The 144,179-nt window shown below is 35.3% G+C and overlaps 1 long non-coding RNA gene across 3 annotated transcripts; it reads left to right on the forward strand.

Annotated features, from left to right (window-relative positions):
- Positions 1 to 4,375: 4,375 nt before the first annotated feature.
- On the forward strand, positions 4,376 to 74,037 carry LOC110262071 (uncharacterized). 3 transcript variants are annotated; one of them, XR_014813727.1, is made up of 4 exons: positions 4,383 to 4,481; positions 32,632 to 32,767; positions 64,174 to 65,893; positions 72,844 to 74,037. It is a non-coding gene; the product is annotated as an uncharacterized LOC110262071 (long non-coding RNA). The 3 variants fall into 3 exon arrangements; XR_002346597.2 differs by lacking the exons at positions 64,174 to 65,893; positions 72,844 to 74,037 and adding exons at positions 22,584 to 22,708; positions 42,979 to 48,036; XR_002346596.2 differs by lacking the exons at positions 64,174 to 65,893; positions 72,844 to 74,037 and adding an exon at positions 42,979 to 48,036 and having other exon boundaries at positions 4,376 to 4,481.
- The last annotated feature ends 70,142 nt before the right edge of the window (positions 74,038 to 144,179 follow it).

Raw genomic sequence — 144,179 nt, forward strand, 5'->3', positions numbered from 1 at the left:
TTTTCTAATCTCTCCAATAATCCAAAGTCTGATCTCTTTGGAAAATATTTCTTATTGCTACACTGATTAAGCCTTCTCATATAAAGCTTTTCTATTTTATTTAGAAATATTTATATTTAGTTATAAAAATGCATCCATATGGTTATGGACCCAGTTGAATTAACTATATTCTTCATAATACTACATTTTTGTGATGGTTCATAAATCATAAATACAGGAAAACACTTGTGTGATTAAGCTTTCAGTCTTGGCTGATATTCTTAAATTTTACCACACAAAACTTGAATTAGTTAAAAGCATGAATATCCACTTGTCTGAGGTCTTTTTCTTTTTCTTTGCATATCGTCCTTCTCAAAACCTATTGGCCTCAAATTCCCAACCCTATTTTTTGAAATGATTAAATTAATTTTCTAAAACTCTTTGTGATCTATATAACACACAGTGTTACAAAATAATTGGGGATTTTTAAATAAGTTATATAATCTGATCATAATAATAATATTTTATGAAGAAATTGAGGTTTCAACACACACCTCACCTCAGAAGTGTTCAGTTATACTCTTAGAAAAGTGTTTGATTTTCAAGTGGGAAGTCAAGTAAAGCTTTTATATTCTTGAATTCAGAGGGAGAGGATAGGAAAAAGAATGTGATGCAAGACCACACAGATGCTAAAGATATATTAATATACATTAGCTAGAGAAATATGGAAAATATATTGAGTGTGTCAGGTAATAATTCATTCTCTCTAGTTTCTAATGATATTTGGAAAATGCACGAAGTATGGAATTCTGACTTGGTTTCACTGAGTTACATAATGATTATGAAACTATCTAATCTTACTGGGAGCCTACCATGAACAATGGAGTTTGATTAGGTCTGAGGAAGTGCACGTGAGATGCAAAAACAAACAAATTATGTTTCCTGTCATTAGGAATTGTCAAGGTGAAAGGAGAAAAAAACGGTACCTTTACTCAGAGGTTGGAAGCTTTGGTCAGCTGATGCACTTCAGAAAGAAAACCTGAACCCAGATAAGTCCCAGAGCTAATGGAGCAGAGCGGGACTGGAGAAGGAGCTGTGAAGGAAGAGAAGGCTGTGTGATTTGTGGTCGTGCCCAAGTTGCTCTTTTCTTTATGTGCAACTGCTGCAAAAGTTGTGGTTGGTACAGTTGGAAGATTATTTGTTTTTCATGTCTCTTGCTCAGAATCTTTTGTATGGTCTTATTCTTATTTTGGCAGCTGTCAGAACAGTTAACTTTAAGAACTATCTTTGTAAGGCTTGGGGGTTGTCTGTAAACTACCTAATGTCAGTAAGTTTCAGGGAAGTGGGATTAGAATGGAAAAAGAAAAAGAAATAGAAAGGGGAAAGTGATGAAACTAAGAAACTCGGGTCTGTTTTAATTCTTTCACAGAAGTTTTGGAATTAAAAAAATAAGAGTTAAATCCTAGGCACTCCACTTAATTTGTGAACCCAAGCAAAAATATTAAAATTCTTGATCATCAATGATATATAATCTAATAAAGTGAAAATAAAAGTTATTGTTACTATCTTATGTCATGATATATTTGATAGTTACATCATCCTTTGTGTAACTAGTGTTAAGGGTATATTACTGTCCCTGTCATTCAGATATTTTAATCAATAAGTTTAAAGGAAAAAAATAAATCTTTATAGAAATTGTGATAGAGAACTGAATGGTCAAAATAGCTGTTGAATTGTTCTATACTCATGAATTTCCCAAAAGACTTAACTCAGTTCTGATGGTCAACAGATAGGATGGATAGAGATAATAATCTATTGGAAAATTAATAGTGTTCTTAAAAGAAAATCAATGGCATAGCAAATGCTAACCTTAGTTTTGAAGTAGAATAATACAGAAGAGATCCAGATTGTTATCTATGACTAAGAAATTCCTGAGACAGGAAAAAAATACATTGATAGAGCAACAGAGGTTTATTAAAATTTCTTTGTAGTACTTCAGTATGTTTTTATGACATCAGTCTTATTTGAGCATCATTTTATGATTTGTATAAGTCTGACTTTTACCTTAGTTGAGATTTCTATCAATCTTGTATTGTAGATGGACCAAGGAACAAGGCCATTATTTTGGAGTGGAGAAAAATGACAACATGGGATCTTAAAAACCTCTTTCAAAGTTATTTGTCCAGTCTCTCCGAACAATGGAATTACTATTCATTCTAACATTTAGTCTAGCATTTTTTTTTTCACTCTTAGATTTGTGTGCTAGGTGGGTACAGCTAATGCAGCAGAAGTGATTTTCTTTTTATTTATGTAATAATTGAACCTATATCCTGTGAGATATAATATGAGACACTGGATGCAGAGGTGAATGAAGATCACATGATGATTATGATCATAAAGATTACATTTCGGTGTTAAGGAAAGCGACGATAAACAGATTAAAAATTAAACAATCCTCTGAAGTATAATGAAGGGAATGTTGTGATAGCTAAGGTCAGAATGAACTGATTGTGAGGGCACCGTGAGAGAAAAACTCTCTGAGTTGATAAATTTATCCTAATATTGAACAATACCAAAGAAACAATAATATAAAGAGTCAAGATACTTGAGAACAGAAAATACAGACTATGCAGTGGTATTAGCATGGAAAAAATACATAAATGTTGGTGGATTTTAAGAGATGTACAATGACCAACGTGGCTAGAGAAAATGAGTAACTAGAGGTGAAAAAGAAAAAAGTAGGGACAGAAAAATGGGTGAAATCAAGATATACGTTAAAGGAAAATTGAATAGGACATGGTACATGATTGAACTTTTTTGTGTTTAGGTACAGGACTGCATTTAGACATCCAGCATTGTTTTGGTGTGGATGTAATTTAATGATATTAAAAAACAAATAAATAGATCTTAATAATTTAAATCAAGAATTCAGAGAGGGATTCATTACATTTGAGATGTTTCTAAGATAAAACTCTTGTGGAGACAGACTGGTAGATGTGGAGTTCAGAATGCAGGATGGAGTTTTCAACAAAAGCTTGCAAAAATGAATGAATAGATATATTCTAACAGAAAGAGTGAAAACAAACAAACAAAAACACGAGTAGAGGGAGTTCCTGCTGTGGCACAGTGGGTTAAGAATCTGACTGTAGCGGCTCAGGTAGCTGAAAGGCACAGGTTCAATCCTCAGCCCAGCACAGCGGGTTAAATTTCCTGGCATTTCTGCAGCTGCAGTGTAGTTCACAACAGTGGTTCAGATTCAGTCCGTGGCCTGCGAACTTTCATATGGTGTGAGTGCAGCCATAAACAAACAAACAAACAAACAAACAAAAAAACCCACCATGAGTAGAACCCTACACATTTCTTTGTAGAAATGACAACATTTAAAATTCAAATAATAAAGATGACTAAGGAATGGCCTCTGAAATAAGAACAACTAAGGAAATTTGTCAAGAATGAGAGAATTGCTATCTGTGTCAATTGCTGTTGAATGACGGAGTTAGGTGTGTAAAACGTGTGTCCATCACATTTGGAAACATTGAGCATGTTAGTACTTTGGAAAATAGTTCTAAATAGGAAGCAACATTATATGTTGAAGAACTAAGTATTAGAAAAATACAAGCAAACAACTGCTTGAATAAGAAAAATAGGAAAATAGAGCAATAATTGGAGGGAAATGGATTATCTATGTTATGGTTGTTTTTTTCTATTCAATATGTCCATTTACAATCCATAAAGTAACAAAAATACCAGCATATTTTTTTGTCTACTCCTCTTTACTTAAATGTTATTTAGGGAATTAGCTTCCTTTGTTTCTGTATGACATCTTTTCCTGAACCCAAGGCTTTTCCATTTGCTCTTAAGAAATATACTCTTCTAAAGATACTTCTTAAAATAAGCACAGCAACTTTTCGTTCAGAAAATAAAATGTCTAGTTTTAAGTCATAAACAAAATTCCAAATTCCACACACCTACAGCTGGGCAGAGAGGAATGGAAGCAGGACAATTCTTATTTAAATAGGAAATTCCCTAAACTGTCTTTACTGTGTTGTAATCTAATAGTTGCTTGTATATAATCCTTCCTCTCCAGGAAGCTTCTGTAAGCTTCTGCCTTACCTTGGCTCTACCTAGCATGTCTACCTTCTCTTTACTACATTTGTCTTGACTTGGGGGAAGCATCTCTATTCCAAGTGATGGTTCATGTATCCTTCTTTAGCCCTGGTTTCCAGTGGCACATTTCTCATCTGTTACTGTTTATATTTCCTTGACTTTCTAGGTCCCAAGACAACTATACACATTGTCTTTTACAAAGAAATGGCTTGCATCTGGCCTATGGGAACACCCACACATGTTTAGTTTACTCAAAGTCTGAGAGAACACTCTGTTCCCAATACCCACCATTCTCTAGTTCCCAGTCACTAATGAAGCAGGCAGCATTTCCCACTCTCTGTATTTCAGTGGTGGAGATCAGACCTTTAGCTACAGTCTTCTTTTCACAGATGCAGGTAAGATTCCAGTTGCTTTCATCTAAAGAGAACTCTCTCAAAACTTGCTAGGGACTCTTCATGAAACTTCTTTCAGTAAGCCTGACACTAGACTGCAGCATAATTGTATTTCTTCTCCAAAGGGTAGATGGAGATTCACCCATTCAGCACAGCTCTCTCTCTTTCCTTTTTGATCTCATGGTATATCATCCATCTACGCTGTTAACACATTATGGAAGAAATTATTTACATTCTTATTTTAATTATTTTTATTTTATAAAGGAAATGTTTTATCCCATACTCACTTTGGAATCCTATTCTATAAGATGTTGGTGCTTCAGTTAATGGAGGTCATGAAAATCCTATTCCTGTTCCAACAGTGTCCATGTGTTTCCATTATGGGAGTTTATGCAACACAAGAGGAATTATTTATCCCAGATAAATTGCTATAGCTATGATCTTGCAGTTGGGAGATTAAAAGCACATAGAATAATTTATGTCTAAATATTGATGGAGAGATAAATATAAGCTAAAGTAAATATGGAAAGAAGAGTATTCCAGGTAGAGAGTGCAGAATATAGTTGTAGAAGATTATGAAAGGAAAACTTTTACATCAGCATCAGTGAGAGCTCAGTGCAGAAAATAAAAGCCACTCAAAGTATTTTAAGCAAGAAGAATCACAATACAGGAATTGGGTGCCTCTGAGGTCATAGAAAAGGCTGAAGAAACAAGTTATAGATTGAGAGCTTGGAATTATTTCCAAAATATTCTGAAATTGATGCCATTATAGGTGATGCTCCAATGGAAGCCAAATCTAGTATTAGGTCAGAAATAAGATGTTATGGCCCCTACAGTTATCACAAAATTGGAGAATGGAAGTTGTAGTTCTTAAGAGTATATAGATTAAATAATTTTTTTTTAAGAATCCAGAAATGTATAGAATAAATACTGGAAGACTAAACACCCCCAGAAGATTCATCATATAAATATTTCTTCTTTCATACAAGAAGAAAATGACCAAAGCTTGTGGGAAAAGGGCCACTTCCACATCTCTACCTTTGAGGTCTCTCAGATCTACATTCAATCTGTAGCATGTATCTAATATCTAGAAACCAATTACAAGGATTTCTGGGAAACAGTTTTCCAGATGGGACGAAAGAAATTGCAGGACAAATTTAGTGACTTATTTGAGAAGCAAACTTTTTTTTTGTCTTGTTTTGTTCTGTTTGTGTTAAGGGCTAAGTAGTGTTCCACTAAAATACATTTGTTGACGTCCCAACACCCAGTAATTCAGAATAGCATGTGGAGGTAAGGTATTTAAAGGAATGATCAAGTTAAAAAGAAGTCCTTAGAGTGGGACCTTATTTCAATATAACTGGTGTCCTTACAAGAAAAGGAGGAGATACCAGACATATGCATGTAAAGAGAGATGACCACATAAAGAGGCAGCAAGACGGCAGCCATTTTCATGGCAAGGAGAGAGACCTCAGAAGAAACCAACTCTGTTGGCATCTTGATCTTGGACTTAAGCTTCTAGAACTGTGGGGAAAAAATATATATATATATATCTATTTTTTTTATATTTAAACCACATAGTCTACAGCATTTCTGTTACAGCACACCTAGCAAATTAATACAGTAGGTGGAGTTGTTTTGGTTGGGTGTTTCACTCTATAAGACACTCATCAAAGTTTTAAATATACTTGAAAAAAAAAAGATTTGGTATTTGAAGCAAATGCTTCATCAAAAAGGAAATACCTATCTTGTATAGCAGGTATAAATATGCATCTTTCTAGAATATGGGCCTCTGAGCTTTCAGGTTGAAGTAAATGTACCAAAAACCAAAAACAAAAAAGCAAAAACAAACAAACAAACTTGGCAAATCTTTGCACAAGTAATTCTCCATGACTATGTCCAACATATATTCTGCAGTGAGTTCTGACATAAAATCTTCAATTTCAGTGGTTTAATCATAAATCAGATTTCACATTCATTTTAATGTTTTCTGAGATGTGCAAGAATGAAAAGTAGAGATACTAATGCATAATAGAGGTCTTTGCAATATATTTATCTATTTGTTCAACTATGTAATTCGACTTGACTTTCAGACTTATTATATACACTTTTGTATTAAAATGCAGTGGCCTCTGCCAGTAGGTATTGCTATATGGGGCAGAATCACTTACAATAATGGAATATTCCTTGTAAGTAATTTTCTTATCTGATTGTCATTTGCTTGGATGTGCTGAATTTCACTTTCTTTTATCAGAGTCATAGTCAGAGTAGTTAATTATTTATAATTTTCCCCTGAAAAATTGTGATTAAGTCACTTTATCTAACTCCATTCCTAAAGAGGCCAATATACAATTAATTGTGTTCAGTGATGGATAAATCCATTTTGTTTTCCTTTGAGCCCTATCAACTCAGTGGCTGAAATTAAAAAGAACCAGAACAGCACTTAGAGAATGTGAAACATAGATTTAAATATTCCCTTTATATGAAAATGTGAATTCAAATAATATTACTATGGTATAAATTAAACAATATGTTTTATAGTCATAAGACTTGATTGTGGGTGGTTTGCTTGTGTTTCCCCAACTCAAAAATGTTATTAAATTTTCTAAGAAATAAGCCCTGAGGCAGTTATTCAAATGATGAGAACATAGGTTTGAACCTAAATTTATATTAAAAAATGGAGTCAAAATAGATAGAAAAGAATGGCATTAGAGTCAGTAGAAGATGCTAGGCATTCACCACATACAAATGAGGACATAATTAGTTAAATGGTCCAAACCATGTATGAGATGAAGAATTTCATGCAAGAAGACAGAGTAAATGATTTATGAAGCAGCTATTAGTAGAATTCATTTTGACAGTAGAACTTTATTTGCAGGACACTAAAGCTCTCAAGTAAGTTATTCCTGCAACAAAAGAGATGAGTTATACAATAGAAACCCAGCGCTTTGAAGATAAGACACACATGCAGCAACTGGAGTACTAGGGTTCTGAAGTCAGAAAAGTATCAGGACAGGATCAGCTATAAGACCAGCTTAACAAGCATGCTGGAATTGTCTTGCTTAGTTTGAGAACTTGTTTCAACAATTAAGGCTATAAATATGAGTACACATTTAATGGAGTAAAAAGGTTACCATTAATTTTGGATTAGTTCTAGGGTAGAACAGTGGATTTACTTGACATAGATTATTTTAATTAACTCTAAATAAGAATTATGGTGAAAAAAGAATTAGTAGTTTTTTTTTTTCTTCCTCTACAAGATGGAAACACTATGTCCATTCTTTGAATAACTCATTTGATCCAAGAAGCTCCTCAATAGTTTTCCATCAGGATTTTGATTCTATTATTTACCCCAAGGTACAAGAGAAATTTTTCTTCACAAAACATTAAATGTAGATATAATTTGAATTCTTCTTCTTTATGTTCAGATCTTTCAATATATTGCTTTAAATTTTATTTATTTTACAAATAAGAATTTAGTCTATTCAATAATATGCATTATAGTTGTTCTACAGTATCTCTCTTTGCTTTAGAAAGTAATGGACTTTATACATTTTCCTGCACAGAAGGAAACATTAGAATGAACCATATATATTGGATGTATATTTCATAATTTACCTCCAATTTTAGTGGCTGATAGTTTCAAACAGGATATGTGTGATTAATCTGGGTAGAAAAATTCCCTGCACATGCTTCATGGTTTACTTTAGTGAGTGGCTTTTGCTTTTTGAACACCATGAATGTGAGTAGTGTGGATACCATTCCCATCCATTGAGATCTAAAATCTTTCCTAAGAATTTTCCTTTGACCCTTTCCATAATAGCTAAGGATATTTCTGAGTGTTTTCATTGTACTATATGCCTTTATTACAGTAACTCTCATACTACAAAAAAAGGGGGGTGGCCTAGCTCTTTTTCCTCACCTTCTTATGTTCAAATAACTCCATTGGTATAGGCTAAGTTCTGAGCATAGATTCTATATGTCATTTCATATAATTTCCAAAAGACTGCAATATACATACAATTATTACCATATTTTTAATAACGAGGATATAAATAGTTTAAACAAGTTATCGAATCACAGGAGTCTTTGTAGAAGACAATGTAGTAAATGTAGGAAGTCAGCTGTAGCTGTGAAATTCCTAGCCACTACACCTCTTTCCTTCGACGGTAGACAACAAATGTAAGTTGGATGTTCAATAAATATTTTATAAATATTAGCAGAATGAAAGAATGAATACCAATTATAGATAAAACTAGTGTCATTACTGAGAATAGGTGCACTACATTTCACTACGAATAATTAATAAATCTAAGTCCTTTGCATGTTTGTCTAAAATATTCAATCTAAACAGGTTGGGAAATATATTAGAGAGTTTTTTGAGTGAACTATATTCCCAGTGTCAAAAGATTTGCCTAACTTGATCTTTTTCATCAAGAAAAAGCATTAGTTCATATTGTCACTTCTTTGTAAAGTCTTTTTCCAACCACTCCACTTAAGGAGTCACTCAGTCACTCTTGCTGCTTTCTAATACTATCTTATCTATTTATTTTTTATTTATTTGTTCTATTACTATTTATTTATGATTACTTTGATCAGAATAAAATCACCATTATATTAAAGACCAGTTCTGCTGAATAACTCAAGACTTAAAACAATGCATCTAACGTGTAAATACTCAACACATTTTTTTTTTTTGTCTTTTTAGGGCTGCACATATGGAAGTTTCCAGGCTAGGGGTCGAATTGGAGCTGCAGCTGCAGCTGCTGGCCTATGCCACAGCACAGCAACATGGGATCAGAGCTGCCTCTGGGACCTACACTGCAGCTCACAGCAACGCTGGATCCTTAACCTATTGAGCAAGGCCAGGGATCAAACCTGCATCCTCATGGATACTAGCTGGGTTCATTACCACTGAGCCACAACAGGAACTCCTAGATATCTTAATAAAAATTCAAAGATGAATTAATTAATAAATGGAGGTATCTATAATTATATGTTGTTGCAAATATTTGAAACAGAACCCAGGTATTATTAGCATTGTATCATAATCTATATTTATTATTTTAAAATAATAAAATTATATTTTATTACATACTTATATTATTGACATTTAAGATAATAATGACAATAATATTAATAATCTTTTGAATGCCTACTTTATATAGCCTTTAACATAGACCTGATTAAAGATAGATATTATGTCTGTATAATAATTCTGTATTAGTTTTCACATATTAGATTAAGGAAACCAATTTTCAGAGAGTATAACTGACTTGTCAAAGGCACACAACCAATAAGAAGAATATTAATGATTTGTACTCTATCCATATTGCTCTTGTCCTACAATATTTTTGTTTGTCAAACTAACTCATCTAAAACCTTTTCATTTTCTTTATACAGTTTTAAGTCTGTTTAGGTAAGTCTTAGTTTCTTGGCCATGCACTTCTGTTGCCTAAATCCATTGCTAAATTCTGTTCTGGTTGAGGTTCTATGTTTGAGTATGGTTGAGGACTGTTTTACTTGCTCATCTGAGTCAAACATAAGCGCAACAGATAGGATTCAATGTTGGAGTTTCATAGACTTTTGTAACAATATCGGTATTGTTTTTCCAGCATGTGACCTAACCATGGGTGAGAATCAATGTAATGAATATTTGGATAAAGGCTATTGATTCCAGGGAAATAAAATACACAGTGGAAATCTTAGTCATAAGAGAATTAGGAGGCCAGATAGAAGTGATGTTTGGACAATAGAACAGAATTTGAAAAAAAAAACAGTTTGGTGCTGGATTGAGGGCCTAGTTAACCAAGCACAAAATTGGCCTCGAATTCTGTCTTTGAATCAGCTGAATAGGCACCATTCAGGGAACCCACACTGGGAGTGTCAGAGAGGTTTGGGAATAGGAGCCATTCAAGGGCTCACAAAAATCATTGCCATAGACAAACATAACAAATTTGGACACAACTTTTTAAAGTCTTTTATATTTTTTAAGGATGAAAAATTTTTGTTACTATTCATTAATAATCTTGCCTCCAAATAGAAATCTTTCTCATTTATCATAATTAGACATCTTCCCCCATTCAACTGAATGGGATGTATTAACTGTACAAGTGATAATTACCTGGCCGGTAGAAACATCATTATAGATTATACACGTATATGAAGTGGTTTTTTTATGGAACATCAACATTTTTAATGCACTGGAATTGAATGTTTTCTTTTTATCTTGCTTGAAAATAACAAATGATATTTATCAGCTTTTTCTGAAAATACAAAACTACCTGTCCCAGGATTCCATAAATATATTCACATTAGGAAAATAACATCTGTTGTTACATGACTCAATTTATTTTAGAAAGATAAACAGGACATTTTAAATTTGCTTTATATTACCATGGTATTTTGCATTGACTTTTGACTTATAACCATGTATAGGAAAATTACCTCCTAATTTTCAGTGAAGTAAATTTTAATGGGTATGGGAGAAACCAAAATATGATCTATAGCCTTTTAAATGGGAGCACTGCCACAGTTTCTTCCCCAAGTAAGCACACACCTCTTCTTGGTCTGTGTCTCTGCAGGACGATTATTTGTATTTATTGAGAACGACCATCTTGAGTTCAAATTACCTAATCTTATTTAATCTTCTTTCCAGAGTTACAAACAAGTTTGTGTATATCAAATGGAATTGGTTAACATGTTTGCAGAAAATTTTAAGAGACTTGAACGGTCTTACTACCTTTTCTATGAGTTTATAGCATGTTCCAAGTAGGATGGAAGAAATGATACAGAAAACCAAAATGTAGAGAAGAGGATAAATAGCTCATTTTATGATTACTCAAAGATAACATTCAAAACAATATAGAGACATGTATATCTCATACTTAAAGGTGTGTCCATATCGTTATTAGAACCTTAGAGAAAAATATCTTATTCCTTTTGATTGGCTGTGCAGTCAATCAACATATATAGAAATTTATGTAATTTCTCTGTGCCTTGCTGTCCTCATTAGTCAAATGGAGATAATAAGAATATTACTCATTGCCCTGCTATGTGGATTAAATGAGTTAATGTAGTTAAGCTCTTAGAAAAAAGCTTGGTCCATAGAAAGTACTATTCAAATTTTAACAATGATTATCTTTATTATGCTACACTGGGTATTTATCAGATTAAACATGCTATTGTACTAAGGATGAAAATAACAATTAGGAAAACTATATTTTATTACAGAATCATGTATAGTAATATGGTCAACAGTAACTCCGTAAAATCTATGAAACCACCTGTGTAAATGTCTTAAAATAGTGGGGGGGGGGGGTGTTTGTTTGTTTGGTCTTTTTAAGGCAACACTCAAGGCACATAGAAGTTCTCAGGCTAGGGGCTAAATTGGAACTGTTGGCTGTGGCCTATGCCACAGCTACAGCAATGCCAGATCCAAGCCACATCTGCGACCAGTTTTTGGCAATGTCAGATGATCCTTAACCCACTGAACGAGGCCAGGGATCAAACCCACATCCTCATGGATACTCAGGTTCTTAACCCACTGAGCCACAATAGGAACTCCAGAATAGTGTCTTTGTGATATAAATAGAATAGGAATATTATTCTGAGGGAAAATAGCTTGCAATTATTAAATAGCATAAAGAAAAAATACTGGTTTTCATGAATGTTAATGATCATTGAATATATAAAAGTAAATGTAATAACTTTGTTTCCTCTTCTATTGACAGAATTTAGAGTCGTGTTCAACAAAATTTTTACCACTCTTTGATGAACATCCTTGTCATGTGTTCTTGTGTAAAGTCTTCTCTATCTTAACGCTTACTCTATTTCTAGAAGATATTTTCTAGGGTGCATAGCAATGTCAAGTGTCAAACAAAAAGTGATCTCCTACACCAAAAATTAACAATATAATCAGGAGAAAAGACTAATTTAAAAGAGTTACTATGAAAGCTATTGGATATAAAGACTATAGGAACAGTGACAACAGGTGATTTAGAGTTCCTGAAGTTTTTTGGTTTTATTTTTTTTTTGTCTTTTTAAGGCTGCACCCATAGCATATGGAGGTTCCCAGGCTAGGGGTTGAACCAGAGCTATACCTGCCAGCATACACCACAGCCACAGCAACACCAGATCCAAGCCATGGCTGCAACCTACACCACAGCTCATGGCAATGCTGGATCCTTAAACTACTGATTGAGGCCAGCAATTGAACCCACATCCTCATGGATACTAGTCAGGTTCATTATTGCTGAGCTGAGATGGGAATTCCTGAGAATTCTTAAAGTTTTATACATTACTCCTACTATAGGATTTCATAGAGAAGCTAGAAATTACGCTCAGCTTAGAAGGGTATACACAAGGCATGTCCTTCAGATCTCAACTCTTACTATTGTTTTAGTTATATATTGATGGATAACAGACTCAGAACTTTGTGACTTAACACAACAATCATTCATTTGTTCATGGACCATCAATTGTGTCAGGGATTTTCAGATGATTTATCATTGTTCCATGTGGTGTTGGCTGGAGTAATACCTACAGCAAAATCCAGCTGGATTTTTAGCTAGGGTAGCAGGAAAGGTTGAGACCCCAGTAAGCCTCTCTCTCTCTCCAGGAAGTTAGCTAGGCTTCTTATGTGGTGGCTCATAACTTCAAAGCAGAGAAAGCAGAAGTTGCCAGACCTTTTCGGAGCTAGTCTCAAAAATGACACAGCATCACTTTGACAACATTTTCTTGGTCAAAGGAAGACATAAGCCAGTCAAAATCAAGGGAAGTTATGACATACTCCATCTTAATGGGAGCAACTAAGGAGTGCCATCTTTTCGATTGGAAAGCTACCATATTAGTCCAAGAGTGTTGCATTTTCCTTTATTTTCACAGACTCTGTTCAACCCTTTGTAATTTTTATTATACTCATCTAGAGTTACCCAATTTAAGTGCTTCCTGCTAAGATCCTGATTGATACAACAATCAGCACCTAGGAGTGCCGCAGGAAACAGATTTTCACAATGGAATTCTGGGATTGGATCACTCATATATTTTGGGATGCCCTTATAGCCTTCTTGCCAGGGAGAACCTGTGGCATGCAATTGCAATCTATTTTTGGAGGCCATGGACCAGTTAATTGTAAAAGCATCCCAATTTCTATTAGTCAGGCTTGGGGAAGCATGTACAGGAATGGATTCTAAGGTATTGAGTCAAGAAGGAAAATATAGTGTTGTATTGGGTTGAAATTATTGACATCTTGACATCGTTCACAAACCTAAAATACAAGATGTAATGTAGTAGCTTTGGTGTGGCATAAGTACAAAATGAAGCCTAGACTCTTTAATGGCTTACAGTCAATGAGAGAGAAATGCCAGGTCTTTCTGGGCATGATGTTAGAAAATAATTCAAAGTATAGGGAGAAGAAATTGTTAATAGATTCCCTTCCTATATCAATAGAAAGAATTAGAGGCTACTACCCAGACAACATTAAGAAATGCTTTGATGACAGAACTACAAGCATCCTTGAAACATTCACTGGTAGTCATCTTTTGTGTACCACGGATGATTGTGGGCATGCTGTATTAAAATTGATTTTCATGATCTTACTGCAAGTAAGGAGATACTAAAGTAGTAAAGGCAGATGGCAGCTCTTCACCATCAGTGATAAAGTAGGAAGAACAATCATATTAAGTTATAAGCAGGAATTGGTTGTCAGTGCTATGCGCCTACAAGTAACTATAGTGTTGGCTAATTCATCACAGGACTACCTGAAATGAAGTAGACCATCAGCTACAAATATGCTGCTTCATGTATAATAGCAAAAATATATTTACATCAAATGGGCAGCAACCTAACTCAACTCACTGTAGTGAAGATTTATGGCCACTTACTCAGTTCCTAGGTAAAAACTAACTCACAGATTTGAACTTTTTTTTTTTTTGAGAAAAGATATTGCAACATGGCTTCAGATATGCACTGTGCATTTCCTCCAAACCTTCCCAGGATTACCTGCTAATATTTGCTGGCTGATAATATAATTAAGAAAGCAACCCACAATCCTTAGTGGGTTTATAACATTTTGGTTCTTTATGCAAAGCGATTTTCAGAGACTCAGACCACATCATTTCTGGGTTTCTGTGGGCTCTTTATGTCCCTCTCTGAAACTTCCTTCCCTTTAGACCTCCTCTGCTAGCCCTACTGTACCGAAATATGCCTTGGTGGTTTTCTTAAATTCTGATGACATTTTTAAAAATCCCCGAATTAAACTCTCCTCAAACTATTCATTCTGATTGCGATATCTAGTACCTTAAGGAACCCTGACTAAATAAATTTATTATTATGATAAACTTTATTATCACCACCAAAGGCTAGGTAAGCAAATAAGTGAGAATACAAATGTTATAACTGTCATAATTAACTCTTATAATTGTTATAATTATTTTTCAAAATAAACATCTTTGGTATCTTTGGCAGTTGACTATAGCCTTTGACCTAGGTAGTCCCTCAAAAAATTACCTCCTATCCAGTATTTCCTTTGATAGCTAAGATTTTTATTTTCTTTATATTTTTCTTTCCAATTTTGCAATATATGTTATAGAAATTTATTTTCTTCAATGTGCAAAATTGGCTTCTTTCATGAAGTCTGTTTACTTGTAATTGTTTCTGGATGTTTTGCTGATTTAGTTTCTAAAAGAATACCACAGAAAAAATGACCCTTTCTACGGTTCTGCTTTCTCAATAGCAGTTTTCCCCAAGGCCAAGATGGAGGTCTGATTGAAAAAATGGTCTTTAATTTTGCATAAGAGCTGCCTCTGAAATCTTGATTTGTTCTGACTTATAACTATTTGGGGTAAAAATAGCAACACATCAAAATATATTGGGAAAAAAATGTGCCATTTACATTGATACAGTTGTCATCTATTTTCACAACCACTACCATGGAGAGTTATCGTCTAGTTCTTGTATATGTATTGTATAAGCCAAACATTTTAACAGGTTAAAAACCACTTCTGACGATCCAGAAAATATATTTCTAAAATTCAGAACGTGTTCTCAGAACTATTACAAAATTTAAATATAAAAATATTACATCAGTCTCTCAAGGCTGGGCTATTAAATGTTTAACTCCGTTTTTGTTGCTATGGTAGATTCTAGGAACATAAAGATACTTAGAGCATAGTCTCTATTCTTGAGTGCTAACAAGATAGGGTCACAAAGTTTTCTCTTTCACCAAGTTGTAGACTTTCATTTGGCCAATACATAAAAACAGATATATCCAAACAGAAAAAAATATAGACTATAAAATTAAACATAATCTTTGAATCCTGGTTAGAATTTTAACTTGTGTTTCCTTTGGCAAATTGTTACGTGTTCTGAGTTTCAATTGATCATCTGTATGATGAAGATTACGAACCTCATTCATTAATTTGCACTAAGATTTCAGGAAGCAAGACAATGAGAATAAAGCACTTAGAACCATGCCAGACATAATAGGAACAAAAATGTTTCCTTCTCAAAGTCAATTGAATGTAATTTAATTTTAATACAATATATGCTAACTTGATTGTCTCTTTAATAACCTTTAAGAGAAATTTAATATTTTAATTTATGTATCAGATATATAGGTTTTTTCCCTTATGTTCATATTCTTTTTCCATTTTCCTTTTTTTTTTTTTTTTTTTTCGGTCTTTTCACTGATTTACAGGAAGTCCTTAGGAGTTTTTGAACACTCGATTTGCTATTTTTAAAACCTTTATACATTTAAAAAAAATTTAGAGCAGTTTTGTTTTAGGTTCACAGTAAAATTAAGAGAAAAGCAAAGAGAAGTTCCTGCTGTGGTACAGTAAGCTAAGGATCTGGCATGGTCTCTGTGGCAGCGCGGGTTCCATCCCTAGCCTGGCACAGTAGGTTAAGGATCCGCTGTTACCACAGCTATGGTGTAAGTTCAGCCATAAAAAAATAAAGAGGAAAGTAAAGAGATTTCCTTTATATTTCTCCTCCCAACACATGCATAGTCTTCCCTATAATTAACATTCCCCACTAAAGTGGTACATTTTTTACAACTGATGAGCCTACACTGACCCATCATAATCACCACAAATCCACATTTTACTTTATGGCCATTTTGGGTGTTGTGTGTTCTATGGGGAGGACAAATATATATAGATATCTACTGATCATTACAGTAACAATGTGAATATGTTCACTGCTGTAACACCCCTCTTTGTTCCACCTCTTCATCCCCAGCAATGATGAATGACAGTTCTCCTTGTTCCCAAATTCTCACCAGCCTTTAATATACTCAGGGCTCTGGATTTGGGCCTCGTTGTTTTATTTGCTTTTTATACTATTTAAATACACTTGTATCTTCAGAGCTGATAAAAAATTTCGTAAGAGAGTTTTAAATTTTTAGGAATTCAGAGTATGTGTACTTTTTCTGTCACAAAATTGTTATTTGAAGTGGGCTTCATTTTCCTCACCTATAAAATGCAGAGTTTGGACCAGATGGTTTCCAGAATTCTAAATCATCTGAAAAGAAAATACTGTTTTCTGAAATATGAGATAAATTCTAACGTTTCTATAGCCTGTTTTAATTTCAACAGAAAATGCCACTTCCTTTACCAGAGTTAAGGCTAAGTACCTTGTTTTTACAACATCTATTGTGCTTCTCTCTTTTTCACATTTATAGAATGGGCCTGGGTATAAAGGAAGAAACTTAGGATGGGCCACACTTATGCTTTTTGTTTGCTTTTTTTTATTTTCCTAAATCCATGATTTGATATTATTTAGTCCATTTTATAGAGGAAAAAATTTTTGAAAAAATTTTTTAAAATAACTGTTCTGGAGGAACTAATGATTACTAAATTCACAATTATTGAAACTTGCAGTGGAAATATTTAAAAGCAATTAGCTCATTACTGATAATTTTTTTTTTTGAAGTTAAGGTTATTCAGAGAAAAATTCAAAGTAAATCATGGCTTTTAATTCTAGCACAATAATTAGTGGCTGAAAATGTCTACAACATGTGTTTTACTTTAATGTGGGAGTTTGATCCATTAATTTCAAGAAGATTCTGGGGCAAAGATTTGAGTGAGGGTGGTTTATGGGGGAGAGGTAAGGGGTCAGAACTAGAAAAGGTAAGAAGCAGGATTGTGCAGATCAAAGAGTTGAACTGTAACAGAGGTCCTGGTACCTCACAAGGGAACTCTGGTCCTGGGATGGTCCTTCTGAGATGTCCTGAATCAGAATAAGAGGAGCTAGATTTAGGTATCCTTGCACTGACCAGGTATTGAATGAGAGGGCTGCCTCTGGGAAATTCTTAACCTTCAGAAAGGCAGCTCCTCTCTGCTGACAGAAATTCCTGGAGGGGGACTCAGCTGTGAGACAAGAGCAGTCACTTTTCGAAATCACTGGAGAAATGAGAGCCTCAGTCCTGAAGGACAGTGTAGGCAGCATCTCTATGATCCTAAATGCATTTAGGTGAGTCCAAGCACAGATACACAGCATTTTCCAGATTTTGCTTGTAACATCATTCTTTCATATAAGATCTGTTCCAAAGCAAAACAAAACAAAACAAAACGGACTTCCCGTTGTGGCACAGCAGAAAGGAATCCAACTGGTATCCAAGAGGATGTGGGTTCAATCTCTGGCCTCCATCAGTGGGTTGGGGATCTGGTATTGCCATGACCTCTGCTGTAGGTCACAAATGCGGTTTGGATCCCACGTTGCTGTGACTGTGGCACAGGCTGGCAGCTGTAGCTCTGATTCAATCCCTAGCCTGGGAACTTCCATATGCCATGGGTGTGGCCCTAAAAAGCAAAAAACAAACAAACAAACAAACAAAACGACGTTCCCATCGTGGCACTGCGGAAACGAATCTGACTAGGAACCAAGAGGTTGCGGGGTTCGATCCCTGGCCTCATTCAGTGGGTTAAGGATCCAGTGTTGCCATTAACAGTGGTGTAGGTTGCATATGAAGCTCAGGTCTGTCCTTGCCGTGGCTGTGGTATAGGCTGGAGACTACAGCTCCGATTAGACCCTTAGCCTGGGAACCTCAATATGCCACTGGTGCGGCCCCCAAAAAAGACAAAAACAAAATCCTCTCTGTTATAAGGATTTAAGATGTAGTCAGACGAATCTAAATTTAATTATAGTTTTAAAAGTATAAACTTATCCAAATGATTTGATTTTTCTAAGCCTCATTTGTGAAAATTAATTTTTATAACCTCTACTTTAGAATATTTTTAAGAGGTTAAAATAAGATGATACAGGAAAAACCAGCCAGTGATGGTAAGGTAATGTGTGCTCAATAAACAGTATCCAGAAGAGAATATTATGTTTTAAATAAGAAAATTTATAGGAACAGTTATAACGTAGAGTTAAATGGTAATGAAAATTCTTACATTTTTACGGAGCACTTACTACATGCCTGGCACTAGTCTAATTGTTTTACGCATGATAATTTATTTATCCTTACAACCATAAAATGTGGATACTTCTGATACTTCCATTATTCAAGTGAGTAAACCTAGGCACAGAGGATGACAAGATCTCACAGCTAGTAAGTGGTGAAGACCGGTTAAAATGGATGCTGACTAGCTCCAGAGTTTATAAGCCAGTGTAAGAATAAGCAGATCGTTATACTATGAAGGAACCTTGTAAAATGGGAGGTGATCTTGTGAACATAAACACTTGAGAAAATATAAGTGCAGTGATGACTTTAGTCCGGTCAGCAAGAAAACAGAGAGAAGGCTGTAGATTATTTATGACATGACAGTATTACAAGTGCTATAAATCAAGGTTACATACGGATAGTATGTGGGATGTGGGGAGAAAAATCACATCAAAGATTAATTTATGCTTGGACCTCTCCTGGTTACCAGGATTACAGAACCTGTTAAAATGTGTATATGGAAAAGCCACATGCAAATGGAACTTCTGTTAAACAAGTTTTGTATTAGACTACTTGTTTGCACTCACCCCCACCTCCCCAGTTATATGAATACTCTCCAAAGGATAAACATAGACACGTGAATAGCTTTAATGGAATACATTTCAAGATCCTTCACGTCTTGAAATATTCTTTCTTAAATTTGATCTGTCCAAGTACGTTCATGCCATTGGCTGAATCTTCCTCACTTCCTCTTTCACCTTCTGCCATCATTCCCAACCTTAGTGTGGGCCATTGTTTCTCAGTGAAAAATCGCTCTGGGCTTCCATACTAAGGGAAGGTTCTAAATACTGGTATCGTCGTTCTTATGAAAGTGAATGAACTTAATGACTGAGTAACGAGTCCTTTAGTAACTCAGATGTCTGCAATTCTTTGCTTTTTCTAAAAACTAAAGGAGAATCTAATCAATATACCAGCTGACAGATCATAAAATAATTCCTAATGATAAACCACTACGTGAATTTTGTCTATAACTCTATAACTCAAAAGAAACTTGGAGTCTCAGCCATTTGGGAAGAACCAAAAACTTTTATTTCATTTTATTCCAGGATTCTTTTCTAACAAATTGGGATTAATCCCACACTTGAAATGTTGTTCTGGAGCCTAGCTTTGAATAGGCTTGAATTCTAGCTTTACCAATTACTAGATGTATAAAACTTTGTATAAAATATTTTACCCCTCCATGCCTTACTTTTCTTTTCTATGAAATGGAAATAAAAATAGTACTGGCCTTGAGGATTTGTTGTGAAAAATAAATAAGTTTACATGCCTAAAACATGTAAATTATTCTTTGGGACATCCTAAGATCTAAATAAGGGTTAGCTACTTTTATTACCCTTGTAATTACTTGTATAAATATTTGTATATGTCAGGCTATGAAGCTCTTTGCTTTGCAGAATTGCCTGAGAAGGGTCATGATGGTCTCTGCATTAATTTCATTCCCTTGGAAAATTAGGTCATCTATGTAATAACCTTCTTAGGGAATAGTCCTCTAAAAATTTCAGTTCGTGTGACTTAGAAACATAGGAATTTTTAAATAGGAAAAGAATTATACTTAATAATTTTTAAACCAAGGTTAAAAAGCCAACACGTATTCAAATAACTTTAATATAATTTACTTCACAGTACTACTCTTTATTTTCTTTGACTCTTATCTAGGTGAAAAAAAAAGTGCTTTGTCAATAAATCATTTTTTGGACTGAATTTAGTTATGCAGAGGATTATTCTTTTTTTTTTCTGTCTTTTTAGGCCCGCACCTGAGGCATATGGAGGTTCCCAGACTAGGGGTCTAATCGGAGCTGTAGCTGCCGGCCTACGCAAGAGCCACAGCAATGTGGGATACAAGCCGTGTCTGCAACCTATACCACAGCTCACAGCAATGCCAGATCCTTAACCCACTGAGCAAGGACAGAGTTCCTAGTCAGATTCATAAACCACTGAGTCACGACCGGAACTCCAAAAGGATTATTCTTTAGGAGAAAAACTGTTTTAACTGTTTAACCAATTAAATATACATTAAAGAGTATAGATGTATCCAAAGACTTGGAGATGGAATAATAAAAAGAGTACAATTAAGGAAGAATCTGAAAATAGTAAATAATTTAGCTCTTCACTAGGTTTGCCACGGATATTAGCAACTGGTGAGTTACATTATTAAAAAAAAAAAAAAAAAAGCTATTTTTTGTATTGATGGTCCACTCAGCCATTATAATCTAACAGGGTCCACATTTATATGATCATGAAGTCCCTGAAGGCATCAGAGGTGTCCTGAGATCACTAGGCAGTTTTAGAAGGTCCTTATGATGTTTCCCTCCTCTTGTTTTTCATATTGTGTGAATGAAGCCTCTAAGAAGTCACCTTTGAATAATTGTAATTACATTACACAACAGGTTTAAAACACTTAATTTCACATGGCAATGCTGGATACTTAACCCACGGAGTAAGGCAGGGATTGAACATGCATCCTCACAGATATTGGTCAGGTTTGTAACCCACTGAGTTGCAAAAGGAATTCCTGTAAACGCTGATAATTTCATAAAAACTTTTCAGTCAGTCTTGAAAAAAAATCATCAATTCTCTTTGAAAACAAACATCACAAAGTTCTCCTTGTGGCTCAGCAGGTTAAGAACCCAACATAGTGTCTATGAGGATGTGGGTTAGATCCCTGGCCTCCCTCAGTGAGTTAACAATCTGATGTCGCCGCAAGCTGTGGTTGCAGATACAGCTCTGATGTGGCATTACTGTGGCTGTGGTGTAGGCCCACAGCTGCACCTCTGATTTGGTTCCTAGTCAGGGAACTTCCCTACGCTGCAGGTATGGCAGTAAAAAGAAAACAAACAAACAAACATCCCTTTGTGATTCTTATTGTATCATTAAAGTGGGGCTTGTTGATAAATTCGGAAAGCTTGGCAATACAAACACAGGTTTCAAATGATGGGGGACAGGTGAGAAAGAGTGCGCCATAAAAATCTCAAAAACGGGGCAAAATCAACAAAGAAAAATTAGGAGGCTGATATTTATATAAACTGGGGGGTGCTTATGCCAACATAGATGCATAGATTTTTTTTTTTTTTTTTTTTTTTTTTTTTTTTTTTTTTAGGGCTGCACCTGCGGCATATGGAAGTTACCAGGCTAGGGATTAAATCGCAGCTACAGCTGCTGGCCTACACCACAGCCACAGCAACTCAGGATCCAAGCCACATCTGTAACCTGTACACTACAGCTCATGGTAACACCGTATCCAGACCCACTGACTGAGGCCAGGGATCAAACCCGCATCCTCCTGGATACTAGTCAGATTCATTTCTGCTGTGCCCTGACGGGAACTCCCTGCAGCCAGATTTTTAAAATGTCAAACATGTCAAATAGCCAGTCAAATATGTGATGAGACAATCTAGACTACAAATTTTAATATCTGTTATCCTCCAAGCTGAATATTTTTCCAGCTGAATTATTTTTCTCCCACCAATGGCCTGAAAGATATTAGCAATAAATTCATAACTAGAAAAAAAACTTTGTCTTTGAGAGATGATTGAATTGTCATCATAAGAAAGTAAAATATAAAAGGTATTGGGGGGAAAAGATGCTCTGCTCTCCAGGTTCATCCATCTGGAATGCACTTCCCATTGAAGTGGCTAAATAAAATTGGATTTCTTTGGCTGCAGGTACACAACCAAAACTTAAGAAAGACGCCCTGCTGCATCATATGACCTACTCAATACACAGGTCATTATGGCCTGAACGGAAAATTGAACATCCCATCTTCAATGCAATGGGCTTTAACAATAAGGTAAAAAACCACCAAGGTTACAACTTCATTACATTCACTAATTAGATGCATCTTACTAACCAGTGGGAAAAGAGGAGTTATGGAGGCAAATCAAGACATTCAGTATTTATTCATTCAAAAATATACCAGTAGTATGCGTTATTTGTTTTTTGTCCAGGTGATGGCATAATAATCTGTCCAAGTCTTTCAGATTATAAATGAAATGAGATATTTTACCTGAATAAAACTTTTTTTTGTTGTTGCTTTGTCTATTTTTAAGGGACACACCTGTGGCATATGAAGGTTCCCAGGCTAGGGGTCTAATCAGAGCTGTAGCTGCCAGCCTACACCACAGCCACAGCAACACAGGATCTGAACCATGTCTGTGACCTACACCACAGCTCACAGCAACGCCAGATCCTTAACCCACTGAGCAAGGCCAGGGATCGAACCTACAGCATTATGGTTCCTAGTTGGATTCGTTAACCACTGAGTCACAATGGGAACTCCTACCTGAATAAAACTTAAATTTCTGCTAGAAAATCAACAAGTACTGGAACAAACAGTTTCATTTATTTCACTCAGTTTCTAAGCTCTCTATAGTTCTTGCACTTACTTTTGTGGATTACTTCCATCTGCTCTATAACAGAGGTTGGTGCTTAAAAAATTAATATTATCAATTATCAAAATTGGAAAAATGAATTATCAGCATGGCTGTCACATTCTTTGTCTTTTTGCCAGTCTCTAGCCAGATAAATAATTCCAAACATGTATATAAAAAGTTGTTGAAACCCAATCACTTAATATGGCTATGTATATATATATGTGTATATATATATACATACAGTTTAAAACTTAGAAATATAGTCCAAATAGCAATAAACATTCTAATGCTCTAGTATCAGTTAGCATGTTATGCTCTAGATTTACTTATTCATCTTTCTGTGCTAACAAAATTATAAGAAACTCTGAAGACAATGACTATTTTTATTTATCCCATTCTGGACCATGATTTATTAGAACATAATGTATGTACTCCTTATATTTGGGTGGACGTGTTCATTTTCTTATTCTCTTTTAAAAGTGTATGTTTTGGAGTTCCCGTTGTGGTGCAGTGGTTAACAAATACAACTAGGAACCACGAGGTTGCGGGTTTGATCCCTGGCTTCGCTCAGTGGGTTGAGGATCTGGTGTTGCTGTGGCTGTGGTGTAGGCTGGTGGCTATAGCTCCGATTAGACCCCTAGCCTGGGAACCTCCATATGCCATTGGGTGCAGCCCTAAAAAAGACAAAAAGACAAAAAAAATAAAATAAAAATAAAGCATATGTTTTAATACTTCAACTCTGCTTCCCTTTTCAATTCCTAACTTTAAAAAAAATGCTATCAATTATGTAATATACCTGGACCAACATGAGCTAACAATATTATTTGTGTTTTAAAAAATTCACAATAAATCAATTCCCATTTAAAGAAACCCTCAACTTTCTAAATGTTGAATGAGGCATTATGCCTAATTAAAATTAGTAAGAAGAATCAGCAGCAAGAACATTCTAAACATTGTGCACCTACTTCCAAACTACGGTGCAAATCACAAAGTAGAAACATTTTAAACCATCCCTGTCCTCAAAATGAAAGTTTTACATTAGTCTACTTTATCTTTTTAGTTATAATTCTAGCAGAAACTGTGGCCTCTGCTGAGGATGGCCTTCAAATTCACCCAGGCTCAGCTGGATTCAAGCCTAATAACCCGGGAGAAACTAGCACTTCAAATAAATAAAAGAAACTAAATTTTCACTTAAACTTACCTGTATGCACAGAAGCCACTTTTCCCCTGTTAAGCAAAAATTTCAATAAGTTGACAGGTAGATCACTCAGAGCCTCAGATACTTCAAAGACTCCTCACAACTGAAGGGACATTTGAAAAATTTTTACGTGAACATCAGAATATCTGATTTCATCAATGCCTGCTCATATCATTCAATGTAAATAACCTGCAGTGTTGGTTCCACTGCTCAAAACAACAAAAGTGCAAATTCAATAATTAAAGCTGAAATATAGAGCTTATATAGGATTTGTCATTCATTTAAAAAATAAACATAAAGAAATTTGTATAAGAGAAAAACAAAAAGAAAATATAAATAGTAACATTTAAATGGTTGATTTCACATTATCTTATACAAAAATAACTTTATTTATAATTTATTAATGTAGGGATGGTAGGATATTGAAAAGCGAAGAGCCTATGCAGAGAATTCTCTCTACTAGCTTGCTGCTCATTAGAATCGTCTAAGAAACATCTAGAGGCAAACTATTGCCTGTAATAACATCCAAAGACATCCTGACACTTCTAATAGACATTCTATTCATGTCTGGTCTTCACCATCAGAGGTTTAGATTTGATTGGTCTAAGTGGACGGAGTATTCATAGATTTATTTATTTATTTATTTATTTATTATCTTTTTAGGGCCGCTCCTGTGGCATATGGAGGTTCCCAGGCTAGGGGTCAAATTGGAGCAGTAGCCACTGGCCCACACCACAGCCACAGCAATGCCAGACCCAAGCTGCGTCTGCAACCTACACCACAGCTCAGGGCAATGCCAGATCCTTAACCCACTGAGGGAGGCCAGGGATTGAACCTGTGTTCTCATGGATCCTAGTCAGATTTGTTTCCGCTGAGCCATGACAGGAACTCCGATTCTTGCATTTAAAATGCTTCCAGGTCAAACAGTAGAGTTTCACTTACGCAAGAAGAATAAGTTCTGGGGATGTAAAAAGCAGTATGATGACAATAATTAAGAATACTGTACTATATACATGAATCTGTTAAGAGGGTAGGTTTTAAGTGCTCTTTCACAACAACATAAGGAAGTAAAACAGTAATTGTGTGAGGTGATAGGTATGTTAATCAGCTTGATATTGGTGATCATTTCACAAGGTATGCATACATCAAAACATCAAGTTGTATACCTTTATATACAATTCCTGTTTGTCAGTACTTTGATAAAGCTGAAAAGGGATTAAAAATCTCCCAGGTGATTCTAATTTATACTCAGTAGACAATTGTGGGTTTTAGAATTAAGATCAACTAAATTAAAGCTAATTATTCTAATATTCATTCCTTTGCAAACTGTGTCACACTTCTACTTAAAATTATCATGCTTTATTTTTTGACTGGAAACTTCCAAAAAAATGTATACTGGTTTCTTCTTTTATTCTTAATATTATTACTATTAGGTTGATTATAAAATTATTTCAGTTTACAAAGAATTCCTCATATGTTTAGAGTGTATAAGGAGACAAGTATTTAATCCAATTTTTATATTTTTTGTTGAGTTTCTAAACTGTGTGTACTATAGTAACCTTTATCAAAAAATAAAAATAACAAAATTTGCAAATATAATTAAATGATAGTTAATCAAAACTGTATTTACCATTAAGCATAATTGTAATGAAAAATGCCAATTTTCCCCTTAAACTAAGTAATTTACTTGGTTATATAGCCTACATTTACTAGATAACAGCAAACTTCCTACTTCACTCTACAATGAAATGCTACCAAAAGGGAGTGTAGTTTTAGATAACAGTCCCTGAAGAAAGAGGCAAAATGTTCTTTTATAACTTGTGGGGGTTTTTTGCCAATTACATTTTCAGCTCATTTACATTTTCATTCTGAATACTTGCGGTATTCTGAATATGAAGACGTAATGCTCGTTACTTGAATGTATTTAGCTCAGTATCTTATTGTGCATTTTACATGAAATATCTCGATAATTAAAGTTTCAATGGGTGATTTCTTAAATTTATTAACTACATTATCATTTTATGTACATTTTAATTTACAACCTGAATTAGTAGCCTGTGCTATTGTCATTAAGAAAAATGGAAAAAAATAGTAGCAATTATAAACAGTATGAGTTGATGTAAGCATTTTTGTTAGCCCTGAAGCAGTTCTGATAGTTTTATTGTCTTAATCAACTTAGTCAACTCTGCTTATTGCTCTTTGGAGGTGGCAGTTTTGAACACATGCTGGGGTGTTAGTTCACTGCTGCCAAATTAAAAATGATAATTCTCATGCGTGAAATAACTGTATGGACTAATGACCAAATATCTTTATAATGTGAGCCACTGTTGCAGCAGGTGGCCAAACAATTATACACCATAACAGAATATATCCCTAAAGTAAAGAAAAAAAAATATATGCTGATGACTTAACCAAACCAAAGACATTAAGAGGGAAAATAAAAAAATATATATATATACATATTCCTATATATTAGTAATTATACACATTGAAGATTTAATACTTTATTGTAAATAGTAAAAGTAAGACCTCTGCCCTAAATGTTTTGTTCCACAAGTGTTTATGGGATATATACTTATTGATCACACATGAGAAAAATGAAAATACAATTAAAGAGCCAAAATTATCCTAGCTGTTGATCTTATGGAATTGATAGGCATTTTTCAGGATATATACCTTTGATTATTGCACCATTAGTTGGGAATATTCAAAAAGTTAAGGCTGATCATGGCAAATAAATTTCTGGAAATAGTGATTTGAGAGGTCAATAAAGCACAGACCATGAAATGTCTTATATTCAAAGCTTGGCCTTGAAATTGATCTTGAAGGCAAAGAATCATCACATAGTAAGCTTTACATTCTATAGGGAAATTATTCTTACAGCAAGATAGAGAATGTGTATAAAGAAGTCAAATGGATTGATTAGAGTTTTCTGTAATAATCCAGATAAAGTTTTACTATAGGCAATACTGAATTAATGGCTGTGAATGGAGATCAGAGAGCAGATTCAACTAATTTATAAAAAATTAAATTTACATAAGTTTGTGACAAACTAGAGAAGGTGTAAAAGAAAACTCTGGTATAATCTCCCAGATATCAGATTGGATATATAGACAAATGATGCTCTAAGTGATCAAGTATTACCAAAGGAGAAGCTGTTAGTGAGTATGAGACATTAGGTGTAATTTAGAATCTTGCTCCTTAGAGAGAGCTCTAAGGACCAAGAGCCTTGGCATCACCTGGATTTGTTAGAAATCCCAATTTCCAACTCTCTCAAGATCTACTGAATCAAAATCTATATTTAACACTATCCCTAGGTAATCCAGGATTAACAGGGATAGAGTTAAATATAGATTTAGGACATGTTAAATTTGAGCTGCTTATACCACATAGGGTCACAAGGCAGGTGTAGAAATCAGAAATAAAATATGAGTGCCTGTAGAAAGAATATAATGGAAATATAAATTTGAGAAACATAAGGAGAGATAGCCAGGGAAAAAATTAAAATTCCCTGAAGAAGACATACAGCAAAAAGAAATGGATTTGGGGAACATCAACATTCAAAAAGAAGGTAGAAGAAGGGTCAATGAAAGAAGCTAAGAGGCAAGATTCTTTATTTTTTATTTTTTTTGTCTTTTTTTTTTTTTTTTGCTATTTCTTTGGGCCGCTCCCGCGGCATATGGAGGTTCCCAGGCTAGGGGTCTAATCGGAGCTGTAGCCACTGGCCTACACCAGAGACACAGCAACGCAGGATCCGAGCCACGTCTGCAACCTACACCACAGCTCAAGGCAATGTCAGATCATTAACCCACTGAGCAAGGGCAGGGACCGAACCCGCAACCTCATGGTTCCTAGTCGGATTCGTTAACCACTGTGCCACGACGGGAACTCCGTCAAGATTCATTAAAAGGAAGCTGAGATTAGAATGATGTTATATAATTTGTTGCAATGGTTAGGAGAAAGACTCTGAATAAGATTAATCTTTTCACTAAGAGACGTCTAAAACAGTCCACTGGATTTGAATGATATACCCCAACAGATTAAGTGATTTTGGTGGGTGAGGAGGAGAATAAAGAAAATTCTTTGTATCTTAAAGGAGAGAAATAAGATGGTTATTAGGGTGTAGCAGGCAAACTGTGAAATGGCTCCCAGAGACCCCCACTCTTGTGTATAAGGCCCTCCTTATGTGTGTGAGGCTTGTGAGATGTCTTTACATATATATATATTTTAGGGCTGCACCCAGAGGATATGGAAGTTCCTAGGCTAGGCTAGGGGTCATATCGGAGCTACAGCTACCAGCTACAGCAATACAGATTCCAAGCCAGGTCTGTGGCCTACACCATAGCGCACCGCAACACCAGATCCTTGACCCACTGAGCAAGGCCAGGGATTGAACCTGTGTCCTCATGGATACTAGCTGGGTTCGTTTCTGCTGTGCCACAATGGGAACTTTGTGAGCTGACTTTATTGACTGGCTTTTTTTTTTTTTTTCTCATCTCTATAATGATTTTTATTTTTTCCATCATAGCTGGTTTACAGTGTTCTGTCAATTTCTTGACTGGCTTTTAATGAACAGAATTTAGCTGAAGGGTTGAGGTGTCAATTATGAGATCATATTAGAGAAAAGACTGCCTTCGTTGTAGAGACTCTAGCTTGTTCACTTCATGACCCTCTACCTGCCATTTTATAAGCAGCTGGTTCAGTGATTGGTCTTGGAAGGAGAACCTAGCCCAGAGTACTCTTGAGATACTTGTAGCCCCAGCCAATAGCTTAACTGCAGACTCTTGAGAGACCAGAGATGGAACCACCCAGCTAAGCTGCACCCACATTCCTGGCCAACAGAAACTATGAAATAACAAATATTTGCTTTAAAGAGTGAAATCAGGGTGATTTTTATGCAGCCCTAGGTAACTAATACAGATTTTAATGCCTAGAATCAGGATGCTCCTTTAACCTCTATGAAGAAGTGGCACTGGACCCACGCTGTGGACTTTGAGGGAGTGACTGTGAAAGGGCATTAAACACATTGTTCATGGAATTTCAGATATTGAGGAGCCTGTGAATGAGTAAGGAAAATATTTCTGAAAACTGAAGAAAAGGCAATCGCTGTTATTAGTGGGACAAATTTAATGAATACTGTCATCTGCATTACATAGAAAGCAGAACATATGCCTAATGACCTAGATGATCTACCTAAGGAGATTTCATGGGCCCAGCGTTGTAGGTGCTGCTTGGTTTATTCTTGTTACTTAGGGTAAAACAGGAAAGGAAAGAAATAAGTTGAGGGAAGAACTACTAAAAAAAGAAGCCAGGACTCAATGGTTTTGGAAAAAAAAAAAAAAAAGTGCTAAAATTAAAAAAAAAATAAAACTCCAGCCAAGATCAAATCCAGAACACTACCACGAAAATATAGCATCAAGCTGAAGCTAGAGGTGTGATTGTAAAATCTTTTATTAGGATCTCAAAAGATCAAAGGTGGTGCCTCAGAGTACTACACATAAAAGATCCTTTAAAGAGATTAAGGATGCTCTACAAAGATCCTCTCAATCAAACAATAGGGTCTCTATGAAGTCTAAGGGGGTTGCCCTTCGGCCTTCTCAACAGGAGTCAAAGGCAGAGAGAGAGTTCTATCTAAGAGATTTGTCTGATAGAGTGAACCCCAAGAAGATTTATAGAAGACCCACAAAACACAAATACTTATTTATATACAGACACAGCACCACATCATTGAACTGAAAAAGATGCATTTGGGCTCCCCAAAATTCTACAGTCAGAAAGTAGGCTGGGGAAAACTACTCAGCATCAAATGCATCTTTTTATAAGGAAAAACAGCTGAGAGCAGAACCAAGAACTCAGAAGGCAGAGTGATCTTGGAAGCTGGTCCTCAGAGTCTAGGTTTGAGATAACTAGAGATCACCTGTGATTGGACTACAACCTCATGAGAGACTCTGAGCAAGAGGCACCTTGTCAAGTCACACTGGATTTCTGACCCATAAAACCTGAAATGATAAAGGTGTTTTGCTTTAAGTGAAGTCATAGATAAATTACTGGTAGAGAGGAAACGGTGGACACTTAGCAGCATATTTGTGTAGATGTATGAGTTTATAGGAGAAGCAAAATTATTGTTGGCCAGATAGGTCTTGGTTAAAAAGACATGTGATATTTCTTTCTGGAGATGAATAAAGAATGTAGAGTATTATTAATTTTGAGGTAGAGTTTGAGAATACACTTTATTGTCTATATTTTCTTGAGAAAATAGGAGGTAAAAGCCTTCTACTTCAAACCACAAATTTGACACTGAGTAAAAGAAACATGAGAGAATGTGGTAATGACTAAACCAGAGACAAGAGAAAGAACTGTCAGAAAGTGTGGATGGCAAGACAGAAATTAGGGCTAAGATATTTGTATCACAGGATGAGTAGGATAGAAGCATCAAGATGACTGATTTAGGTACAGTTTCAAGAGAGAAAAGATAGTTTCCTTGATCTGTAATTTCAGTAGAAGACTCAAGAGAAAGAGGGCAAGAGGTATTTCTGGATATTGCTAACAAACACTGAAGTGGTGAATCATGAGACTTACCGCAGATAAGAAAATGCATAAAACCAAAAGGGATCAATAGACTACAAGAAAATGGTGGGACCTAATATCTGATCTATTTGGATTCAGACCATAAGAAAAAGAAAATATGACTGGAACATGTAATTTGAAAATTCAAGTGTTCAGAATTTGAAGTGCATGGTCTAGCCATTACAGTGCATGATTAACAAGAAAGGAAGCACATTTCAATAATGTTGCACAAAATAAGACATAGATTTTTGGAATTTCAGGCAGGGATGAGCAGCAATTAGAGAGATATGCCAAAATGCTATGGAGGGACGACCAATCCCAGAGTTTAAAAGACAAGTACATTATTAGATTAAGGACATTTTATCTGTTCTGTGAATTTATAGAGAAGAAGAACACTCCTAGGACAATAGTTCTAAGTATATATAAAAAATATACGGGGTGGTCAAGATGCTAAAATAGCCACATTTCATAATACTCCCTGGACCTTAAAAATAATAATAAAAAATTTTGTGTCATACATAACAATTGTTTTTTATTAAAAAAATGTATCCCTATGTTTTATTTTTCTAATTCTATTGACATTTTTATTTTGAAATATAGTTTAACATATTTTATCATTATAAAAGCAATAGAGACAGAGTTTTAAAATAAAAAATTACAAAATGAAGAATTTCAATACAATAATATCACCTAATATCTCCCCATTCACAGGTAAAATTATCTTGATATTATGAAATATTTTCCTTTAGCCTTTTATTCATTCACAAACTTAAACCCAGAAATACATACATATATATAAATTGTTATTTTAAGTGCAGTTTGCCTTAAATTATCAATTATAATACTGACATTTAAAATATTAAATATCATTAAATTATTTCACAGATATTTTCCTACCGTGTCGATACTTCTTTTAATAATTTCTAAATATTTTATCATATATTTTTTTTCTAATTTACTTAACTCTTTTCCTCTTTTATCAAAAATATAGCCATTTCTATATTTCTTTAAATTGAGGGTAATGTAATGAACGTACTAAATCATACATCTTCGGGTGCAGTACTATCCTTTTAGGTTAAATAGTGGAAATATGTTAGATTTTAGGATATAACTTTTTTTAAGACTGAAGATAAAATATATGCTGCCAAACTGGTGTTATAAAAGTTTTTTTTCCTAATAAAATCTGTACAATCTTCGGCTTTGTAATGGTGAAGCTTCTTTTCCCCCCAACTTGACATGGATGTTATGGAGTATTTGAATACATATATAAGTCCTGTTATCTGACACCATAATGGCCAGTGGTTTTTCATTTAAATAGAACCAAAGACGGTTAAAGTGGAAAATATTGATAAGTGAATTGTTTAATTCAAAATATACTGTTATATCACATTTTGAAACACAGTTATACCAGTTGTCTTCATGTCTAATGCTGGGGCTTGACTTCTTCATAGTTTGCTGTTGGAAAGGGAAGATAAGTGTGAACGATAGGCATCCTACAAGCATATGCCTACAAGGAAACTGCCTAAGGATTGGAGGCCATGTCAGTTCTTACTGACTTTAACCTTGGTGATGCAGGTGCTTCTCCTATAGGAGAAGCTGACATTCTTCATCTTGGAGCTAACCCCACACCGGACCCAGGAGTCAGAGTCTGAAGGAGGATAAAGAGCAGTTGAAATAGCTGTAGGATCAGCTGCAACCTCATGCAGACAAGGTAAGTCATCAAATGACTGACAATGTGAGTCAGCTACAAAGAGAGAGAGAGAGAGAGAGATACATATGATATATATATCCCTAAATTGTATTTATTTTTGGCCTCTTCCCAAAATGACAGCAATAATTTTTTTAATTTGACATCATCATGTTATATAAAATTACTTAATTTTGTTTTCACAAAAACAACAATGGTGTTTCTTTTTCATTCACATTTTATAAGCATGCCTATTATTAAATAAATGAAGCAATTATAAGAAAATGTGCCAACAGTCTAAACAGATTTGGGAATAATACAGTTGAATGCTGTTAAGCACACAACTCTTTTGGTCGGAAGAGAAGTTCATGACCATAGTTGAGAGTAACCTACTAATCAGTAATTTTCAGCCTGCCTTGGGCAACCACGGTCAATATATTTTATGGACGAAAAGGAGACATCCTAGTGTGTTGTGCCTGTTAAACAAAGATCTGTCAAGAAAACAACTTCAAATTTATACCAACTTCTGTAACATGTATACAGACCTTTTTTTAAAAAAAAATATATGCAGATGCATATTTAGACACACATTTTATAAATACACACAGATATTTGCCTGTAGATAGATGCATAGATAGAAACGTTGATAGAAAATTAGAAAGAAAGCCCTGAACTATATCTATAGCTATGTGCAGCCCTGAACTATATCTATAGCTATGTGCTGGAGCTGGCTTATACGGGTTTACAAAAGCCAAAGGCCAGTTATCAAACTTTTATCAGTATTTTATACACACACACACACCGATATAGATATAGATATAGATACATACACACATACACATGCACACACCAAACCATTTTAGAACTATTGCAATATATATGAAACAATTCACTATTTTAAAATACCCCCTGGTAAACTGTATTTACTTCTTTCTAAAATATAGATTGTTCATGGTTTACATCGCTGAAGTTTATATATGGCCTATAATTCATTATATTTTACAACTGTAATTGGCTCAGGTTTCTTTTCCCCTGGTGTTATATAAATAATGGTATATGCCTTATGATCAAGCGTGTCATATGTTTAATGTGTTTTAAGCAATGTGACACATGCGGTGTACAGTTAATCACTTTATTTTTGCTAAATTTTTAGTCTGTTTGCAGTTTTTCACAATTACCTGCGATGCTAAGATGATACATTATTAGTGCACACTTCTTTTATAGTCTCTAGCCAGGGACCTACTGAGGGTCCATATGGTGGCAGCAGCTGCCCTAGTCCACTTGAGCATAAGCAGCTTAGGGCCTTGAGACCTCACAACACAAGGCTCCTTCCAGAGCCAGGTGAGAAAGAAAGTTAGAGCTGAAGCAACTCTGAATGAGAGCCCAGAGTACTGAGGCATCAAAGAGGTGTTTAAGCACAAAGAAGGCTCCACTCATAGCTGTGGCTGGAGCGTACTGCACCTGCCCACTCAACAGAGGTCACTGTACAGAAGGACCACAAAGTCGCCTACTTCAAATGGATCGTTATCCCTCACACTTGTACATGGACCCAGTAATTACTTCTGTCATGAAGATCCACACATTCGAGAGGGTGAACATTCAACTAGGTGAGGCTGGGTGTAGACACCATTGCCAAATACCTGGACAATATCCTTTTGCATCTGCGGGAGTTCCAGAAGATCAAGCTACAGAACAAGGGGTTACAGGAGCACATTAAATGCCTGGAAGGGACCCACAGGCTTTTGAGGCCATGAAAATTCTTATGAAGAGCACCTGGAAGAGTTCTACCTGTTGGGCGAGGTGACCCTGGTCCAGCCCCAGAGGGTGGAGAGGTATAAGGAGTAGCTGCTGAGCGCAGTGCTGGTTCAGGGCACTGGACCCATAGAAAATGATCTTCCTGCACCCATCCCTGACCTCCCAATTTCTCCTGCCGGGTCTTCTCCAACCTACTGCAGAGAAGATCTTTTGCGGGGCTGTGCCTGGTGCAGACCAAGGTGGCGCAGAAGGAGGAGCTAGAGAGATGTGAAACATACCTACATGCTGCTGAAAGTCCGCTTCCCGGTGGCTACTTTCTCCAGGGCACCTTCTAAGCTGGCAGAGCTGAGTGGCCAAATACTATGCGAGTTTTTCCCGGAGGCCTTGTGGAAAGACTGGCTGCATTTGAGCTGCTGGCCTCAGGAGGGCAGAAGAGTGCCGGGTCTTCAAAGAGTACAGGCTGGTGCACCCAGGCCTCCTGATTTACTTGTGGGATGTGGCCTTGCTAGAGAACATCAAGGCCATGGTGGCCCAGCAGAGCTCCTCTATCCTCAAACCAAGCTCCTGTCGGCTCTGGAGAAACTCTTGTGAAATAAAAGCAGGGTTGGCTTCACCAAATAAATAAATAAAATTTAAATAATAATAACAATAATATATTCATTGTGAGACCACAATTGAAGGATAGATTTAAACAGTAGACATACTGAAAGTACAATTAGTAGTTCAAGAGCATTTCTATTTTAAATCTTGTCAGATAATGCCAGTTTTACAGTCCTAAATAAAGATTATCAGAGGCTACTGCACCAGTGGGTAATAACATCATGTTTAATTTCTATGCAAAGCTTAATTTATTGTTTTACTGAATATTTCTCTACTATAATAAGCACTGAAAAAAGACTGTTGAACAAGATAGGATGGAGTTTGCCTTATTTTAGGAAGTGATAGCAATGTATAAGCTGAATAAATAAGAATACATATCATACACATAAGCAAAAGAATTAATATAAGGTGTTACAATTTAGAGTGAGATAGCTGCCAATTTAAATCGGTAGACTGCTAAGAAGGAACCAAGGAAGCAAAGATCAGAAGAGGAATATTTTCTGTCCGAAGTAACTAACACTGGAGACAGCATCCATGTTAAAGATGTGATAAGAGGGCCACTGTGGCTGAAACGTGGTGGAAAAGTGAGAGCATAATATAGTGCAACATGAGATCCGATAGGCAAATATGAACAAGAGCAGGATAATGAGTTGGAATTTTATTCTAAGGATAAGAAATCCATTGGAAATGTGTTAAACAAAGCATAATTTAGACCTTTAAATTATCATCCTGGCTGCTAAAGAAAGAGTAGTAGGAAATCAAATGTGGAGAAAAGGGAAGCCAAACAGAACGTGTCTTCGTAAGCCTGGGCTGCCAGAACAAAATACTATAGACTGGGTGGCTTAAACAACAGAGATTTAGTCCTCAACGTTCTAGGGGCTAGGAAATGCACAATCAGGTGCCAGCATAGCCTGGCTCTGGTCCGAGCTCTCTCTCAGGCTTACAGACAACCCTTTTCTGGCTGCCCTCATCTAGCTGAGAGAGGAAGGAGGCAAGCTCTCTGATATCTCTTCATATAAGGACACTAATCCTACCATGAGAGCTCTACCCTCATGACCTCATCTAAACCAAGTTATTTCCCAAAGATCTCATCACTAAATATCATCACATTAAGGGTTAGAGCTTCAACATATGGCTGGGGCTGGGGCACAGAACCAAAGATAATTCAGTCCATAGCAATGAAAACAATTGCAAGAGTCTGGGTGCAAACAGATGGTGGTTCAAGACCAAGATCCTATGAAAGTCAGAGAGAAGTAAGTAGCTTCTCTCTGAAAGTAAATTTATTCAAATGATATAGCTTTAAGAAGAATCAAAAATAGTAGAGTTAAAAAGAGACTGATGCGAGGAAATCAGAGTATTCAAACATAGCTCCAAAACGATTGGCTTGAGTGACGGATAGTGGTGCCGATTAAGAATATGGAAGACCTAGTAGAAGCAAATTTAGAGGGAATTATCAATATGTCTGCTATGGCCAAGTTACCTTTAAGTTTCTGAACAGGGGTCAAAGTTGCAATATCCCAATAAGTAATTGAATTTATGAGTTTGTATTTTTCTGGAAAAACTAGGATTGGAGATATAGTCTGAGGAAACCACATACAAATGGCATTTAATATTAGGCAGTTGGATAGAATCATCTAGAGAAATGTATAAATAGAGATAAGTAGAAGGTTCAAGACTGAGCCAAGACTAAATAATAATATTCAAGAGCTGAGCAGATGAGAAAGTACCAAAAATAGATACTAAGGGAGGCTGATGAGAAAGAGAAATGGGAAAATAAGAAGTCAGAAAGCCAAGAGAAGGAAGTATTTAAATGATGGAGGAGTCCACTGTCTTGATGGTTTAAATGCAGTGCTATCAGTGGAGGACTTGCGGAGTGAATCATAAATCGAATATGGGGTTAGGAAATGAGGATGCTGAATATGGACAACCATTTAAATAATTTTAGCTAGGAAGTGCAGTGGAAAAAATAGGGTCATAGCTGAAGGGAAATGTAAGGCCAGAAGATATTTTTATCTTAATTGGAGATTCTAGTACATATTTGTATGCTGATGGAAATTATGGCATGGCAGGGGAGAAATCAAGAATGCATGAGAGAGAATAATCGGAGGGCATCAATTGAGAAGGCAAAAATAGATGTGATCCAGAGCTCAGGCAAAACAGATGTTGTTGACAGGAGCAGGATACACATCTGTAGTAACAGAGCTGAAATCAGAGAATATGTATATAGATGAAGGTAGGCCGGTAGATTGGGTGTGAGGATGATGAGAGATTTCCCAAAGAATATTCATACATTTCCATAACTGCAGAAAGTTTCATTGTACAGCACTAATCCAGATGATTTCTACCATATAAAAAATGTAGAAACGTATTCATCCATTTCTTCAAAAAATGCACATTTTGCAATTTTTTGTAAATCAACTATACTTTTTTTGTGAAAAAAATTTTGTGTGTGTGTGAAAAAAAATTTTTTGGTGTGAAAAAATTCCACTATTCATTCTATCTCTGAGTAGCTGTGCATAGCAAAAAGGCACGAAATGGAATTTTTTGAATGTAGACTTTGGTGTTCTTCATGGGCCTTAGCTCAGTGTCAGACTTCTGTAGGCTTCCAGTTATGACTAAACAGTTACTGATAAGATCATTGATACCATCTTGTCCTTGGCAGGCTGAGAAGGGATTTCTTTTTTCTCTTTTTTTCTTTGTCTTTTTAGGGCTGCACCCACAGCATATGGAAGTTCCCAGGCTAGGGGTTGAATTGAGCTGCAGCTGCCAGCTTACACCACAGCCACGGCAATGCGGGATCCAAGCTGCGTCTGTGACCTATAACACAGCTCATGGTAATGCTGGATCCTTAACCCACTGAGTGAGGCCAAGGATCAAACCACGTCCTCATGGATGCTAGTAGGGTTTGTTACTGCTGAGCCACAACAGGAACTCCCGAGAAGGAATTTCTTAAAAAGTTATTAAAGTCTGCCTTCAAAGTCACTTCAACGCTGTCCTTACATAGGGTAGGATAGTACAAGGTGGAGTTCCTCTATGGGGCTTGCAAAGAGAATTTTAGGAAATTCCCTTTAACAGCTATAAGGAAGAGTTGGATCTCTTGCTTTTTTTCCCCATTCTCTTCCAAACCAGTTCTTCCTAAAGATCTAAACACATTCCCTTCAATCCATTTTTTCTATTTTAAACCTGAAAAGTATGTTTATACTTGGTGTACATTAAATATCTAATTTGATTTTTTCCCAATAATTAGCCAATTATCCTTAAGATACGTATGTGTTAAAGCCCCATCCTTTCCCCATTACATTAAAATGTCAACCTTATTATATACAATGCCACTATTTTATTTGTGCATATTTTGCATTTATAGCATATATGAAATATATATTTACATATTAACATCTGCTGTTAAGTTTCAGATATTTTGTATTTGATTATTCATTTGTCCTTTTTCCATGATACGTTACTTTTTATTATTGTGGACTTAGGGTACAGTATACAAGTATCTTATCATTAGTTCCTTTATTCAAAAAGTTATTAGCTTTTCTGCTATATTTTTCTTTATGACATACATTTCAATAATTTGGCTGTGCTCCAGCGTATGTTCTGTATATTTTAGAAAACTCATGTTTGTTAGAATTTTTATTATAAATTAGTTGAAAATATTGCTATTTTAATGTTATGATATAACCCCTTAGGTTATTAGGAATTTTATATGATTTAAAAATTTTATAATTCTTTATAAAACCCATCATAGTTCATTCCTAGACTTATAATAATTGTTATTCCCATAATAAACATTTTTACATTATTTCATAAATTTTTTTTATTGCATGTTGGTTGTCTATGCAACTAACATACTGCATGTACCATCTTATTAATTTTCATACGATCGCCTTGGATTTTGTTAAGATGAATAATTGCATTATCTCCATAAAATAACACCTGAAAATGATAAAAACAAATCCTGATAATCATATATATTTTTCCTTTCCTTGGCTAATATTTTATCTTTTTGTTGAATTAGTGGACATATTTCTACTCTTTTTTTTTCCTCACTAGAATTTTTATTTGAGACTCCAGTAAATATTGTTTATCAGACTAGAGAATTTATTTTTGGGGGGATGGGTGGTGTTTAGGGCTGCATCTGCGGCATATTGACGTTCCCAGGCTAGGGCTCGAATCGGAGCTGCAGCTGCCGGCCTATACCACAGCCACAGACAGCAATATGGGATCTGAGCCACTTCTGTGACATACAGCACAGCTTGAGGCAACACTGGATCCTTAACCCACTGAGCGAGGCCAGGGTTCAAACCTGCATCCTCATGAGTACTAGTCAGGTTCGTAACCTGCTGAGCTACAACAGGAACTGCAAGAAATTTCTTTTGATAACTAAATTATTAATAGTGAATATTGGAAGTGAATTTTATATGTAATATAACATTTGAGGGCACCTGGAAAAATATATATTTATAATAATATGTTGCATGTATATAGTAATCAAATTTTGACATTATAAATTATACAAAAGTATTTCCTGAGGTGAAAACACCATTTTAAAAACATTCCACATAACACTGTAAATCAACTGTAACGAATTTTTTTTAAATATTCTGTATCTTTCTCTTTCTTGAATCAATTTTTCATTTTTATTATAGCACAGTTGTGAATAATTCTTTCAGAGTGCATGGTAAACTTTGGAGTCTTTGTCTGCACGAACATACATTTTGCCTTTTGACTTGAGTCCTTGGTTAGTTTGACACAGCAGTCTCTTTAAAAGAGTATCCTTAGGAATATGACCTTCATCACCTAATCACTAAAAAAAAGAGCTAGTGTTAACCTAATTATTCATACATTACAGACAACTTTCGCTTTCTGAAAATTTTTGGACTTTAAATTTTTTATTTTTAATTATTTTCATTTTTTTACTTGATGTCTGAAACTTTATCCCTCTAGCCCTCGGCATTTCTGAGAATTTGTTTTTATTATTACAACTTTCATTATTTTTTATCACAAAGGATTCCTCCCCCATCATTATTTTTCCTCTCCTCAATTTTCTTTTAGATGGCTATGAGAAAAAGCTAGTCCGCTCTCTTTTTCATAACCTTTCTCTCACCCTTCACATTTCCTTGGCCTTTTGCACTTGCTTCTTAGAGAATGCCATGGCATAGGCATGCCATCAGTATACTCATCAGCTTTGTCTTTTTAATTCAGCTAGAGGAACGTTGATATTTTTAATTTGCACCTACCCTGATTCTTCTTTTACTGCAGTTCACTGTTTGCTTGGATTTCAATTTTTTACATTGTAATCTTTCATACATATAACATAAAATATATGTAACATAGCAATAAGCTATGAACCGTGATAATAAAGTGAACAAAGAGAAAAACAAAAAAATAATCAAAATGCTCAAAGCTACCTATGTTCTCTCCAATTCTCATTCCTCTGTATCCATACTTTGAATTTTTTGTTATTTATTTTTTCATCTTTTTCAAACTGAATTATCATCTATGTATGTAATCCTAAATATATTAAGATTAAAAACAATGATAGTGTCATACATATATAGTCCTTGGAACCTTTTTTCACTGAGCTATGTGTTTCTGAGATTCACACATGTTGTTGAATTCACATTTTTCTCAAGACTGTATAAAAGTCCACTGTATAAACAGTCCACAATTTTTTACCCACTCTTTAATGAACAAGTAGCTCACGTTTCTAGTTTTTTGTTTTGTTTTTGCTTACTATTTCAATCAATGGTTTCTTCATGCATGTATGCAAGAGTTTTATAGATAATATACCTAAGAATGGAATTTCCAGGATATACATAACTTCAGTTTCAGAAGATAATAGTTGCTGTTTTCTAAAAGTATTATACTAGGGAATTCCTGTTGTGATACAGCAGAAACGAATCCATGAGGATGCAGGTTTGATCCCTGGCCTCCCTCAGTGGGTCAGGGATCCGGCATTGCTGTGAGCTGTGGTGTAGGTCACAGACGAGGCTCAGATCTGGCATCGTTGTAGCTGTGGCTGTAACTTTGATTTGACCCCTAGCCTGGGAACCTCCATATGCCACAGGTGCAGCCCTAAAAAACAAAATAAAAAATAAAAAAATAAAAGTGCCATACTAACTTGTATCTAATGCTTAAATTAATTATTATAACTCCATAATCCTATGTAGAAATCCAGTAAAAAACACTATTCCTCAAATTATTTTTCAAAAATATCATAGCAAGTTTTTTGCATCCCTTCTGTCAATTACATTTCAGTACTCTTTGTCAAGTATTGTAATTTGAGGGTAGAACACCATTAATCTTTACCATTATTCTTCCCATACATTATGTGCAATGCCTCATCATTTATCCAAATATTATTTTATGATTATCAGGAGTGTTTCATAGTTCTCAGTAGCACATGCCCTAGTCTACTTAAAAGGGCATTTCTTGTGCTGAATTACTCAAATTATATCACAGAATTCTGCATATAAATTGCTTTTTTGCTTGTTTGCTTGTTTGAATAATCTAATCTCTACACATCCCTTTAAAGTCTAAAGTTTGATCTCCGAGCATCCTCCATATAATCCTAACTTTGTAGTAAAAATCCCAAAGGCATACCCAGGACAAGACAGAACCATTGTATTCCCTTGAATCATGCCTTGTTTCTTTGGTGGTCCAAGTCTGACTCACAGTACAGAGTATAGAGTTAATCTGAAATGCAGTTCAGACAAGTTTGGGGCCAAGTTTTACATATCAACCCAGATTTAAGTTAGGGTATCACTATAAAAAATCTTGATGAAATCCATTTGAATATTGTTCTATAGCATAAACATTATCCTATTCTTTCTTTAACTCCACTTGAGACTTCTTGAATTAGGTGCTGGATAATGTCTATCTTCATAGTTACCTCCTGACTATGACTTGCTGCCTCTATTACCTTTTCATTCTCTGTTTATCATCATTTGTCTCCTTCTAATTTTTTTATTCTTTACCTGTACGTTTTTTTTAAAAATCCTGATAGTGATACAATCAGGAATATCATACCTTTTTTTTTTTTTTTTTTTTTTTTTTTTTTTTGGTCTGGTTGTCTTTTTAGGGCCTCACCTGCTGCATACTGAGGTTCCCAGGCTAGGCGCCGATCAGAGCTGTAGCCGCCAGCCTACACTACAGCCACAGCAACGTCAGATCTGAGCTGCATTTGCAAGCTACACCACAGCTCACAGCAATGCTGGATCCTTAACCCACTGAGTGAGGCCAGGGATTGAACCTGCCAGAACCTGCAAGCTCATGGTTCCTAGTTGGATGTGTTTCCACTGCACCATGACAGGAACTCCCATATCTTTCTCATACAGAGTCTCTAAAGGTTAAAAAAGGAAGGTATGTGAATGAAGGAGGACACAATGTTTTGCATCTCAGCCAAATTCAAATGGTTTACAATATAGGGAACCTTCTATTACTCTATAGCGGTGTTTGGATATAAGGTGTCTTCGTTCACATTTAACCCCAAACCTGCCCACTTCTCAGAAGTTATCATTCCCACCCCCAAATTCTATTTTTTGTATGCAGATATATTTCCTGGCTGTTTTTATTTTATTTTATTATTTTTTTTAGGGCACACCTACAGCATATGGAGAGTCCCAGGCTAGGGGTCGATTTGAAGCTGCAACGTCAGGCCCAAGCCACAGTCACAGCAAGAACAATGCAGGATCCTTGTCCCACTGAGCGAGGCCAAGGATCGAACCCACATCTTCATGGATACTATTCAGGGCTGTTACCACTGAGTCATAATGAGAAGTCCTCCTGGCAGTTTTTAATGTGTTTTTCTTATCTATTACATGGCAATTTTTGTCTCTCATATCTATGTTTTAATCCCTTGATATTTTTAACAGTTTTGGCCGAAGGTAAAAACTGAGTTTAACAAGGAAAGAGTGGCAAGTCTCTACCTTCAATTTGATGTATAAGAGATGGATTATACAATGAAGAACTGAATGAAAAGGTCATCAACAGGAAAGAACAGAATGTGAAGACAGGAAATATATTCTATGTTCTCAGAAAACAACCATGTGGAATGGCACACATGGTTATTTTATTGCTAGCCATGCTTCATTGATTTACAACAAAATATCACTGAAAGCAAAACCAGAAACACCTTCAAAACTGAAATGGGTATACATGGCATTTTTTAAATAAAAATTGCTAAGTTTGGGGAGGAAGAGTCCCTTTTATTAGATCATGTTTCCCCAAAAGCAACATAAGTAGAGGACTTAAACTGATGTGGTTAGTATCAGTGATGTCCCAAGGAGCAGAGGTGAGGAATCAGGAAGAGAAACACAAAGCAGTATAAAGGTACATTATGTAAGTGGCTCCACTATTGATTCCTTAAACTAAAAGGAGGAAATTAATAGAATATCCAATTAAAATATCATCTGGAAGAGGAAGAATGTGCCTTAAATATCTCTAAATCAAAGATTTTACTTATAACCTGAGAAACGCTACCGAGGGAAAAGGCTAACCAAAAATTTGTTTCTCTTGTCAAAAGAGATTAACTCATGCTCTTAGAAAGTGGTAACACATGGTTTGAACAAAATCTTCTGAATCTATAAGTATCTTAGAAGTAGAATGAAAATCCAATTTTAGAATTAATAATCCTTACTTCACTAATTTATATACATAGTAATGATTTATTCTTTCCAGTTCATTCTTTAGATGAAACTGCAAAGAAATCATTTTAGAATTTAATGTCGAGGGAAAAATCTTTAATGGCTATGGTGGGTTCTTGGTTATTCTCTTATAAAACAAAGTATGTTGTCCATTATGCAGTTCTACAAGAATCAAGTCATTAGCCACTACAGTTTCAGACACACACACACCCTGAAAGGAATCCAGGGAGAAGATAAGGATAAGGCACCTTGTGCTCTGGGAAAACACGTAGAACGCAGATAGATACTTTAGTTATAATCATTAACTGAGATAACTGTTCCTCATTACTAGCAGTAATCTCTACCAAGAAGCATCCCTTTGCCAAAACCATACATACTGACCTACTGCCTCACCTCTTTGGAGCAGTTTCTCAGAGTTATCTGAGAAGCTCTCTCCTGGGCTATAGTCCTCAAGAAGCCATTGATTAAACTCAACTCACAATTCTTACAGGGTGCATTTTTTCCAAGTCAACACTCCAATAAAATCATGTTCGAATGGGAGGGATACATTTGAAAATGTCTTCCAATGTCAAATGTACCCCTCCCATTCAAAAATGATCACTTATGAAACAATTAACAAATATAATATCCCTCAAATGATTTTCCTCTTACTTGTCTCCTGGTCTAAACTTCCTCTGTTGAATTATTTTAAAATAGATTTTCAAAATAATAATCATTATTCCAATGTGCCCTACTTTTTACCTATTTTCAGCTTCTATCTTCCACAAATACAGTGTGAAAGTGGTTTACATATTGTTTTACAATTTAAACATCTGGGCAAATGAATTCACTTTTTTTTTATTGCTTTATGCAAAAACCATGAAATCAAGTGCTTTAAGAAATTATTGCTCCTTTTACAAAAAGATCAGTGCTATTTAGTATAATTTTGCATACATTAAATGTGCAAAGTTATAAAGTACAGTTAATGATTTTATTCTCCAGCATGGGAGGTGACTTCCAATTCTTTAACCCCACCCTCAACTCACACACACATACACACACACACACAAAATGTTCAATGTGTCTATTCTGTTTAGCTTAATTACTTCAAGCACCATTATTCTTTCATAATCACATATTTTAATGCCATTTTAAATGTATATAGCAAAATAACAACTGTTTAATACCCTTATTTTAAGCTTTATGTGGATAGCTTCAAAACCTTAAACAATTCTGCACAAGATATTTTCAGTCATAGTAATATTGGGCATGTGTGACAGAGGTGTTCAGCTGCTTCCATTTTCACACAAATGTGGGAATGGAAGCCTGAGGCAATGTGAATAGCAGCTCTTCAAACTTCAAAGGATCTATGAAGGATTCTTGCTCTGCTCTTGCCATCCTGAATTGGCCTATGCTTGGGGAGCAATTAAAATTAAATAGCCTCCAAACAGCAAAAAGTGAAAAGCTCTAGTTCTGAGTCTGAACATACTCTATCACAGTAGAGGCAAAGAAGTGCTAAGAAAAAGCAAAATGACAGAACAGAGAAGAGGGACCTGACAGTCTGTATTCAGAGTATATATCTGCCAAGACAGTATTTAATTGAGAGCATATTTCTTCATGTTTCCTACTCTTTTAGAAGAAATATGTGCATGTTTTATATTTATATGTATATAGGCATACACACATGCACATCCATAATAATCATTATGTACTATTACAAGGTCAATACATTGTTGGAAATTAATAATTTAAGTGTATTAAGCAGTTGTTATACTTCCTAACTTCAGCACTGTAAAGAAATCCCCTAGCATTAGTCACAAAATTTTACAGTGCCTATGAAAAGTGCAGTAAACTTTCACTTTTCTGAGATTACATAATCCGTCATCATGGATGATTGACGTCTTTTCTATCCCATATATCACTTTTTTGAAAGTTTTATCTGGTTACACAGTTTTATTTGGCTTAAGCTGAATTATAGGGGAAAGTCAATTTGAAATTCAGAATTAGCTATTCACACTGAGAATCAAAAAATCACACACACACACATACACCGCTTATTAGTCACATGATTTGATTATTAGACTGATTTGTACAATGATTGTCCTAGTGCACTGTCTTCTTATATATGACATTACTAGTTTAAGGAATTCTTTACCAGAATGATAAAAGTTGAAAAGAACTTATTTTTTTTTTTTTCTTTTTAGGGCTGCACCTACGGCATATGGAGATTCCCAGGCTAGGGGTCAAATTGGAGCTACAAGCAGCTGGCTTACATCACAGCCATAGCAACATGGGATCCCAGCCACATCAGCAACATACACCACAGCTCATGACAACATGAGATCCTTAACCCACTGAGAGAGGCCAGGGATGGAATCCACAACCTCATGGATACTAGTTGGATTCATTACCACTGAACCACAATGGGAACTCTGAAAATAACTTAATTGTTAATTCAAGGAACTCCTGACAAGCCATTTAAGACTGCTCAGCTTTTCAAAAGAGAGAATAAATGGCTGTTTACACACCTAGATGCTCCAGAATCTCTGCCCCAAAACATGCTATTCCACCTATCCTAAACTATTATACATGATCCTTACCCAAAACAAATCAAGCCCTTAGATTGAACGACTCAATTTAGGCCAAACCACCAAATGACATAAATATGGAGACTTTGCACTTTCCATCCTAGGATCCACTAAGCTTATGTCCAACTAGTGCTCCTTTCCACTGCCCTATCAAGGGGTTAAGATGGAGCCAGCATGCAGCATCCCACTGGGTGATGTATATTTAGATAACTGAAAGGCAAAGGCAATTGAGAGGGTCCAGGGCAGGAGACATGCCCCCAGGTCCATAGTTATTCTCAACCACTTTAAGAGAAAAATTGTTGCTGCGATGTTCAACCCAACAAACATACATGGGATCTTATCTCAGAACTTACACACACTAATGGAGAATTTATGTGACATCATCTATAGTGATATAGCTTTGACTTTCTCCAATATGCTACTGATTTCACATTTTTTTTATATTGTATTCAAAAATTTCGCTGTATTTCTCATAACTCCAACTTATTCCATACACACATATCTAAAATAAGGAAGGAGGAGGAGGAGAAAACAAAGAAGAAATCTCTTTCTGACTGTCTACCTAGGAAAGTGGAAAGTGTGGAAATAAAGGACTACAGAAACCTAAGGTTTGGGTTGCAAATTGACCCACATTTACAGTGAGAGAATCTTTCTGGGAAACAAATGTTAACAATGCTAGAAATCATGGCTACCAGAAGAATCTTGAACTATTTGAGGAGAAAAATTATTTTAAATGAAGAATTAAACTGTTTCCATATATAGTGATGATAATTTTTATAAATGATTTTATTATTTTTCTCATTTCAATATCATCTTTATTGAAGATTCTTCTCTCTGTATCCACTCCTTGCCTCCACCCCATATGGCTCCCTTTATCTAGCCCTGAATCTCTCTAGGAAAGACTGTGTTGTTTCATAGATCTGGAACCAAACTGGAGAAATTTGATAAGTTGTGTAAAATGCTTAGTAAACTATCTGGCACATAGTAATCATTCAATAAATGGAGGCTGATACCACTGACAGCTTTGCATTTGTTTAGATACAGGCAGGAGTTTTCTTTCCTCCTAAGAACTCTTGTGTTCAATGTAAAATATGTGAAAACACAGAAATAAATATGAAAAAAGTAATAATTATCCCACTATCATATAAACATTTGCTAAACATTATTAACATTTGCTATATCTCCTTCCTTTAAATTTTCCAAATGTATATTTGTATATACTTACATGATTCTAAAATTTAAATATATTGAATTACCATTTTTTTATTTTGTCATTTCATATAATGTTATTACATGAGAATTTTTGTCTTAATATGGTGTAGAATTACGTTTAAAGTATGATGAGCCTACTAAATGACCTTAATTCCAAAACTCTTACATAGTACTCAATTTTTAGCAAATGTTAGTCTTATGAGTTCTTAATTCATGGTGCCAGGGCTTGAATCTATCAATTATTAGCTACTTCATTTTGAATTCTTAACATCCCTATTGCTCATGTTTTATCTGGAAAATAGGAAAATACACCTCACAAAAATGCTGTGGTGTTAAATGACACAATTCATTCAGAGTATTTACTGAATCAATTATTCAATAAAATTTATCAATTTACCTCATAAGCAAATAAATAAATTGATTAAAGAAAAATTATAATAAAGCTTTGAAATATATTTTGTGGTTAATAAACTCACCTATTTTAGAATAAAACATATTTTAAAGTCTATATTTATCTATTTGCGATCTTTCTGAAACTTTCCATATGTATCCTCTGCTCAACATCCCCCATGTGCTATAACTGTTCACTACATTTTTTTGGTAATTCAACCATGACACTTTATTTGAAAATCATCATTTTCTCTTTCTTCACCAATTCTCTAAGTGTAACATGATATCAGTGAACATTCTCAGTATTACTAAGAATATACTTAAAATTCAACTTGGGTTCCTATTTCACAAATCTAGTTGGTAGTCAGCATAAGTGGAAAGATTTATAAAAAGGTTTCATTCATTCTATTTCCAAAATAATTTCTGCAGTTAAACAGAGTATTAAAATACAAACAGGCATGCACACGCGCAGAAACACACACACGTACATGCCATCAGAGCTACTGAAATTCTCATAGGGTAGATAAATGCAGACAAACATGAATACTGCAAAGTCACCATCTCTGGAGCAAAATGAACATCAAAACACGTGAAGACAGTTATCCCTAAGGAAAAATAAAACTATAGGTAGCCTGAAATATTTAAATTAAATCACATTCTAATATGCAATATACTCCCTGAGAGAAATAATTGAAGAGGAATTAGCTTTCTTAGTCTTCTAGAATACCATTTATTATGCACTGGAATTAAACAAAAAAACATGTTTATGGGATTATATACCTCTACATATATAGGTATGCAGATAAGTGCAGACATCTTAGTTTGCTATTGCTTTTGTGACATGTTACCACAAATTCAATAATTTAAAAAAATTATTATCTCACAATTCATAGATCACAAGTACAGTAGTAATCTTAATTTTGTCTACAAAGTCTCTTTTGCCATGAATAACATAGGGCAGTGAAGGTCATAGGAGACAAAATCTTACCCACCATCAGAAGAATCTTCATCTTTTATACACATATTCAAAACATTTTTTTGAAGCTTAAATTGTATGATAGGAAACACGTTTAGGATTTAACCCTAAATTATTTGATTTAATTCTCACAATATATCAGCTAAGTAAATATTATTATAGACATTTCATAGATGAGAATGCATCTATTCAAAATTGTTAACTAGCTTGTCCAGCAAAACAAAATGAGTTTAAGACCAGCCTGTATTTGAACCTAGAGCTACCTGATTCCAAAATTCGGACTTCTAACTACTTTGCATTTTATCAGTGTGACAAAAAAATAAACACTCATGTGAAGATTTTTATAAGTTAGCTAAAGTCTAAATATGAAGTAATGAATCATCTGTTGAATTAATTTTTGCATATGTCAACAGATTTAATAAGAAGATAACTGAAGAGTACCATGGTGATAATTAAACACACACACACACACATGCTGTTGTTGCCTAAAGGTTTTTAGAAAAAAATTATTTTCAAATCATCTATATAGATTCACTAATACATTACTGCAATTAAATGTAAGTTTTAAAGCTTTTACAAAGCATTCAAGCATTCTTCCTGAACTTTATTTCTAGTGAAATGTAAATATAAAATTCAATCTACTTTTTAAATTTATTTTCTCATTCTCTCTACCTCTATTTCATACCTTTTTTTTTTTTTTTTTTTTTTGGTATCAGCACAGGAAAACAGTAGGTTTATTGTAGAAAAATAGTACTCTTATGGAACTTACAGAAACTGGTCCCCTAATTTATGGTTAGTGGAATTATATCTTCCTTATTCCTCCAGGAGCAAATTATTTTCTAATGGGCTAGTATTACCTATGCATTTTAGATAATACTCATTCATCACGGAGGCTTGTGCATGGACACAAGGAAAAGGGGAGTTAAATAACCGATTTACTAGTAAATTATCACGTTGTTGGTCTCCTTGATTTTACTCTCTTTTATCCTTGAAAGTAGCTAGGCAAATAAATATATTCTTAGGCTTGTCTACCTTTGTCCCACACTTCAAATGTATAGTGCTCTTATGCCATCAGTTACACCTTTGTGTCCTTTCAAAACACAAAGCGGACCCTACAGCCTCACATATCTATGAACACAGTTAACGCCTGTCATTCCTGTTACTCACAAGACAATGATTTTGCTCAAGGGAGGTGGTAACATTGCTGCTACTTGTTTGTTATCTGTCTGGAAGTAAGCCACTCACAGATAAGAGTTATGTTGGATTCCATTTGCTTGTCAACTTTGTGACATCTTTTTGCTGTGGCTCTGTGTGTGTGTGTGTGTGTGTGTGTGTGTGTGTATCTCTCTCTCTCTCTCTCTCTCTCTATATATATATATATATATTTTTTTTTTTTTTTTTGCTTTTTAGGGCCACACTAGTGGCATATAGAGGTTCCCAGGCTAGGGGGTCTAATCAGAGCTACAGCTGCTGGCCTATGCCACAGTGTGGCTATATACTTTGTGATTATGTTTTCATCATTTTCTGCTGATTATATTACTGAGAGGCTTTTTCTACAGTGACAGTTTCTATTCGATGTTGATTTTTAACCATGGATCTCAGTTTGGGGACAAGGAATAACAGTTTAAAGGAGGGTACTATTCTTTTCATGATACATAATTTTCTTATAAATCAGAAATCCATTAGATAGTGCAAAATGACCTCAAATTGAGGGTTACAAAATTATGCATGCAATTTTCAGTGAATTAGTGTTAGACAGATTTTATAAATGTAATTCTCCAATCAATCTTGGTATACACAACTTTTTGTCAGCCTGTTCTAGGTGTATGATAGAGTACAATAAACAGAGTCAGCTCTGAGAGGTCAGACTGCTCTACTTGGCATTCCCACCCTATATAGTAATAATATTATACAGTCCCAATACTCTAATTCTTAAAAGTTTTATCAAAATCTAAAGGGAGGATGTCACAACTTTCCAGTTAAGAGCCTCTCAAAGTCACATCATTTTTAGATGATGAGGGATTGGCTCTGGATAAAATGGAAATTATTTTAGAATGTGTATATCATGACATACAATTTTTAATATGGTGTTGAATCGTTGCACTGCTATTTTATAGCTATGTAATATAAAAAGATAACTTTATCATCTACTTAAATCCTAAAAATACTATGTTCAAAAATAATAACAAAAGAATGACAGAAGGAATTCCATTCTGTGTGTCAATAAGCACCTATACCTTTTCCCCAGGTACAGTACTCATGTCTGCCTTTTTAATTTACTTATTTACTAACTTATTTTTCTTCCGTTCTTCATGACCTGGTCTTTCTCAAATTGCAGGTATATTAAGCAATAGGGTTTCATAGAAAGATTACAGCTTAACATCTTTGTCTCAAAGCTGAATTTTATTTTTTAATGGATATATTTCAGTGGATCTTATAGCTTAAAACAATTTCAGCATTATTTACTGCTATTACGTACAAAGAAAACGTTATGGTTGAAAAACCTGAGACTTTAAAATTCTTCACTCTATTTTCTTTCAGTCTTTTCTAGTAAAGTGAATAATTTCCATCTGAGTTGATTTAGTCCATGTAATACCTTGTTATCAGCAGTAAAGAGCAAACAATGTACACTAACATGCAGGCTTTCCAATCACTGCCAGAGAGACACAGACTCAACAGGTGCAAGTTCTGCCTCTCAAGGTAATGGAGGCAGCAGATGTATATCATCCCAGGTGCAACTATCTTTCATTTCTGGTTGCCTGCTTCCCAACTACCTAAACAATGCCAATCACTTTAGGTTATTTTTTTCAGAGAACTTCCCTTCAAATTAGTAATTTCTATGTTAGTGTAGCCCTAGCTTCTGCAATGAAGAAGATATCAAGGGAAGCTTATTTCTTTCTGATGTTCCTGGTCAGTGGTTGCTTTTCCACCATAAGATGATTGGAGGGAAAACAGACACCTCCCATGCCACAGCTCCTCCACTACTGTTACCATAAGCCATCTGTCAGAAAAGAGAGCAAGGTGAAGGCATACATACGCCTTAAGTGTTTTAGCCTAGAAATGTTTTATTTCATATCATCTTGCATCTCATTCATAATGATTCTGCACCTAACCCACCAATATGCAGAGGCCGAGAAATATAGAATCTGACTGAACATTTATCTGCCAATAATTTTGCTACACTATGGATGGAGGGGCAAAATGTTAATAAATATGGCAATTTTGTACATGAGATACATGTGGGAAGGCAGATGTAGGTATGAAGGAAGTGTAGTATTTCGTGTTGGTCCAAGAAGAATTGAGAGCATATTACATATGCTGCTTGAAAAAAAGAAAAATCTTTGAAGGAAGATATTATTTTTCCATATAAACAAAAATAAATGAGGAATCAATAGTACTGACTTCATAGGGCTGTTGTGAAAATTAAATGGGTTTATGAAGCAATTCTACATATATGAGCTGATTCTTTGCTATTATTCTATTTTCTTATTACCACCAAAAAAAGTTGGTTTTATCGCATATATAGAAAGAGTGATCCTAACAATAGTCTGAATATAGTTATATACTAATATCAGGTCAACTACATGAAATTGCCATTTTTGTAGGTTAAAAAAAGGTTCAAATATCAGCAAGTGCTTGTCAGTCAGATCATACCTGATAGGCTCCATGACCTTCACCCCTTGGGATTACCACTATAAATATGTAAATTAGTTATTTACATGACAAAAGGACTTTGAAGATGGAATTAAAATTGCTAGTCCTGACTTTAAAGTGAAGAGATTATCCTGGATTATCTATGGTCCAATATAGGCATATGGGCTCTTAAAACCAGGGGAGGAAGGCACAGAGTCAGAGAAATGTAGCAAAAGAGCAAGAAGAACACAAAAGCATGAGAAGAATTCAACTCATCTTTTCTGGCTTTCAAGGACAAAGGGAGCTAAGCACAAAAAAGCAAGGCAGGTGGCCTCCACAAGCTAAGAACAATGCCTGCAGACAGACAGCAAGAAAATCAGGGATGTCAGTCCTACATCCATAGTGAACTAAATTTTGCCAGCAACCTGCTTGAGCATGAAAGTAGATTCTGGAGTTTTCAAAAAAGAACTCACTTCTCATATTAGTTTTGAGAATTAACCCAGTGAGACCCATGTCAAACTTCTGACCTGTAACTGTGAGATTACAGATTTAAATTGCTTTAAGTCATAAAGTTTATAATTTTTAGAGCATTAATAGAAAACTAACACATTAACTTTTACAATATATTCTTAGACTAACCTTCTTTTTTTTCTTTTTCTTTTTTGGCTGAGTCTAAGGCATACAAAATTTCCTGGGCCAGGGATCAAGCCCATGCCACAGGAGTGACCTGAGCCACAGCAGCAGCAATGCCAGATCCTTAACCACTTGGCCACCAGGGAACTCCTATCCTTCTTCTACATTAGTCATGTAATTGTTCTCCTTGCTTTCACTACCACCCAGTCAAAGCTATTTTCCATAAAGTAGGCTGAGTAATCTATTTAAAATATGAATCGAATGTTGTCATTGTCCTGACTCAGCTTCTCCAATGGCTTTCCATTACAGATTCACTTAAATTCAAAATTCTCTTTGTCATCTCTAAAGACTCATATTTTTGACCCAAGTAAGTACTTTTTATAAGATGGCACAAACATACTAGCCTTGTTTCTGCTTCTAAAGCATGCCAAGCACATTTCTACTTCAAGAAATTTTGCTCTTGGAGTCCCCATCGTGGCTCAGCAGATAACAAATCCAACTAGTAACCATGAGGTTGTGAGTTCGATCCCTGGCCTCACTCAGTGGGTTGGAGATCTGGCATTGCTGTGAGCAGATTTGGCTTGGATCCTGCGTTGCTAGGACTATGGCGTAGGCCGGCAGCTACAGCTCCGATTAGACCCCTAGCCTGGGAACCTCCATGTGCCACTGGCGCAGCCCAAAAAAGCAAAAAAAGAAAAAAATAAAAGAAACTTTTACCAGAACTGTTCTCTGTGCAATACTGGCATGTGTTCTCTCTAAATGTTTACTCAAGTCTGCTCAAATGTTACCTGTTGGAAGTTAACTTTCACATAATTGACATAAAATGGCACCTCTTTTCCATTATTCTGTACCTATTTATCCTGCTTTATTATCCTTCATAGCCCTTATCATTCCCCCAAATTATTTTACATGCTTATTTCTTTGTTTATTATTTATTTATGAAACTGTGAGACTAAAACTTTTGTTTGTTTCATGTAGCACTGTATCCACAGAGCCTAGAAAAGTTCCTGGAAACAGAGTAGCAGGTATTCAGGAAATATGTGACAAACCAATGTTGATTTATGAAACTATAATATGCATGAAGAATTCTGTATCACATTCATCTTAGAGTACAGAAGATTTGATGTGGGCAAGTGTAGAAGAGATAGCTGGAAAATAACAGATTTATTAGAAACATCTCTTGCCAGAACCACTAGTTAAATCTTTAACTTTTGCTATATGCCTCTAGATTTACATTTTGAGTCTTTGAGTCCCTTCTTTTACTCATACTCTCCCTTTGAATGATCTCATCTGCAACATTTTTGTAGCTGTTTCTTGAAGCCACCTATCTTCTTCCTGTTCCAGAATTTCAGAACTAACCTTTCATTATCATTGTGAGCATACCATAAGAAAAATATATTCCTTCTTATTTGATGATGGAAAATAATCAAAAAGAAAGGTGACACTCAATATACCCAACACTCCCTCTAAAAAAATGGCTATGAGGGTAAACTATCTCAGTGACTGCCCAAGAATCTATTTAGAATTCAAACTGAACACCATCCTTCACTTCTCCATTTTCATCATGTCCCACACCAGCTCCCCATCAATCACTAGCCTTTGTCCAGTCCAACTATGTATTATCTCTCAAATCTGTCCACTTATTTTCACTACTACTATTTTAGTTGAAATTTTCATCTTTTATAGCTTGTACCAAGTTGTACACCTGTCTTCATTCACAACCTAAGTATTTTTGTTATTTTAATTTCATTTATTTATTTTTCCTTGCTTTATTATTTAATTTTTTTCCACTGTACAGCATAGGGACCAAGTTCCTCTTACATGTATACATTTTTTCCCCCACCCTTTGTTCTGTTGCAATATAAGTATCAAGACATAGTTCTCCATGCTACTCAGCAGGATCTCCTTGTAAATCCATTCCAAGTTGTATCCAATAACCCCAAGTGTCCAATCCCTCCCACTTCCTCCCTTTCCCCTTGGGCAGCCACAAGTCTTTTCTCCAAGTCCATGATTTTCTTTTCAGTGGAAAGGTTCATTTGTGCTGTATATTAGATTCCAGTTATAAGTAATATCATGGTATTTGTCTTTATCTTTCTGACTCATTTCACTCAGTATGAGTCTCTAGTTCCATCCATGTTGCTGCAAATGGCATTATGTTGTTCGTTTTTATGGCTGAGTAGTATTCCATTGTGTATATATACCACTTCTTCCGAATCCAATCCTCTGTTGATGGACATTTGGGTTGTTTCCATATCTTGGCTATTATGAATAGTGCTGCAATGAACATGCGGGTGCATGTGTCTCTTTTAAGTAGAATTTTGTCCGGATATATGCCCAAGAGTGGGATTGCAGGGTCATATGGAAGTTCTATGTATAGGTTTCTAAGGTATCTCCAAACTGTTCTCCATAGTGGCTGTACCAGTTTACATTCCCACCAACAGTGTAGGAGGGTTCCCTTTTCTCCACAACCCCTCCAGCACTTGTTATTTGTGGATTTATTAATGATGGCCATTCTGACTAGGGTGAGGGGGAATCTCATGGGGTTTTGATTTGCATTTCTCTTATAATCAATGATGCTGAGCATTTTTTCATGTGCTTATTGGCCATCTGTATATCTTCTTTGGAGAAATGTCTATTCAGGTCTTTTGCCCGTTTTTCCATTGATTGATTGGCTTTTTTGCTGTTGGGTTGTATAAGTTGTTTATATATTCTAGAGATTAAGCCCTTGTCAGTTGCATCATTTGAAACTGTTTTCTCCCATTCTGCAAGTTGTCTTTTGTTTTTTTTTTTAGTTTCCTTTGCTATGCAAAAGCTTTTCAGTTTGATTAGGTCCCGTTGGTTTATTTTTGCTCTTATTTCTGTTGCTTTGGGAGACTGACCTGAGAAAACATTCACGAGGTTGATATCAGAGAGTGTTTTGCCTATGCTCTCTTGTAGGAGTTTGATGATGTCTTGTCTTACATTTAAGTCTTTCAGGAGTTCCCGTCGTGGCTCAGTGGTTACCGAATCCAACTAGGAACCATGAGGTTGAAGGTTCGATCCCTGGCCTTGTTCACTGGGTTAAGGATCCGGCATTGCCATGAGCTGTGGTGTAAGTCACAGATGCGGCTGGGATCCCCCATTGCTGTGGCTGTGGCATAGGCCGGCGGCTCCAGCTTCCTAGCCTGGGAACCTCCATATGCTGTGGGAACAGCGCAAGAAATGGCAAAAAGACAAAAAAAAAAAAAGAGTCTTTCAGCCATTTTGAGTTTATTTTTGTGCATAGTGTTAGGGTGTGTTCTAATTTCATTGCTTTGCATGCATCTCTCCAGGTTTCCCAGCAATGCTTGCTGAATAGACTGTCTTTTTCCCATTTTATATTCTTGCCTCCCTTGTCAAAGATTAATTGACCATAGGTGTCAGGGTTTATTTCTGGGTTCTCTTATTCTAATCCATTGGTCGGTCTGTCTGTTTTGATACCAGTACCACACTGTTTTGATGACTGTAGCTTTGTAATATTGCTTGAAGTCTGGGAGAGTTATGCCTCCTGCTTGGTTTTTGTTTCTCAGGATTGCTTTGGTGATTCTGGGTCTTTTGTGGTTCCATACAAATTTTTAGATTGTTTTTTCTAGTTCTGTGAAAAATGTCATGGGTAATTTGATAGAGATTGCATTGAATCTGTAGATTGCTTTGGGTAATATATGGCCATTTTTACAATATTGATTTTTCCAATCCATGAACATGAAATACCTTTCCATTTCTTTATACCTTCTTTAATTTCTTTGATTAAAGTTTTATAGTTCTTGGCATATAAGTCCTTTACCTCCTTGGTCAGGTGTATTCCAAGGTATTTGATTTTTTGAGGTGCAATTTTAAAAGGTATTGTATTTTTGTATTCCTTTTCTAATATTTCATTGTTGGTATACAGAAATGCAACTGACTTCTGAATGTTAATCTTATATCCTGCTGCTTTGCTGAATTTATTAATCAGTTCAAGTAGTTTTTGGGTTGAGTCCTTAGGTTTTCTATGTATAGTATCATGTCGTCTGCCTACAGTGACAGTTTTATCTCTTCTCTTCCTATTTGGATGCCTTTTATTTCTTTTGTTTGTCTGATTGCTATGACTAGGACTTCTAAAACTATGTTGAATAGCAGTGGTGAGAGTGGGCATCCCTGTCATGTTCCACATTTGAGTGAGAAGGCTTTCAGTTTTTCCCCATTGAGTATTATATTTGCTGTGGGTTTGTCATAAATGGCTTTGATTATGTTCAGGAATGTTCCCTCTATACCCACTTTGGCAAGAGTTTTGATCATGAATGGATGTTGGACTTTGTCAAATGCTTTTTCTGCATCTATTGAGATGATCATATGGTTTTTGACTTTTCTTTTGTTAATGTGGTGTATGATGTTGATTGATTTACGTATGTTGAACCATCCTTGTGAACCTGGGATGAACTCTACCTGGTCATGGTGTATGATCTTTTTGATATGTTGTTGGATTCGATTGGCTAAGATTTTGTTGAGAATTTTTGCATCTATATTCATGAAAGATATTGGGTGATAGTTTTCTTTTTTGGTGGTATCTTTGTCTGGTTTTGGAATGAGGGTGATGGTGGCATCATAGAATGTCTTTGGGAGTGTTCCTTCTTCTTCAACCTTTTGAAAAAATTTATGGAGGATGGGCACCAGATCCTCTTTATATGTTTGGTAGAATTTGCCTGTGAAGCCATCTGGTCCTGGACTTTTATTTGTAGGGAATGTTTTTATGACCTCTTCAATTTCATTCCTAGTGATTGGTCTGTTCAATTGGTCTGTTTCTTCTTAATTCAGTTTTGGCAGGCTGTAAGATTCTAGAAAATCATCCATTTCTTCCAGATTGTCAAAATTGTTGGCATATAGTTGTTCATAGTATACTCTTATGGTTTTTTGTATTTCTGCAGTATCCGTTGTGATTTCTCCTTTTTCATTTCTAATTTTGTTTATTTGGGTTCTTCCTCTCCTCTTCTTAGTGAGTCTAGCCAGGGGTTTGTCAATTTTGTTTACCTTTTCAAAGAACAAGCTCTTGGTTTTATTAATTTTCTCTATTGTTTTTTGAATCTCTATTTTATTGATTTCCTCTTTGATCTTTATAATTTTCTTCCTTCTGCTGACTTTAGGTCTTTTTTGTTCTTTTTCTAATTTGTTTAGGTGGAGGGTTAAGTTGTCAATTTGAGATCCTTCTTCTTTTTTGAGGAAGGCCTGTATTACTATGAATTTCCCTCTGAGCACTGCTTTTGTGGCCTCCCATAGATTTTGAGAGGTTGTGTCTTCATTATCGTTTGTCTCAAGGTATTTTTTAATTTCCTTCTTGATTTCCTCATTGACCCATTGATTTTTTAGTAGCATGTTGTTTAGTCTCCATGTTGTAGGTTTTTTTCTCATTTCTTTTCCTGTGGTTGATTCCTAGTTTCATACCATTGTGGTCAAAGAAGATACTTGAAAAAATTTCTATACTTTTAAATTTGTTGAGGTTAGCTTTGTGTCCCAATATGTGGTCGATTCTTGAGAATGTTCCATGGGTACTTGAGAAGAATGTGTATTCTGATTTTTTTGGATGTAGTGTCCTGAAGATGTCAATTAAGTCTAACTTTTCTATTGTTTCCTTTGGGATCTCTGTTGCTTTACTGGTTTTCTGTCTATAGGATCTGTCCATTGGTGTGACTGGGGTATTAAAGTCTCCTACTATGATTGTATTCCCATCAATTTCTCCTTTTATGTCTATTAATAATTGTTGTATGTATCTGGGTGCTTCTGTATTTGGGACATATATGCTGATGATAGTAATAGCCTCTTCTTGGATGGATCCCTTAATCATTAAATAGAGTCCTTCTTTGTCTTTCTTTATGTCTTTTGTTTTAAAGTCTATTTTGTCTGATATGAGTATTGCAACTCCTGCTTTCCTGTCATGTCTATTGGCATGAAATATTTTTTCCCACCCCTTCACTTTCAATCTATATGTGTCCTTTGCCCTAAGGTAAACTTCTTGTAGGCAGCAGATTGAAGGTTTTTGCTTTTTTATCCACTCAGCCATTCTGTGTCTTTTGATTGGAGCATTCAGTCCACTGACATTTAAGGTGATAATTGATAGATGATTATTTATTGCCATTTTAAACCTCGTGTTTCAGTTGATTCTATGGTTCTCCAGTCTTCCTTTCTTTTTTGGGTTGGATGGTCTCTGATTATTTTCTGCTTGTTTTTTTTTTTTTTTTCTTTTTCATTTTTTGCGAATGCAATGTTTGGTTTTGGTGTGTGGGTGCCCTGTTTTTTAAGTATGCTAACCCCTTCTACAATCCTGTGTTTTAGCCTGATGGTCCTGTAGGTTCATATTCTTCATTACTATACTAAAATTAAGAAGAGAAACAAAAACCAAAAAAAAAAAAAAACAAAAAAAACCCTTTTTTTAACAAAGAGTCTATTAATTTCCTTACTTTTCTTGCCCACATTTTATGATTTTGATGACTTTTTTTCTTTTTAATTTTATTTCGTTTGAAACATGTTCATGATTAAATCTGTATGCTGGCTTATTTGGGTGACTGCTCTCTGATTGTGGTTTCCTCAATCATCCTTTCTTTTTGGTTTAGATAAACCCTTTCAATATTTCTTTTAGCCTGGGTTTTGTATTGCTATATTCTTTTAGCTTTTGTTTGTTGGAAAAAAATTTTATTTCTCCTTCTATTTTAAATGATATTATTGCTGGATAGAGTATTCTAGGTTGCATATTTTTTTCCTTTTAGCACTTTAAATATCTCTTGTCATTCCCTCCTGGCCTGTACAGTTTCTGTAGAGAAATCAGCTGATAACCTTATGGGGGTTCCCTTATAGGTAACACTCTGCTTTTCTCTTGCTGCCTTTAGGATCCTCTCTTTATCATTAACTTTTGCCATTTTTATTGTAATGTGTCTTGGTGTGGGTCTATTTGGGTTCATTTCCTGTATCTTGAACTCAGTATCCTTTAGATTTGGGAAGTTTCCAGCAATAATTTCTTCAAATATATCTTCCATCCCCTTATCTTTTTCTACTCCTTCTGGAATTTCTATTATGCATAGATTGGCCCACTTTATATTATCCCATAGATCTCTTAGATTGCTTTCATTTGTTTTTCTGTCTGCTGTCCTGATTGGGTGATTTCCTTTATTCTATCTTCCACATCACTAATTCATTCTTCTGCATTGTTCATTCTGGTTTTTACTGCCCTTAGTTCAGTTTTATCTCTGCCAATGAATTTTCTAATTTTTCTTGGCTCCTCCTTATATTTTCTAGTTCCTTTCTGAGGGTGTCTGCATTACTGCATTACTGTCTGATCTCAATTTACATTAAAAAGCTAAATAAACATGCATAAATACATATTTTTAGGTCAATTCATAATCAAGTATACAAAAGAACTGAGCAAAATTCTTACTTTTCCACTCTGGAAATGAGAATGAGATGATTCTATAGGAGTAAGGAGTAAATTTTGTGCATTATAGTTCAGATTTTATTTGCATCTTATCTAATAACAGTATCAATAGTAGTAATAGCTAATATTTAGTAGTGGCTTACTAAATGACAAGCTTTTCCAGATTCCAAATATTAGCTCATTCAATTTTCATGAAAATCTTATCAGACATCTATTACTATTTCCCTTTACTATACAGAGAAACTGAGGCACAGTGCAGTGAAGTAACTCATCTGATGTTCAAAAGCTACTCTTTCAAAGGGTATAAACCCAAGAAGTATGGGCCTTAGTGTGCTTAATCACTACATTTCATGTAGTACCTGTGTAATTATTTCAATACTTGACTATATTACAGAAACATTATGAAAACAGCATTAATATTATCAATATATAATAGTCACTTTTAAAAATAATACTGGAGGAGTTCCCCTCCTGGCTCAGTGGTTAATGAACACAAGTAGCATCCGTGAGGACACGGGTTTGATCCCTGGTCTTGCTCAGTGGGTTAAGGCATGCCTGGCATTGCCATGAGCTCTGGTGTAGGTCAGACCCCACGTTGCTGTGGCTGTGGCATGTGCCGGTGTCTACAGCTTGGATTGTACCCTTAGCCTGGGAACTTCCATATGCCTCAGGTGCGGCCCTAAAAATTCAATAAAAATTAAAATTAAAATTAAAATAATACCATATAGTAGCATTGTATTCATGTGATTATGGTTTTTCCTATGTGGTTTAAACATAAATTTGTGCCCATATTTGACAATGATAGTGTTTAATTAGAACTATTTTTAATTCAACCTCTTTTGCTCCTGTTAGCCAACCTTCTACTTATGCAAATATTGTTTAAAATACAAGTACAAAAGTGTTGTTATCTGGCTTCATGGTACAATTCCATCAGAATCACAACATTTTAGAAATAAATTACTGAAAGAATCATTACTTTTCAAAACATCTACTTTAAGTAGTATATTTATCATATTCCAAATTTGATTCTTTAATAACACAAAATCCATACAGTTCTTTCCAAGACTTTGGAATTGTCTCCAAATTCCCTCACCTTCTCTTTTAGTTTTTGTTTCCCAGTGTAGACTCCCTGTTCCAGACAGATCCACTTGACTGATTTTTGCCTACCTATCACTTGCTCATTGCCACCTGAGACTAATTCAACAAGCAGATGGCATTTGTGAGACAGTGCTAGACACCATTGCGCATGTGATTTTGCCCACTTGATATTCTTGTGTCTCCTTCTTTAAGAGCCAGCTTCCTTTCACATTTCTCCAAGATTTTTTTTTTTTTTTTTAGTCAGATGTTCCTATCTATCACACTTTCTTTCTTGCTGCCTCTGGCCTTCATGAGAGTGGTTTTCACCTTGTATATTTGCACTTGTTTGCACTCTGCTTTGTGAATATGTGGAGAAGTCTGGGGAGCCCATGATCTCTGTGTACAACTAGTTCTTATGTTCATAAAAAGTACAGATTTTATCTTACATATTCCAAACATGATCTTTGCACATGGTTCCAGATACTGGACAATTTTGACAATCAATAAATGGTAACTGACTATCTCATGAAGTGAGACTGAAATGTGATAAGTTAAAAAAAGAAGAAAAAGTATAAAAAACAATACAGGAAATATACAGAAACTAAAGAAGGGAAAAAAGAACTCAAAACAGAAAGGGAGATTAAATAAAGCACACAATGACACAATCATGAATATAAACTGTCCATTCCCTTACTAAGCAGGATTAAACATGAATTGTGAAGATATGTTTATCTGGTATGATTATTAGTTACAAAATTTATAGATATACTGCCTCATATTATAGACAATAAGTCATTTAAACTTCATAAGTGGATACTGAATTCCTAGTTCTAAGAAAAGAAGAGGTGGAATCCTATACATAAATGTTTTACTATCCTCAAAGAAATATCATACCATTAAAATGCACTCGAACATGCTCCTGAGCTGAATAAACTTCTGCGGTGCCAAAGTCAAGCTAAAATATACTCAAAATTTAATTTAGAGGCTAATTTAATCACTCAGCATGTCATCTCTAGTCTTAGAGATTTACTTCATTATCAAAACCCCATAGGACACTTTATAATCAAGTAAACAAATTTTAGGAATTATTTAAAACATCTAAGAAGACTAGAAAACTCTGTCATATCCAGATCAGTTCATTTTTGCCGTAGTGTTTATATAAACTTTGGCATTGCATGTTTTATTAATAAAGCAACATTTATAAAGCAAGTTGAAGGCAGATTTATAATAAAAGGATTCAAATTTACATAGAAATACTGATAACTGCGTAACATATAAAAAATAGTTTGTTGAAAAACTAAGAACAGAAAACAGTTAGTTGGCTAAAAAATAAGCAGTACATATTTAAATGAATTTTATTTTTTATACCTTCCTAATACCAGATATTATATAGGAAGAAACAGCTTTTAACTCAAATTACCACCCGGATATGCCTTAATAACATCAAAATTAACATTTTGAAAACTGGTGATTGTCTCTTTAATCTTAACCTTAACCTCTGCATGGATTTTCTATTTTAATTAGTTAAATGATAATTCTTTTTGTCAGCCAAGCCATAAAACTGGAATCCATGAAAAAATTTACCATTATCATTTATTATAATTATTTGTCTTGCTTTTCTTTAGGTATTTTTAGATTTTTTTTTTAGATTTGTTCCATATTAAGAATTAAACCAGAAATTACAACTTGCATAACAGACTGTGCTAAGACTATCAAAACCATTCTGGAGTTCCCGTCGTGGCGCAGTGGTTAACGAATCCGACTAGGAACCTTGAGGTTGCGGGTTCGGTCCCTGCCCTTGCTCAGTGGGTTAATGATTCGGCGTTGCCGTGAGCTGTGGTGTAGGTTGCAGACGCGGCTCGGATCCCATGTTGCTGCGGCTCTGGTGTAGGCCGGCAGCTACAGCTCTGATTCGACCCCTAGCCTGGGAACCTCCATATGCCGCAGGAGCGGCCAAAGAAATAGAAAAAAAAAAAAAAAAAAAAAAACCATTCTCAAAAGACTCTCAAAACCATTCTCAAAAAACTCTCAAAACCATACCCAAATAAACCCTGATATTACAAACTATCTAGTTCAAATTCCTTTTAGACCAGTTCGTTCACAAATATATAAGTTTAGATCACAACCTGAATTAGTAGTCACTCAGTATGGACTTAACATATTTTAATGTAAGCACTGACTTCTCTAGCAAATTGCCTTGTTCTGACTAATCCTTATTAAGACTATAGCACCTAGATCTAAAGTCCCTATTGCATTTTCCCCTACTCTCCTCTTTGGAAAAGATTTACAGTTCTTTTTGATTATAGTAGCCATTGCTGAAGTAAATTGAAAGAATTTTTTCTTAATTACAAGTACATTCATTGTAGTCTTTGGTGAGTACAGTTTCAGTTATGGAATTTCTTTTTAATTCTTTTTACTATTCTAGTTCTCTGATAAAATTGTTTATCTGACCATACATTTCAAGCCTAATAATCACAGTTGTTCTAAACTTACACTCTGTACCTAATACTTTTTTTTTTTAGGGGTCAAATCGGAGCTGCTGCTGCCATGGAGGATCTGAGCCAGGTCTATGACCTACACCACAGCTTACGGCAACACCAGATCCTTAACCCACTGAGTGAGGCCAGGGATGGAACCCGTGTCCTCATGGATACTAGTCAGTTTCGTTACCACTGAGCCACAGCAGGAACTTCTATATCTAATACTTCCAAAATCTGATTTATCTGTGGATTTTCTATATTTTATATTTAGGTCTTGGTTCTTGGGATCTCTGGTAATTTTTTATTAGATTTAACAGACTTTGCAGAAAAAGTTTAGAGGTTTTGATTCTCTTCAGAAAGAGTTCAACTATAAGGTACAGTGGGAAGATAATTTTAATCCTAATTAGCTACCAGGATTTTTGTTTGCAGATTTTGAAAGACTCTACTTCTGTTTTATTCTGACTCTTAAAGTGTATCTTTCCAGGCTTTCAACAGGAAACCTGGGGTGTTTAACAATACATCTCCTCTCTAGCAGGTCCATACCTCCATTTTTTTGAAACTATCCAGAATTTTGTCCTGTGTTTCAAAGACATTCTTAACATCTTTCTCCAAAGAGCTTCAGAAATTAGCAAATACCTGAGAAAGTCACTGGAACTAACTTTGAAGATCTATACATCCCTTTTCTGACTGGTAGACTGTGGCGACATACTGGGTCTCCTGGAATTAGTGTCAATTCAGAGTCAGGGTTCAGTCCTCCTTGAAAAGTCCGACTATTTCCTTTACCCATGTACAATCATGCCGGTAAAAGCCTCTAGTTCCCTTTTCAGAAATCTGGGAGAAAGATTAACTACATAAAATTTTGGCAGCATTATGGGTTTCTTCATTAAGGGGAACTGGCCCCTCTTTTATGAAGGGTAATTCGGTAAACTCGCTCAAGTCTAAGAACAAATTAGAAGGCACAGCTATCTCCACTGCCAAACAGTCATTGGAATTTGGGGCTTAATGTCCCCAATTTCACCAGGATCTTCTAATAGGCCCCCATTCCAATTTTCTGGATTCTGTTCCTTTCCAATCAATTCCCACAGTTTAGCAGCAGACACCCTGTGAGGTTAGATACTAAATTTCTGCAATAGTTAAGCCATTTGCTAAATGTGATTTTGGGTTTGGTTCTCAGCATATTAGTTTTGAACCTATAGGAGACAATGGTTTCTTTCAGGAAAGAAATAGTAAAATGGTAGAGATAAATTTGGGAAAGAATTGGTAAACCAAAAGGGACTTGGAGTAGATGATTTTGAAAAATCATCTCCAGATGGCAAAAAATGCTAAAATTAAGAGATTTATTGTCAAGATACCATGCTCTAGAGAAAAGCCCCAAAGTGTAACTATATAATCTTTTGCAGAAACCTCATAGGATCAAAAGTTCAAAGTCAGAATATTTAGTCACATAAATGGTTCTTTTAAGAGATTAAGGGTATACCTCCTTGAACCTATCAATCAAGATATCTATCAATTATTTTGTTTCTTCTTAGTTTCACAGGTCAAGATGGAGATACGTTGCCATAGGAGCAGTACTTAATGGATTGCATGCTAAAGCCTCATCTGCACCCATACCTGATTTCTAGGATGAGACCACACATTTTGAACAGATGATGGAATGATATGAACCTTTGGAAAATCTGGGATAGGGTGAATATTAGGAGGAATGTGAATCATTAGGGGGCAGAGGAAAGACTGTGAAAGACACACCCAAATGTTATGTCCAGTGAGTAATGCCTTATGATCTCTCCATTTCAGTATGGGTAGACTTGTAAACTGCTTCTTTTTTTTTTTTTTTTGTCTTTTTGCCTTTTTCTAGGGCTGCTTCCTGTGGCATATGGAGGTTCCCAGGCTAGGGGTCCAATTGGAGCTGTAGCCGCCGGCCTACACCAGAGCCACAGCAATGCGGGATCTGAGTCCCATCTGCAACCTACACCACAGCTCACAGCAATGCCAGATCCTTAACCCACTGAGCAAGGCCAGGGATTGAACCTGCAACCTCATGGTTCCTAGTCAGACTCGTTAACCACTGTGCCACGACGGGAACTCTGTGAGTTGCTTCTTAACAGGTCTATATGAGAAAGGTAACAGGAGGAAACTTGCATTATCATATAACATTATATAATACTCTGATTTAGTCATCTGGAATAGGCTTGCTCTCTTTTTATCCCTTTTCGTATTGAAAAATCAAATTTCCATGATGTGGAAAAGCCACATGGAAAGGAACTATGGGAAGACTCTAGGAGCTGAAGCCCTACAAATACAGAGAACTGAATTCTGCCAACAACCATGCGAACTTGGAAGAGGACCCTGAGTCACAGTAGGACTGCAGCCCCAACTGACACCTTGACTGTAGCCTTATGAGTCCCTTAGCAAAGGACCCAGATAAGCCATGACCAGACTACTATTCCACAGAAATTGTGAGACCATAAAAGTGTGTTTTTTTTTAAATCACAAAGTTTTGCATATTACTAGAAAATTAATACAATACATACTCCAATTTAGGCAATATAACAAGAAGTTTGAATTAAGTAGCTGATCTTCAAAGTAAAATTTTGGCTCTAAAATTCATGATTTGGATGATGTGACAAAAAAAATTACATTGCCAAGTACCAAATACATTAATAGGTCATCCTTTAAATGCAATGGATTCCATAATATCTATTCATTCTGTATGAGAACAAGGAATTTCTGAAATGACAAGCTACAGATAGGTTAGTTGTGCTCCATATCAATCACAGATGAATGTAAAAAACATTTATAACTCTAACTTGCATTTGGAATGTGGCAACGAAAAGAATCATAAGTTAATCAAGTCACAGCCTGAAGAAATTTTCATGAGAATGAACTAAGTACATACCACATGCTCAATACAGGCATTTTCACCAAAATAGAGTTTTTAATGCCATTCTAGTGATTGCTAATGGGTGTAAAATTAAGAAAGCAATGACCTAATTTAGAAGGGATGCTTGTAAATTATTACACTGTTATTTTTTAACATTTTACTTGATTTTCTAGATATCACTATTATTTTTTTCTTCATGCTAAGCAGTTGCTTCTATAAAACCACCCTGATAACCAATCATAATTCCACATATTCGCAAATCAAAACTAATTTTCCAAGAAAAAAATTATGTAAGAAAGATGAGGACAAATAACTCTTCTTTAGGAATTTTCAAAAAAATTAACATTTTCTTTCATGCAAGTCCTCTAAGAAATCACAGGATTTTTTTATATATGATAAACTTTATATAGATAAATGTGTTACTATGGTACATTTCAGTTAAAAATGACATTGAATAACAAAAGAGATTATGGTGTCATAAATATAGCAACAAAAACCACTTACATTTTGGCTGATGTTATATAGCTTCAAAAGGTCTTGCACCAGTATTATTCAGCTATGTTTAGACTTTTCTTATTATTCCTCAAAGAAATTAATGGAAGTGGAAGACATGAAGTGATACTACTAAAAACTTGGATATCTTTGAGCACTCCTCCCTAATTCTAATACTGGGCCATAAATAATGGACATGTGATTTTAGGAGGACTCTGGATCACATGCTGAATATATTTAAAGAGTCTATGGAATCAAGAGTCAGGAACTTAACTCTCCATGGACTCAAATCTAAGTTCTGGGGTTCTAAGTAGAATTTAAACTCAATGCTGTCTTCTAGAGGGAATAGGAACGCCATATCTGAAAGTTAGATACCAGAGGAGAACTAAGCCTACCTTGGACATTATCTTCATGGATGAGAGAAATTAAAATAAAAATAGAGATAATGACATGGACTTCATTTACCTTAATATCAAGGAATTAATGAGTTTCTTAATTAAGACATTCTAAAAATAAAAGCATGTTAAGAAAGTAAATTAAAAATTCATGAAGAAATAGAAAATTTTGATAACATAGATCTATAAGTAGCTTAAAAATGATTATTAATACACTAAATTTTGGAAGGAATCTCATAGCACTAAGATAAAAAAAATATTTACAGCCCACATCTTAGTATCCTCCTCAATAGTTATCATGAAATGGATATTCATTCAAAATATGCTGGGTAGCTAAATAATCCTTTCTTTATTCATTTATACTATATTGTATATATACTATACAGTATTTGTTTATACTGATATTTGTTTATAATACAACCAGAGGTGATTTTGTCCCCTATTGGGCAGCTGGCAATATCTGGAGATAGTTTGGAATATATTATAACTAGTCAAGAACTACTATCATTTAGTGGAGACCAGGAAGGCTGCTAAACATTCTACAGTGCATAGAATCATCCTCTACCCTCAAAATTACCTGGTCCAAATGTAGTACTGCTTTAAAGAAAGCACAGTGTGACATTATTTAATTGCTTGTAAGACATAAGCAGGATTGGTGCAAATCATTTATTAGGCACTGATAAATGAGCATCTGGTTCACCAAAGATTCTTTCCTTGAATTGGACAGACAATGTCATATCAACACTGCTTGATTCCCTGAACTGTTCCTGAATCTGTTCTACATTTCAAAAAAAAAAAAAAAAGATTAAATGTAAGGATGATGAAAACGTAGTAGAAATGGAGAATACATTGGCAAATCCTCTAATTCTGGAATGACAAAACAGTTCTGATTGCCCTGATGAGAGATTAATTGAAAATGATTTGGGTAGAAAAATAAGATAATTTATTGATATGAATATGGTAATATGAATAATTTGGTATTCACAGCAATAATTTGAGTGCTGTGGCTTTTATGCTGAAAGTTTCCCATTAGAATGTGAATCTAAAATTTTAAATGACTTATAATGTAGTAGGAATTCATGACTACATGACACAGATAAACTATTCTAAGGAGTCTTTTTAGGGATTCCAAATAAAATTAGACTCAGCAGGATCAAAGCTAGAGATTTGATTAGAGACATATAAATAGCCCAACACAAACTCCTTTAATTTTAAATAGTTGCATAGTATTATATACATCTGTGAAACATTTCCACTCCGTTAGAGTCATGATACATTAGAGAAATCCCAATATTAGTGTGCTTCAGTCATCCAAGGGCCAAATTCAAAATACATAGTTAAAAGCCATTTCTTATCTTTGTTATCTCTTATTTTAAAAGAGGAAACATTAAGATGTTTAGTATTTTCTTTGAAACATATATTGTTGCAATTTAAATATTAAGATGAGGTTATCTTGAAGTCAGAGGTATGTCACTTGTTACTTTATCCCCAGTTCTTAGCACAGCGCCTGGCACATAACAGGTGTTCAATAAATGGATGAAGATGTCATATTCATCTGTACAATGATTGTGATGACTCACCTGAAACCGATTATCTATTTTACACTCAACGTATTTAGAAGTGGTTTTTTAAATTTTTATTTTTAATTTATCCATGATAGCCTTTGTAGTTTGTGCTTTCTTCCTTAAGTATAGCCAAAGCTGGCATCTTATTGTCTGCCTGACTCATTTATTCCATTTTTTCTTGCTAGAGGTACAAGGTATGTCAAACCATAATACACACATACTGAATAATTCTGTTCAGTTAAAGAACAGGGTTAAAAGCAGTTTAACAAGAGTTAAATAACAGTTAAGAAAAGTTAAAGGACAGAGTTAAATGAACAGGGTGAGTCATTTGTTCTATATAATTTATAGAATATCTGGGATGTTTCTAATACTCATGAATGTGAAGCTGAGCAGAAGAATTCTGAAACAAAACAAGGTTCATTGGTGCAGCCAACGTCAGAGAGTTTCAAGGACTACTTCAACTATAAAACTTCACTCTTGTTCTTGGAACCAAATATCCAAATTTAAAGTTTAAAATACCCTAAGGCCTGAGTTCCCATTGTGGCACAGTGGAAACGAAGCTGAGTAGGAACCAAGAGGTGCAGGTTTGATCTCTGGCCTCTCTCAGTGGGAGAAGGATCCAGCATTGCTGTGACCTGTGGTGTAGGTTGCAGACATGACTCGGATCTGATGTTGCTGTGGCTGTGGTATAGGACGGTAGCTGTAGCTCCAGTTCCACCCTAGGGAACTGTTCCTAGGCTAGGCCTCGGAACCTCCATATGCCAGAGGTGTGGCCCTAAAAAAAAAGCAAAAAATAAAATAAAATAAAATAAAATACCCTAAGGTCTTGTGAAGACTACCCTTTGGAGTTCCTGGCTCCAAAGAGGAAGAAAGGCAAGAGAAAAAATATTATGACTGATATCATACTTTTTACTATAGACACACCAATTATGTTTAAGATAAATGAGAAAGGGATAAAATGGATGATAAAGGCAGATGGTTTATAATTCTTCTTGCTATTATCTCCTAAAGTTTAAGAAAGAGAGAGAAGAGAGAAAATACAGTGAGATCCTATTCCTTTCCATACTCCCTAGTTCAGGAAGGAACTTACAATGCTAACTCACATTAGGACTTCATTTGAAGAATAAAATAATGTCCTCTCTCCAGATTCAGGAACTTCATTGGTATTTGTTTCTAATATCTAATTGGAAGGGAAAAATCATCAGCTGAAGACAACTGAAGAACAATTGAAATATTGGTGCATTCCAAAGACAGCATACTGAAGATACTTTGCAATTTACAGGAGACAAGAGATTGATTTTGCATGCCATGATATATCAAAGGAGAGATGGTCTGTGGTATTACAGTATCAGAATTGAGAATGAGCTGGCACCCTATAGCCACTAGCCAAGAGATCTGCATTGAAAATGTTCTGTCTTTGGTAGGGCTGGGGATTCCATAAGATTTTCTGAAACCATTGACACAAGGTGAAATGAAGTCCTTTATTTTAAGTGCTTTTGTATTGTTCCTCTTTTGATTGTATTCTCGTATAAACAGTGTTGTATATTTAGAGGCAAAGTAGGTGATGGAGAGGGAGATTTCTTTGTGTGCCAGTACTTAAGAGGGCACTCAAATTAATGCTAAAGTTGGGTAATTATTACTTATATTTGCATCATCCCCACACTCTTATCACAAGTTATCATCTATACCTCTCATTTATCTCACTTATGTTACAAAGTTCTCAAAAGTGTTTGGACCCCTTAAAACTATATCAATATAAACTTATAACACAAACATGGAATTAAAATTGACTATATTTATAGATGCCATAACAGTCCTACTACCTTTTGGGATATGACAGGGCAAATGAAAGTAGATTAAAGAATCACAATGAAAAAGAATGCTTGATACAGGTTGAAGAGGTAGCTTCTCTCCTTAAGTCAGTGACAACGGGAGTTCCCGTTGTGGCGCAGTGGTTAACGAATCCGACTAGGAACCATGAGGTTGCGGGTTCGGTCCCTGCCCTTGCTCAGTGGGTTAATGATTCGGCGTTGCCGTGAGCTGTGGTGTAGGTTGCAGACGCGGCTCAGATCCCGCGTTGCTGTGGCTCTGGCGTAGGCCGGTGGCTACAGCTCCGATTCAACCCCTAGCCTGGGAACCTCCATATGCCGCGGGAGCGGCCCAAGAAATAGCAACAACAACAAAGGACAAAAAGACAAAAAAAAAAAAAAAAAAAAAAAAAAAAAGTCAGTGACAACGACTTTAAATCAGCAAGCAGCTACTTAGAAGAAACTTTTACAGTACAAAAAAAAGGGAAAAAAAAGAAACTTAAGAGAGAAATATGGAAGGAGAAAAACCTCTTTTGAACTGGACTGGGCTTTGGGCCAGTAAGAAGGCAATTCACGGAAATTTCAAGGCAAGAGACCCAGGCAAAGAGAAGCAACCTTTATTAAGAATGTCAGGTGGCTTGGAGGAGTGCAGTTTCAACCTTGAACTGCAGCAAATATGCTTGGGAAGAATGCCAGAATGGACTTTGTTTCATCAGCAGCCAATACAGTAAAAGGATGATGTTAACGTCAACTAGTGCTAGATACAAAGGTGAATCCACTAAGCAAAACCTGAAACCCCTGATCAGTGCATAGTAGAGTCAAGTTGAAAAATGTAACATGATCATCCATTTTTAAGTGTTTCTTGCCTCCCAATGTAGCAAAAGAGTTTTGCTCCCTAACCTAAGTGTTGTGCTAGAAACACTGTCAATGAAAGAAACTGGATAAAAGGCAGTAGTGGAAAGGCCCTCGTCCCACTCTAAGATTCTTACTTCTAGATAAGAGACTCCCACACTCCTGGGGGATAAGAGCAGACAACTTCTTGGGCTAGAATCACACAAGCCTAATTAATTATTTCCTATGATTCAGGTAGTGCGTTAAGTGCATTATGTGAATCATTTTATTTAATCCTAACTCTACAGAGAGTTGTATTTATATTTGATCTATTAAGGAAATAAGGCTTAAAGCAATGAAGTATTATAACAAAATCCCAAATATTTTAATAAGATGGGATTAAAAACAAGGTACATCTCTTTGCAGAGCCCCTGTTCTTAGATTAGATACTATACCGTATGTTGGTGAATCATGAAGTTTGCAAGTCACTCAGGTTTTCTCTGGTACAGAAATCATTAAGGAGCTAGATGCACACCACTGTGAATAATATTTATTACATCGGTATAGTTAGAATCTCCACTTGACCTATAAGCTCTCAATAGAGAGAACTTACAGAATAAAAATAAGCATGAAGCAAATACAACATTAGACGTAAAAGAAAAAAAACTGAAATTACTTTTAAAGCTGTATAAGTATAGTATTTATAATTTGTTTATTAAAATTATTACTACTATACACAGGAACATATATGATGCGGAAAATAATAGCTGGAAAGGAAATATTCAGGAGCAGAACTTCAGACCATTCCTTCGCTTTATCTGGTGACATTCCTGGGAAAGAGAGAAGGCAAGTGATCCTTGTAAATATGCTGAAGTTAGATCTTCTGATGTTTTGTGTTTAGTTTATAAAGATGACTGAGTAACGACACAGAGGTCAATACCACTGAAAGAAAAGTTTAATGTTCCTTCTATTTCCCACGGCTAACCACTGAGATCCACAGGGGAAACACCAGGTTTTGCTCAGAAAGCAGAAACAGATTGGGGGGGGGGGTGTTTTTAGGGTTTTTTTCATCTTCAAAAATTGTTGAAGTCTTTCCGAAATTATTTATATGGCTTTCACAAAAATTCTTTAAATTGTTCAAATTTGGGTTTTTCAAAAATAATGATGCAAAGATCTATCTCTTTTAGATCCACACCATAGAATGTAGAATCTGAAGAACATAATCCATAAATATGCAGCTTTGAAACCTGAAAACAGACCTTGTTGGAGAATAGGCAAGGTGGACATGGTAATTTCCAGCTAGATTTGAGAAGTTATTGGTCTCATTATGTGCAAATTGTGGTTCCTCAGGGGGCCAGAAGTATTGAAAATGACCAGCAACATTTTAAATTGCATTAATTTCTTGCTAGGGTACCAACTACTTTCTAGAATGAGACACATGTGGCACTGATGTGGTTATAAAGCAGCTGTCATAGTTTGTTGTTGTTTGACCACCAGCGTAGAAATATGCATTTTTGGAAAGGCAACATAATTAATTTTTCCTTCCCTTTAATTATTTACGTATTTGTTTTTAGTATACATGTAATAATGGCTGAGTAAGTCAAATGATACAATTTTACAGCAAAATATATATGCTTTTCGTAAATTCATTTTGCATGTTTTCTTTCCACCAAAAATTCAGTGATTTTTTTTTTTACAGCTATACCACATAATTGTTTATTTGTATCACAATGGAGTTCCAAATGTTCAGATGATTAAATTAAATGAGTTGTCCCTTGAGGAAGAGAACAAAAGGCAACAGTGTTGTGCTGCTTCATTAGACTCCTAACCAAATGGTGAAGGGAAAATAATTTGAAACTAACAGTAAGAGGTTACCTTATTAAAACTATCCAAGTTAATTTAATACAAATGAATGCAATAAAAAATTAAATATCTGTAGCGTTTTTCATCATTGAACATGGGGAATTGTAAAGTCTCTTTATTAAAAAAGTTGATTATCATTAGATACTTTTGTATATTTGGGTAATCAGTTTTAAGCTTAGTTTTAGTTTCTAGGTTTTTTTTTTTTAATCTGAAGTTCAGTAGAAAGACACAAATTGTAAATACACATTTTCACATTTTCAATATATATTTACTGAGAATTACTGTAAGCAGGATATTCAGCTTGATAATAATATCAAAAGCTGGTATTAATAAACCATTTAATATTTGCTAAGCTCAGTTCTGAAATGTTTTACAGGTGCTAGCTCATTCCCTTGTTGCAATAACATGTAGAGGTAAAAGCTATTATAAATACATTTAATGGTACACTAACTGATTATCAGATAAGTTAAATTATTTGTTCAAGGGCACAGTGAGAAATTAGCAGAGACAAGACTCAAACACATGCATGTTAGAACTTTGCTGTTAACTAGTGAGTCAAACACACTTATTAAAAGATGGTTTACTGACAGAACACACACAATATACCAACAGTGCCCTGGTGCCTCAAAAGAAAACCCCATTGCTCTGATAGAAAAGGCTCTCAGGTCATAACTGAGTAAAATGAATGAGTCAGCATTTGCCCAAAAAAGAAAGAAACTGGAATATTCTAGACATGAAAAACACAACATGTGCAAATCCAAGGCCACAAGTTCCTAATCAAACAGCTGGCCTTGATCAGGAAAGGTGTGGAATTGTACAGGAAGAGCAGTGTGGCTGATGCTGGGGGCAGGGGTGGGGGAGGGAGTGGGAATGGGAGAAAGTCAGAGGCTCCTCCATCACAGTCATCTCTGTAATGATGTAGCTGTAATCACCTGCACATGTCCTTCTCATACACTGAACTTTAAGTGCCCTGAAGGCAGGGAACATTTCTTTGTCACTCTACTCCCAGCATCTATCTCAACGTCTCTGGTTTCTCAATCAATACATACTGTTTAAATGATGACACTGAAGGGAGCAGGAAGTTTTAAGTGATTTCAACCCCGAGTTACAAAATCATAACAAAAATTAGAACTAAATATCACATTTAATTTAAAAGTCTCTCGATGGACTGGAATATCATTTTCTGTCTATTAGCTCTGAATTGGACTCCTCATCAATATATATTTTAAATGCTGATATTCTTTGGGAGTTTTGATCCATAGCGTGTGAAACCTTTGGCATTGCTCACAGCACCAGCAGCTGGAGTTCTGGCTTGATATATCTCAGCAGCTGCTTTCAGAATTGTTGAAGCCACACTCTTTCCCCCTCCATTTCTGCACTTCTTGGGAACAGTTGATGTCATGCTAGCTTTTCTGCAAAAGCTGCTATGCATCTTTTCATAAATAATGCATTTATGGTGAGGCTTCAACTTAACGCTTCCTTAACCTTCTCTTCTCCTTCCCCAGTGACACCTAGTGGTGTTTTATTTACTTCTATTTTGTTTTCCAAGAAGTTATCTTCACCTGGGTGATGAGACCATTATTACTTCCTAGTATCCATGCAGTTTGCATTAGTGTATTTAGCACACCTTTAGTTCCCTACTTGAAGTAAATAAAATGATTTATCTTGACCTTATTTTTCCTTTCATAAATTTGTGCTAGTAAAGTGCTGAGACCATATTTTTTCTGCAATCTTTCATCATATATTTTGAAAACTAAACAATTTTTTAGAGGCTGATATATGGAGTTGAAATCACTTAAAACTTCCTGCTCCCTTCAGTGTCATCTTTTACACAATGAGAAGAAAGAAGATAGAATGATCTATGTGTAGCAAATGAGACGTGTCATGATGGTGGCATTGACAAGCTGCTCTGAGACTGCAGAGGAGGGGGGGATAACTCAGGGTTGGGGTGTGCAAGGAAAGCATGGAAATGGGATGTTTTAGATCAGTCTTGAATAAAATTATGGCTCTGCTGTTCATTTAGAGCATAGTGAAGTGGATAATAAGTTAAAGAGTCCGAAAAATTAGTATTCTTTGGTCTCTAGGACCTGAGGAATCTCTATCTAATAGGCACTATTTGGAAATGGAATACTGGCACTTCTTTCACACTTTATTGAGCACAGCAAGTCACAAAGCCAGACCAAATGGAAGGATTCGGGAAATAAGATCCAATTCATTCAAATTTTTAAGGTCATGTTATCAAAGGAATAGTTTCAGGGAAGCATACAGGATGTGGGACATTTTTGTAATTAAACATTTTTTTCATTTATTTTGGTGGTTATGTTTAAATAATTTTTAAAAAGAAAAAAAAGGAACTTGTCTCTGACAATCTTTATTTATTCTTTTTAAGGCTGCAGTTGCAGCATATGGAAATTCTCAGGTTAGCCACATGTTGCAGATTGCAGCAATGTTGCAACCCAGTGAGCTGGGGCCAGGGAACAAACCCGCATCCTCATGGACACTATGTCAGGTTCTTAACCCACTGAGCCACAACAGGAACGCCCCTGTATCTGACAGTCTTAACTATTTTATGTCTGTGTGTCTAGTTTGTATATTTCTACCCTATTTTTTCCTTCCTTTGTATAATTTTGGGGGGTATATTTTATTAATAGTTTACTAATGGTCAGGCTTGATGCTTAACTGCTTAATTTGTATTTTCATTTCTTATTTACTAGCATATTTAAATTCCCATATAATAATAATTTAGCTTCATAAGTTTTGAGGAGCAACAATTTTTTCATATTTAATTATAAATATTTTCTAATTTCTTTTTCTTTCTTTTTTTTTTTTTTTATTTTCCCACTGTACAGCAAGGGGGTCAGGTTATCCTTACATGTATACATTACAATTACATTTTTTCCCCCACCCTTTGTTCTGTTGCAACATGAGTATCTAGACATAGTTCTCAATGCTATTCAGCAGGATCTCCTTGTAAATCTATTCTAAGTTGTGAATATTTTCTAATTTCAAGTACATGTCTTTTATTGATATAAATTATTTATTAGTATATTTTAATTTTAACAATACTTTAAAAAATCTTAACTTTTGATATTTTTTCGAACATAATAGCATTATGTTCAGAGAATGCAGATTGAATTATAACATACATGATTCTAACAACTATAATGTAGAACTAAGTCAGACAGACACACAAAAAAATATGTACCTATGATTCCATTCATATGTTAAGTACAAAAACAAGCAAAACCACTGCTTATCCTGGCCAGTATGTAGTGACTAGGTGGGGACATAAGGGAGGTTTTGAGAATGTTTGGTGATATTTTCTTCCTTGATCTAAAGTCTAGTTACAAGATTGTTGGTAATTTGTGAAAATTCATCAGGATGTTCATACTTGTGATTTATGCACGTTTTCGTATGTTTGTTATAAAAAGCTGGAAACATTAGCACAAGTTTGTGTGCCTATCACAAACCAAAATATCGGAGTTTGGAGCAGAGAAAGGTTTAAAGCACTTCTTGCAAGGAGATGAACCCCCCTGAACTCCCCAAAGTGATTTTGTAAAGTATTTTAAAAAGCCAGGTGGTGGGGGAGGGTGGGTGGGCAGGGAACGTGATCAACTGGTGCACAGTTCTGATTGGCTGATGGTGAGGTAACAGGGCATTGTCACAGGGGTTAACATCATCAGTCCTTAGGCTCCAGGAGGGCTGGAAGCAGTATTGCTCACTATCATTAAGTAGTTCACATCTTCCATTTGGTGGAGGTGGGAGGTTCACATTTGTAAAACAACTCAGAAAATGTGCATCAGATACTGTTTGTTATCTGTGTACTTCAGAGAGAAGCTAAAGCAGAGGATATGGAAAAAGCCCCTTTCCCCCACCCCCACCCCGGGAAGGTCCCATAGGATCCTCTCAGTTACAAATATAAATTTAAGTAATTTTAAGTTCACAACATAGAGCTTTAAAGAGAGAAAATTATGAACAAGAAGCTACATGATACAGAGAAGAAAGTGAGAATTCTAGAATTATACATATTCCTTTCTGGTATGTCCTTGTCACTCCTCCCATCAAAGCATATAGAGTCTAGCCCCTCATGGCTTGAATCTGGCATGGCCTGGGGACAGGCTTTGACCAACAGACTATGACAAAAGTGACAGCTTTACTTTCTTCTTTAAAAATTTTAAAAATTATAGTTGATTTACAACCTTCCGTCTATTTCTGCTGTACAGCAAAGTGACCCAGTCATATATGTATACACACACACACACACATACACACACACGTACATACTACATTCTTTTTCTCATATTATCTTCAAGTCTACTATTTGGAAATCTTTGCAACCAAGTAGTCCCTAAACTGCATGTCGCTGCTAGGTCAACTTGTCACACTTCCACAGACTCAGTCAGTAAGGAAAAAACAGACCAAATGATTTTAGACTAGAAGTTCAGAACTTCTAGGGTGGCAGCCAGCTTGAACTTCATGGTCTCACTGATCTCCTACCTCCCAAGGCTCACAGGGGTGATTTAACATGTGCCTAAGTAAACTGTGAACACATAGCTAATCTGTGTCCAGCGTTGGAGCCCCAAGGTTAGAAAACCCCCAGTCTCACAAGGTGATGCTATAAAACTTACCTAAATTTCACTCCAGAGGGGATGTTGTATTTATTACTTTGGAATGTAAGGAAGTCTTTCCTGATAGCAAAGTACTGTTTTGCTGTACCTCCTTATACAAATCTGCTTAAATTGCCTATAAATGCCATGTAGAAATGTGAGGGATTCATGGAGAATTGTCTTGCATCAGCAACTTCTAAATTCATCTACAGCCATGTGAAAAGGATGAGTCTAGCATCTAGAGGATGAAAGGGAAAGTGGAAAATCAAGAGCCACTCCATCTGAGGACTCTCAGATGAACTGGAGACTGGCACTTACCATCTGCCTATAAGGACTGAATCATGCATGAGCTGCTGTACCTGCTGACCCTCAACACTCCCTGAAAAAGTTCAGGCAGGAGAACAGGAGTGAGGCACTCTGTGCTCTGGGACAACTAGCAGAGCAGGTCTTCTGATAGTTAGATATTTTCAGTAGATGATTTATGAACCCAATTCACCACATATCTAGAAAAGCACTAAAATCCTTCATGGTGATGTCTGTTCTTCATGACTTGCAGCAACCTTCACGAGACTAGCAGCAACCTTCTGCAAAATGTGTGCTTGAGTGCATGTACCTCCCCCTTCACCCAAATCACATATATACTGACATTTCCCCCCTTTGGAGCAGATTTTCAGAGATATCTGAAATGCTGCCTCCTAGGCTATCATCCTAATTTTGCCCCAAATGAAACTTAACTCACAACTCTCACATTGTGCTTTTTTTTTTTTTAAGTTGACAATTCTTATAAACAAGTAGAAAAAAACTCAGTTGAATTCAGCTCAAATTGCTGACTCACATATTGTGAGTAAATAATAAATTAGGTTTGGGGATGATTGGTTACACAATGCTAGATAACTGAAACAAAGGTGTTAAATTAAAAATCACAACAGAAAATATCTCAAAGACCAGCTGGCTACTTTGAAGAACAGTAAAGAGTGGTTTGATAAAAAATCATTATCGGAGTTCCCATTGTGTGCAGTAGAAACGAATCCAACTTGTAACCATGAAATTGTGGATTCCATCCCTGGCCTTGCTCAGTGGGTTAAGGATCTGGTGTTGCCATGAGCTGTGGTGTAGGTCGCAGACATGGCTCAAATCCCACATTGCTATGGCTGTGGCAATTGGATCCCTAATGTGGGAACCTCCATATGCTGCAGGTGCAGCCCTAAAAAGAGAAAAGACCAAAAAAAAAGTGATTATCAATAACCTAATTCTTCTAGGAAAATTTTTGTAAAGACACTTTTCAAAAGCTATCTGGACCAAAAAAAAAAAATTCCTGTAAATAAATAATTTTATGTAGAGTTCCCACTGTGGCACTGTGGGGTAAGAAGCCAACTGCAATGGCTCAAGTCACTGTGGGTGTGGGTTCGATCCCCAGCCTGGCACAGTTGTTGAAGGATCCAGCCTTGCTGCAGCTGTGGCATAGGTCACAGCTGTGACTCCGATTCAATCCCTGGCTTGGGAACTTCCCTATCTGCAGGTGCACTCATTAAATTTAAAAAAATTAATCAATGGATCTTTATTATAAATGGCTCAGTTATAACTAATGAAACACATGTTTATAGATATCACTCTTCTCCTATACCTCTATGCTCTTGCCCTCATTGTACTTCCCCTTAGTCACACTGCTTCTACTACGTTAGCCTCCTTACTGTTCTTCAGTGACAGGACTTGGTCCTTTTTTCCTGAAATGTTCTTCTTCAATATACCTGTATGCCAGCTTTCCAGTCCTTTGGTCAAATATAATTCTATCAGGAACTCCCACCCTGACCACATAGCTTAACCTGCTTCGCTCCCCATTACAATTTCACATTGTTTTCCCCCAGCAAGTTATCACTATTAACAGACTTTTAAAAAATAATTTTATTTGGCTTTCCTTATTATCTATCTTTTTCTGGAAAATAAGCTTCAAAATGGTGTGTATTGTTTTGACTACTATGATGCTCACAGTGCTTGGAAGAGTTCGTAGCAGGTACACAAAAATGTGTGTTGAATGAATGAACACATGAATTAATGGTGGGCAATATGCCTCTGATTTCTAAAAAGAATCCCCATCCCATGGAGGCTTATAATAAAGTCTTATTTATCACATTGGCTAGGGGTTGCAATCCACGTTCCCTCACCTAGGAGCTGGTGCAGCCTCCACCATCAGACAATGTAGCAAAGAAACAGGGAGTAAGCCGACTTCACACTGGTTTTTAAACTGTCCCACTCAGAAATGATAAATAGAAAATTCAATCACATTTCACTGTCCACAGGTGGATAGATTGTCTCTACCCTGTGCCAAAGCAGACAGGCTGTGATAATGGCAGAGATGATGTTTGTATAAAGAGGATAGGGAAAGCCTCTTAGGGAGAGTAATATTTGAACTGAGCTCAGATTTCTTACTGGAGGCCAACAACCATGGTGTTCTAAAACAAGATTTAGATCCCAGTTCTATGTTATCTGTCAAAAAGGAATAGAGCTATTCTTACCTCTTAGTGTTACTGCATTAAATGAGATCTCGCACATGGAGCCCTTAGCACAGTGTCTGGAAATTAGTAAATGTTGTCAGTTATTAATATCATCATCACTGACATTTAAAATCATTTTGAGGAGTTCCCGTCGTGGCGCAGTGGTTAATGAATCCGACTTAGAACCATGAGGTTGCGGGTTCAGTCCCTGGCCTTGCTCAGTGGGTTAAAGGATCTGGCGTTGCCGTGAGCTGTGGCATAGGTTGCAGACGCGGCTCGGATCCCACGTTGCTGTGGCTCTGGCGTAGGCTGGTGGCTACAGCTCCGATTAGACCCCTAGCCTGGGAACTTCCATATGCCGCAAGAGCGGCCCAAGAAATGGCAAGAAGACAAAAAAAAAAAAAAAATAATAATAATAATAATAATAATAAAATCATTTTGAATTAAATGGCAGGTCTTCCTCACAACAATTACATGTGAAAGCATATCTAAAGGGAGTATATCAGTGGGCAGCTGGTTTTGTCATAAAGAGGACCATTCATGCTTTTAGGACCATCTCTTAAGAGGTAAGTTTTGCATTATGTTTGGTTGAATCACCAGCTACATGCTGATCCACATGTAAGGTTGGTAATGCTCTTGAAATTGAGGCAATGATGGGAGAGTACAAGAAATAGATTGAAGCAAGTGATTTCTCAAACACCAAGCAACTAGATCCTGCTAGAAATATAGGGTCAAATTTGTATTCATAATTTGTGTTTTATAACTCAGCTATTGCCACTGGTAGCCTGAGGTAGAAGTAGAAATACATTGTTCAGTAATAATAGCTAATGCTGGGGACAGAGAAGGTCAAGAAAGTACTCTCCTTGATTACTTTGAATTAGATCACAGATTTTAAAAAGGTGGTCAGCAGCAGCATATACTTTAAGCTGGAATTCATTGAAAAAGACTAATACAGTAATATTAATAATTGTATAATGTCAAGGTATTGCCTACTGACAAGGAGGAAAAATCACTCATATTGGATTACAGGAGGAAACTAAAGGAAAACAACCCTGGAAAGAAAGTTCAGAGAAAATTTTGATGTGATGCACTTACAGTAGAGAAAGGTGACATCGAATTCACACACAAAAATAAATAAATAGAAGTAGTAAAATTCTCTATAACATTCGCTGCCTCTTATATTGTTTTATCCTCAATAATTAAAGTTTAAGATAATTAGGCTTGTTGGTTAAACACATAATACTCATTAATAGAGTAATTACCATAGATTTCCACATCAAGACAAGAGTGTATATCTTAATACCTAATTTATTATGCAGGGACATTACGTTCTTTAACTCCTTATTATAACTCATGAGCACTGCTAGGATTTAGCTCAGAATTACTGGAAAGCCTACTTGAAGTTATGCTGTATGAGAAAGAGTTAAGACAGAGGAATAAGGTCCAATATGGCTGCTTATAATCATATGATGCCAATTAGTGTTTCACTAACACTGATTATTAAGGAGCAAAGTGTGACTTACATTCCCATTTTCACTTAAAACACTTTATCAAGGTGTTTAGTTGTTCATGGGTATGAGAATTTATTTTGCCATTCACCGAGATCTCAGTTGTAGCTCTGACATTCCTGACTTATCTTAGCTTTTTCCACTTCAAGGAAAAAAAAAATTACCATTCCTCAAGGCACTAAATTACTTTTAGTATTACCATTTCTAGTCCTTTGTCTCTCCTTGATCCTCTGACATTTTTTTTCATGTCTCCTCTTGTTATGCACTTAAGCAGAGCTATTTTGATTAAATAACTCCCCAGAGGTCTGAGATTATAATACAATAGTCTTCCAAACAGGTTATTCCTGAGTACATGTTGCCATTATGCAGTGCAGATATAACATCAGTATTTCATAAACGCATGTTTCTATGAAATCTGCCAAGTAGATGAATATCTCTTTCATTGTTCCCGACATCATTGAATTATAAATAATAAAGTGAAGCTCAAATTGTTTATTTGCAGTGGAACTGCTCTGAGAGAAATTTCAGTTATCAATGATATAGTAACCTCTAGAAAAGACAGGAACTTTAAAATTACAGTGAACACTATCTGAAATAATTCCCCTTAAATTGGCCAATTGCTCAAAACTGCCATAAATCAATTCCCCAAATCCAATAGAGTTAAAATGAGTGGTGAGTACATTCTTATTCAATTCACTTTTTCTTCTTTTTTAGATTCAATTTGCTACAGTGTTTTGGAGTTAAGGTAGCATTAGATGGGTGAAATAATTACTAATTAGCATAGTTTCAACAGGGTAGGCTCTTCACTAACTAGTCAGACTCTCTACACTTCTGAGAAACTGGTTTGCACCTTTTCAGAACAGCTCCCAGGAGTAGCACTCTTCCTTCTTTATGTCAAATGATCCCTATCATTACACACTTGGAAAACTTCAAACATTAAAATAAAACATGGAACAATTTAATTAAATCTTAAGAATTGGAACTTTTAAGTAAAATAAAGCCAATGTAGAATTTTTTATCCGTATGATTAATAATTAATCTCTTCCCGCTTTTCATGTAGTTAACCTTTTAGTGAAGACCAACGTATGTTAAATATTTAGCATATTAAAGGCCTATGAAGTCTGATTTCGGTTTTAAAGTTCCCGTTTCATATAGCTAGCTTACTCCACTGGCTTCAAAAAAATTAAAAATTCTTGACATTGAAAAGTAAGCAAAGGAGTTCCCGTTGTGGCACAGTGGTTAACGAATCCGACTAGGAACCATGAGGTTGCAGTTTCGATCCCTGCCTTGCTCAGCGGGTTAAGGATCGGCGTTGCTGTGAGCTGTGGTGTAGGTTGCAGACGCGGCTTGGATCCCACGTGGCTCTGGCGTAGGCCAGCAGCTACAGCTCTAATTCGACAATTCGACCCCTAGCCTGGGAACCTCCATATGCCGCGAGAGCGGCCCAAGAAATGGCAAAAAGACCAAAAAAAAAAAAAAAAGAAAAGAAAAGTAAGCAAAGCTATAAAGTTTTGGTTATGCAAGAAGAATTAGTCCTGGAGTTCCAATGGACAGTATTGTGACTGTTTTAACAATACTGTACTGTATCCTTGAGGTTTGCTAAGAGGGTAGATCTAAAATGTTAGCACCACACACAATAAACTAAGAAAATAGTAACCATGTGATGATGGGTATGTTAATTAGCTAAATAGTGGTGAATATTTTACAATATATATGCATATCAAATCATCACATTGTACATTTAAATATACACAATGTTTAACTGTCAATTATACCTCAATAAAGGTGAAAAAAATTTAAAGTAAGCAAAGCTGTAAATCGGCGATAAAGTACAAAAAAAGCATAATTCTTTGAGGAACAAATCGTCAAATTATTTTGTGATGTATGTATTCTCAAAAAAAATTTTTTTTTTAAGTCCACACTTTTTTTTTAGTTTAGTAATTTTAACACAACATGCTTGTTCGTGTTGAGAGAGTTAACATACTTTGGTAAGAGGGTAAGAACTTAAATTTGTTTATTTTTTATGTTCTTCTTGGGTTAGGGTTAACAACACAAACCAAAGAGAATGACAACAGAATCATAAAGCTAGTTGAAGGAAATTAAAAAGTATTTTCTATTATTTAGTCAATTAAAGTTAAAAGTAAAATTTGGAGGTTTACTTTTCTTGCTCTTTTCTTTTACCTAAAACTAACCAGTTAATCATGGTTAGGTATCTAAATAGTTTTTGTATGGAAGGATATACTTTACTTATTAAATAATGCATTTCCAAGTTTTTAGTCATATCAGAAAGGAGAAAGGAGCAAACACTGATTTTCCCACTGAAGTACATGCCAAGTATATTCAACTAAAAACACTTGAAATGATTAGTTTCTAGAATTTCCTGAACTGTGATTCTATACTAACAATGAATAAGATCAATAGGAAGGTAGAGAAGGTAGTTGCTTCAAGGATAAAATTTTTTTTGAAAAAGAAATTAAAAGGAAAGGCTGCTGTATCCTGATTCATCTCCACTGACAGGCCAATACCAAAGCTGATTTACTTCACTTTCACCAATCCTTCATCATTTTCCCTGTGATCCCGCAGCTATTACAGTCTCTTTTGTCTTGACCAAACAGGAACACTGAAAAAAAGACCATTTACTGTATATCTAAATTAATGAAACCAGGGGTAGAAAAAGCAGTAGTATGCCCCTTGAGATATTTTTGCTCTCATAACAGATAGAGGTGGTTGTGAGGTCAAGAGCTCTTTTGGTTAAAACTTCCAAGCATTCTATCAATAAGAAAAAAAAAATTCTCTATTTTACTGTACTTCTTAAAATTCTTCTTTACTATTCTATTTGCACCACTCTTGAAAATACAATAGACACAAAAAATCAACTTTCACTTTTCTCTTGGCTGAATATAAAAATTCTAAATATTTTTTATGTTGCTGCTGGTTTTGGTCAAATAAATATTGACAACTTTTGCATGACAGTATACATTTCAAGTAAATTTTATACTTTTATTTTTATATTAAAATTCTCTTGGAGTTCCCTGGTGGCTCAGTGAGTTAAGGGTCCAGCATTGTCACTGCTATGGTGTGGATCACTGCAGTGGAACAGGTTTGATCCCTGGCCCTGAAACTTCTTCATACCACAGGCACAGCTGAAAGAAATGATCTTTCTCCTTTTCACTAATTCATTTCATACTAACAATGAAATACTTTAAAAAAAAATAAAAAGAAAAATGTGTAGAGAATGATATTCAAATTCATATAGGTTGATGAGATATTTATTATCTGATATTTCCAGTCATTGTTCATTCTATTACTTTCATTTTCTATAAAAATATTATGTAATATTATTAATTTTCTAGTAGAATGATTTTAATATACTAATATTGCAAACTCAGAGTGTTTAAAATTGTAGAATATTTAATCCAGAGCTGTGACTTCAAGATTGTTAATCTATTTGGGTTTAAAAAAATCTGCACCTTCAGATATTATCATGAATACACAAAGTTAAAAATGAAAATCAAGCTAAACTTTTTTTTTTTTTCCCCAATTTTTAGGGCCACACGCATGGCATATGAGGGTTAACAGGATAGGGATCAAATCAGAGCTATAGCTGACGGCAACAGCCACAGCCACACCAGATCCGAGCCTTGTCTGTGACCTACACCACAGCTCAGCGGCAGCACTGGATCCTTAACCCACTGAGCAAGGCCAGGGATCAAACCTGTGTCCTCATGTATACTATTCAGATTCATTTCTGCTGAGCCATTATGGGAACTCCCTATATTGGATTCTTAACTAACTGCACCACAACAGGAACTCTGGTAGATTGGTTTTTTTTTTCCCCCTCACTCTTCATCCACCTCCTTTTTTGATTCCAAATATATGGAATGTGTTCTATTAAAGTAGAGTTATATAAAATAATATACCTTTCAAAGAACTACCATTTCATAAATGACATTTATTAGTTCCTGCTATACTCAGAATCTTTCCTCATAAATGAACACTCATAGCATGTAAAACTATTTACTAAAACAAACAACTTTTACAATATTATTATTGTGGTTGCCATTATCAGGAGTTCCTGTTGTGGCTCCGTGGTAAGGAACCCAACTAGTATCCATGAGGACACGGGTTTGAGGCCTGGCCTCGCTCAGTGGGTTAAGGATCTGGCCTTTTGGTGAGCTGTGGTGTAGGTTGCAGACTTGGCTTGGATTCTGCGTTGTTGTGGCTGTGGTGTAGGCTGGAAGCTACAGCTCCGATTCAACCCCTAGCCAGGAACTTCCATATGCCATGGGTGCAGCCCTAAAAAAAAAAAAAAGGTTAGACTTTTCTTTTTTTTCTTTTTGTAATTTCCAGGGCTGCACCTGTGGCATATGGAGGTTCCCAGGCTAAGGGTCTAATCGGAGCTGTTGCTGCCGGCCTACGCCAGAACCACAGCAATGGGGAATCCGAGCCAAGTCTGCAACCTACACCACAGCTCACCACAACGCCGGATCCTTAACCCACTGAGCAAGGCCAGGGGTCGAACCTGAATCCTCATGGTTGCTAGTTGGATTTGTTAACCACTGAGCCACGAAGGGAACTCCTGAGGTTAGACTTTTCAACAAATAATGCTCAAACATTTCGATAATCATTTGTAAAAATATGAGTTTTAATCCATATTTCACCTTAATTTAAAATTAACTCAAGATGGATCATAGACCTAAATGTAAAACTTAAAGCTATAAAACTTCTAGGTAAAACATAGGAGAAAATCTTTGTGGTCTCAGATTTTAGAAAGATTACTTAGCCAAGATACCAAAAGCCCAATGCATTTTTCAACAAAATAGAGAAAGAGAGAGAAATTAAGAATATCTACTTTAAAATACACAATTAAAAGAATTTAAAAGCCAAGTACTGATGACTGGGTGAAAACTTTTGCAAAGCACATATTGGATAAATAAATTGTATTTAGAATCTATAAAAAACTTTTTTAATCCTCAATCTCAAAAAGCAATTCCAAAAAAATGACAAATTATTTAATTTAATATTTGCACAGAAACTTCACCAAAGATAATCTCTTATGTATTGGTTAGAGTTTAATCAAAGAAGGAGTACATCATATTCAGAGGACTTTAGCTAGATTTAATTTATGTTTCTGCCATTTATATCTAAAAATTTAAACATAATTATTTTACCAAAAGTGGGGTCCAGCTGCTGGCCACTCTAAAAGCCAACAAAGAAGCAAGTATGGTGGAAAGGCAAGTATGCTTTGTTTTGGATGCCAGTAACTGTGAGGGGGCGGTGTACAGACTTCTGTTCAAAGGCCAACTCCCTCCCACTGACAATCACTGGGCAAGAGCTTTGTAGGGTGAGGGATGGGGCTACATGCACAGTCAGCTCTGACAGTCATTTTGAAATTGGTCATAGGGTGGTCTGACCAGCATCATCTTTATTGTTTTTAGTACAATTAATCTTTAGTTCGAGGGTTGGTTTGTTCCCATTTCTTTGAGGCTAGTTCTCAGAAACATGACCGCTTATGTCATGGCTACTGTCTGGTCATCATGTAGTTAGCTTCTTTCATCTGGTGGGGGTTTCAGTATCTGTAAGACAGCTCACAGGATATGGCTCAGAATATTATCTATGGCCCATGAGGAGGAAATAAAGGCCCTTGACTTTGCCTAATGACTAAACTATTATTACTTGGTCTCATTTACCTGTTTTTCTTTGCTCTTGCATTTTCTTGCTTTTCTGATTAGATGTATTCTTTGGCTAAATATTTTCCATAGACGAGAGCCAGGCGGAGGATGGGGGTGGGGGGGGTTGGAGGGACCATAGGGTCCTGTTCCATTTCAGTTCTACTTATTTCTTGTTGGATTTTATGCAAGAAAGATGAAAAAAGCTGATTGGTATTCAAAGAGTTAACTTGTGTTTTTTAAAAAAGAACTAGCTCATTAGTTAACAAACGCTTACTACATTTTTAAGTCATAAAATATCTGTACATCTATTAGAAATTTTTTTTTTTTTTTTTTTTAGAGCGAGGTTTAATGCTATGTGCATTCACGCACCAAAGCTATTTTCACAAATACAGAAAGTCTAACTTGCTTTTCTCAAGGTTCATTCCCAGCCCCTGGGCTGTTCCAGATGCAGATGGAAGGAGGCAGCACCATGAGATACCAGAGGGCTCTGAGGGAGCTCAATTTAATTAATCATCCTTCTTAAACTTGATGTTGATGTAGGGTACCCAGTCCAGAATCAACCCCATTGGAATCCAGTTTTTGGCCAGCTCTCAGTAGCCTGGTCACAGGAGCCTGCTGGGTCATCGCAGTTCAGGGTGCTCCCAGCTCCTCCCGCCCTTCTTGCTTGGGCTCACTATTAGGCATTTTTGGAAACCATGGTTAGATGGAAAAAATAAAACAAAACTTGATTTTCTTAAAACAATACAATACCACATTCACATTAGTTCATACAGCTTAATTAATCCCCCTTAGTTTTACTGCCAACATAAGCACTTTTATGTTGCAGTGGCCAAACACAAAGCAAGACAATTTGGCAAAGTTGCTAAGTGGGGCATATTTGTTGCTCAAAGCTGAATATTTGATCAAAAGCCTTTTAAATTAAATTCAATTTTTAAAATTGCCATTATTCTCTTTTTTCACTAATTTTCCTTGAATAAATTTTAGACATTTAGGAACACAAAATGCTGAATGGTTCCCAGTGTTTTATTTAGCACACACCTTAAGCTTTTGGGAGGGATTTTACGTTCTTATTCCAGATATAATCATGTTGATGCTATTTGTCATGGACCAAAACTGGACAGCTTAGTATTTTAAAGCCAGCCCTTTCTATCAATCATTTTGAAAGAGCAATAAGATTAGCACTACAGGCTTCGTGTTATTGATTATTCTTAAAGTTATGGCTCCAAAAGTTCAATGTGATAACACGACCCTATTTCACTAATCAAAAGGTTGAAGGAGAAAGGTTAACACTTTTATCAACTCATCAACAAATTTTGGTAAAGCCAAAGTATGTATGTTAATACAATATATTGTTTTTCTAATTGTCAAATATATTTTGGAATTGGAAAACTATTAACATTTAAATTGTATTTAGTTTTCTTTTTCTTTAGTTCAATTGTATTTAATTTTCTCTCTATAATGTAGTGTAAGAAAGAGCATCGAAATACTACTTTATTTTGATTGCTATAAGATATTCAAAATTAGTCACACAAAGTTAAATTTTACACCTCTAAGGCACACTCACCCAAAATATTTGAATAAGTGTCATGATAACTATATTATCCTTTACCTCTACTACATACACTTATACATAGAATGCAAAATCTGGAGAGACAACACTCCAGGTATCTTCATTGTTATTCATAAAATTTTAATGCACAACAGCAACAGCAATGTGTTATCCACCAGTAATAAAGGATTATGAAACACAATCCTTTAATACATATATGCAATATCAAGGTTATTGTTCAAAATTTGAATACCAAAAACACTTTTTGAAAAAAGTAAAAACACCAACATAAGTTGCCATCTTATCGTTTAGTACTTTGTAAAGGATATTCAAATATACTAACAAAATAGTACTGTTCATTAGTATAATTGCTTGATAAAAGCAATAAAATGATGTTGGTCAAATAGTACAAATTTCCATTTATAAGATGAACAAGCTCTAGGGATCTAAGTTACAGCATGGTGACAACAGTTAACAATATTGTATTATTTATTTAAAATTTTTAAAGGGATGGATCATAAATGCTCTCATCACACACAAAATAATAAGGTCAATATGTGAGGCTGTAGATTTGTTAACTAGCTGTATCGTGGTAATCATTCTGCAATATATGTACATGTATCAAATCATCAGGCTGTATACCTTAAGCATACACAATATTCTATGTAGATTATATCTCAGTAAAGTGGGGAAAGAGAAATAGGGAATTTTTTCTTCCCTGGAGGCACCTGTTGGGACATGGAAATATCCGGGTTAGGAACCAAACCCAATCACAGTTGTGATCCACACCACAAATGCACGAATGCACAAATGTAGCAATAAGGGATCTTTAATCCATATGCTGCTGCCAACCACTGATCCTTAACCCACTGTGCCACAGTGGGAACTCTGGAATAGGTGATTTTTAAACCAAACAAGTGGGAAGACTATAATTGTTTTTAAAAAGTAAAGTTAAGTTGTACTTAATGTTCATCTCATTTCCCTTATCAGTCTCCTTTGTCACCATACTTAAACAACTAAACAAAACAAAGGAACAAATATTTCACCATTGATCAGCACAGGTTTTAGACTGACCAGCATATGAACTGTCAAAGCTATACATTTACCCTCCAAAGTAAATTTTTCCCAAGTGTAGTCAAAGTCTGATCCAGATTAACCTTCTCCCAGTTGCCCTCTTTTTACAGATTCTAACTTGTGCAGCTGTCCATTGTAAGGTTATAATTACGTGATCCCTTACTTAATTTGGTTTTCATTGAGTGGTTTTAGTTTCACAGGAGTTAAGCACAGTCATTCTCCTAATCTGCATCTGTGGAGCTCGGTTCTAAGATGCCCAAGGTCACCAAAAGGCCAGAAGGCTCCAGTCAGGCCTTCCTTTCCTATCTGCAGGTTCTACATCAGCAGATTCAATGAACCCAAGATCGTTGTGTCCCATAGTAGGTTTGTTGAATCTGTGCATTGGAAATCAATGGATATGAAACCCGTGGATAAGGGAGAGGGATTGTATTCATCTTCTTGTTAGAACAAATTGAAGTATTCTTTATGTTTGTGTTATTTAGCCTAGCTGAAGGTAAAAATTACAAAACATGGAAACTTACTTCTCTACAATTAAAATATACATTATGCATTATATCCTCTTTGTCTTTTACTCCATTTCTCGTTCTTTTAGATTTTGGTTGTAATTAATAATAACACTTCCTCCTTGATTTACATTTATGAGAACATCCATTGTGAGTATCACAGATACTTCTGTGACTTTTCTCCTTTGGAGCTAGAAGGAACTTTATAAACATTAAATAATTCTCACAACACTCAAGGCAAAGTTTAATATTCTCATTTTATAACCAGGGAAATGAAAACAGAATGCTAAAGTTACTTGCTGAATGCATTACACAAAGTGACTGCCAGGCCTAGGGTGAGCATTGTAGTATGGGCCCCGATTTGTAGACAGTGTAATAAACTGGCTTTCAGAAGGGTGAAGAATATTATTTGCAATTAATCTGCTCAGAGTTCTCGAAAGGACTGTATCTTGCGCTTTGTATAAGCTGCCGAGTAAGTTTGTCTAACTTTTTCAGGAAACTGCAACATTAGTAAATTTCATTAGTAGATGACACAAACCACAAGATCTTTTCATCCTACACTTGTATTTTTGGCATAAATATATGATTTTTTTAGCTGAATTTTACATTTCACTGAATTCCACATTCCATGATGTATATTTTACTTTTCGCATTCACAGGAGCAACTTGAATTACTTGAATAAAGTTCATACAAGTGATAGAATTTTAAAAATACTACAATATGCCAAAATTTGTGGTTCAAAAGGAACAGATTTCCTTATAAAACTGATTTTCTTTCCATTCAATGTGTCTATGGTTACAGGGAGGCAGCGAAACAAACAAAAAAAACAAACGAAAAAACCTCAGTAATGTGAAACTCATTTCAAAAACAGTTTACTCCATAATGACTTAAGCATATGAAAAAGTTACTTTAAATGAGAAGTTAATACAGAAGCCTAAAGTTTGGAAAATATTTATCTTTTTTTCATACCCCACATAGTGGATCAAGGATGGCGATTCCATTACAAAGACCAAAAAGAAGGGTAAGAGGAGCTTAAATTACAGGTGGCTTGGAAATCTGAGTTTTCTCACTCAAGATCAAAACACTCCTTCTTTCCTACTTTTCTGTCTGTCTATTCCGTAACAGAGGCTGAATGGAATAAAGGAATCTTGAGAAATTAAAATGTAAACTGAACTTTTGAACTCGAAACTTTGAAAAAAATCACATATTTCTCTTCCATTTCTAAATATCCTCCTATTTGTTGACATATAAGTATGTATCTTTCTCCTGATGACTCTAGGCATATTTAGATTAATCTAATTTATGTGCAAAGGTTTAAGAACAGGTCTTTCCAGGCATTGTCTGAGCTTTTAAAGCTTTTTGTCGTAGTTCAGCAAATGCATTTATACTAGTGAAATCTTTATTTACTTTCACTTCAGATTCAGAACATTTGCTGCCATTTCACTTTGAAGAGTATTTGAGAGGTTTTCTAGATTTTTATTTTTTCCACTGTTGATTTTTTAATCTCTAAATTCATACTACTTTGTTAGATGAAGATGAATCTAACAGGTGCAGAATCTAAGTGCAGAACAATACAATTTTAAGTTGAAAGAGACAAAGTTTTAAAAGAAATATTTTCTAAAAGAAGTTTATTAAGATTTGCAAAGGAGTTCCCTTTGTGGCTCAGTGGTTAATGAACCCAACTAGATCCATGAGGATGCGGGTTCCATCCCTGGCCTTGCTCAGTGGGTTAAGGATCCAGTGTTGCTGTGAGCTGTGGTGTAGGTCACAGAGGTGGCTCAGATCCTGCATTGCTGTGGCTGTGGTGTAGGCCAGCAGCTGTAGCTCTGATTCAATCTGTAGCCTGGCAACTTCCATATGTCCATAGGTGCAGCCCTGAAAAAAAAAAAAAAAGGAGTTGCAAAGAAAAATAGCTCAATTCTATCTTGACCTTTGTTTGGACTTCTAGATGATCCTATAGGTTCCTTCAAGTTCAAGATATCTTAAAAATCATATAATACAATATTATAGCTCTAACATATTTTTAAAAGTAGAAGCCCTTTTAAATTTTCTAATATTTCATTAGTAAAGGCTAATATTCTAGACCTTTATTCCAACTAGAAATGTGAGGACAGCATAAGAACATGTATCATTTTATATTATGGTATGAAGTCTGTTTTTTACTCCTACCTTAGGGGACATCCAGTACATATATGTCTGCAATATATATAATTTTAAATTAGATAAGTGGCCAAATATAGAATGTATACAAGAGGAAAATTCACTCTTTTGGAAATGTATTTACTCTATTTTTTTTTATTATTCAATGAATTGATTACATTTATAGTTGTACAATGATCATCACAATCCAATTTTATAGGATTTCCATCCCACAATCCCAGCACATCCCACCACCCCCCAAACTGTCTCCTTTGGAAACCATAAGTTTTTCGAATTCTGTGAGTCAGTATCTGTTCTGCAAAGAACAGTCTGTCCTTTTTTCAGATTCCATATGTCAGTGAAAGCATTTGATGTTGCTGTCTCATTGTATGACTGACTTCACTTAGCATGATAATTTCTAGGTCCATCCGTGTTGCTAAAAATGCCGGTATTTCATTCCTTTTAATGGCTGAGTAATATTCCATTGCATATATGTACCCCATCTTCTTGATCCACACCTCTGTTAATGGACATTTAGATTGTTTCCATGTCTTGGCTATTGCAAATAGTGCTGCAATGAACATTGGCGTACATGTGTCTTTTCGGGTCATGGTTTTTGTATTTACTCTAAAATGACTAAATAACAAAAGATTCTCTTCTGAAATATTTTCCCAGGGCATAATAATAATTCGATCTGTCATTTTCATAATTGAGAATTCAGGACATATTAAGTAATCACATACAGCATAATTAAGTACTTATCATACAGTAAATAATTTTATCCATTTTGTGTGAAATCACACCAGAGTTTTCACCTAATAAATTTAATCTTATTTAGTACTCAAATATTGTTTTCCAGTTCTACCTCGATAACTTAATGAGATCTACATCACATGAAACAAATTAAAATTCACATACCATGTGTAATTTTAGAGGCAACACAGTTGTTTATCATGGGGAGAGATGAAGAAATTATTAATTAATCAGCAATTTAAATATCTTCCCTCTCTACACTACCTCCTGATAATTAACAAGCTACATCTTATGGGATTCATAGTAATAAAGTTTACCAATGCACAATTTCCAATTCAAAACTTTTTTTTTTAAACTATAGTTTGGTAAAACAATTAGTGAAGGCATTTGTTTTCCCCCTTGAAACAGATAAGCAGTTGATTTATTTTAAACTGTCCTAGATAAATTATATCTTATATTCCAATCCCAAGGCACTGGTAAAATTTTCTGGAAGCATTGTTTCAAGGAGACTGTGAAAACTACCTTGACTCAATATAACAGAATAGCATGATAGAAGTCCTATCTTTTCAAACTAAAAGTAGAAAAATTTAAACAGGAATCACACATATGCTATTTCAAACTTGAGTCAATCTAACTTGTATATAAATGCTGAATTAATGATTAACAAATACAGCAAAACTGCTTCTCCAAATAGCAACTTATTATTTGAGTGTATGTCATTTGCCATTTTCTTGTATATTGAAAGTTGCCAGTGACTTATCAGGACATTGATATTTGACAAATAATTCCATGTATTCTGTAGAGGTGCATAGCCAATGTTATACCTTTAAACTCTGGGTTTCTGTAGGCATTTAATTGCTCAACTCACATGCTTCCTCTCCTGAAAATAACCAGTTTACGAACTGTGAGGGAAGGAGGGGAGGTTGAGAATGGAGAAGGCCTTTTTATGTTATTTTCCTCATGAAGTAAAAGTACAGTCCTCTGGGACACATTGATCGTATATTTATGCATAGATAACATTACGTGAGAGTAAATATAACTTGTTTTTATCCATTTAATTTAGTTGTATTCGCCCTACGTGACTAATCTATTTTGGGGTTGATCTATATGAAATATTTTTAAAAAAAAGGCTTCCTAAGACATACATTAAGTAGATTCCATTAGTGACCTGTCATGAGCTCATGCCCATTAAACCTTTGTAAAATATTTCCAATGTTCTAGGATCTGACAAGACCATTATAAGTTAATTTAGTATGCAATATTTTTGCAAATACGTACAACTTTTATTATTTTCAGGAATTAAAAGTCATTCATAAAAGTGGTTTACATAAAACAAGTTTAATTAAGTAATTTGTTCATTCCCCTGTGACGGTCTTCACACATGATTGAAGATGCAGGCTGAATAAGCATCATCATTTTTAATAATTTCAACATGTTCTTCTAAATGCAAAAAAAACCCCACATTTGTAATTAGAAGGGAAATATAATAAAAGTCTCAGCCATAGAAGCGTTATTGAAATATGTTATTAAAAGTGAAGTACATACTTGATGAGAGATGATAGGTAGCCACATTTCATACTTTAAAACCAGGGTCAATGAAAGAGCAAAATACTCAAGGTGTGTAAGAATTAATTACTTTAGACTAATAAAAATTGCCTGATTTCATAAAGGCAATAATTATGGTCACGTGGACAAATTAAATGCATGTGGAGAAACACTTTTACCAAAGACAACTTTTTAAAAAATATCTTTGAATATTAAACACTTGTAATTAAAGATTCTAATGGGAACATATTAGCTCTATGGAATCTAGACAATCTAGACACAAAAGAATTAAGATATAATCATTTTATGGTTGAAGTAGGTTAGTGTGAGGAAATTAAGCAAATAATTTGGCTATCAGTGCAAAAGCTCCTTCTAGTATCACATTATTTGTTTGCAGAGCCAGCAGCCTTCTACATAAGAGTATTTTGGGAAATGCTTGGAAGACTATTAACTTTATTTGATATATTTTCCTGAACAGTTTATCATTACTTTTCTACAGTTCTGTCAGGACTTAACGCCTTTTCTTGAAGTTTTCTATCCTAATATATTTTACCTAATATTTTAAAAATAATTATATATAAATTTTACAAATACATATTGAGTGTGAATGATTTGCCAGTTTGATAGAAGAGTGTAAAAAGGAAACCTAAGGGCCCTTAGGTCAGTATAAACCAAATTAGCCATCTTGATGTATCTTGCTGGGACAAAGCTCCTTACTTGCAGCCTGCATTTCCAAATGCTTAAATTTTCACTGTACTTAGCAACTTTGTTTCCAGAAAGTTGAAGATTATACTATGTTTCTCTGAAATTTACAACTTTCAGTAATGAAGATATTTTTCAGCATATTAAAACCCTATAAAGCACAGGGTTCAGCTCTTTCTAGATGAGAGAAGATCTTAGATGAATGAAATAACTTAGACAAAAGTAATACTACACCGAGGTGATTTTTATGAATATTAATGAAGACCATTGATGAGGCCTTCTGTCTATCAGGCACTGGGCAAAGCTTTTTGTGTATATTATCTCTTTTAATTCTCTCCACAATTCTATGACAGAGAGAGTTTCAACTTTTTCCGTATTTGGAGTGTAAGTCAGAAGGACCACTGGCCAAAGTCATACAACTAGTAAATTAAAAAGCAGGGCTTTGTACTTAGGTCTAATTAGCTTGAACATCAATATTTTAAAGCATTTTTTAAGCATAAACTCTCCTTCATGTTTCACCAGACCCAAACTTATAAGTTCCTTTATTTTTTTAAAAAAACAGATTATAAAATTAAGTATTGTGATATTGTGAAAGTTTTTTGAATTTATATATAATATGAAATACTATTTAAAAATTATCTTGAAATTTTAATTTAAAAATAAAAACAGAAGTACAAAAATAAGGATCGATATTCTAGGGGTATGTACATCTATGTTTATATAATTTATTAGTTAATTTAACTGCCTGATGTTATGAAATGAATACCATGTTTATACAGAGATAACTCAACGGATCTGAATCTCCATAATCTGAATCTTGTTTCTCTAATAATTGGTGATGTTGAGCATTTTTTCATGTCCCTACTGACCAACCATATGTCTTCTTCGGAGAAATGTTTATTTAAGTCTTCTGGCATTTTTCAATTGAGTTGTTTGGTTTTTTTGGTTGTTGAGTTATATAAGTTGTTCGTATATTTTAGAGATTAAGCTCCTGTCAGTTGCATCATTTAAAACTATTTTCTCCCATTGTGTAGGTTGTCTTTTTTTTTTCCCTTCATGTTTTCCTTTGCTGTGCAAAACTTCTAAGTTTTTAGGTCCCATTTGTTTATTTTTGTTTTTATTTCTATTGCCTAAATGACCTAAGAAACCATGGGCATGGTTTATTTAAGAAAATGTTTTGTCTATGTTATCTTAGAAGTTTTATGGTGTTATGTCTTATGTTTAAGTCTTTAAGTCATTTTAAGTTTGTGTTAAAATGAGGGTGTGTTCTAATTTCATTGATTTACATGTAGCTGTCCAATTTCCCAGCACGACTTGCAGAAGAGATTACCTTTTTCCTATTTCATATCCTTGCCTCCTTTTTTGAATTAATTAATCATAGATGTCTGGGTTCACATTTTTCTGTATCCATTCATCCATTGGTGAACATTTATGTTTCTTCCATGTCTTGTCTATTGTAAATAATACTCCAATGTACATGGGGGTGTAGATAGCTTTTCAAATTAGCATTTTGTTTTCCTCAGATAAATACACAAAAGTAGAATTCCTGAGTTATATAGTATTTCTATTTTTCATGTTTTGAGGAACTGCCATTCTGTTTTCCAGAGTGGTTGTAGTAATTTATATTCCTACCAACAGTGCATAAGGGTTCCCTTTCCTCTACATCCTCATCAACATTTGTTATATCTTATCTTTTTGATAACAGTCATTATGTCAGTGTGAGGTGGTATCTCACTGTTTTTTGTTTTTCCTTCCTGCACTCTCATCATGTGGAAGTTCCTGGCCCAGGGTTCAACCCATATCACAGCAGCAACCTGACCCATTGCAATGACAATGCCAGATCCTTAACCTGCTGTATCATAAGGGAACTCCCATTGATAAGCTTTTTATAAATACTCTTGGGCAGGTTTTTGTAAGGACATAAATGTTTAACTCATTTGGGTAAACACCTATAATGGTGATTGCTAACTTGTATGTTTCTAGCATATGTCTAATTTTATAAGAAATTGCTAAATTGTATTCTAAATCCTCTTTATCCAACCTTTTTATCCAAGATGTACCACATTGCATCCTACCAGCAATGAATAAGTATTCCTATTCCTCTGCAAATTCACCAGCAATTGATATTTTCTATTTTTTGTTGTTTTGTTTTTAGCTAGGTTAATATTTGTGTAGTGATATTATATGTTTGTTTCAATTGGCAGTTCCCTAATCACTATCATATTGAGCACCATTTTCTTTGTTTATTTTCCATCTGTATTTCTTCTTGAATAATGTGTCTGTTTATGCATTTTGCCTACTTTTATTTGACTTGTTTGCTTTGACTACTGAGTTTTAAGAGTTCTTCATATGGATATAAGTCTTTTATCAGATATGTTACATCTTTTGTAATTGTGCCCACGTTCTTGGATATTCAGTTGCATATTTTCTTCTTCATTTTTTTTTTTTTGGTCTTTTCATTTCAACTTTATAAATCTCTGTTGATAAGGCTTCAAGCATTATTTTCTTGGCTATATCTAGTCTACTGATGAGCCTATCAAAGGCATTATTTAATTCTGTTTGGTTGTTTTTTATTTCTAGCATATCATTTAGATTATAATATTTAAACCTCTATGCTTACATTACTCATTTGATATTACATGGTGTCCACTTTTTCAATAGAACCCTTAGCATATTAATTATACTCTTAAAAGTCCTATTCTGATAATTCCCCAAACTCTTACTCTGAGTTTAGTTCTGAGGCTTTCTTCCAACTGTGTTTTTGTGTTTTAGTATGACTTGTTACTTTTTGTTGACAGCCAGACATGATATGTCCAATAAAAGTATTATGTGAAATTTTATGCTTATCTGGATAGGAGTTAGGATGTGTTTACTGTTTGCATTACCTGTAGGTGTCAGAGGCTAAAATTTCCTCTAATATCTTTGCTTTTTGCTCTTGCTTTCTTTGGATTTTGCTAGAGACTCCTTAAATAGGATTTGAGACTTGCAGGGTTTTTGTTTTGTTTTTGTTTTTAAATCTGTAACCCCCTGTTATATAGATTTCTTACTGATACGGTGGCAAATTTTAGGAGTGGGGACATACTCTACATCTCTATGATTAGGTATGTCTTTTTTTTTTCCCTTTCTTTCTTTTTACTACTGCACCTGCAGCATATGGACATTCCTAGGCTAGGGGCAAAGTTGCATCTGCAGCCTATGTCATAACCACAGCACCACCAAATCTGAACCACATTTATGACTTACACTGCAGATGAGGGCAATGTCTGATCCTTAACACACTGAGTGAGGTCAGGGATCAAACCTTCATCCTCACAGAGACAACCTTACATCAGTCCTTAACCCACTGAGTCACAACAGGGACTCCAGGTACAAATCTTTTATTGAACGTGAATTGAATATTTCCCTTCCTCCATATCGAAGGCCAGAATTGGATTTTTCTCTTCCCACAGGTTGGGTAAGCTCCGGTAAAATCTCACTTGGCCAGGCTCTTGTAAAGTATTTTCCTTAAAGGTCAAGCCTTGTTAAGAAAGATATAGAGCACTAAACTATCTCAAAAATGGCAACTACTTTCCCCTTCTCTCTGCTAGAATCAGGAGATTTATTTCAAGTGTTCAAAGTGAGAATCTGGTAGCTCTATTGCTGACAAACTCACGCAATTGTGGGGACCTCCCAAGGACTGGCTCCCTGGAAGTTCTTAAGACACAAGCTAGTCTGCAGCTTCCAGCAATTATACTTAGAGTTTAAATTGTTCATACTGATATTGGCTTCAGCTTTGAGGTTCTGTATCTGGGTTACTTTTTTTATAAGTTTTGATTCTCTGTATGTGCCTGACTGTCTCTCAGTTTTTATGGTGGAAGTTTGTCCTAGGACATCAGTTCTCTGATAGATCTAAAAAGAGTTGTTGACTTTCAGTTTGTTTGGCATTTCCTTCCTTCCTTTCTTTTTTTCTTCCTTCCTTCCCACCTTCCTTACATTCTTTCTTTTCTTTTTTCTTTTTTTTTTTTTTTTTGTGGGGTGAGGATGGAGGTGATAACTTCCAAGCTCTTCACATGACAAACTATAATTTGGTTAGCTTTGAAGGTAGAAGTAATATATTATTTTTCTATACAGATTCTTCATTTACAATGATAACTTTGTATCATTTTTCATCTTCTAGCTTTTAGAGCAAATGGAACTTGGGGTAATTTGACATGTTTCTTATTGTATTTAGTTAAATCTGGTGACTCTTTTTTGACTTACTTCAGATTTAATTTGAATTAATTCAGTGAACACTGCTGTACGGAATCAGAAAAGTGTCTGGAGAAAATATTGTGCAAAATGTGTGTGTGTGTGTGTGTGTGCAAGGGTATGAGTGTGTGTACTTCTTTTTGAATCACATAAAGTTAATTTAAGAACATTAAATCCATTATAAAAGATTTCACAAAGCTGTTAATATGTATGTGTATTCTGCCATATGACTAAAAATTAGTAAATATATTCAATAAAATAATAATTTATCCTCATTTTCATTTAAATTACTAAAATGTAGAAATAAATTATTTACCTGTTATTGCTTTTCATTATTCTGGACTCTTTATTTGTTGAAGTCACATATTTTCTTATACTATATTTTCAATTAAAGGGAGTATCTCTAAAATATGTTTATGCAAATGGACCTTGAGAAGAGTTGCTATATTAACAAGAGTAAAAATTGGGAAATGATGAAAATGGAATGTTGTTTTGGTTTGGAAACGAAGTGAAAAACAAATTAACATGATTCTGAAACATAATAGAAGGAATAGAGACACTATGTAAAAAAAAATAAGAAATATCATGTGTTGGAGTTCCCATTGTGGTTCAGTGGTTAATGCATCTGACTAGGAACCATGAAGTTGCGGGTTTGATCCCTGGGGTCTCTCAGTGGGTTAAGGATATGGTGTTGCCATGATCTGTGGCATAGGTTGCAGACGCAGCTCAGATCCTGTATTGCTATGGCTGTGGTGTAGGCTGGCAGCTGTAGCTCCGATTAGACCCCTAGCCTGGGAACCTCCATGTGCTGCGGGTATGGCCCTAGAAAAGGCAAAAAGACCAAAAAGACCAAAAAAAAAAAAAAAGAAGAAATATCAAGTGTTAAAGAGGACTAAATGGTGCTGGTAGAGATTAGGATATGGGGGCAGGTCAAGGAAGAGTTTTCTGGAGTAAATGTGTTTGAGTTTAAATTTTGTATCACTGAAAAGGAGATTGAGCAAAAGAATAGTCCAGGCAAAAGGAACTGAATCTCTGTGTTTGTGGAGGAGAACAACCAGGCACCCAGGGATGGGATCCCTAGACTCTGGGAGATGTGGAGGGGGCAGGAACAACTGCAACTGGAGGCTTCCTCCACAGGAAAACTTATTGTGCAGCTCTCCTGAAATGTTGCAGATACCTCAACTGCCAGATTGCTGTGACCATGATTGATGTCAGAAGGTGGCCCCAGCACGGAGTTCCCACCATGGCTCAGTGGTAACAAACCCAACTAGTATCCATGAGGTTGCAGGTTTGATCCCTGGCCTCGCTTGGTGGATTAAGGATCCAGCATTGCCATGAGCTGTGGTGTGGGTCGCAGACCCAGCTTGGATCCCGAATTGCTGTGGTTGTGGTGTAGGCCAACAGCTCCAACTCCAATTTGAACCCTAGCCTGGAAATTTCCATGTGCCACAGGTGCAGCCTTAAACACACACACATGCAACAAAGAAGCTCCAGTGGCATTTCTTTCCCCATTCTCAGTCATAGTCATAGAAGACTACTTTACTATCTTAGAGGAACAGAATCAGAGTGGTCAAAACCTAAACAACTGCTTTTTGAAAGATGCATTTAAAAAATGAATAGGCAAGGAACAGACTGGGAGAAATGTTTATAATATATATGTTGGAATCCCAAAACATGTACTATGTGTAAAACAAAAGAATTCCAATGTTAAAGCACAAACCAGGAAATGAACAAAAACAATCAAAATGACCTGAAGAAACACTTCACAGAGAAAAATGGCAAATAGGTAAATAAGCATATGAAGAAGTAGTCAACATCTTCGGTGAAATACAATTAAAGCCATATGGAGACAGAGCAACACATCCAACTGCGTGATGGTGAGGAATGTTAACAACCAGAACTTGACATTGCTAGGGAGAGTGTAAAACAACTATTCTATAAAACAATATGGTAATTTATTATAAAGTTAAAAATATACCTTCTTTATAACTCAATCTTTACATTGCTAAGTGCTTATCCAGGAGAAATTAAATCATATGCCAATATAGAGAATTTTACAATAATGTTTCTAGCAAATTAATTCATGGTCACCAAAAAAAGGGAGGACCATTCAAATGTCCATCATCAGGTATAGATAAATAATATGTGTATGTTCATACAATAGATTACAACTCCAGAATAAAAAAGACAAATTACCGATTCATATAACATGTATAAATTCCAAGGCATTAAACTGTGTAAAAGACACCACAAGCAGAAGAGTTCATACTTTATCATTCTATTTATCCTAAGTTTAAAACTGAGAAAGCTCTTATATGTTGAGAGAAAGCAGAATAGAAGCTGATTCTAGGGATTTGGTGATGATATGAAGATTATTGGCTAGAAAATGAGACAAAGGGAGTTATGCCTACATTTTAATAACAGCACAATTTACAAGGATGTGTGCATTTGTCAAACTTATAGTACTTATATTTGATGTCTGTTCATTTCAAAGTATGTAATATATACCTCAAAAAAGAAAAGAATTGGGAAGATATTTCAGTAAGGACTATTCAAGAAAAGTGCTCCTGAAAGCAATTAAGATGAAAACACAGCCTCCTGCTGTGCTTCTGTGCTCTTCTTCAAGTCCAAACCCCACACTTATGCATTACATCCCATCTGTGCTTTCCTCCACAGGGATATTTCTCAGGCAGTTTTCCCACCCCGCTTCTGATACAGTTTTTCCCTTTTTACTGAATTCTTATTCTCAGCATAAAACATGCTCCAGTTTCTCCTACCTAAGGGAAAAAAAAGTTACCTCCCCCTAGTTTCATATCTAACTTACCTTCATATTTCCCACACTAAAGTTTGAAGATTTCTCCTAAACCAGTCTCTTCGCAGGATTAAAAATGGGAACACCATATTTTCCATTGATTACAAAGAAATTTTTGAACTGTCCTTGCTTTGTTCTCTCACACTCTGTCAATTTCTGCAGCAAATCCTTTTCCCCCATCCTTGTAAATACATTCATTTTCCCTCAGTGATTTACTACCTGCATCCACCCCGAACACTGGGATCAAAGGCAATGTTACCTAGATCCTTTATTATTCCCATGGCCTCCCACCTTGTTTCCCTGCTTCCAGCCTTCTTCCCTCTGTCTGTTGTCAGTACCAGTACCATAGCCAGGGTAATCTTTCATGACAATCCTCTATTCCAAATTCCCTAACAGTAGTTGAGAGTAGACAGTTCTTTGTAGCCTGAAATGCTCCTTCCATCTGAGATCTTTTCCAGTTTGAACATGTCTTTTACTACACTGAGCCACTGTCTCCCTTGCTTTCTCTCAGGCAGTAGCATTTCTTTTTTCTTTCTCTTTCTTTTCTTTCTCTTTTCTTTCTTTCTCTCTCTCTTTCTTTCTCTCTCTCTCTCTCTTTCTTTCTTTCTTTCTTTCTTTCTTTCTTTCTTTCTTTCTTTCTTTCTTCCTTCCTTCCTTCCTTCCTCCCTTCCTTCCTTCCTCCCCTTCCCTTCTCCTTCCTTCCTTCCTTCTTTCTTTCTTTCTTTCTTTCTTTCTTTCTTTCTTTCTTTCTTTCTTTCTTTCTTTCTTTCTTTCTTTCTTTCTTTCTTTGTTTTCCTTCCTTCCTTCCTTCCTTCCTTTCTCTCTCTCTCTCTCTCTCTCTCTCTCTCTTTCTTTCTCTCTCTCTCTCTCTCTCTTTCTCTCTCTCTTTCTTGACTGCACCTGCATCATGTGGAAATTCCCCAGGCCAGGGATCAAAACCACATCACCACAGCAACCTGCACCACTGCAGTGAGTTCAGGATCCTTAACCCACAGCACCAAGAGAGATCTTCCCCTTGTGGAGTTGCTTTAAGTAGCTTTCTCTGTTGACTCCTTCTAGACTTTGATCAAATACCTCCATCTCAGTGAGAGAATCCTGGCAATGAATTTACAATTTCAAGTTCTGTATGAGATGGTGGTGGAGGAAGATGGTGTTCTTATCTCCTTTCTCTGCTTTATTTCCTCCATAGCATTCATCACTTTTTAACATAATAATTTTTTAAATTTTATTACCTGACTCTTCCAAGTGAAATACAAGCTCCATGAAGGCAGGTATTTTTCTTTTGTCTCTAGTATTTAGAATAGTGCCTTAAATATAATAAGCGCTTAATAAACATTGACTCAGTAAGTAAATTTTGAAAAAATTGTTCATAGTCTTTTGATACATCTAAGAGTGACATGTAGTTCTATCCTTGCAATTTAAATTTATATTCATGTTTTCTTAATTCTACTGAACCTGCAGCAAAACACAGAATGTGTTATAAAACATTTCCAGTGAGAGAGCTCTGAACATGAAAAATAATTCAGAGCACTATCATCAAAGAACATTTACAATGGCCTATTGTTTAAATGTTTACATGTATATATGGTAATATTACCATGCATTATATAATATTATCATATATATATATTTAAATTATTTTATTAAATTTGGGAGTAATATTTAGCACCAGGGGAAATTCCTTTTTTTTTTTTTATATTTTCATCCTCTTAAAATGAAATATGTAGTAATTTTTATTGCAAATTGAATCATATTTTAAGGAATTAAATTAGTCCCCCATCAGGGAAAAAGGACAAAAAAGTTGAAATATTTATGATCTCTTTTAAAATCAGGCATCTCAGCAGCATAAATAGAATAGATAGCTTTGCTAAAGGCCACAAAATTTTACATCTGAGTGCCTGAGAGATACACACTGGAAATTTCCTCTTTTCCCTGGAAAGAATGAAAAAAAAAAATAAAATAAAACAATAAAATCAGGCTTTCTATGACATTGCCTCCTGGCCCAATTATGGCTTTGGCCTTTTAATCTTAATGTTGAGTCATGTTTGTGGGATAACTATATTCATTTGAAGGAAATGGATAACACTGTGGTGCTTTTATATAGCCTGGGTTTCTCTATTCCTGCCATACAATTTTCTACTGCTGCTAAATGCCCCAGATAAATGGCTTGTAGTGGTAAGCATCAAATTCCTTTGATGAACTACAGGTCAAAAAATCAGGAAGTCCCGACAAACTAAAGTACTAGAGAAAGGATTCAAATTCCTGGCCTGAAGGTACAAAGATACTTGTAACCTCTTTAACTCATTGAAACTTAGGTGTAGCAAGAAACAACAATGTAAATTATTTATGTTACAATGCTTTGTACCATTTATTTGAATTTTCCAAAGAATAGCTAATCATTTCCATTTTCACATTTTCTTAAGGCAATTATTTACCACCACAACAGTTTAAAATTCTTCTTCCTAGCCCTATTTCCACTCTGTAATTTTTTTTTTTTAATCATCAGACACAAAACTGTCCATTACAACTCCAGGTTCCTGAGTATAATTATAATACCTATCAAATATTTCATTTTAGAAAGGTTTCAACATATAAAATTGCCATCTAACTCTTGCTTATCCTTGGTTTCAAGGGAAAGAGTAAGGAATAGATTAAAAAAAAGTTTTCTGCTTACTTGATTTTGTATATTTGATAGGTCCTGTGACTATAAATTGTAAATTTTAAGCATTGTTTCTTCATAAAGTGTCTTTTGTTTTTTAAATTGAGATGGCAGCTGAACAATCACAAACTGTGGTGGTGGGTTAGTTCTATGCCAAAATATGACATAAAGGAAATGCACGAGAGAAATGCACCTGAGTTCTACACATACTCTTCCTTGTTTACTATGAGGGTTAAATGCATGTGTCATCTTGGCTGTGACAGAGTGCCCACATATCTGGTGAAATATCATTGTGTTCTGTGAAGATGTTTTATGGGTGAGATTAGCATTTAAGTGAATCATTGAGGAGATTATCCTCCCTAATGTAGATGAGCCTCATTCAATCAGTCAAAGGCCTTCATAGAATAAGGACTCACCTTTTTCAAGCAAGAAAGAATTACAGCAGCAAGCTGCCTTTGATCTTGAACTGCAACTCTTCCCTGGGACTTCAGCCTACCTAGTCTACCTTACAGATCTGGACTTACACAATCACTTGAGCCAATTCCTTAAAACGAATCAATCTCTTTGAGATCATCAAAACTGTAGTGGGATACATGGAGTCTGTTAAGTTACTCATGCCTTCTAGACTTTCTCTAGTCATTTTCTGTATATACCATTTGAATATTAATTATGAATTGCTTCTGAGTCTGCCCAACCTTATCATTGGGTGGTTCAGACAGTAACAGCTCACAAAGGACAGTTCTGGAAACATGATTAGTTGATGTCTCATGATTAGATACTTTATCTCCAGTAAGAGTATAACCTAGTGACCTAGTAGCATGTTAAGAGATTTATTTATTTTTGACTACACGCACGTCATGTAGAATTTCCTGGTCTGGGGATTGAACCCACATCACAGCTGTAACCAGAGCCACAACAGTGACAATGCTGGATTCTTAATGCTGAGCCACAAGGGAATTCCTAAGACATGTTTTCAAAAATAATGTACTACTGAAGATGACATAGTCTTAGTCTAAGTCATTGAGGACATAAATCTTCCCCAGGGACTTGCCAGATACTCCACATGGTATCATTTTTTAACCCAAATAACATAAATTGAATGCTCAATTATATGGATCAAGTGGTAGGGCTGCTTACATTGAAGCCTTGGTCTGCTTTTGAAAGTTTCTTGCTCTGGGCCCTATTCAAAACAATCATCTTTCCATATCACATGATAAGTGCCTAAGAGCTATTTTCTAAAGCATGGGATAGACATGTTGCTTCACATGGAGAACCCTACACAAGCACTGTGTCTCTTTCTTAATGGTAGAAAATAGGCAATAATTTATACTTTGTACAAATATTCCATTATGCCCCAAACCACTGGAACCTGAAACCTGACCCAAGTAAAAGGCCTGTGAACTTTTGCAGGGCTTATCTCCCACCTGTTAGAACACATTTCTCTTGCTCCTTACAAAATATTTTCCACTTATCAGTCATAAAATCTAATTATCATGATTTCATCATTATAGTGGGCCAGTATGATGTTGTGTAGAATGTCCAGATGGCCTAGTAACATTTGGAATATATTATGACAGAGCACAAGAAAATTAACATTCTCTGTTGCATTATTGTGAATAAACATGATCCCATGTGAATGTAAACTACTTTTTATTCATTTTCTTGATGTGTATGGAAAGTAATATGTTCATAAGATTAATAGCTGCTTATCACATACACAAGTTAGCATTAAATTTCTCCAGCAAATTTTCACCTTAGGCTCAGCAGCTGCAATTGGAGCTAGTACCTGGATACATTTTCAATAAGTCATTGTTATCTTCCATGGTCCACCTGGTTTTGCAAGGAATACACTAGTGAGTTCAAGGAAGATATAATAGAGAACACACCTACTCTATCCTTTAATATCTTTGAGAATGGAGTGATATCTATCATGCCACAGGGGATGCATGTGGTTTTTTTTAAGACTTTATTTTTTAGAGCAGTTTTAGGTTTACAACAAAATTGAGAGACATATATGGAGATTTCCTACACACCTCCTGCCTCACAAAATGCATAACCTCCCTTATTATCAACATTACTTATGAGAATGGTACTTTTTTTCCCACCAATGATGAACCTATATTGACACGTCATAATCACTGCAAATCTGTAATTTACCTTAGGGTTCACTCTTTGTATTGTACATGCCATGGGTTTGGACAAATCTATAATAACATGTATCCATCATTTTAGTTCCTACAGAATATTTTTACTACCCTAAATACCTTTTGTGCTCTGCATATTCACCTCTCCCCCACCTCCACCCCTGGCAACCACTAATCTTTTAACTGTCTATATGGTTTTGCCTTTTCTAGAATGCCATATATTTGGAATCATACAAATTTTCGATTAGCTTTTTTCACTCTATAATAAGCATTTAACTTTCCTCCATGTCTTTCCATGGCTTGATAGATCATTTGTTTTTGTTTTTGTTTTGCTTTTTATGGCTGCACATGAGGCATGTGGAAGTTCCCAGGCTAGGGGTCGAATCAGAGCTGCAGCTACTGGCCTACACCACACCCACAGCAATGCAGGATCAGAACCACATCTGTGATTTACACCACAGCTCAGGGCAATACCGGATACTTAACCCACTGAACAAGGCCAACGACTGAACCCACATCCCCACGGATACTAGCTGGATTCATTACTTCTGAGCCACAACTGGAACTCCTCATTTCTTTTTTCTTCCTTTTTCTTTCTTTCTTTCTTTCTTTCTTTCTTTCTTTCTTTCTTTCTTTCTTTCTTTCTTTCTTTCTTTCTTTCTTTCTTTTTTGTTTTTTTGCCTTTTTTAGTGCAACACCCATGGAATATGGAAATTCGCAGGCTAGGGGTTGAATCAGAGCTGCAGCTGCCAGCCTATGCCGCAGCCACAGCCACAGCATCACAGAATCCGAGCTATGTCTGCAATCTACACCATAGCTGACAGCAATGTCAGATCCTTAATATACTGAGCAAGGCCGGGGACTGCACCCAAATCCTCATCGATATTAGTTGGGTTTATAACCAGCTGAGCCGCAATGGGAACTCCTTCATTTCTTTTTAATGCTGAATAACATTCCATTGTCTGGATGTACCACAGTTTACCAAGGAGCATGATTGTTAGATTCTACGTGGAGAGCATGTTTAATTTCATAGCAAGTTATTTTATGGATATCTATAAGCTATAAACTATGGATATCTACAACTTATAGAGTCAAAAGTCTCAATATAGCCAACATAATATTAAAGAGAAGAATAAAGTTGGACAACTGACTACCTGACTTCAAGACTTACTATAAATCTACAATAATCAAGACAGTGTGGTATTTGTGAAAGAATAGACAAATAGATCAATGTAAAAAAACATGGAACCCAGAGACATATCCATATAAATATATATAGTCAATTTATTTTTGGCATAGGAGCAAACATAGGCTTTCTGATAATTGGTCTTGGAACAACAGGACACCCATATCATAAACAAACAAACAAATAAATAAATCTAGATGCATATCTTATACTCTTTATGAAAATTAACTCAAAATGGATAGGAGACCCAAACGTAAAACACAAAATTATAAAAGTCTTAGAAGATGACATAGGAGAAAAACTAGATGACCATGGGTATAATGATGGCTTTTTAGGTACAACACCAAAGGCACAATCCATGAAATAAAGAATCAATAAGCTGGAATTCATTAAAATTAAAAACTTCTACTCTGCAAAAGACAGTATCAAATGAATTAGAAAACAGACAAACCATAATCTGAAAGGAAATATTTTCTAAAGACACATTTGATTAAGGACTATTCAGCAAAATATACAAAGAACTCTTAAAACTCAAGACTAAGAAAAGAAAAAAAACTGATTAAAATATTGGCCAAAGACCTGAATATATATCATACCAAAGGAGACATACAATGACAAATAAGCAAATGAAAGATGTTCCAGTTCGTATTTTTCTGGGGAGATGCAAATTAAAGCAACATAAGATAATGTTTATAGCAGCTTTTTCCATAATTGCCAAGACTTGGAAGCAACCAAGATGTCCTTTGGTAGGTAAATGGATAAATGAACTGTGGTATATCCAGACAATGGAATATTTTTCAGCACTATAAAGAAATGGGCTATCAAGCCATGAAAAAAAAAAAAAGTGAATAACTGCCAGTATAGTTTGGTGCCCTACCTTTACTTATGCTAAAATGAAAGCAGTGTTACACACCTTTAGATAATCAGTGCAAATGCCATCACAGTCTAAAAAACAAAAAATCCTAATATTATCATTAAAAGAGATTGAACTTTTTGGATCCCTTGACACATTCTTGGGAATGCTAGGGATTAGTAGGAATTGAGAACTCTTGAAAGGAAACTGAACTATGAAGCATTCCATAATCAAGATATTGTGGATAAGAGGATAAATAACAAGAAGAAACTGAAGTGGAGGAACCATTGAGATAAAAGAAAAGTTAAGAGAGTGGTTGTCTTGAAAATCATGAGGAGTTCCCATTTCCACTCACCAGGTTAAGGACCTGACATTGTCTCTGTGAAGATGCAGGTTCAATCCTGTCCTCTCTCAGTGGGTCAAGGATGTAGTGTTGTTGTGACCTTCGGCATAGGTTGCAGATGTGGCTGTGATCCTGAGTTGCCATAGCTTCAGCTCTGATTCGACCCCTATCCTGGGAAGTTCCATTTGCTGCAGGTGTGGCCATTAATAGAAAAAAGAAGACGAAGAAGAAGAAGAAAAAAGAAAGTCCTGAGGAAGATGTATATTACAGGACAAGGAAGAATCCAGCCATGGGAGAACATGAAGTCTCAATATTGCTCTTGGATTTAGCCTCATGCTGGTCCATTAGTGATCTTGACAAGAATAGTTTTGGTGGAATCATACTTGTAAAATCCTGGTTAGACTGGGTTTAAAAGACAACTGGTAGGGAAAAGTTTGAGGCCAGATGTAAACAATCCTTCAAGAAACTTTGCTGAAGTTAAGAAACAAAGACATACTGCTGTATCTATTGGGGTAGAGTTTTAACAGAGGCAAATTTCTTGTTGTCATTGTTTTGTTTTGCTGGTGGTGGTAAAGAAAAACAATAATTTGATGCTTGTCAAAGATAAGGCAGACCTGATTTAGGCCTATCCCCATAGGGGTCAAGACTATCACAGCAGGGGAGAGAGATCAGGTTCAACTCCAAATAAAAAATAGAAAAGAGGGGATTGATAGCCAAGGAGCAGTTAGGGGTGTGCTAGATGGAAAATTACTCAGTTGAGCCAGACATCAAGGTAGAATTCTTTCTAAACTGACCTAACAGAATTCTTGCTGAAAGTGGGCCAGGGTTATTAGCAGGATTCTTGCTAAAATTGGATGCTGCAAAGATGGATGTGGAAGCCCAAGGATGATGTCTACTCTAAAGAATATTCAGAGGAGGCTGACTAAAGTTTGGTCAAGCGGAGAGTCTTCATTAGTAATTATTGTTTTTTGAGATGGGGATGTTGGTTATGTGATAGGAAAACAAGAAATTTGGTAGAGAGGAAACTTAGATGGAGAGCACTTTTTTTTTTGTCTTTTTGCCTTTTCTAGGGCCGCTCTTGTGGCATATGGAGATTCCCAGGCTAGGGGTCTAATCAGAGCTGTAGCCACTGGCCTACACCAGAGCCACAGCAACTCGGGATCTGAGCCGCATCTGCAACCTACACCACAGCTCACGGCAATAATGGATCCTTAACCCACTGAGCAAGGCCAGGGATCAAACCCGCAACCTCATGGTTCCTAGGCGAATTCGTTAACCACTGAGCCACGACGGGAACTCCTGGAGAGCACATTTTTAAACCTATCTTTTTTTTTTTTTTTTTTTGCTTTTTAGGGCCATACCCAAGGCATATGGAAGTTCCCAGGCTAGGAGTCAAATCAATCCACTCAGAGATTCAGCTGCCAGGCTACGCCACTCCCAGAACAACATGAGATCTGAGTTTCATCTGGGACCTGACCTATTACACAGGTCAGAGCAATGCCAGATCCTTAACCTACTGAGAGGGACCAGGATTGTCCTCATGAGTACACTTGGGTTCATTACTGCTGAGCCACAACGGGAACGTCTATCCATGTATTATTTTTTCAATGCTTCTTTATATGCTCAGGGGATACAAATAACAAAGACAGTGATCATAGGATGACAGACATAAAATACAACAGACATCTTATTCTTTACACTCTATAGTTCAAGGAAGCATTATCTGCTGCTATAGGAGCATTAAGGTTTAACTCTATCTATGGGGAGACATTCATTCCAGAAAGAGATGGGATTACAAAATAATGCCTCTTGTGTAACAAATGTGAAGTGATGGCACTATATTCTCCAGGATCATGGGATTCTATAGATTGATTTTAATAAACTGCAATGGGTCTAATCATTTCTTTTTGCTGTTTATTTTAAAAGGAGAACACTAAGAGCAGCAGAGAAATGTTGCATTTGTTTTGTGATTTCATAGCGATGGGTGCATAAATCAGGGGCGGTGATCCCAGATGCGATGTTACAAAGTAACTCAGGTAAGACCTGGTAGTACCTGAATTAAGGGGGTCAGTGATCAGAAAAGGAAGATTCAGCTCTCCTTTGTTCCCCCATATGCTACAACCAACACAATGCTTTATCAACCTGTCTACTTTTTATATGTCTAATCAGATAAAAACCAACTGCCTTTGCTTTGGCTTAGGCTTAATTAAGATTAGATTTTCTGATCTCTTCTTTGACTTCTATTTCTTTATCTTCTTTATTTTACCTCTTAATCCTTCCTTCTACTTCTTCTCTTAAATCAAATACAGTTGACTCTTGAGCAACACTGAGGTGAACAGTGTGGTTTCATTTATACAGATTTTTTTTTTCAATAGTAAATACTACAGGGCTACATGATCCAAGGTTGTTTGAATCCCTGGATAAAAAACTGCATATACAGAGCAACCCTATGTACTCTAAGTTATACATGGATTTTCCACTTCTTGAAGAGTTGGCACCCCTAACCTCTGCGTGGCTCAAGGGTCAACTCTATATCATTCTTTATATTCTGCAGGGATATCCAAAGTAAATGTACCTGAATGATTTTTCTGCTCACTTAAAATGGTACTTACATGGGGATAAGAGGTTTTACAGTGTGATATGGTGACTATGATCAGATATACATTTTATTCTTAGAGTAGGAAAGATGTGCAAAGGTTATTTTTCTTACATTTCCTGTTATTTAGAGACACAAACTTAAATGTACAAACACTACTTCAAAATATTTCATCACTACTAATTTTTTTTAGCTTACACACGTATATTACTTGGATTGTTTAGAAGATTATAGTTATATTTGCTACCACTGTTTGTGATTATAGTACTTGGTATAGTTCCCATTTTTCACTATTTGGTAACTAAAACTGCCTTTGCTTCCTCAATATTTGCTTTTCTCAATCACCAATGAAATTAAATATATATAAAGGCTAAAGTGTAAAGCCTAATGCTTATTACTTTCAGAATAGAATTTTAATAATAATTCATGTATAAGTTAAGGACATAAACATGCTATTTTGTTGCAACAAAGATTGTAAAACACGTGTTAGAAGATGGTAAGGATCCTTCAGGCCTCTCTTGTGCCTATTTTGTTTTTTGTTTCTTTGGGGTTTTATGTTTGTTTTTGCTTTTTAGGGCCACACCCCTGGCACATGGAAGTTCCTGGGCTAGGGGTTGAATCAGAGCTGCAGCTGCCAGCCCTTGCCACAGCCACAGCAACACAGGATCTGAGCTGTGTTTGTGACCTACACCACAGCTCATGGCAATGCCGGATCCATACTTCCTGAGCAAGGTCAGGGTTGGAACCCACATCCTCATGGATACTAGTTGGGTTTGTTACCGCAGAGCTTCTCTTGTACCTATTTTGTAAAACAATTTCCCAAAGACAACATGTTTTCATTCTAGAGACTTTTTAGTTTTATTTACAGGTCACAGGCACAGAAATGTAAATACCTTTGCAAATAGAAGAGTTTCTGGGGACCAGGACTGTTAATTTGACTTGACTTAAGTATCTTATGAACTCTTAAATTATCTGAGATATCTGAAGCAAAATCATGAGTTATGATCGTCCTTCAGTCAGAATGCTAGGTTAGGAAGTGCCTAAGGCTTGGGGGAGTTATGGAGAATAGCAGGCATTTTGCTGGCCTATGATTCAGCATGTGTTCCTGGCTGTTACTTTGTTGTCAGCTACAGAAAATGGGATGCATTTGTTATGTACCGATGTTGATGCTCTCCAGAGATTCTGACAGAGGTGAAGAAATAAATGATTTGAGGTGGGTACATTAAAGTGGCTCTCATGTTGGCATCACCGTTTTATGGTTTTAACAGAGAACTATCTATAGCCAGTTAATAATATCATTTTTATCTTGAGTTTCCTACATTGTTGAACAAAATATAAAGAGCCTTTGGAACAAAGCTGTGCATAGGTTTTGACTGTGCCTTTTATGTGAGTAGAGCACACTCTGGTAGGTTGGGAATTCATTAGGTAAATTGGCACTGCAATTGGTTGTGTTCTATTGAAGAAGAAGAAAACACTGGACTGAAAATTCTGTGAAATATCGATGTCCTTTCTTTTCTTTTCGAAAAATTTTCAAGTAAAGCTCTGAAGCAGCATAAATTAAAGGTGACTCTTTTCCTCCAAATATTGAATCCCTTGATTTTGCTTTCAGGTAATTGAAAATTTTCTGGCAAATTTAAATCAAAAGGGGTTCATTACTAAGTATTAGGAGGATAGAAAAATCATTGGAAGTCTATTAAAACAAAGGTTCTGGCCACACTTCCAGGAATGACATCAGCTCCCATAAAATTTCCTGTGCCATAATCATAGGCTCCACCATAGAATCAACAAACAAACAAAAACTTGGAATTGAAAAGCAGAGATAATATGGCTGCTATGTTTCCTTCCTGCCCTGGGTCAGCAGAAGGGATACCTCAGCTTCCCTCTCCCTGTTCCCTTAATTCAAATCTGAATTTATGTCATATGCATAACCAAAATGCATCCAGGAAACTAGCTACAAAGTCGTCTAAGAGACTGTTTTAGATTTTTAGTGTTTCCTATATATGAATGCATGATAAAAGGAAATTCAAATGGATTTTGAACATCAATACCTATTACATATCCATCAGATCTCTAAGCATACGTCTGTAAAGTTTACTATAAACTGAAATTAGGCGTATGAAATTAGATTCACTTACTTAACATTGTATGACTAAATATGAATTCCTGTCAGGAACAGGAAAAACTCTTAACAAATTCTATACTATGAGGGGCAGAGAGTCCCGGTAGCCCCAATTCCCTTAATGCTCTTATTTTTGAATTGATAAATTTATCTTTGCTATTTATTTATATAACATAATAGTACCAGGAAAATCCGCCGCCCTAATTTTTTTGTTGTTGTTTATTTTATTTTGACTGAGTGGTATTGTTTTCATGGTAACAATAACTAGGGTCTAGGACTTTCATTAAACAACATATACATTTTGTTTGGAAGTAAAGGAAAATAAACATTATTATCCTGTAACATTATTTTTCTTATCTATGTTGCAGTCCCAAGACCAACCTCAGGGTCTGTAATTTGCTAGAAGACCTTACTAGTCTTTTTTTGTGTGTGTGCTTTTTAGGGCCACGCCTGCTACACATGGAGGTTCCCAGGCTAGGGGTCAAATTGGAGCTAAAGCTGCCAGGCTACCCCACAGCCACAGCAATGTCAGATCTGAGCAGCATCTGTGACCTACACCATAGCTCTTGACAACTTTGGGATCCTTAACCCACTGAGCAAGGCCTGAGACCGAACCTGCAACCTCATGTTTCCTAGTCAGATTTGTTTCCACTGTGCCACAACGGGAACTCCCCTTACTAGTCTTAATAAATCTGTTATACCTGAGGATATGGTCTATCACACAATAAAAGTAACACAGTACAAAATCAGCAAAATGAAAAGGTACATGGGGTGAAGGCCAGAGAAACCAGGCACAAGCTTTCAGGTGTCCCCAACCAGTAGGGTCATATGGGCATGTGCTTAATTCTTCCAGCAACAGTGCATGATAGTACTGCCACGTGACTGACTTTAGCTTCTCAGACTCCATCCACCTTTTATCCCAAAGCAAACACACACAAATCATACCATTAGGAGAGACCTATCTGGTCAGCCTGGTAGAGTATGGCCCAAAGCCCCAGGCATAAAAAAATAATCTTATCAAGCAGAGTATCCTAAGAGATCAGAGGTTATTTCTAGGAACCAACCAAGGGTCAGTTTTGAACATAACCCTTTCTTTGAATGATGTTGGGTTTTAGCAAACCAGGGCTGCTGAGTTGAAACTTTCACATCTAACATCCTTAATTAGTGTGTTTTTGTTGACAAATTTAATAAGATGTTCCTTGTTCGGAAGCTAAACCATTCCTTTGAAGCCATGGAACTCACCAACACTCTATTTTCTTTTTTCTTTTTTTTCTTTCTAGGGCCGCTCCCACAGCATATGCAGGTTCCCAGGCTAGGGGTCGAATCGGAGCTGTAGCCACCGGCCTATGCCAGAGCCACAGTAACTTGGGATCTGAGCCGCGTCTGCAACCTACAGCACAGCACACGGCAATGCTGGATCCTTAACCCACTGAGCAAGGCCAGGGATAGAACCCCCAACCTCATGGTTCCTAGTCGGATTCATTAACCACTGAGCCACGACAGGAACTCCCTCTATTTTCTTTGTTTAAAGAAATAGTCCATTGAATCATAATCTAGAATTTCATTTGTTTCCTTTAAACTTTCATTTTACCATGATTACATATATAAATATATATAACATATATATACACACACATATATAAATATAACATATATACACACACATACATATATATAAATATAACATATATATAGGTTACAGGAAGTGGACTGAACACTGCACCTGGCTGGCTGGAGTGTGCCAGCCAGAACTTCAGGTCAAAAGGAGTAGAAGACCCTTAGCTCTTCAGGAATGAGCTGTTCAGACAGTGATGGCTAAATGTGAATAAATTAGACCTAAGGAGATTATTTGAACGTCCCAGCACTAATGTCATGCAATCAAGTGAAGAAGGTGTTCTTAACTACTCATGAAACAAAGGATTTGCTTTTATTATTGTCCTAACCTGGATTAAGTGATTAGTACCAAAAAAAAGTAATCCTTGAGAAAATAAAACACAAGATGGACAATGTGAAATAAGTATAGAAATGTTTAAAGCTAAATGGTAGGGTGATTTAAGGGACATTATATGAAAGTGGCACACACAGAGAAAAAGAATTGGAGACTATCAGAGCAGCAAGTGAGTTCTACCCATCTAAAAGAAGCCTTAACAATGAAGTGCTAAGAACAGAAGACAAATTTACCCAGAATTAATCTGCTATATGTCTCTAATTTCTGTGGTTACTTGGTAATCCAAGCTTCTAAGTAAAACATTATGTCTGTGAATTTTGAATGAATGTGGGATGAACTTCCTGACCATACATATTCCAAAATATCAAATATTTATAGTCTGGCCTTCTATTATTTGAAGTATCATAAATGTCACATGAAAAACCTTAAATATTCTCTGAGGCAGCTTAATTTCCTACTGTTGAAATTACCATAAAATTAGTGGTTTACAGAACACAAAATTATTATCTTAAATTCTGGAAGTCGACAGTTCATAATGTATCTGTAGGCTAAAATCAAGGTGTTGGCAGGTCTACATTACTTCTGGGATCTAGGAGAAAATCCATTTTCTTGCCTTTTCCAGTTTCTTGAGGCTGCCTGCATTCCTTGGCTCACGGCATATCTTCCTCCTCTATTTTCAAAGTCAGCAATGTTGGGCCATGTCCTGCTCATGTAACAATCCCTCTGGTTTTCTTCTTATTCCTACCTCTTCTACTTTTAAGGATCATTCGGGGTTGCACTGAACCAACTTAAATAGTCCAGGACAGGAGTTCCCATCGTGGCTCAGCAGTTAACAACTCAACTAGTACCAATGAGGATGCGGGTTCAAGCCCTGGCCTTGCTCAATGGGTTAAGAATCCAGCATTGCCATGAGCTGTGGTGTAGGTCACAGAGGCAACTTGGATCTGGTGTTGCCTGTGGCTATGGTGTAGGCCAGTGGTTACAGCTCCAGTTTGACCCCTAGCCTGGAAACCTCCATATGCCGCTGGTATGAGCCTAAAAAGACAAAAAGACCAAAAAAAAAAAAAAAAAAAAAAAAATCCAGGACAATCTCTTAATTTTAGGGTCAGATGATTAGTAACAGTCATTCCATCGTAACCTTAAATCATTTCTCTTTGTCACATAATCTAATATATTCACAGATTCTAGGGCTTAGAAACACCTATGCCTTTTTTTTAATGGACCTAGATAATAGGATCTTTTTTTTTTTTTTTAATGGACATCTTTAGAGACTATTATCCTGCCTAACACTGAGTAAGTAATATTCACATGCTGAAATATTGTGTTTGAAATTAACTCTTACATTTTAAGAACTTAAAATGCATTTTCTAATGCTGCGATACAATGAAAAGACATTTTAAATTCACAATGAGGCACTTTTTTTTTTTTTCAACAAGTCAAGATTTTGAATTCCTCAGGAGAATTTAACTGAATGGAATTTGGCAAATATGATTGTTCCTTTCTCTGTACAATTATTACTAGAGATAGGTTGACTTACATGAAGGGGTGGCATCATTGTATTTGTAGTTCTTTGATTTTTTTTAGTGTATACTTGCCCTAAGATATTTGAATGATAAAATCATGAAGACATCAATTTAATGATAGTTTCGAAAACAAAAGATAAAAATATTTGATTAACATTATTTTTATTAATCCCTACTATTAACACTTTACTTCTACCTGTGTTTGTTAGTAATTCGCAAAGAAAAACCTTTATAGAAAAAGAATGGGATTAAATTTCAAGCAACTTTCTTAACTCTATGCATTTATGAGTTCTGACAATTTGTCAACTCCATTTATGCTGAAGGTACACAGTGTTAATATGTGTCATGACATGTGCAGAAGAAAAAGTGCTTAGTGCGACATTTTCCATATAATTTTAATATCATTTTTCAAGAGGTAAAAATTTACAAGTTAAATGTCTAGAAGCATAATCTCAAATCTTTTAAAAAGACATTGCTAATTTTCCAAAATTGGATGTGTCTAATTAATTATGTCCAATGGGGTTAGGGGAGAGGAAATACTTTTAAATGTAAATGCAATCACAAATGTGTAGGAAATAGTGAAAATTTATACCGAAAATGTTTCCTTAGCCACTAGCAATTTTAAAAATTTAAGGTTTCTGTTCAGACCTGATTGAAATTTCTCTCCAAAAATTAGATAATTCAATATTCAAAGGTATATAAAATGAAACAAATAAATGCAAATGTAATTGTTGCTAATAAGATTTAGATTTGATCAAATTAACAATATTAGTGGATAAGCAAGTAAATTGGTGATGGAAATAAATGTTACCTGATTTTAATCAGAAATTATGTTTTCTGGATGCTGATGAACAATTACTTTGAAAGATAAATGCACTTAAAGTCAGCATATTGTAGGAAGTTTATTTCCAGTTTAGCTATAGATTTGTATGATGTCTGTTTCCAAAAATAGTACTCTCATCTTTGCATTTAATATTTAATAAGATATCCATCAACTCAGATTCCTTCCTATAGTACTCACTGGAGTGCTACTAGAATCTATTCCTAAAATATTCAGTAAAGGTAAAAGTGTGCACTTATAGGCTATATAGTTATGTAATCCCAGAGAAACATGGAGGCTTGTAATAAAAATTTACAAGAGTGAAAAAATAAGGGAAGAGGAAGTCCTCTCACCAGTAGAATAGGTAAATGTCCTGTAGAGTATTTATGCAGTAGAATAAATATTCATGTTTTATTTGTGTTTGGTTATAAATATTTGAAAAAGGAGATGAAAATATAGTACTGAATTAGCCATATTTATCATATCAAGATATGTTCAGAAAATTGGGATCTCTTTTTTTCTCCTTGAAACAACCAAGTTATAACTGAAAATTAATTTAAAATTACTTTTCACTGTAGCATTGTTTTTTCAAGATAATTAAAATTCCTGGTTATATTATGCATAGGACTACAATACTACACTTTCCTTAATTTCACAGGACAGATAGAAAGTTTAATAGATTGGCTACAAAAGTCTTTCAATTGCATAGCTATCCAAAAAGAAAATCCAATTTCATATTCTAACTGCATTTGTTGAAAAACACAGCAATGATTTCTTAAAAACTCTTCCTGGGATGACTACAGGCACCCAAATTCCATTCTGAAAAGGCTATAGCACTTGTTCCTTGACATTTTCAAAGTTCATGTGATCCTGAGAAATGATTAAAGGTTATCTCTAGAGCATATTGCTGATGACAGTTTCCCTAGTTTGTTATAGTTCATAGGTAGCAAAAGAATGCATTGTTTTAAGAATTTTTATTTTCCTTTTCACTCCATTCCTCAGGTCACAATTTAAGTCATTCTTTTGCCCTAAGCTAAGACAAAATTCTATATATACTAAGATAGTATATCCCTGTAGTGATATAAACATACAGTGTGAGGCTTAAAAAAATAATTTCATTTCTATCATTTCCTTTGACTTTGGCCCTCTGAATGGTATATTAGTCCTTTATAGCAAATCCAGAAAAAGAGAATCTAAGGATTATCTTGTACTATATTACCAGTTGTTTATTTTGTATAAGGGCTTCATAAGGTACAATTAAAAGAATACCTCTATACTTGGGATACTTGCCCTCTTTTTTGCTGTTGATAAAGTATAGGTGACTTACAATGTTATGTTAGTTTCTAATGTACAGTAAATTGATCCATTTTGTATATATATTACTAATATTTTCATATTCTTTTCCATTATGCCTTATTACAAAGTATTGAATATCGTTTCCTGCACCATATAGTAGGACCTTGTTATTTATCTATTTTATCTATTTTATACCTATTTTATATATAATAGATATGCTAATCCCAAGCTCCTAATTTATCCATTCCCCACCTTCTTTCCCCTTTGGTAACCATAAATTTGTTTTCTATGTCTGTGAGTCTGTTTTGTTTCACAAATAAGTATATTTGCGTCATGTTTTAGATCCCACACAGAAGGGATATCTTATGGTATCTGTCTTTCTCTTTTCTCTTTCTGACTTAACTTCACTTAGTATGTTAATCTCTAGGTCCATCCATGTTGCTTCAAATGGCATTTGGCTGAGTAGTATTCCTGTTGCATATATATACCACATCTCTTTTATCCATTCATCTGTCAATGGACATTTAGGTTGCCTCCCTATCTTGGCTATTATAAATAGTGCTGCTATAAATATTGGAGTGGAGATGCTTGCATTCCTAACATGTATTTTTATTCTATTCTAATCCTAAATTTGATATAAATTCATTTAAAAAAATCAGATGATGAATGTAGATAAAGCTACTAATTATTTTAATTTTAAACTAGTGGCTATAGCTGCAAATATGTAAATGTGGATAGAATTTATAGAATTTTCTTCTTCAGGCCAAGGGGTGAAATAGCTACTACTTTAGAGAACAACAATCAAAAATCTTGCCAACATGCAACCATTAACTGACTATTGTCTAATCCACCCCAGGATCTCATGCTCTTCTTCATTAATAATTAACATATGTTTAATTCTTTCTTTCTCTTTAGACTTTCAAATTAAATTTGTAAGGGAAAGAGTCTCAATAGCCCATGGAAATACTGTGACAATAATGTATTATATAGCAAATTTCAACAGGACAGTTTTTCAGATATTTCACACACAGATATCTGCTGATTTTTCCCCATTTTTGCTCTTTTGTCTTTTCCTTTATTCTGTGATGCATACCTTTAAAGTGTTCTTCATTTTACAGATGATATGGCTGAGGCAGAGTGAAATAAATTGTCTCTTCCAGTTTTGCACAGCCAACAAGGCCAGGACTACTATGTATGAACACCTGTGATGGATAATTGGCATGTAAAGTTGGGAAATTGTGGTTTCTTCCACTAAACAGTTTAATGTCTACTTTGTGATACTGGTGTCTACACATGAGCTGTTCCACAGTGAGATAAATTTGGATGGAGGTTTTTAAAATGAAGAAGTAACTAAGAGTAAGAGCCTTTGAGGCTAATCTAAGAGTGAATCCCAGCTCTAAAATGAAGTAACTGGTGACTTTTGAGTCACCTTGTCTTTCCTTGCTTCAATTCGTTTACCTATAAAGTGAGGTAATTATATTGATAATGCAAATATATTGTGGCAATTAATTGAGTTAAAGCAGATAAATTATAAATGCAGCTTCTCACATACAGGTAGCATTCAATAAAGAAAATATGCTTTTATAAAATATTATGGGGAGTTCCTGCTGTGGTGTAGTGGGTTAAGTATCCGAATGCAGCAGCTCAGGTCACTGTGGAGGTGCAGGTTTGAGTTCCAGTCCAGTGCAGTGAGTTAAAGCTTCCAGCATTGCCACAGCTACAGTGTAGGTCACAGCTGAAGCTTGGATTCAATCCCTGGCCTGAGACTTTTGGATTCAATCCCTGGCCTGAGACTTTCCGTGTGCCACGGGTGTGTCCATAAAAAAAATAAATAAAATGTTATGGAAATAGTGCAATGATCAGTCATAAGACAGAATATAAACTCGTTGCTGAAGCCAGTTTGGGTGCCATGCAAGAGATACAGTACATTCAACCTAGTCTATGACTTACTTAACTGTAAAAATATAGGCATTATTTTTAAATTGTTTTATTTTGCATTTGTAGGGGAATAAAGTTTGCCACCCCAAAAATGTGTCTCTTCAGCATGCAAATTATTTCAAGCTGAAAGCAGTCAAGGCCCAAAAGACTCAGGAGAAATCTTTGAGCTTCCCCTTAACTGCCTAAAAGAATTTAAATAGAGGGCCGATTCCTGGAAAAGAGCTATCCAGAGATATCTGCAAAAAATATGGGCTGGGTGTGGTGGTGGGGAGACTGGGCAGGGCCTAGAGATCAGTCTATTCTGTGTCCCATTGTTTCCACTTGGCCCAGCAAGCTTTTGTTTACCAAATGTATACTTTTCCTTGAGAAAACCACTACCCCCAGTATTCCTTTTTTGTTGTTAGCCAAAGACAGCATTTAAGGTATGGGCTTCCGCCATTTTGGTGGGTTACTCAATTTTTCTGAGTCTCTCCCATGTATACCTGCTATTAAACTTTTGTTTGATTTTTTCCCTTTAATCTGTTTCATATCAACATAATTCTTAGAACAGCCAGAAGAACCTGAAAGGGTATAGGAGAATTTTTGCCCCCAATCTCAACACATTCATGCACTGGTTGAACAGTTGCATTAGACAATTCGTAAGGTCTTCCTGAGCCACAGTGCTACATGAAATAAATAGAGGCTAATGGAAAGCCAAGTATTTGGGTCAGCTTCACTACCTCTAGTCAGACCACTTTTACAATATTTTGAACACCTTCACCTTTTATTTACATAAGTGGGGGCCTTAAAAACCGTAAGTAGGACTTTCTTTAAAGTACTTCTTTTTTTTTTTTTTTTTTTAGGGCTGCACATGTGGCATATGGAAGTTCCCAGGCCAGGGGTCAAATTGGAGCTGCAACTGCCTACCCATGCCACAGCCACAGCAACTCAGGATCTGAGCCAAGTCTGTGACCTACACCACAGCTCTAAACAACACTGGATCCTTAACCCACTGTGTAAGGCCAGGGATTGAACCTGTGTTCCCGTGGATGTTAGTCACATTCTTTAACCACTGAGCCGCAACGGGAACTCCTGCAAGCCATTTTTAACACAAAGCCACAAATAACATTTCAACAACAGCAAAATAAAATAGACCTTACTAAAGTATAGCACTCAAACATGATTTTTTATAAGAACCAATTAAAGAGAAGAAGCACTTCTCTTGCCCCTGTGGATAAATGGTTAACGCACTGAAGTGTGATATTTAATTACCTCTTTTTATTTTACCTGCCATTATTTTAACTTTCATAGCTACACATGTTACACTGGCCATAAAATTATATAGTCCATTTTAAGGTGTAGCTACAGTATTTTTCTAGCTGATTTCTTGATGCAGAGTATTTTGCCATTGGTCACCACACCATGGGCAGCTTTTCTTCCAACAGGTTCCAAATTTATAGCCTTTAAACTTTACCAGTGTCATGTCATTAAACAGGGGAGTCTATGTTCCTGCAATCAATTAAAAACTTTCCCTAAGTTCCAGCCTCCTCCATTTGATCACGCTACTTGCCAAGATGAAGATATTAATCCTAATTGCCAGTGTCTCATCATACAAAATACCCTGAACATTATACGAAATCCTATTATATTAGATCCTTTCCAAAAGATAAAACACATCAATTTGTAAGGAAATGCAAAAGAGGCTGACTTGCAGAATAGTCCTGAGCCCTGTAAGTGCCTCCATGGTGAGAATCAAGTGGAAAAAAAAAAAAAAAAAAGGTCTTATTTGTAATATTTGTGATACATGTTTGAAATCTTTTCAGTGGATAAGGGCTGCTTGATACAGGGCTATTATTTAGTTTTCTTAGTTTCAGTAGTACCTAAAATATATTAAAGGCACAGTATAAAATGTAGGAATTTTCTGGTCACCTTTTAGTTATCTAGAATATATAAATGTTTAGAAATACCATTTAATTTAATATATTCTTTTTAAAATCAGAGACTTTTATCAATCATTGGGTAACATCACTCTGATATCTCTGTATCTCCTCATAAAAAGGAAGAGAGACAAATTATCCAAATTCTAACATTTCAGTATTTTATTGCTGTCACAGCTGCACCAATGCTGGATCCTTAACCCACTGTTCTACAATAGGAACTCCAGAACATACTCTTTTAAAATCATACTTATGTATGTCAACAGTACTTTTCCAAATGTGAAACATATATATTAACACACACACACACAGATACATACATATATACATGGGCAAGTATATACATATATATTTTAACTATGTTTGTCTACATGTTTATTTTGAAGGAATGAATTTATCAAAATACGAAGTCCAGAAAAAATCTCTGTGTAATCTCAGCTTCTACCTAATTACAAAACACAAATCATTACACATTAATACAAATGTTGAAAAACTCCTCCCATACTAATACGACAATAGATAAAATGATATAATAGCATTTATTCCATACTTGATCTTTAGGCATAGAACAATGCCTGGGATGTGATCAATAACATTTGCTGAGTTAAAACATAGATTTTTTTTTTGCTTTTTAGGGCCATACCCACAGCATATGGAGGTTCCCAGGCTAGGGGTCAAATCAGAGCTACAGCTTCCCGCCACAGACACAGCCACAGCAACGCAGGATCTGAGCCACATCTGCAACCTACACCATAGCTCACAGCAACACCAGATCCTTAACCCACTGAGCGAGGCCAGGGATCTAACCCGCAACCTCATGGTTCCTAGTCTGATTTGCTTCCGCTGCACCACAATGGGAACTCTAAGACTTAAATATTTATTGATTTACTTTCTTCTACAAAGATTTACATGGAACCTCAGTTTGGTAAACACTAAAGAAGATGTTAGTGGTGTTCTCTGGAGACTCAGCAGGTTAAAGATCTGGCGCCTTCACCACTGTGGCTTGGTCACTGCTGTGGCATGGGCTCTGGCCCGGGAACTTCCACTTTCTGCTCACCTCCCCCCAAAAAATCCCAAGATGTCAGTAATTTTGAGATAAAAATTACTCTGTCCCTAATAAAACTCCAATATAATTGACTATAAACCTATTAATACATATAAATCTTTCTTGACTTATGATGGGGTTACATCCCAGTTGAAAATATCTTAAGTTGGAAACACATTTAATATACTTAACCTATAGTTTAGCCTAGCCTACCTTAAGCTTATTCAGAACACTTATATTAGCCTACAGTTGGGGAAGATAATCAAATCAAATGCTATTTTATAAGAAATGTTGAATATTTACCCTCATGATTGCATGGCTGACTGTAAGCTGAGGCTTCAGTATCTTACTACACATTTCTCGCCCTGGGAAAAGATCAAAATTCAAAATGTGAAATAGGGTTTCTACTGAATGCATATCACTTTCCCACAATCATAAGATGGACAAAGTGTAAATGGAGCCATCATAATTTGGGAACCAACTGTAGTAAAAATGCTATGTCATTATTATCATAATCCTCAGATACACTGAACAGTTTCCTTCAACATTCCATTTGAAAACCTATATGAAGACCTCAGATGCTAACTGGAACAAAATATTTCCTAGATTCCAATATTCAAGTCAAATCATAATATATCCCATTTCTATTAGCTTTGAATTCGATGCCAAGTGCAACTCAGTAACCATGTTTCCTATCCCAAGTTTTCATCTTTTCTTTCTGTTCTTTATTTCTCTCTCTCCTGACTCATTTCACTGTGCCCTAAAGATTCTCCTTTTGCAAAATCAAATAAAAAATTATTCAAAGAACGTCCATTCCACTTTTTTCCTGAAGTGAAATCTGACAGCCTTCTCTCCTTCAGTTTGCTGAATTTGGAGTACACCGCTTGATTATATTTCTTGGCAGCTTGAGAGTGATTTTGCCTTTCTCCATTGTATTTATTTCTTTACAATTTTGATGAAAATATGACAAAATCATTTTTATTATGCTAATACCACCTGCTGCTCAATAAAAGTTTGAGGTGTTAACTGAATTTATATTTCTCATGTCTTTTCTTTTTTTAACATAGAAAGTCTCCCTTAATACATGGAAGGCAAATTAGAAAAGTGATTATACTTAATAGAGAGAAAATTGAGTTAAATTCTTGTGTTTACAGTTATAAAATAGGCTTTTGATACCCACAACAATGAAAATTAACTTCCTGTCTCTTTGAATGCGCTGGAGTTCTCTAAACAGAAAACTGGAAATATGGTCTCAATAGGTTAGGTTAATTCTTTTTTTTTTCTTTCTAGGGGTGAACCCGTGGCATAGGGAAGTTCCCAGGCTAGAGGTCGAATTGGAGCTACAGCTGCCAGCTTATGCCACAGCCACAGCAACTCGGGATCTGATCCACCTCTACGATTTATACCACAGCTCATGGCAATGCCAGATCCCTGACCCACTGAAGTAGGCCAGGGATCAAACCTGCATCCTCATGGATAATTAGTCAGATTCATTTCCACTGTGCCACAAAGGGAACTCAATGGGTTAATTCTTAAGTAATTTAGCATACAGTTCTCCTATAGAAGCTTGTTGGGGGTCAAAGAGCTACTTATATATTGGCTCAGATAATGAAATCAGTGTCCATGTATGCAGTTTTGAGAAATTTAAAATATCTATGTACATATATTAACTGGAGTTTCTAAAATTTTCTGAGCTGTGGACACTAAAAACCATCATTCCTATGGCACACATGACTTGAATAGACACATTCGTGATCATTGTAATCCGCTCTTATTTGACAGTCTACAACCTAATATGAGGTGAAATAAAACTTTGCACTTTCTTGTGAACTTAGCATCTTGGCATGAAGAAGGGGATCCTCTGTCTAGGCTAGGAAATATGTTGATAGAGACTCACAGAATGGAGATTTTATAGGTTATAACCTGCTTATTTCAGACAACAGATTTTGCTTCCAAATAACAGTATCCTGGAGAATCTTGTTCACTTCTCTTTTGATTACTGCAGCAAACCGTGCGTTTGGCAGTAATCCTTCACCATGCTACTCAACCTCTACTTAATTTTCCAATAACTATTGGAAAAATCATCTTAAAAATAGATCTGAATAAATTGATTTTCTATCAAAAGTCTTCAGAACCAAAGATATTCTTAATCTCTTTATACACAGAGAAAGTTTATTCCCCATTTGAGTTTGTTTTTTCTTGATTTCTATGTTTACAACTGACAATACAATCATCTATTTCCTACATGTTAATGTAGAGACATTTTATACTTTTATATTTTTCTTCTTAAAATGTGTCACTAATGCCATTCCACCTCAGGATCATTGCACAAATTTCTCCATTGACTTGGATAAGCAAACATGCTCACCCACACATATACACACATCCTTGTATGTGGGCGTGGGCTATTTATTTTTACTTAGGACCTCAGTTTGTTTATTTATTTGTTCTTTATTTAGACCACTCCCATGGTATTGAATTTCTGCCTCCAGGGACTGAACCAGGATGACAGCAGTGACCCAAGTCACAGCAGTGACACTGCTGGATTCTTAATTGATAGGCCACCAGGGAATTCCAGGAGTTCAGTTTAAAAGACATCATCTTCAGCAAGCAATTTTTGCAAACATCCCTGATGGAGAAAGAGAGCCTCTTTGGTATATTTCTGATTTTAGCATCTTGCTCTTTTCACTACCATACTTTTTAATCATACAGTATTTTAATGGCTTATTAACAATCCTTATTCTCTCATTATGTGCCACATAGCTTGAGAGTAAGTGCCATGTATTAATGTATCATTAGTAGCTATTACTGGCTTCAATAATATTTTCAGCAATTCTTTTAAATTTTTATTTATTTATTTATTTTGTTTTTCTAGGGCCACACCCATGGCATATGGAAGGTCCCAGAATAGGTGTCAAATCAGATTTGCAGCTGCCAGGCTATGCCACAGCCACAGCAGCGTTAGATCTGAGCCACGTCTGCGACTTACACCACAGCTCACAGCAACACGGGATCCTTAACCCACTGAGTAAGGCCAGGGATTGAACCTGCATCATCATGGATGCTAGTCAGGTTCGTTAACTGTTAAGCCACAACAGAATCTCCCTCAGCAATTCTTATATTTACCACTGCATGACTTTACTTTTAAAAATTCTTGACTATTAAGAAAGAAAATATATCTTTGTCTCTGTTTATAGCAAAAACTGTACTATCAGTAGGATGTAATCTTTAAACAATGATTGATCAGGATGAAGAGTCCAGGATGAGAAAATCATGTTGTACAATAGCTTGTGGAGAGTCTTAACACATTTATTCATATCTGGAAGTTTAAATAACTTAGAAATTTTAAGACATAATGTATGTAGGAACATATTTATTGATGAATATTAATTGCCAAATAATAGTAGCTGAATAATAAGAAACAGACAGGCGTCTGATATATTTTATAGTATATAAGATAAATAAAATATGGTCTTATAAGATGAATACTATTAGAAGTAAATTCCTTTAATATTTTAATCACAGAGTGGTGGAATCCTAGATATGGTTCTTTTCTTATATTTATTAAGTGATCATTTTCATGAATATTAAAATAGCAGAAGGAAATTGAAAATTGCCTTAAATCAATATATGGCTATGTGTAGTGGCAGGTGGCCATAGGCAGCAGTGAAATGATAAGTTGCAAAACAGATTTTACAGTTTTGCCTTTTGCTTTCTTCAATTCATTTTCCTTAAGTTCAAGAGAACAGTAATTAACATCTTGGATGTCTGTTGGTAATGACCTTCACTACTTTAATTATGCCCCTACAAGTCTCCAGATTTGACTGAGTTCTTTCTCCTAGTGTCCCATCCCCCAAAAGGTTAAAAGTGCAACTCTGAAGTGGGAACTGGTCTGATTTATAGAGAGAGAGAGAGAGAAATAGTCAGTTGTGGTACTTGGAGCTCCCTGCCTCTGGCTCTTCCCTGCTCCCTTTCTCTGACCTCCCGGGCTAATAAGGACTGAAATCTGGCTGTAAATCACTCCTCAGTCCTGATTACCAGGCAGAGTCAATGATACCCTTTGAGAAATATTAGCTTAAAAGACAAAATAATTAAATACTTAAACATATACTGAAAATAAGACTAAAGTTGACAGCTTACGCTAAATGAGTATAAAAAAAGATATACCAGAGATTTAAAATACACCCAACAAATATTCATAAGGAAAAAAGAAAGATATTAAAATACAAACAGGAATAAGAACCTAGTAGTACTATTTGATTAAGTGTATGTAAACTAGTTGAGTCAATGAATACAATGGATAGAATAAGAAATGAGAAAGATATAGGTAAAGAATAACTTAAGGATACATCTTTCTAGGTATCAGGGAAACATTAAAAACATCGATTATAAAAGTGTTGTATACATGGAGGAAGGAAAAATAAGTGCCAACATCTAGATAATATTAGATGCACTGATTAAAAAACAAGAGCAAAGTAAAAATAAAGGAGGAAAAGGAGGAAGGGTGTTGGGGGGAATGTTTGAAAATCAATGTAGATTTATTTCTCAAAAGGGTTAGCAGACATTTGATTTTGTCCAAAATGTACATAAAACATTTGGTCTACACCAAAAGGTCCTTTAAATTTGGCCCTATCCAAAACATCCATGAGCATATTTTGTCAATGCCTAATCGGCTTGGACAGGAGCAAATATCAAGGACCTTTTGGCATGGACAAAGTGCCTTATGGACCAAATGTCTTATGGATGTTTTAGACAAAACCAAATGTTCTGCAAGATTCAAAAATTAAAAAATAATTGGCAAGACTTCAGATTAGAAAGTCGCAAGCCAAACAAGACAGGAAATATATCCACCATTATAGTGGAATTTATGGACACCAAACTAAAGAATACTAAGACAAACAGAAAATTTTAAGAGATTCTACAGACAGAGGAAAAAAAGGTTCATGTACAAAGAAATAAGAATCAGGCTGATATTGAAATTTGAACAGCAGCATTGGAAGAAAAAGGACAATAAGAACTTTATTAAGTAGAAAGAAAATAATCATAGATGTAAACTTTTAGATCCTATTAAAATATCATTTGAAATATGAAGATATAGATGAAAAAATTTCAGAATACAAACCATAGATGAGTTGCCTTAAGAAATTCACATGGGAAGTATTTTTATAGGAAGTACTAATAATACCAATAATAATAATAATAACCAATAAGTAAAAATATTAATTTAAAAAATCCATAAAGTACTCTGAGAGCTATGAAAAAAGATGGTGATGACATGTCTTAATAAAATTCAGTGTTATTAAAAAATACTATATGCAAAGGAGAAAAAGAGATAAAGGTATAATGAAGAAATAAAATTTTAGACAATGCAATTATTGTTTAGATATATGACTTGGTATGAAAACAGGTATACTTACTTAATCATAGAAAAAATACAGACATTAATAAGTTAGATGCATTAGTAGCATTTAGAAATTTTAACAAACCTCTTTTGTTAGCTGATAATCAGTTTCAATAAACAAAATTAAGAAGATACATCAAAATTTAGCAGTCTAATATGCTTGACCAATGAGTAAATATAGACATCTCAAACCCAAAGGTAGTAGTATCCAGCATATATGTTGAACATTTTCACAAACAGACCATTATTTAGGCTATAATTATACATAAATAAATTCTTAGAGATAAATATCAGATTAAATTCTCCAAATATAAGGCAATAAAATTAAAGAGTAATTACCAAAATGTAGATTATAAATCCATATAATTGGACATCAACTTTTTTTTGTTGTCTTTTTGTCTCTTTTAGGGCCACATCGTGGCATAGGGATGTTCCCAGGCTAGGAGTCTAATCAGAGCTATAGCTGCCAGCCTACGCCACAGCCACAGCAACACCAGATCCTTAACCCACTGAGCGAGGCCAGGGATCTAACCTGCAACTTCATGGTTCCTAGTTGGATTCGTTTCCACTATGCCAGGACGGGAATGCCTCAACTTTATACTTAAAAAGAAATCACATAGCTAAGTATTTAGAATTAAAGTGCTATGATAATACCATCTGTCAAAATACATGACAGTAATTAAAGCAACTATAGAAGAGAAATCTAAAGGTTTAAATTCATTAACTCAAAAGAAAAATATAGGAAAATGTACAACAGACAATGCCAACATGTACATATAAATAAATAAATATATTTAGCCAGTTAGTAAAATACCTTTACCTCTCAATCACAGGGGTCATATTTAGTACTAAGTATATGGAATATGTGAAAGAATTTAAGTAAGTAGTAAACAAGGATTTTGAGAGAACGATTTGTGGTAATTAGTGAGATATGATAGTGTTCTAAAAAGGTATATTACTTGAACTTAAAAGCTCAACTTAAAAGCCCATAATTAAGTGATGGCCATTTGAAATCTGTAATTAGCCTTGCTGAAGTTTTTCTTGACCTTGCTGCCCTTCCTCAGAAAATCATTAAGAATTCCTCTGAATGTCCTCACATTAAATCTCATTCATGGAGTTTGCTGCCGCTCACTAAACAAAACAAAAAAGAGAGGAGCAACTGCATACTGAACTCCCTACACCAGCAATAAATTCATAAATAATTCAAAGGTCCTCTACTTCACATGATTACACTTTAAGCTGATAATTTAAAAAAGGACCGAGGTCACTTTATCTGTACTTGTTACTGAACACAACTCAGGAAACTTCATTGTTGATATATATTTTTAATGTTTTTACATTACTGTTTAATATAATAAATTTCAAATTTAAAGGCAATGGCCTGATTTTCCTCCAAATTTTCTTTGTTATTTTAAAATTATAAAACAAAATGTTTTAATTTGAGCATTGAACAAAAATAGATATTTTTAAGACATTGATACCTTGAGTATCAAGCTAAAAATTTGTAAACACCTGTATTTTTTTATACGTCATTAAATTATTTTTAATTTTATGCTTAAATAAATTATTTAAATTAACTTCTAAATATTGATGCTACCTCATAGCTTGAGTAAGCAAATTGATGATGATTATTCACATTAGAGAAGTGACAGTTTAACTGAGTAAAAATATTTAAGATAGAAAAGGCTGAGGCAGTGGAAAAAGGAAAGGGGAAAGAAAAGCCAGAAGCTAGCAAAACAGTAACACAATTTAATTAGATAAATAAAACCAGTATTCCTATAGGGGGCTAAAAAAAGAGAGCTGTAAAGAGCTGGGAGAATGAGAAAAATTGTCCACAACTGGTCACTTAAAACTTTAAACAAGTCTTCATTAATGAACATATTTAATTCCAGGACGAGAACCATATAAAACCAGTGATACCAAGTTTTCTTTAACATTTAAAAGCTGGATATTCAAACTATGTGGGTTATTAGGCTTCTATTATATGTTTAGGGTTAAATACTTTTTGTGACACATTTTCAAACAGAGAAAAGAATAGTGAAACCTTGTCCCTACGTGTAAATGTTTCCATTGTCTAATAGTTTAAATAAGTAAAATACAACAAAAAAGAAGTTAGCTATTATTATAGAAGTAGTTGTTAGTTTGCCTTTTTGCTCATCTATTACCATTTTCTAAAATGTCATATTTATTTTTTTTCTCAACAGCCTCCCATGATTTTTTATTTATTTATTTTTTTAAATTTTTTGGCCGGGCCCACGGCATATGGAAATTCCTGGGCCAGGGGCTGAACCTGTGCAACAACAGAAACTTGAGCTGCTGCAGTGACAACACTGGATACTTAACCTACTGCAAAATAAAGGAACTCCTCCCATGATAGTGCCTTATTCTTCATTTCTCCTCTTAATGGAAATCTCTATTTTCGTACTTCTTATTTGTACTTATTTCCTCTTTCTCAAATCTTTGCTATTATTTAATATATTCTTATATTTTACATTTCCTTTTCAGCCAATGTATTGCTGCTGTTGTTTTTAGAAAAAAAATTTTTTGCTGATATTTTACATTAATAAGTGCTTATTAGTGACAGTGTTAGGAATAAGTCTATGGAAATATTGGAGGTATGAACAGTGGTTTTTACCCTTAAGAAGTTTATAGTCTAGATTGAGATACAAGTATCACTAAAAGGAAGTATTGAAATCAATACAAATGTATTGAGTTTAGTACTAATTACATAAGCTTAGGGTATCAGGAGGAAATCAGTTATTCAGTTGAATTATTTGCTGTTAACAAGAAGCCTGAATTCACAGGGAAAGCATATGGGGAAAATTTTTTAAGCCAGTTAAACTTGCGGAGAGTTTATCAATCAAAAAAGGACTCTACTATATTGATGGAACAATCAAAATCTAAATCTTGGTGCTTTGAAACAACTAATGTTTTGTTTTTTCCTTACTTATGTTAAGTATCCATCCATTCATTCTATTTTCCCACCAGGACTAACCTGAGGGATCACCTCTGTCTAGAACACTGACAGTCTCTTGACAGAAAAGAAATATGACAAACTACACAGGGGCTCCTAAAACTCTTGTCTAAATGACACATTGGCCAAAGCCAGTCATAGAGTTGCTCCTGATGTGAATGGCATGCAGTAGAATGACCCTCCTAGAATTAGAGAATATTTTTAAATACAAAGAGCTAAAACCTTTTTATTTTGTTTATGGTTTCCTTTGTTGTGCAAAAGCTTTTAAATTGAATTAGGTCCCATTTGCTTTTTTTTGTTTTTATTTGCTTTATTCTAGGAGGTGGATCAAAAAAAGATATGGACGTAATTTATGTCAAAGGGTATTTTGCCTGTGTTTTCTGCTAAGAATTTTATATTATATGGTCTTATGTTTAGGTCTTTAATTTATGTTGAGTTTATTTTTGTGTATGATGTTAGAATAGTGTTCTAATTTCATTCTTTTACATGTAACTGTCCAGTTTTCCCAGCATCACTTATTGAAGAGACTGTTTTTTCTCCTTAGTATATGGTTGCCTCCTATGTAGCAGATTTATTGACCATGGGTGCATGGGTTTATTTCTGGTCTTTCTATGCTGTATAACTGATCTATATTTCTATTTTTAGGCTAGTACTATACTGTTTTGATGGCTGCAGCTTTGTAGTAGAATCTCAAGTTAGAGAGCCTGATTCCTCAGCTCCATTTTTCTTTCTCAAGATTGCTTTAGCTATTCAGGGTCTTTTGTGTTTCCATATAAATTTTAAAATATTTTGTTCTAGTTCTGTGAAATATCATTGATAATTTAATAGGGATTGCACAGAATTTGTCTACTGCCTTGGGTAGTATAGCCATTTTGACCATATTGATTCTTCCAGTTCAAGAACACGGTTTATCTTTCCATTTGTTTCTATCAGCTTTGATATCCTATTTTCAGAGTAAAGGTATTTTGCCTCTTTAGGTAGCTTATTACCAGCTATTTTATTTCCTTTGATGTGATGGTAAATAATATTGTTTCCTTAATTTCTTTTAATTTTTAAAATTATTATTATTATTATTTTATGGCTACACCCATGGCCTGTGGAAGTTCCAGGCCAGGGACTGAATTCAAACCACTGCAGCTGTGGCAATGCTGGATCCTTTAATCCACTAAGCTGGGCAGAGGAGTGAACTCATGCCCCCATGGTGACCTGAGCTGCTGCAGTTGGATTCTTAAGCCAGTGCATCACAGTGGGAATTCCTCTAATATCTTCTTCTGTTTTTTCATTGATAGTGTATAGGAATACAAGCGATTTCTGTGTATTAATTTTGTATCTTGCAACATTATCAAATTCATTGATGAGCTCTGGTAGTTTTCTGGTAGCATCTTTAGGATTTTCTATGTCATCAAAACAATGACAGTTTTACTTCTTTTCCAATTTGGATTCCTTTTATTTTTTTCTTTTCTGATTGCTATAGCCAAGCCTTCCAAAACTATGTTGAATAAAAGTGGTGGGAGTGGATGTCCTTGTCTTGTTCCTGATCTTATTGGAAATGCTTTCAGCTTTTCACCATTGAGAATAATGAATGGGGAGTTTGTCATATATGGCCTTCATTGTATTGAGGCAGGTTTCCACAGAATGGGAGACAATCTTTGCAAACAAAATGACTGCCAAGGGACTAATCTCCAAAATATACAAACATCCATAGCTTTATGTTAAAAAAAAAAACAAAAAACCTAGTTAAAAAAATTGTCAGAAGATTAGAACAGACATTTATCCAAGAAAGAGACAGATGGCCAAAAAGCACATGAAAAAAATGCTCAATATCAGTCATTATTAGAGAAATATGACTCAAAACTACAATGAGATATCACCTCACACCAGTCAGAATAGCCATCAACAAAAAGTCTACAAGTGGAGTTCTCCTGTGGTGCAGTGGGCTAAGGATATGGTGTTGTCATTGCAGTGGCTTCAGTGGCTGCTGTGGCATGGGTTTGACTCCTGGACCAGGAAGTTCTACTTGGCCAAAAAAAAAAAAAAAAAAAAAAAGTCTACAAGCAATAAATGATGGAGAGGATATAGAGAAAAGGGACCCCTCCTGCACTGCTGATGGTAATGTAACCTGGTGCAACCACTGTGGGGCACAGTATGGAGGTTCCTTAAATATATCTGGAGAAAACCATAATTTGAAAAGATATAGTATATGTATCCCAGTGTTCATTGCAGCATTATTTATAATAGTCAAGACTTGAAAGTAACCTAAATTTCCATCAAACAGAGGATTGGATTAAGAAGATGTACATTTATACAATGGCATATTACTCAGCCATAAAAAAGAAAGAAAGAATGCCTTTTGCCACAAAATGGATGAACCTAGAAATTATCATACTAAGTGAAGCAAGTCAGACAGAGAAAGACAAATATCATGTGAGATCACTAATCAGTGGAATTTAATAATAAATGATACAAAAGAACTTACAAAACAGAAACAGACTCAAAGATTTAGAAACTAAATTTATTGCTATCAAAAGGGAAATGTGACAGGAAGGAATAAATTAGGAGGTTGGGATTAACATGTACACACTATTATGTATAAAATAGGTAAGTAAAAGGACCTATAGTATAGCACAGGGAAATCTACTCAATATTCCATAATAATCTATGTGGGAAAATAATCTGAAAAATAATAGATATATATATATCTATAACTGAATCACTTTTATATCCATCTGAAATTAACATGATATTTTAAGTCAACTGTACGCCAATATGTTTTTTAAAAAAGAGCTCAAGCCTTTAGCTCATATTGTTAAGTTCCAAGGTAAAATTTTTCTTAAATTGCCCACACTTTAAACACTTGCCTTGCAAGCATCTCTTATTAGCCAAGATTGGAAAGGTTGAAAGTATTTTATTACCAGATTCTAACACAATGATTCAGACCCAGGCTTAATACATGACAAGTGAACAAAACAATGATCACAACTGGAACATTTCATCAGCCCATAGTGGTCATTTTACAAGGTACAGGACATTTTCCAGTAACAATTTTCCCTATCAACTTCTGTATAAGGGAAAACTCTTTGTAAAAAGATCCAGATCCTTATCATTTTTCTCACATCAATATAATGTGGCATCTTTAGCTTATATAATCAAAGATGTAATTATTTCATTTGTATTACTGTACCCTTGTATATTGCCTAGATCTTCTTCAGACTCTAAGTTCCATCAAGGCAGAGACTGTTAGAAGGTTTGATAAGTAGAAGATGCTTAGTAAGTGTTTTCAGGACAGAGGTATTTCAGAATCCTTAAACAGGCTTTGAAATAATGCAGATGATTCATTAGCAATCATATCAAACATTTTCTAGGTTTCAACTTTGTAGATAACTACATTACTCAGAGATGAAGAAAATGTGCAAATGATTCTGGGCCCAGTAGGATAATGCTGTTATGGGTTGTAAATCTTCTTCTTATTGTCATTATTGCAGGAATATGTTATTTGGCAGAAAAATAAATCACTGTTTTATACCCTGTTTGTTAAAGAGATTCTCAAAAGTTGTTCACTTCCTCCACTACTCCTTTCTTTGGGTTAGTCCACCTTCATGGTGAAGGTAAGAGGAAAGTGGGCAAACCACATAGCAACTAGCAATTCTTTTTCTTTCTTTTTTTTTTTTTTTTTTTTTTTTTTTGTCTTTTTGCCTTTTTCTAGGGCCACTCCTGTGGCATATGGAGTTCCCAGGCTAGGGGTCTAATCAGAGCTGTAGCCACCGGCCTATGCCAGAGCCACAGCAACGCCAGATCCAAGCCGCTTCTGCGACCTACAGCACAGCTCATGGCAACGCCAGATCCTTAACCCACTGAGCAAGGCCAGGGATCAAACCCACAACCTCATGGTTCCTAGTCAGATTCATTTCCACTGCACCACGATGGGAACTAGCAACTAGCAACTCTTAAAGACACAAGGAAATAAGTCTTTTCCTAGATCATAGGTCTTCTATATGGCAACACTGAGAAATAGTTATTGTGGATTTGTAACTACAAGGTTCACACATGGCTTAGTGGGAAAAGTCCCAGGTAACTTAGCTTTTATTTCACTTTCTTTTTAAAACATGTAAATCATATTCTTCCCTGTCATGACATCATACTTTGTCTTCACTTCTCTCTACTGTCTGATAAAGCTGACAAAGTGAACAATTTAAAGAATTTTTCATTTGCACAGAGCTTTCTTCATTACATGGTGATAACCACATGTGAGTTTCAAGTGGCACATCTATGCTTAATCTTATAAAAGACTTTATTTCTTTTCTGATTTTTCCTTGGGAACTCTCATTTTAGAGGTTAAAATGTTGTAAACCCTTCCTCTGGTCTGCAGGGTATTTTTTCCTCTGCTTGTAAGATATCTCCCTCTCCCTCTTGCTCTCCCTACCTCCCACCCCAACTCCCCACTCCTTATAATCTCTGGATAATGAGTAATTTCTCCTAAATTTGTACCTGAGTTCCTTTTATTCTACTCTGCCATCTGGCTGCCCTTCCCTCTTTCTGCACTAGAACTTCTTTCCTCTGTATTCATCCTTTAACAATACTTCATGTTCAATCTTTGCTGTTATTTTAGCATGCCTCACCCAGTTTTTTTGCTGTTGTTTACCTCCTTTGAAAAAAGGGCCCATTAGTGATTTTTTTCTTGTCTGTGCTAAAAGAAGATGAATAATACCCATTATTTTTTAAAATGTTTTGATTGCCTTTATATCAGTGTATGAATCTTATAGCTACAGACCCACAATGCCCCATCTATTCAGCCCCTTAACATGACCATTTAGAAAAATCCATTAGGAAAGAATCATTCTCCTGTTTCTTTGTATGAGATTTTGGCTGCTTCTTAGATAGTCTTTTCTGTCCTTATTTTGAAAATTAGTTGCAAAATATCAATAGCCTCAATTTCTTCTTCCAAAGAATGACCATTTCTTTACAGCTGCAAAAGCATTCTCTTTGGACCATATTAAACAACTTTGTCCTACTTCTTTGCCCTGTTGTTCTAAGTGTCACCATGCTTTACTACAATCTCCCAATTGATTAATAACCGATAGGCCATTCTTTCAAAATTAAAATATTCTCATCATTAAACTACCATCCAGATTCCCTGGGATCTGAAAGGTGAACTCTCACATTTTTATTGTGTTTGAAATCACCAAATAGTGCCAAAATAAAATTATGCTTTGGTGAAGAGTCTGTCGTAATAACAAGAATAAACACTTTGAAAGTATGACTTCTCTAAATGAAATTTCCCATGTTTCCACAATCTTATGTGAACTTCCCCTTGCTACATTGCCAATTTAAATGCTATTTAGAGGCACTCTAAGGAAGTCAAATATGGAACAAATCCATCCCAAAGGAATTAATTCTGTATTATACTGAAGACCAGGGGGATACCATGTATCATTTTGCCTCTTGCATATTGTTTCTCTTTATAGTAAATGGGGCTACACTGTTTAGGAAACTCCTCCAAATTAGTTAGAGACATTGCCTCTAGGGAATAATCCCTACAGGGACTAGAATTACAGTCATACATCTTGATAGTTGGGCTCAGAATCTGATGGCTTCTTGTCTCAATTTTACAAAACTTGCCTGAAGTTTGCTGGATCCTAAAACTGTCTAACAATATTTGGTCCCACATAGTCCCTAATCAGTCAGTATTCAATTTACCTTGTCCATGTGACATCCTGCAGTATGTCAAAACTCTCTGTCCTAAATGGGAAATCTCTAAGTGTGCTTTGGGGAGATAATTTCCTTTTGGTCTCTTGTGTTTCTCCCTTACTATTTGTTTTAGCCTATCTGTTGAAGGATGTTTGCATATTGAACAGACTTGAAAGACAGAGATAGTATCTTCCTTCAGGTCTAAGTGCGAACATGTTTCTATTTTCTTTTTGTGGCTGCACCTGGAACATATGGAAGTTCCCAGGCTAGGGGTTGAATTGGAGCTGCAGCTGCAGGCCTACCCATAGCCACAGCAACACAGGATCCAAGCCACATTTGTAACCTACACCTCAGCTTGTGGAAATGCTGGATCCTTAACCCATGAGAGAGGCCAGGATCAAATCCAAATCGTCATAGACACTACATTGGTTTCTTAACCCACTGAGACACAATGGGAACTCTATGTTCCTTTCTTTTTGAATGCAACCCATTATATTTGCAGATATTCTCTGCCTCTGTTTTATATCTTCATGTGGAAATTGGGGTTTAAAGAACTCACACACACACACATAAACACTGCTAATACTATGGCTACTACTATTGCCATGAATAATAAACTTTTCTTTCTGAAATAGGAGTCTGCCCTAACAGCACCCCTAAAACTGTGGCAGATTCACTTGTTAGTTTACAAGTAAGGGGAAAAATTCTCAGATTCTTTACAGTTTTTGACAGCATTATCAGTCTCTAAACATATGACCAAACATGAATAAATCTGGAGCTATGGCCTGAAGGCTGCTTCCATGGAAGTACTGTACATTCTGTAGTACAGGCAAGGTAAATGGTCTGGTCTAAATTTTTTTCTCATGGACTCTGTTCCATTTCTCACACTCTTGTTCAAATTGACTTCAGGGTAAGGTCCATATCATTCAGGAAATTTTTGTTTAATAACTCAAGATGCAAGAAGGGAAGCTTAAAGGAAATAAAGAAAATAATAGGCAAAAGATATAAAACCATACCAGGAAAGATAATTTCATCTATTACCTATCCATTCCCTTGTTTAATTGGTCCATTAACCAATTCTAAAATTTTTGACTGAATTCCTATTGTGAGGCAGAATCTGGACTAAAAACTGTATATAAAGTAACAAGACAAGCTTCCTGCTTTTCTTGACTTCAAAATTTCTTTGCATGAGTATAAATACCAAAAAAATGTTCATTTATACACGTGTGTGTGTGTGTGTATATACCCATACATTTGTCTATTTAATAATTGCATTAAGTCCTATGAGGAAAACAAGTGGAACATTCTGAAGAAATATATTTTTGGATATATTGAGTAAAAATTTTAGATTGAATGGTCTTGGGCTTAGATGCACTGGATATTAATTAATTACTCAAATCACTTAGCAAATGAAACTGCAGTCTTCATATAGTTGAAAACATTAGGATAATTAAAAGGAGAATTTTTGTTTGTTTCTGTCTTTTGCCCTGTTTATGTGAGCTATGGTCTGAATGTTTGTGTTTCCCCAAAAGTATTACTATTATTATTTTTGCTTTTTAGGCCACACCCGTGGCATATGGTGGTTCCCAGGCTAGGCGTCTAATCGGAGCTACAAGTACCAGCCTATGCCACAGCCAAAGCAATGCCAAATCCAAGCCATGTCTGTGACCTACACCACAGCTCACGGCAAGGCCAGATCCTTAACCCACTGAGTGAGGCCAGAGATTGAACCTGCAACCTTATGGTTCCTAGTTGGAATTGTTTCTGCTGTGCCACAAGGGGAACTCCATCCCCCCGATTTTTTTTTTTTTTTTTTTTTTTTGTCTTTTTGCCATTTCTTGGGCTGCTCCCGCGGCATATGGAGGTTCCCAGGCTAGGGGTTGAATCGGAGCCTTAGCCACTGGCCTACGCCAGAGCCACAGCAACGCAGAATCCGAGCCGTGTCTGCAAACTACACCACAGCTCATGGCAACGCCGGATCGTTAACCCACTGAGCAAGGGCAGGGATCGAACCCTCAACCTCATGGTTCTTAGTCGGATTCGTTAACCACTGTGCCACGAGGGAACTCCCCCAAATTCTTATGTTGATATTTAACCCTCAATATGGTGGTACTAAAAATATGGTGGTTTGGGAGACAATTAGGTTGTGAGGATAGAGTCCTCATAAGTGGGATTAGTGACCTTTTAAAAGATACCTGAGAGAGTTCCCTCAGCCTTCCACCATTCGAGGATACAGGAGAGAAGACCGTCACCTGTGAGGAAGTGGTCTCTCACCAGAAACCAATCTGCCCAAACTTTAATCTTAGACTTCCCAGACCCAGAGCTGTGAGAAATAAATGTCTATTGTTGATAAGCCACTTGTCTATAATATTTCTATTATATCAGTCTGCATGCACTAAAATAGTACGAAAGAGAATAAACATGGTGAAGTTAAAAATTTCATTTTTCTTAGAGAAGAGATGCTGCTTTTTTTTTCTTAAACCTTAGTAGAGTGTACATTTCTCGAGGCGAGACCCATCTTACTCCTTTTTATGTTTGCCACAAAGCCCAGGACAGTGCCTTACATGGTGAAGTTACTTTACAAATCCTTCAGAAAATTGATACTTCTCTCAGATCTTACCTAATGATTATTTAAATCCACTTTGCCTTTTGTGGAATATTTGAAGTAAGTTAAGATCAGGCTGTTCCCTCCAAATAATATTTAGTACCGTAGTTAGTTTAAACTGCCTGACTCATTTGTTTATGAAGTAGGAAGCACTGCAAGAGCACTAAAGCTTGTGATATATTTATTTTTAATAGTTACCAAACTAATGTATTATAATGTACAGAAACATAATTTATCAAGTTGTTTTAATGATGCTCTGAGGTTATGGCTATGACATTTTTATTAACTAAAACAAAGTACATAATAAACTTGTGAACTCGTGGAAGTTCTAAACTTTTTTTGTTGTTATTTGCTTTGGTCTCTGTCTATACACTAGCAAACTGTATTTTACAAGATGATATAGTTATCGAGTTGCTAGATTTTTTTAAAAAATAGAAAAAGTTGAACACTGATGGACTATTAACTTCTGAAATACACATATAAAAATAAAATAAGTGGGTGTGACCAAGTATTTCTATCATTGGATTCTGCTTTGCCATATCATATTTGTTTTACAGTGTAACTACTAAGATTCTACGACTATAAACATCACAGCCACATTCACTTCATCAGTAGGTCTGTCACAGACCACGTGTGATTTTTATTCATTGCTCCATTGTGGTCAAAAGACTGTTTAATACAATCCCATATTGATGCAGTTAAATGCTTAAACTACGTTCTCTTGTTTATTTGCTGGTCTCTGATCAGTGTGTCTAAGTGATGGTATCTACTGTCTCAGGTATGACTATTTAAAAATGTTATTATTGCCCAACGAACTATGATGAAACATGTGAGTTAATTGATAACTTGTTAATTAAATCATAACAGAGAAAATCCCTTTGAATTTGTCTTTTATTAAGAGTTTTTCTTTTTAATGATTTCTTGAGATTGTTTTTGTGTAATATTTATCATATACCTCAACTCCTAAAGTTGAAAGTTAAAAAAAATAAACAAAATTAGTGTAACACATAAGAATTTTAGGGAATATATTTGAGACCTGTTATATTGTGTTAACTTGAGAACTAAGGGCAAGTATTTATTTTAGCAATTACCACTTTCTGCATGTCTTACCAATGTCTTGTTTTTCCTACTCACCTTATAATGATCGTTATATATTTTATTATTAATAACAAGTGATTAAAGATCATATTACTCTCCTTGGAGAGTATATTATTTTAGCAAGAATCTATGATCAGAAATATTAGCCATTGTTCATCTGGTCAGTGACAATATTGATGGTCCCCAAATCTCAACATATTGAGTTTATCCATTGTTTTCATAAATGTTGATAGCTCTGAACTGAGCATGTATAATTCACTTGAAAGTTAATTTTGAATTAAAAACCAGATCAGTAGTCACTGACTTATTTTAGACTTCCAGTGTATCCTAATTTATGTATAGAAAATATCATATATTTGAATATCACTTCTTCTAGTGTATTTATACTGGAGCTTCAACTACTCAAAATATGTCAGATCTGAAAAGAACTGCCATTCTGTAATTTCTACGTTTCCTAGGATGGATAGATACCCAATTTTA

This window comes from Sus scrofa, chromosome 8 (assembly GCF_054392235.1).
Source record: "Sus scrofa isolate SSC_HxYL_T2T_F1_AM1 chromosome 8, Sscrofa_HxYL_maternal_Yorkshire_Landrace_v2.0, whole genome shotgun sequence".
NCBI classification, from domain to species: domain Eukaryota; kingdom Metazoa; phylum Chordata; class Mammalia; order Artiodactyla; family Suidae; genus Sus; species Sus scrofa.